Source organism: Ochotona curzoniae, unplaced genomic scaffold (assembly GCF_017591425.1).
Source record: "Ochotona curzoniae isolate NIBS_2020 unplaced genomic scaffold, NIBS_Ocur_1.0 contig_1014, whole genome shotgun sequence".
In the NCBI taxonomy this organism is placed as follows: domain Eukaryota; kingdom Metazoa; phylum Chordata; class Mammalia; order Lagomorpha; family Ochotonidae; genus Ochotona; species Ochotona curzoniae.
Genome location: NW_024464920.1, coordinates 50,736,250 through 50,855,449, shown reverse-complemented (window position 1 = coordinate 50,855,449; position 119,200 = coordinate 50,736,250). Strand labels below are relative to the sequence as shown.

The window sequence follows — 119,200 nt, the reverse complement described above, 5'->3', positions numbered from 1 at the left end:
TCAGCTCGGTTCTTCCTGCCCGGTGGTTCCTACCACCCTCCCTCTGCCCTCATGGCCAAGTCGACAGCCAAGTTGTTCCTGGAGGCGGTGGATGTGCTCCAATGCCCAGAGGCGTGGAGATGGCCAGGAGGGGAGGCCTCAGAAGGACAGGCTACCAACAGTGACCTCGGTCCAGTAGCCCGCTGAACTGCAAGGAGTGCGTGATCTGTTATGGCAGTTCTGGCAACCTTTCGCCTTGAACCTGGTGAGTCGCCCCATGCACACAGCCAGGCCCAGCTCTCCACCTTGATGTGACTACAGCTGACACCCAGACATGACTCACAACCTGTGGACAGCATCCCGAGTCATTGCAGGGCTGCAGGCTGGGTGTGGAACCCAGGATAGGCGACTCTCCTAGGCATTTGGGGTGACCCTGCCAGGCACTTGCAGAGTGAGCCCACTCATGATGCTGTGCAAGTTGATTGCGCACCCCCATCTGGACATTTTCTGGGTGCTTTGCTGAAAACCTGGCCTCAGGGCAGTGCCCGTGAGATTGATGCCTCCTGAGTCAGCCATGAGGAGCTTCACAGGGTGGCATGAGTGACAAGGCTGGGTGGCCTGGGCAGGAGCCAAAGGTTCACAGAGAAGGCAGCATAGACCAGGGTCCTGGCAGGATGCAGAGAACAGACGACCTCCACAGTGGCCAGGAGCCTGCCTTCACAGTGGGGTGGAGAGGGGACAGAGCAGAGTCACACAGTGTAACGGGGACATGGCAGGGCCCAGAGGGAGGAAGATGCCACACTTCAGAAGAACCAGTGAGTGAGGAGAGGTGGAGCAGGTGTGAAGGTAGGCACAGAGGGCACTACTGGGCAGCCCATGTGGCAGAGCAGAGCACCTGGGTCCAAACCCCCACCCTGCCCCTGACAGGTGCCAGCTGCAGGCATCAGGTCTCTGCCACCCACGTGGGAGGCCTGGGCTACACGGTGGGCCCGAGGGCACAGCCTGGCTCAGCCCGGCTGGGATAGGGCTGAGGGAGTGAAGCAGTGGAGGAACGGTCTCTGACCTTCCGACAAAGTGAAAACAATCTTTCACTTAAAATGAAGACGTGACTGCCAGGTGGGAGGACGGTCCTGGGGCTGAGCCAGCCTGTCCGAGATTCTGCAGCACACAGAGACTTTGAGAGCATGGCGGAGAGGCAGCCCTGGAGGAGCCACGACTGGAGACCCTCACGAGGGAGTTTTGGGGTGCACACCCATCTACTGCAACATTATGTGGAAGGATGCCCAGAGGGTTCAAGGGAGCGATGAGGTCAGGTATGTTTCTTATAAGAACCTTGTGTTGTGGTGTGGGGGTTGAGCCTCCACCTGCTGCACCGGCATGCCATGTGTGCGCCAGTTCAAGTCTCGCTGTTCCACATTCGATTCTGTTCCCTGCTCACATGACTGGGAAGGCAGCAGGGGGATTGACCAAGTGCTGGGGCCCTGATCCCCGTGTGGGAGACCCAAGTGGAGCTCTGGGCCCCTGGCTTTAGCTTAGCACAACTCCGGGTGGTGCAGCCATCTAGGGATGAGCCAGTGGAGTGACCCAAAGCCTCAGCCTCGCGGCTCCTGCCTCCTCAGATGACAACCTGAGCTTCCTCGCCTGCTAAGCCAAGGGCGGCAGAGTCCACCTCCCGGGGGTGCAGGTTCATGTGTCATACATTCAAGATTTGCTGTCCCAGCACTGCGATGCCCTTGTGATGGGTGCTCCTGTTCAGGCTGGCACCGTGGGCAGCTACCCATTGCCTTGGGATGCCATGTCGAGGGGTGAATGGGCAGCCTGGTTGGTACCCTCTATGAGCTGGCCAGGCTCTGTGCTGAGCAGGGACCCAGGGCAGCTCAGGAAGCCTTGTCCTGCATGACACATGAGGGCCAGGGGTTCCTGGGAACAGTGGGCGCATTCCCTGGTTTTGGGGAACAGGACTGGAAACTAAAAACAGAGTGGGGGTGGAGAGGGGGTTATTGGTGGGAGGTCTGCCCCGACCCCTCTCCCCTTCCATGGAACACACTCCCTGAGTGCCTGGGCAGAGGCCGTGGAAGGGAGGTTGGAAGGCCCCAGACTTGTCCAACTCCCACTCAGACCAGAACACCACACAAGGAGGCCATTTGGTGTCGTGTCCACCCCACAGAGCTGAGGGCCAAAGTGCCCTAGATGGAGATCGCACATCCCTGGGCCCTGGGCAGGGGCGGCTGTGGGCTTGTGGGTGGCTGGCTTGACCTCCGTGGGTGTTGGCTTCTCGGCTACCATGTGGTTTGCAGATGTCTGTGCCCACCACGCAGGGGCGTCCGCTTGGTGTAGGTGAGGCATGCAGGGCCTGGCACGCAGTAGGTGCCCACCAAGCGCAGCAGCTAGCCACAGGAGGCAGGACTTTCCACCGCCCCAGCGTTCCAGCCCCAGGTCATCGCTAGGCCAGCAGTTAATGGTCATTAGCAAGCGGCAGGAAAAGTGAATACGGAGATGCCAGCGCTTGATGATTTCTGCAGGAGGGAGGAAAAAATGTTAAAACTACAAAAACAAACTCTGACGCCTTCTTGGGGCTGGAGCTGGTGGGTGAGGGGGCAGTGAACAGCTTGGCCTGGACAGAGCCCAGGACGTGTCCACTGTGGATGGCCGAAGTAGTGCCCATGGCTCAGGAGCAGACATCGCCCCTTCCTGGCCACCCAACTGCTCTCTCTTTGGTCAGGACCACCAGCGACAGAGGTGCCAGCTGGACGGGTGGCAGCCCCATCTACTTGGAGCCTGGCACCAGGGCAAGGTTGACCTGCAGCTGCCCACCCCTGCCTGACGTCACATTCTCACCTCCATAGGGGTTGTATCTGTAAAAAGAACTGTGGCTGCAAATGAGGGGGGTGGTGGTGGCGGGCAGATTTTGCACAGCAAGCTGCATGAGCGGCCCAAACACGAGGCCAGAGCCCCCCTCAGGACCCCCTGCCGGGCCCCTAATTGGGACCAGGCTGGAGGAGACAGGGCGCTCCCCCACCAGCAGCAAGCATAATAAATGCCATGCAGAATCGACTACATGGCCTCCCGCGCAGGGGCCCCCTGCTGCAGTTGCGGTGGCTGGAAGCCCATGCTTGAACACGGGTCACTCCACCGTCGGTTCCCTGACCCTCTGGCGCCCAAAGCCTCAGCTGCCTTCCCAAAGGAAAACCACACACAGATTTCTCACAAACTCAGGGAAATGTTTGAACGTGGTATGCAGACTTACACCAACATCTGAGAAGATGGTTTGTTGTTACGATATCAACTTTCAGCTGCCCCAGGGTCTTAGCACTGTACTGCCAAGGTGGGCAGGCCGTGCCTGGGGGCGGGCTCGACCGGTTGGGGGCTGCTTGGTGTCTGGCCTGTGCTGTTGCCTGCTGTCTTTGTTCTGGGCTCCAGCGGAACCTAGTTCCTTCCATTCTGCTCCAGGAGCTGAGGGGCAGGAAGCGGGGAGAGGGGCAGAAGGAGAGCTGGCAGCAGTCATGGGCACTAGGAAAGCCAGAGTCGACACTGCCCGGCCTCACGCTGTGTGGCTTCTCAGAGTGACACGGCCTGGGTTCAAATCCTCGCCGAGAACCCGAGGCCCACGGCTTCACTGTCAAGGGCCCTGATTTCTCATCCACGGAAGGGGGGCAACAGAGTGCTGTGACTTGCTGCAAGACATGAAATCACCTGAGCCAAGCATACAGAGCGGGCTGCTGTCGCTGTCTCACTAGAGGGACCTGCCAGTCCAGGAAGCCCTTGCTAGCCCTCCCTGTGTCCAGGCCAGGCGGTGGAGCTGTGCTGGTCAAGCAGCATGTTTATTTCCTGGCTGCCTTCCGCAAACAAAAGGAATGCAACCACAGCCCCACAGCCGGCCACTGGCAGGCCTCCCAGCTCCCCGGAGATGCCAGCCCCAGGCCCGGATGCCAACTCTGTGTGAGGAGGAAGGGTGGGACCCAAGTGGTCCCTGACCCCCACTCCAGAGGCAAGGCCCATGCGAAAGGCCTGTAGGACTTGGGAAGAGGCACAGAGAGCTTGTGCCTCAGCACCCGAAAGCCCAGCACTGGCCGTCCACTGTTGTGCTAATGTTTGGGCCGCCTCTGGAGGTCCTGCCCAAGCTGGCCATGTCCCTCCAGACCCTCCTTTGAGAACCTGTCGGTAATTCTCACGAGTTGGGCTTGTGTGACTTCTGTGTGGCCCTGCACAGCTCAGCTGCCACTTTTGCTCATAGCTGGCCAGGTCCAATGTGGAGACGGGGTGAATGGGCAGAACCTGCACTTTGATGAACTAGTCTCAGAGAAGTTTCTAGAACGCCCTGTGAACTCGCAGAAGCGAATTTCCATTGTGTGATTTCCCATTTTCTTTGAAGGTGCAACTCCAGTGCAGGAAGCTGATTCACGCTCCAGTTTCGTTCTCCCAAAGGGCCACCACCCAGCGGGAATGGGTTTTCCCCAAGAAAATGCACTTCGGAACGAGGTAGGGGCAAGGGAGCAGAAGCTGGTCCTGGGCACTCGTCCAGCATGGGTGCCATGCTTCTCCCAGTGGGGTCTGCATAGATTTGGGGAAGACAGTGAATCCCGGGCACCCAGCTGTGGGCTGCCAGGTGGAAGATTCCAGTTGCAGTGAAGGAGCTTGGGACGAGGCGGGGCCCAGCTCTCGTTGGGACGTGCCCTCTCCGACTTGAGGGTGCTGAGGCAGGAGGAGGCGCAGCCCCACGGGTTGCAACACCCCCAGTGATGCACGGGCAGATATCTTCCAAGAGGGGATCCAAAACCCGCATCCTGACCTCCGGTGTAATTTCCAGTCATTTCCACGGGCGACATGTGGTTCTTATTATCAAGAGATACAACGCGGATGTAGCGTCCAGCTCTTGGCAGCCACAGACAAAGCAAACAAGATAGCTCAAGTATTGCAGCAACCCTCAGACGGTTAGGGTTCCAAGAAACGCTGCTGGGTGAGGCTCCAGCACGGCCGTTCCCCAGCCAGCCCTGCGTCACTGTGTGAACTCTGACCTGGGACGGCTGTGGGCACCAACCCTGGGGTTCAAGGACCCGGAGCCCTGTCCTCGCCGTGACTGGCCCCCAGGTGGGTAAGCACACACAGGGCTCCCTCCGGGTCTGTGGCACGAGGAGAGCAGAGCCACAACGCTGCCACATGCCGGGTTTTCTTCTTGGAAGGGTTTCCCTGAAGGGTCCCGAGGCCTCTCAGGAGCAGGGAAGGCTGCTCTGAGGCAGAAATGGGAAAAAAAATATTGACACAGAACTCGTATTTTGGACTTTGATGGAGAACTTGATCCTGTAGAATTCCCTTAGATTCTATGCCAGTGAGCTCGGGTCTTCCCAAAGCCATTCCCGCACGGCATGCCCCACCCCTAAACCCTGGAGAGCCCCAAACTATATCATTATTATTATCTTTTGCATAACAATCTACTTAGCAGAACCCGAGTGCCTGGCTCCGTTCACGAGTCATGTCACTTCTCAGGATAGCCCTGCGATGATGGAATGCGTAGCGCCTCTTTGTTTCGGATGTGACAGGAGCCTTGGACGTGCGGACGACGCTGTGAGGCTCACGGCCAGGGCTGGCACTCGCATCCGAGCACAGTGACCGCAGGCTTACTGTTTCACGGCTTCTGAACCGCAAGCGCAGGACTGGGCGGGGCTTCTCATACTCTCAGCCGCTTATCCTTGCTGGCTCTGACAGGCCGGTTGGCAGTGGGGTTCCCATTTTACAGCCCCCCAAAACTGGGTCTCGCAGAGGTGAAGGCAGCTTCCCTGAGGTTGCACAAAGTGGAGGAACCTGGACCCAGGTCCCCTGGTGCCAGGGGGCTCTATGTCACCCCCACTCAGGTCTGGAAAACAGGTGTCTGTCAGGTACCTCGGGGTGTGGCCTGGTCACCCGGGCGCCTGGGTTCAGGCGGTGGACAATGCAGGGACGACGCGCAGAGCCAAACACAAGGGCGCTCTGACAGCTGCCACACAGCCACGTGAAAGGAGGCAACGCGTGGACTTCCTTCACTCCCTTTTCCCAGGCTTGCTTGGCTGCGAGGTCCAGGTCAAGGCCAGGGGAGACTCTTACACGCACCCGGCCCAGTGCCGGGGCTTCCCACCCTGGCCAGCTGGGCCCAGAGCTTGGTTTACAGCCCCTGAGCGAAGGCGGGGCTCCTTGCAGACAGCCTCACGTTGGCAGCCAGAGGCAGGGCGGCGCCCAGAGCCCCTTCCCACTTTCTGCCCTGCTCCCCATCCCCACCCCCAACCGCAGCTCCCTGCTGTTGTGGGCCCTGCACAGTACCCCTGCATATAGGCGCCAAGCTGTCCGGGCAGGGTGATGTCACACGCCTGTCCCTGCTCCCTGGTATCTCCCAGGGATGCTACCCAGGGAAGCCCAACCCCGCAGAGCCCTGCCTGCCTCTCCAGCAGGCCACACACAGAGCTGAGCTGCAGCCGCCTCCACAGGGAAGCCAGCCATGATTTCAGGCTGTGCTTGCATGCCTAGACTGTCGCGTCCCCCAGGCAGCTCCTCACTGGCCCATGGAGGTCCTGTAGGATCTAGCCCCTGGGTCTGTCGCCATGTCCCCCCGGTGCTCAAAGCCTGCTCATTGAGGAGCAGGCTCTGTCCCTCAGTTCATGCCACATTCATGTGCCGAGTCCTGCCTCAGGCCCTGGGGACAGCAGCAAAGCCAAGGCCTTGGCTTCCCAGCATAGGGGTCACAGTGCCAGGAAGGGCAGGTAGGAACAAGCATCTCAACACACCATGTGGCAGAGCGGACAGGTGCATCGATCGGCAATGGCAGACTGAGGCGGGGGAAGTGGGCCAACTTATGATTTCTGAAGTTGTCCCGGCAGGATTTAGAAAAATAACTTATTACCGAGAGAAGTAGAGGCGGGAAGATTGTTCATCCAGCGTTTCACTCTCCAAATGGTCACAACAGCTGGACCTGAGCCAACCCAAGGCTAGGAGCCAGCAAATTCTTCCAGGTCTCCCATGTGGATTCAGGGACCCAAGGGCTTGTACCAGCCTCTGCTGCTTTCCTGGAACATAAGCCCAGAACTGGATTGGCAGTGGAGCAGCTGGAACTCAAACTGGTATCTATATGGTATGCCGACACTTACAGGCACAAGGTTAACCAACTGAACAATTGCATTGACCCCGGAGGTTTGCCCAGCAGGTCAGAGAGAAAACTCATGAGGCCTGGACAGTTGGGAGAAAGGACACTGGCTGAAACAGGGGCAGAAGAGGCAGGCGGGAGGGACAGGCATACAGCAGAGACAGGAAAACAGTCACGATTAGACATCCCGTGGGACTGGCAGGTAGGCACTTGGAGAGGGCACCCTGAGTGGAGCCTGTGTTTGACACACTGAGAAGCTGCCACGGGCCAGTTCTGAGGTGCAATGATTCAACCGCTGTTGGCAGCACCAGCATCCTACACAAGGGCACTGGTTCAAGTCCTGGCTGCTCTGCTTCCAGTCCAGCTCCTGGGAAGGCTAGTGGAGGATGCACTGGCTCCCTGCCACCCAAGCAGGAGACCCAGATGGAGTTCCAGGCTCCAGCTGTGGCAACCGTGGAGGAAAGCCACACCTTTAGCTGGCCCCGAGACCCTGAGGAAGTCTACAACTGCCCACGCCTCAGCTGCCCTCATGTGGGGTATGACTCGGTACTACGGTCTCCGGGGAAGTTTCCACTTTGTTATTCTAAGATCTGAAAGTTCTCATTTATTTGAAAGGCAATGACAGAGAGAGGAACAGGAGAGAGATCTTCCATCCACTTGTCCACTCTCCACATGGCTGCACCAGCCGGGCGAGCTCCATCCACGTCTCCCACACGGACGGCAGGAGCCCTAGCCCTTGGACCATCTGCCACTGCCTTCCTGCGTCCATCAGCAGGGAGCTGGGTCAGCAGCAGGGCAGCAAGGATGGGAACCAGCACAATGAGATTCTGGCATGCAGAGCAGCGGTTGAACCTGCTCGGCCGCAAGGCTGACCCTGTGGTGCAGGTTCCGAAGATGGCATTCACTATGTCAGCATCACGCTGGACTCCTGGGCAGAGCTCCAAGTGCCACAAGCAGGTCATTCTGGACATGCGTACCGCAAGGCCAGTGCCCGCCTTGCCCATGCCTTACCCTCAGAGCCACAAGACCTTCCCCAGGCAAGATGGGGCCAGGATCGGGGTGCAGTGACCTCCATATACTAAGAATCACTGGGCCCGCATCTGACTTGGGAAAGGAGGAGACAGGGCCAGCTGTTGGATGAAGAGGCCATTTCCGGCCACTGGCCTGCCCAAGGACACTGAGTAACCTTGGGCGAGAGATGCAGTGGTGACGGCCTGGCCCCTGCAGGCCCCAGACCGACAAGGAATGTCCCATGGGACCTCCCGTCATCATGCTGTTTTGGGAGCCCAGCAAAGCGACCTCCAGGGAAAGTGAGTCGCACACAGCACAGCCTGAGGGACAGGAACGCCTGGCTGTGGGTGTGTCTTCCACTGCCTTTGGAAGGTCTGGACCCCATTGTTGTAAATCGTAGCAGTGTGGGCCTGGCTCTCTTCCCATCCAGAGAGATAATCGCCACCAGAGGCCCCCACATGCACACTGCAGGAGTGGAAACAGGGAGGGAGGGAGACGCACGCAGGCCTAGGAGAGCCATCCTGGTGCAGACCACCCCACACGTCAGAGCGCTGCCCGTGGTCCGTGGTAAAGAGTACTTCCCAGGCCTCTCATACAGGGGTCGGGGTCTGAGCATGCGCCTCGGTTCCCATAAGGTAGGTGCACCCTGGGAAGGCGGGGATATCAAGCTGGCTGGTAGCGAGGTAAGCCCTGCATGGCAGGCTGGTTCCAGGTCCCTCCACAGGAACTGCCTACAAATCCCAAATCAACAGTGTCGGACCTCCTGGCAGTGTGCTGACAGCAAAGCCTTGTAGAATGGTCCGAAGGAAAGAGACAGCCCTCCCCCTGGAGTTCAGGCAACTCCATCACCCACGGCTGCGTCTAGGCCTGTGGGTTCCCACTCCTCCTGGGAGTCCCAGCTGCTTCGCTTCTGCTTTAGCTTCCTGCTAATGGCCTGGGAGAGTAATGGAAGATGGGTGCTTAGGGCCCTGCACTGGAGACTTGGATGGAGCTCCTGGTTTCATACTGGGCCAGCTCTAACCATCGAGGCCATTTGGGGAGTGAATCATCTCTCTCTCCCTAATTCTGTCTTTCAAACAAAAGTAAATCACTTTTAAGCCACTTTTCCCAGTCTGGGCAGAGGGAGACATCTTAAGAGTAGCAAGCAAGAGGGCTATGAGCCTACGGGACAGGGCTATAGCAGATCATATGGAGGTGGGAGGCAAACAGACCATGCGGCTCTGGGCCCGGCTCCTGGCTTCCGGCGGCTTTGGCTCAACTCTGAACCCGAGGGAGACACATTCCACGTGGTTGATAAGACGCCCCCTTTGCAGGATGTATCTGGGGGACTAGGGAGGGCTGCTCCATGTTCTCCCAGCCTCCATCTGGCTCAGGGCTGATGCTCAGTCATGGAGCATGGGGCCGCTCCTGTCTGCACAGACTGTCCCGCACCCCACACCCCGAAGCCAGCAGCCGTCCTGCCGCGGTAGACCAGAGGCACAGAGCGGGAGAGGCTGAAGCGCCACCTGCTGTTGGCCATTGTGCTGGCTGCCCTGAACGGTTCTGTTGCTGAAGTGGGTGTGGCTGTGAACAATTCCATCTTATCCCCAAAAGAAGGCTCTGAGCCTCGGCAGACAGCCCCCATTGCAGGGCTGCAACAAATCCTGGCACTTTTCTTGTCTCACAGCCAGGTCTGTTCAGCCAGCTGGCTGGCCGAATCGGCCATTTGTTTCTTAAGTCTTTGCTTGTTTGATTTAAAGGTTTATTTTTATTGGACAGACAGATATACACAGAGAGGAGAGACAAAGATCTCCCATTTGCTGGTTCACTCCCCGAGTAGCTGCAACGGCCAGAGCTGAGCCAATCCCGTCCTTGACTGCTTTCCCAGGCCACCAGCAGGGAGCTGGATGGGAAGTGGAGCAGCCAGGACACGAACCTGTGTGAAAGGAGCTACTAATGTAAATGCAAGTGACTTTCTAGATAGAGACAGGCACACCGAGCTCCTACTGACTGGCTCATTCCCAAACGCCACAATGGCCAGGGCTGGGCCAGGTGGAGGCAGGGTGTCTGGAGCTCATCCGGGTCTCCCACGCGGGTTCAGGGTCCCACAGCTTTGGACTGCCCTCGACTGCTTTCCCAGGCCACCAGCAGAGAGCTGGGTGGGAAGTGGAGCAGCCAGGACACAAATCGGCACCCATATGGAATCTGAGAGCATGCAAAGCAAGGATTTTAGCAACTCAGCCATTATGCCAGGCCCATCTTTGAAAATTTTGATACAACTTCAGTGGGACCTAAACTGGAGTAAGGGAAGCAGAATCCCTTCCGAGTGCTGTCACTGTGTCAAGCCTCGGGCGATGGCGGCGAGCCAGGCCATGCCCCGGTCCCTGGCTCTGCCTCCCAATGGGGCTGGCCACAGAGCTGCTTGCACCCACTTTTCCTTGGCAGGAGCTGGTCACATCTGGCCAGGTGTGGCAGGTGTTCCTGCAGCCTGGGATGGGAGTCCTGTAGTGCTGATGGGCGCCAGCAGAGGGCGCGGCTCCCTCAAGTCGTGGAGTCCTTCAGCGGGCAGGGAGTGGACACTGAGCCCATGACTGCAGGCCTGTGGAATGCTAAGCGTCTGTTCCTGCGGTCTGCCTGTACAAGCCCTCCTCGCATTCTTCCGCCAGGGTCTGTAGCTCTCCACGGGACTGTGGGACAGCAAGGCACAGGGAGCGTGCCTGCTGCTCACCCCAGGAGCCCACACTACCTCCCATTCCACAGGGAGACACACGGTCCAGGCACCCCTCAGGAGGAGCCAGCCCTGCCCCTGCTGCCCTCCTGGGCCTCTGGCCTGCGATGCCTCCAGGTGTGCTGTGCTTAGTGAGGTTACCAGGGAAACGTGGCCCTGCCCACAGGCAGTACCTAGTCAGTGTCCATCCCCAAGGACTGCGGCTGCTCAGGACCCAAGGGCTGGACGGTGGCTTGAGCTGCAAGGCCCTGGGTGCTGCCAGGGTACCCTGGGGCTCCCTCCAGCCTAGCAGCTGGGCAGGGGGGCGCCCCTTGCCCAGGTAGACGGGCGCAGTCTGCTGTGCCTACAGCCGGGGGTCAGGGCACAGAGTCCAGAGAAACACTGCTTGGCCCGGGGGCCAGGTGGTGACTATCCTGGCCTGGGCAGCAGTGTAGGTGCTCTCAGTGCCAAGGGCTGCCCCAGGCCGAGGCCCAGGTTCAAGCTGGGTCAGGACCCAGAAAGGGGGCAGGGACCGGGACGCAACAGGGTGGGAGACGCAGTAGCAGCCTGGGCCAGGAGGTAGGAGCCCCAGTGGCCACGGGGGCAGGGGCCAGGCCCACGGCCCTGCTCAGGCTCTCACAAGGGGTGTGACGGAAGCACAGAGCCGCAGGTGCACAGGAGGCATGGGCTGCTGAGCAGGAGGGTGCAGTGGCCAAGGTTCACGCTGCGGGGTCCAGACCCCACTCCATCACTCCTGAGTGAGTGAGCAGAAACAGCACGATCTTGTGTGTCACTTGGCCTGCTGGGCACTCACCTGGGCAGTGTCGGGGGTGGCGTAGCTGCCTGGAACATCCGCAGCAAAGCTCTGCCCGCCTGCCGCACCTGGGGCCTTGGTCCCGAGGGTGGCCCCCAGCTGCAGCACCTTCTGGAATGGTCCTCAGCGGGGCCATGGCTACACCCTCCAGGACCCCACGGACCCCAGTTCAGCTCAGCTGCCTGACACCCAGGGGCAGCCCCAGCAGTGCCTGTGGGCATGGATGACAGCTGTGAGGGTGCCCGTCCAGGCCAGAGGTTGCATGTTTTTTATAAAGACACACAGCGTAAGGTTGCTATGTGTGAAGCAATCTGCCACTATCGGCTCCTTGTGTTAAACTGTGTGAAGTAGTCTTCCGTCGGTTGGTTTGTATAGACTTCATTCATCTGCTTTCTCCTAAAAAACAAAAGCAAAAAAAAAAAAAATCAGTACATCTGTGTACTTCCTAATTATTTCATTTTTTAAAGAAAAGCCACAAAGTTTTCATCAGGATTATCTCCAAGATATAGACTGCATTTTAAAGCTAACTCACTCAAAAAAAAAAAAAATAGGGGGCCCACACTGTGACCTGTGTGTCAGTGCTGGTTCGAGTCCCAGCTGCTCCACTTCCTGCTCCAGCTTCCTGCTAACACACCTGGAAGAGCCCAGAAAATAGGCCAACTCCTCGGACCCCAGGTACCCATGTGGGAAGCCTGGATGGAGCTCCAGGCACCTGATTCTGGCCAGGCCCAGCAGGAATAAACGGGAGTATTTCTCTCTCCCCTGTCTCCTCCCTGCCTATAAATCTGCTTTTTACCATCAGCAGGCATTCAGCTCAGTAGAGTTTTCCCAGAGGGCCGGGTCACTTCCCAATCAACCTGCAGCTTTAGTCATTTTGAGATTTTGCAGCTGGGACCCCCCCCACCCACCAGTTCACTCCCCAGATGCCCACAATGGCCGGGCCAAAGCTGGGAGACAGCCAGGAGCTGGATCTGAGTCTCCCGCACGGATGGCAGGAAGCCACTGGCTTGGGCCCTGACTGCTGGCTCCTAGGTCTGCATTACGGGAAGGACTTGGGGTGGAGTCAGAGCTGAGAAGGAAATCCAGGTGTTCCAATATGGAAACACAGATGTCCACCCATAATGGCAGGCCACCACTCGGCTGCCCACCCACCCCTCTAGGGGGTTTTAGATGGATCGAGGCCCATCCCAAAGCTAAGGCAGACTCAGCACTGAATCCACGGTGCTGCTTCTGAGGTCCTGCTGGCTTCACCCCACCTGCTCCCCCTGCCCCTTTCAGGGCCCGACATAAGTGACAGAAACTGGTGCGTCTGTGGCCAACATCTGCCTGGCAAAAGACGCTGTGGGTCCTTCTGCAGCTTAAGACAAGAGCTTGGGGATGGGGTTGAGGTGTGGTGTGTTAAGCTGAGATACCAGCATCCCCTATGGGTGCCTGAGTCCCAGCTTCCAGCCCAGCTCCTTGCTAATGCGCCTGGGGAAGCACAGTGCTGGGGCCCTTACACCCACATGGGACAACGGGACGGAGCTCCGGGTTCCTGGCTTTGGACCTGGTCGGCTCTGGCCACTTGGGGAGTGACCAGCGGATAACAGACGTCACTTTTTCTGTCATTATTTTTTTAGACAGCATGATAAGCAAATCTGTTAAACAGATGTAGTTTAAAGTCACAAGTTCACCTGCCTTTGGCGTTTTCCTGTGACTCGCACCCCAAGCTGCTCGAATGTCTGTGTGGACCCCACCATGACTAGGGGGACCCTTCCTGTGGTGGGCTCCCAGCACCATCTTCCTTTGGGGTCTCAGCCTTGAAGCCTCTTCCAGGAAGCCTCCTGGACTCCCCCAGGGTCCTGTGCGGGCTGGGGGCCGCCCCCGGGAGGTCTGTCTCTCCCTCCCCCACATCATGCTCACTGGGAATGTTGCTCCTGGGCCAGGCTGCGGTTACTACTGTCCAGGGCCCTGCGCAGGTGTCGTTGCTGCCGCTGCTGCTGCCGCTCCGACAACAGCGTGGCGCGGGCACCCTGGACCCTGCGCCGGTCCCAGTCCAGATCACGCTGGCGCTCTTCCTCCCGGAGCCTCTGCGCGGGGAGATGTCCCTCAGCAGCCCCTCTCCACGGCCTGAGAACCCCCACCTCCTCGGTGCGGCTCTGACCTGCCCGCCCTCCTTTTCCTCACACCCCGGTTCTGGCATTGCCACCGCTGACCCACCCACCCTGTTCCTGCCAGCTTGGGCTGGGGTGCTGGCCACCATGGCCTGGCCATCTCTGGCCCAGCCCAGCTCTCCACTCCCACCCCCATCCCAAGACCAGAGCCTGCCCAGCTGCCCCACTCCCTGAGCAGGGCAGTGTCCTGTCTCCAGCCCTGAAAGCGCCTCTGGGGTCTGCCTGGCTCGCTGCCCCCTTCCCCAGTGGCCTCTGCCCCTATAGGGCATCTCAGGCCCGACCCCTTCTTCAGGTCTGGCTATGGACCCCAACCCCAGTCTTGCCACCTCTCCTGCAAGTGGAAGGCTGCGTTGGGATTTTGTCTCAGCAGGGCAGAAAGCCCCTGTGGGGGCAGAGGGCATCAGGTGCCCGAGGGCAGCAGGCACCCGAGGGAGGGCAGGCACCAGCTTCTCCTGGACTTGCTGCTGCTGGGTCAGGCGTATCTCTTCCAGCTGTTCCCGGCTCATGCCCTTCCAGCGGTCAGGGACCACGCGGTGGGGCCCGAAGGAGCTGGCGGCCTGCTGCGGGTTCTCGCTCAGCAGATCCCCGCGCAGCAGGTGGGCGATCTCGGCCAGGTTGGCCTCTTGCTCTTGTTGCTTCTCTTGCCTTTTTCTTTCCGCTGACTCCAGGGCCTGGGGTGGGGGTGACATATTAGGGGCAGTATTGTCAATGACCTCAGGGCAGAGGGGAGTTCCCAGGCCCAGAGGGTCGGCTGCAGGTACTGAGGGGTGGGGACGGAAATCAAGGGACTGCTTGGAGAAGGGTCAGACTTAGGGCAGGCATGTGTGGCGCTCCCAGGGTCTCGCCTGGTTGAGCACCTGCAGATTCCCCAAGCCTTCACACTGATGTGCTGCCACCCTGGCTTAGGTCACCACCACTGGCCTTGCCCCTGACCCACAAGGGCAGGAGGGCTGCATGTCCCCCACACAGCCTGGGCTTCCATGAGCCATGAAGGACACACCAGAGTGAGTCATGACACCCGGGCTTAGAAATGGAGGGGACGCGTGGTCCTCAGTGGCCTGACGGCTTTGCCCACAGTCTCCAGGCCAGCCGAACTCATGGAGAAGTCACGGCTCAACTCCCTGGAGTGCTGGGGGACAGGCCTGGGCAGGGGGCTAACAGCAGTGAGGGACACCTGCATCCTATGCCAGGTGCCCGGGTTCAAGGCCCAGCGCGTGAGTGTGCTGCTCCAGTCTGGTTTCCTGCTCACATACACCCCGGGCGACAAGTCGCGGCTCAAGTCTTCAAATTCCTGCCACCCATGTGGGAGACCTAGGCTCCTGGTTTTGGCCTGGTCCTGCCCTGATGGTGTGTGTTTAGGGAGGTGGAAGGTTCTCAAATACTAGAAAAAAAAAAAAAAATTTAAATTAAAAAAAAAAAACTAACCCTCCATAGGAGTGGGGTGTGAGCTGTGGCAGTGACCACCCAGTTCCGGCTCACGGGACACCGGTCTGGGGCAACAGGTGGACAGAGCAGCCGGCGGGGTGCCAGCCCACCACAGGGGTCACACGGGGAGGCCGATCTGAGGGAGTCATGGAATATGTGTGCTCTCTCTCTGCTACTCAAATAACATTTTTAAAGATTTATTTTCATTGTACAGAGACAGGAGAGATGGACAGAAAAGGTCTTCCATCCACTGGTTCACTCCCCAAATGACAACGGCCAGAGCTGAACTGATCTGCAGCTGGGAGCCAGGAACCTCCTCCAGGTCTCCCATGTGGGTAAAGGGTCCCAAGAACTTGGGCAATCCCTCGCTGCTTTCTCAAAAAGCAGAGAGCTGGGTCAGAAGTGGAGTGGCCAGGATACAAACTGACACCCATATGGGACGCCAACTCGGCAGCTGGAAGATTAGCTTACCAAGCCGTTCAAATTTTTAAGAAAAGAATGCTGGGGCCACTGTTACAGTGTAATGGGTTAAGGGCTTATGCCTCTGGCACCCCACACGGGCACTGCTTCGTGTCTCCCGGCTGCTCCAGTTTCAATCCAGCTCCCTGCTAACAGCCTGGGCAAAGCTGCAGCGGATGGCCCAAGTGCCTAGGGCCTGGCCCAGATGGAGAGCCAGATGAAGCTGCTTGCTCAGGGCTTTAGCTGCCCCAGCCTTGGCTGCTACAGTCTCTGTCCTCCTCTCTCTACAACCCTGTTAAATAAATAAATCTCCAAAAAAAGCACACCAACAGCTATCACTCACCGAGTCCTCAGAATAAGCCTGGCAGTGATCACTGGTGACTGAGCGTAGAGTGGGGCTGCACCCGAGGCCCGCCCAGCATGCCCAGGGCTCCTGCTGGCTGCCCAGGCAGAGTGGGGGCCGGGTGGGCGCCAGGCGGGTGGTCAGGTCGCCCCCGGCCCTGCTCTCGGGGCCTGGGCTCAGCACGAACAAGAGGAAGGGAACAGGGCCTGCATCCCCGCCCCCCCGAGACACAGAGGGGAACACCAACTCCGCTTGAAGCTGCCGGGCTCTGCAGGCCTGGTGTGGCTGACCCAGGGGTCTCTCCCTGCGGCCACCATGTCACAGACAGTAAAGACTGCAACCGGGAGGGACTCATCCAGGCCAGTCGGAAGGACCTGCTCTGCACTCACCCAGGCAGACTGTGCCAGCCGCTGGCAATGCCCCTTGGATGGGAGGGGCAGTGCCAGCCGCTGGCAATGCCCCTTGGATGGGAGGGGCACCTTTTGCTGAGGAGGACAGCAACGCACCACCTCTCACGCTCCCTGAACTGGACTGAGGTGCCAGGAGTTATCTTTCAAGGACAGTTACAACAACATCTCAATCCAGCCGGGGAGAGAGCCCCCGACAACCAAGGGGCACCGTACCCCAGTGCAGAGCCCTCGGGAAGGGGCTGTCCACAGCACCCATGTGAGGGGGGGCAGGCAGAGGGGCTGCGCACACTGTAGCCGCTCCCCTAGGACATTACGGAAATGGACAGCTGGCCAAGCCCTGCCCCAGCACTGCCCCGTCCTGGGGTGGGGATGAGACAGGCCGGCGCTGGCGCAGACATGGCCCGTGCTCATCCACCCCTCCCACCATCCCGCACCTGGTTCCTGTTGAACTCCTCCACTGCCGTGCACACCGCCCGGTCGGTGGTCCTCTGCAGCTCCTGCAGGTGCTTGGCTGTCTCATCAAACTGCAGCCTTGTCTGTGTGTACAGATCCTCTGCAGGAAGAGGCACCACCCTCAGACCCAAGGCTGTGCAAGGGCCATGGCCGTGCGCCCGTCTGCCCCAACCGCATCCTCAGGAGGACCAGAGCAGCAATATGAGGACCTGCCCGGAGTGAGGGGCCGAGCGAGTGAGCCGGATTCCTTCCCGGGTGCTTGCCATCACCGCTGCGGATTGGTGATGCTTGCTGTGGTCCGGGACAGGTGCTGCCTTTGTCTCTAGTCTACCAGAAGGCAGCGACAATCCCGTAGCAGCGGGACGGTGGCAGGAGCCCAGGATGCCAGCTGGGGCTGGCAGGGCATGTGCTACCAGACTAGCTCTGACCTGAACATGGTATTAACATGGCCAACAGCAGGGTTGGGTTATTTGAGCCTTCTCCGGGGAAGGCCACAGGCTGCAGGGGAGCCAACGAACAAATGGCCGACCCGGGGGCTGAGCTTGGCCTGAAGGAGGATGCGCAGGGAGCGCCCGTGTGCCAAGCAGCCACGCCCTGGGGCAGAAGGAGCCTGCAAATGAGGCTGGGCAGCACCGGGACCATATGAGTGTGGTGTCCATGTACACCCAGGAGGAGCTGGTCCACCGTGTCACAAGCTCTTGAGAGGTCAAGGAAGACTAAAGGTGACCTGCGGGCAACACGGAGGGCACTGGGGGAGGGGAACAGGGGAGAGGGAGGACAGAAGGGGGCACCTGCCCGTCTGGGAGGAGGGCACTGACCATGGTGACCACTGAGGAACAGCCAGACAGGGAGTGTGGCCCAGGAGGGCAGGTCCCCGCAGCCCCCGCAGCTCGGCTGTTATTATCATAACCCCTTGGGGACTGGCCACCCGTGACGGGCTCCACGAGGGCAGAGGTGCCGCTGTCCAGTCCCTCACCTGCGGCCTTCTGGTCAGCTCGCACGTCCTCCCATTCCCTTTGCTGCTGCAAGGACCACTCCCTGTTCTGCTCCTCTTGGAACTTCTTCCTCACGGGGAAGTTCAAGTCCTCGCCCAGGAACTTCTGCATCCCCGAGATGGTGTTGCGGAGGTCGCTGTCCGACACCCGGGCCGGGAGCGCCTTCTGCAGGGCCAGCGGGTCGGACAGGTCGAACTCACGGCGAGTTTCGGGCCGCTGGCAGCTCTGCTGGAAGTCACTGATGGCCCTGCAGAGCGTCTTCCTGTCTCTCCTCTCCCGGTTCTCCAACATGCACAGGGTTTTGTCGTTTTGTTTCATCTCGGCAGCTGTAGGATCATGGCGCACTCGTGAGATTATGATTCAGGGAAAGTGTGGGTCTCGCAGGACTTTTCTAGGGGCTCTGTCAGGAGGGCATCTGGTCTACCTATGAAGACGCCTGCATTCCACAGTAACTGGGTTCGCAGCTGTGGCCCCGGCACCAGCTTCCTGCAAACGCACAGCCCAGGTGGTGACAGCTCAGCTGAATGGGCCCCTGCCACTCATGCTGGGGAGACCTGGATCGAATTCTAGGCTCCTGGCTTTGGTCCGGCCCACGCCCGGCTATGCAGGTATTCAGGAAGTGAACCAACAGATGGAAGATCTCTCTCAAAAGGATAAACATTAAAAACGTATTTTTTCATGAGTATTAAATGCAAATCTCAAAAAAAAGTAACTATTAGGAAAGGATCCCTGCCATGTAACACGAGTTCCTACAACGGACTCCACTTCAGATCTTGTTGATGTTAAATAGCGTTTTTGTAGGAAAAGCAGGGAGATGGGAAGAAAGGTTCCATCTTCAGGTTTTCAATGCCTGCAGCAACCAGGGCTGGGCCAGGCGGAAGCCAGGAGCCCCCGTGTCCCACACAGATGACAGGGACCCCAGGGCTGGGCCAGGCGGAAGCCAGGAGCCCCCGTGTCTCACACAGATGACAGGGACCCCAGGGCTGGGCCAGGTGGAAGGCAGGAGCCCCCGTGTCTCACACAGATGACAGGGACCCCAGGGCTGGGCCCGGCGGAAGGCAGGAGCCCCCGTGTCTCACACAGATGACAGGGACCCCAGGGCTGGGCCAGGTGGAAGGCAGGAGCCCCCGTGTCTCACACAGCTGACAGGGACCCCAGGGCTGGGCCAGGCGGAAGCCAGGAGCCCCCGTGTCTCACACAGCTGACAGGGACCCCAGGGCTGGGCCCGGCGGAAGCCAGGAGCCCCCGTGTCCCACACAGATGACAGGGACCCTGGGGGGGTGTTATCGCCTGCTGTGTCTCTGGAGCTTTGTTAGCAGGATGTGGGTATCTGAATCAGGCCTGCTGGCAAGAGACGCATGCATTTCTTAAAAGATGTATATATTTCTTAAGTAAAATACATATTTTATTTATTTGAAATACTAAGTGACAGAGAAAGAGAGAAAGAGACCCCGTCCATTGGCTTACACCCCAGATGACCCAGTGGCCGGGGCTGGCAGAGGCCACGAGCAGGAGCCAGGAGCTCCTCCAGGTCTCTCTTGGGCTTGGGCCATCTCCCAGTGCTTCAGCAGGAGCTGGGCTGCAAACAGAACAGCCGGGACTGGAACTGGCGCTATGAGATGGGGTGGTTGAGCTTACTGCCCCAACTGCCTGCCCCCTACACAAAAATATACGCCCAAAACCCAAACAATCCATCCCAGAAAATGGGCACACGGTAGGAAGAGGCCAATCAATAGACTCCCGATGGACGCTCAGCCCCGAAGGATGGGGGGCAGCCAGCACGTCGGGGGAGAAAAGACGTAACATGCTAAGCACAGCACACATCGGAGAGGACACGGAGAGATGAGACCTCACGCTCCCTGCTTCTGGGGTGTAACCTGGCAGCACCCCACAAAATCACAAACACCTCCTAACTCTCAGTGTGTTTGTCCCACACGCCATGGGAAACAGCACACAGCATCACGGCAAGACTCGCCATGTTAAAACGGGGGGACCTAGGCCAGCCGTGAGCAGGGGCGCCGGGGGAGACACACCGTGGGTAACTCATGCCAGAAACGCCACCCAACAATCCCGATGGACACCCTGTGTGAGGCTCCTGAGTTGTTCCAGAATATGTCGAGTGAAAAAAAAAAAATACAGCATAAAAGCACCTGTTTAATGGGCTACCTGCTATATCACGACTTAGAACAGAAAAAGCGGATTTCCATTGTCACGGCTACAGAATGTGTGAGAATGATCCCTGACATCAGAGAGCTAAGAGAGCTAAGGGGAGTGGGCGGTGTGGGGGTCTTCAGCCACACCCACCACGGCACTCCCCCAGGGCACGGATGCAGCTCATGCCCCCCAGGCCTTGTGGGGACCACTGGACACACTGCCTTTGTAAGCCTGGCTTACCAGACAACCAAGAGTTAAAATGTAAACATGTGGACAGGATGGAAGACACTCCTCACGCACTCCCCGGCCTCACCATCCGATCTCACCGCCCGGCCTCACCGCCCGGCCTCACCGCCCGGCCTACCACCCACTCACCGCACTGCCTCACCACCCGGACATCACCGCCGGCCCAGCCAACCTCACCGCCCGGCCTCACCGCCCGACATCACCGCCCGGCCTCACCGCCCGGCCTCACCACCCGGCCTCACCGCCCGACATCACCGCCCGGCCTCACCGCCCGACATCACCATCCGGGATTCAGGTCTACGAAAGGTCTTGAAGGAACTTCATGCAACGAGGATAATGACAAGGCTATACACAGGTCCAAACTTTCTGCACCAAAATAAACTTTTTTTAAATTTTCATTGCACATGAATTTGTTAACATGCCTTCGTATCTCCTTTTTCTAAGCAAATTTGAAAACATTTAAAAACCGACAGCCTACTGTGTGTCTCCTTTTCCTTATGTGCAAAATCTTGGGTGATGTGGCATAGCGGGCAAAGCTAGCATCCCATCTGGGCACTGGTTTGTGTCCCGCCTGCTCCACTTCCAATCCAGCTTCCTGCCAACGCACCTGGGGAAGCAGAGAAGGTGGCCCCAGTGCTTGGGCCCCTGCACCAACACGGGAGACAGGCTCCTAGCTGTCGGCTCTAGCCATTGAGGCAATCCAGGGATTCAACAGCAGATGAAAGATCTTTTCTATCTTTCCTTCTCTTTATAAATCTACCTTTCAAAAAAAATTTTTTTTCATGGCTTTAAAAAACTGAACTTTGAGAGCCTGGTGCAATAGCATAGCAGTTAAAGTCCTCGCCTTGAACATGACTGGGATCCCATATGGGCGCCGGTTCTAGTCCCGGTGGCCCCACTTCCCTTCCAGCTCCCTGCCTGTGGCCTGGGAAAGCAGTGGAGGACGGCCCAAAGCCTTGGGACCCTGCACCCATGTGGGAGACCTGGAAGAAGCTCCTCACGCCTGGCTTTCAATTGACTCAGCTCCAACCGTTGCGGCCACTGGGGGAGTGAACCATCGGACAGAAGATCTTCCTCTCTGTCTCTTCTCCTTTCTGTATATCTGCCTTTCCAATTAAGAAGAAGAAAAACCTGAACTTTGAACACTTGATGTAGTTGTTGGGTATACTAGGGGAATACCAAAGTCTGACGTGAGGCCTGCAGCAGTACCAGTCGGCCCCAGCCAGCTCAGGGCGTGAGCGCTGGCACGCACGTGTGGCCTGTGTGTTTACGGCCTTTTCTACAGAGCTTTTCAAGCCCAAAAGGAGCAGCACACATTCATCCTTAGGATACCTCGCCGACAGCAAGGAAGCAGAGTACAGCTGACAGGGAGACTTGGAGCAGGACAGAGTGGGCCGAGGCTGGACAGGGCACCGGCACGGAGGTGGGGGTGTGGGGTCTAGAGTCCGGGTGCCCACGTGCCCGGGCACTCACCCAGCATTTCATGCCGAGCCTTCTCGGTGGCTTCTCTCACCTTCTGGTCGTGCACCTGAATGTCCCAGGCTTCCGGGTCCCCCTGGCAACAGAAATCAGAGTGCAGGGATCAGAGCCAGACACCGCGGGACTTGACACACAGCATTGGCCCTGGGCCCTCTCAGGGCTGTGCTGGGGCATCTGGGAGGATAATCCCGCAGCAGACCTCCCAGCCTCCTCTCCTGGCCTTCCTGTCTCTTTTTGCTTCAGGCATTGCCTCCTCCAGGAAGCCTTCCCTGATCCTTTTCCCGCCCTCCACAGACAACACAGATTCCATTGCATTTTCGGGGGACCCCTTAAATACCTCCCCCGACCTTGGGACCAAGAGCCCTGCAATACCAAGGACCCCCCAGGCCTCTCCCCACTTCTCCTCACCACCTCTCCCCCCACAAGGCTTGCCACAAAGCAGGAAGGAGCCCCCAGCAGTGCTGAGCCTTAGGCTCCGAGAGAGCCGCGCTTCCCCGGGTCAGCTTGGCCGCCCCCTCCCTGCTCCTCCAGATGTCCAGGGCTCTCCCCCTCACCCTGGCGCTGACCCCCGTCCCACGTCCCACAGCCTCACCCCGATAAGCCTGTTTCTGGCGTTGAAGATCCGCCGCTGTCTGCACAGCTCGGCTTGCCGCCGCTGGGCCAGGCGGGCCTCCTGAGCCAGGTCCTCGGGCAGCACCACGTCCATGGCTCTGGAACCCCGACGGAAGAGAAGAGGAGGACTCGGCTCCAGGAAAGCAGCCTCAGAAAAGCGCGCCCGCGGGAACGAGTCCGCCCCGAGGGTCTCCGTCCGCCGTCCCGCCTCGGCCGACCGTTCCGGGACGTTCCCTCGGAAACGTCAACAACTCGGTTGCTAAGTGACGGCGCTGGCGGGTCGCGGCCTGCAGGCGTCTCGCGATACTTGGCGGCGCTTCCCGCTCTTTTCCCGCGGTGGCGCGCGAGGCGTCGGCGCGAAGGCCTCGAGGGCGCGGCCATGGGCCACCTGGAGCTGCTGCTCGTGGAGAACTTCAAGTCGTGGCGGGGCCGCCAGCTCATCGGCCCCTTCAAGAGGTTCACCTGCGTCATCGGCCCCAACGGCTCTGGTAACCGGGCAGCGAGTCGGGAACGCCCGGGCGCAGGCCGCCATTTCGCGAGAGGGGGCGTGAGGGGGCGTGAGGCGGCGGCGGCTGGCCCCCCAGCGACCCCAGGCCCGAGCGCCGCTCCGAACCCCCAGCCGGCGCCCCTCTCCTCACCCGCCCCACCTCAGCCCGGGACCCGTCCCCCAGCCCCCGCCCTGCTCCCCACCTCCTCACCCGTCCGCCTTCCCCACCCCCACCTCAGCCCCCGGGTCCCCCTCTTCGGTTCCTGTCCCCCAACCCCTGTCCTGCACCCCACCTCCTTGCCCCTCACCCCACCTCAGCGCCCTGGGCCCCCCACTTGGGCCCTTGGCTGCCCACCCTGCACCCCACCTCAGCGCCCTGGGCCCCCCTCCATTTCGGTTCCTGTCCCCCGGCCCGGCCCGTCCACCTCGCCCCTGCCGCCTCCTGGGGCGCTCCTCCCGGGGTGCGGGGAGCCCGCGGCCACACTGCGAGGGGCGGGTGACCCCCGTGTCCGCCCGCTCGCTCCCTGCTGCCCACGCTCCCTGCTCAAGTTCATACTCGTTTGCCGTGTTAAGGTTCTGGTCCAGGCGCCCTCCGAGTCGCCCTGGGTGCCCTGGGTGCCCGTGGGGCCACGCGTGGACACGCACACTACACACGCACCGCACACACACTGCACGCACACCGCACACGCACCGCACACGCTTCCTGGGCTTCCCCGGCTGTGTGCCCGAGGAACACCGCGTTTCTACTTGACATCTGTTTCGTTTGGTCTTCTAGACAGATATTACGCTGATATTTCCTTTTATACTTTAATTCAGTTGGTCCTTTTTAATTTCTTTGTTTTAATTTAAAAAGCAGGCGGAGGTGGAGGAGCTGGAGGCCCGGTCCACGGCGGGGCCTGGGCCGCAGCCAGGGAGCAGGGAGCCTGTGCCCGTGTGGGTGGCAGACCCAGGGGCTCCAGCCATCCCTGCCCCTCGTGGGTTAGCACGGCCCAGGAGCCGGGCGGCCGAGTCAGGATCCGCGGTGGCCATCGCAGCGGGCAGCCTGCTCCACGGGCAGATTTCTGTAATTGCCTTTTGTGGTTGCTGCAGCTCCAGCATCCCATACGGGTTCCAGTCCCAGTTGCTCCACTTCCTGTCCAGCTCCCTGCTAGTGAGCTTGGCAAGGTAGCAGAGGACGGCCCAGTGTGTGGGCCCCTGGATCCACAGGGGAGACCCGGGAAGCGCCTGGCTCCTGGCTTCGTCCTGGCCCAGCCTGGCTGTCGGCAACCATTTGGGGGTGGACCAGATGGATGATATATCAGTCTCTCTTTCTGTCTCTGTACATAAGTGAAAGTAAAATTTTGAAAAACAGCAATAATTTCCTATTTCCCAACCAAAACTGAGCACCTTCCCATGTTTTGGTTTGTGTAGTTGTGCGTGGAGGAAGATGTTCAGTGCGAATGTTTTCCGTCCTAGTGTATTTAGTGTTTCATATGTATGCATGTATTATATGGAGTGCTGAGGAAGCAGAATAAGACTTGTGTTAAGGCATAGGGAACATACATGCATGACATGCTCATTACCGTGGAGGGACAGACAGCGCTTTACAGAACATTTCAGCAAGGGGAGTAAGCCCCAGGACGGCTGAACAGGAGGGAGAGGCTGGGGAGGGGCCCGCAGGGACCGACCTGGAGCTGGGGTGCTGGGACTGGAGGCTGAGGTGCAGGAACCGACCTGGAGCTGGGGCGCTGGGCTGGAGGCTGAGGTGCAGGGAGGGTCTCTCCAGCTCCCAACACCAACCTGTGTCTGGCTTCGCTGGCCAGGCCCTGGTGATTGGCCTCTTCCACAACTCTTACCCCACTTGCTGGCCTCCTGGTCTTCTGTCCTTGAGGGCTGTCACCCGTTCCCACAGCTGCCACTGCCGTGCTTGTACCGCTGACTTTAGAATCCTCCGCTCTCCAGCTGTGGGTTGCTGTTTGCAGCAGACATGTAGAACCTGAAGTCGCTGATTTCCTCCTCTGCCTTTACTGAACAACAAGCTGGTCCTTTTTAGTCTTCACCAACTCAGTTAGGGCTGCCAGTTACTCTGTTGGGTTTTTTTAAATATAAATTTTGTTTTTAAATAATGATTATGATCAGGGTGGGAAGGATCGAGGTTTAGGGAAAATTGGGTGAATTCTTTGCTTCCAAATTTGCTATTCTTGTTCCTGGGAGAAGGGGAGAGACAAAGGAGGTGACCACTCCCAACTTCCCACACGTCCCAGCACCCAGGGATGAGGAACTGCCACATATAAACCAGTCTGAATGTGTGCTATTCCGACGGTTCTGTCCAGGTAGTTTGGATAGTTCTGGAATGCTGCGATTGTGCTAATCCGAGGATGGTGTCACCCTCCAGTGCCCAGTGGCTGCATTCATTGAGGTCTTTCTGCTGTCGTCGTTTGGACTAGTTGTCCAGTGCTGGCCTGCTGCAGCACCAAATGAGCTGCCATGTTCTACAGCAGGGCCTGTGTCCACTGCTCCACCTTTTTCATTAAGTAGGACATGTTCTTGTAGGCGCGTCCAAGTACCCAAGCCAGGTCCCAAGCCCCACCGGATCCCCCATCCCTGGGGCTCATGGACCCAACACCCACCTAGAAGGTGGGCCTCCGACCCCGCGCCAGGAGACCTAAGCCCACTGGAGACCCACCCCCCGGGTTCCCAAAACCAACGCCTACCTTTTAGGGGCCCCAGGATCTGGGCCAAGCGACCCGAACCCCTCATTTCCCTGTCCCAGGGCTCAGGAGCCCAGCCCCCACCACACAGGTTACTCTTTTTTTTTTTTCTTCAGACCAAAACCTGTAATTTTTGATTCTTTTTATTTAAATTTGGATTTATTTTCATTTCATTCAGAAGGTAGGAGATACAAATTGCCCATCTGTAGATTCATACCCCAAATGCAGACAGATAGCCAGGAGTGGACCAGGCCAAAGCCAGGAGCCTGGACTCGCCTCTGGGTGACCAACACCTGAGCCGCCTGGTGCCACCTCCAAGGCTGCCTGTTAGCAGGAAGCTGGATCAGAAGGCAGAGCGGGCACTGGCGGGGGCGTGGGGTGTCAGTGGTGGCTTCCCTGTGTCAGATGCCCACCCTTTCTGGTCTGTACCCTATTTGCTCACCCAGCCATGTTTGTCTGATGCTCAGTGCTGTGACACTGGAACTGTTGGAACCCTGGCATCAGCTCTTACCATAACCTACCCTGTGTGTCTGCCCGGCTCTTATCTGTCTCTCAAGTGTTTTTCAGACAGACTAAGTGCTAAATATCTACTATGCTGGTTTAAAGCTCTCCATAGGCTTCCCCTGGGACGTGGAATAAAATCCCTGTTTTTTACTGTCACCCCCCCCAAAGGCCCTTCTGACACCCTTCTCCCCCACATTGTTCCTTCCAGGTCCTAGTTAGCCTTTTTCTAGACCTCTGGCCTAGGCCGCCGCCACCAGCCTGCCTGGCACCCGAGGGGGCTGCCTTCGCCCTTGCTCACGTGTCAGCCAGGACGTCGGCAGTCACTCCATTCTGCTCCCTTGGTCACTCCTCCCTGTCTTCGCACTGCACGTCAGACTCCCCGTTTCTACTGGGATTATTGCAGTGGCTTTTCAGCGGAATGCTCAACCTTCCTTCTCACCCCTAAAACTAAATCCATGCGCTAGACTACTGCTGGCTGAGACTCATTTTTATTTACTCTTGCAAGGAGGAACTTTTTCGTTTTCTGGGTAGGAAAAGACATACAAAGTTTGTTATTTAATCCCATCTGAACAGCATGATTTTCAGGTGATATTTTCCCTTACATTTTTCTAATTTTGTACTTTGCTTGGTCTACTGTTCTAAACAAAAAGCAACTCATTTTAAAATTTTGGATGTCCACAATGAATTTCTAAAAGAAATAATCTTGTTATTACAAAAGCTTTATGCAGTATGAAAAGTTAGAATTTAAAAAGTAAAAACATATTCCAAAACTTGTAACTATTCTGAAAAGCTGCGATGTCTGTATAGTTTCTTTGTAAGATGGAGAGATGGGGCCCGGTGTGGTAGCTTAGCGGCTAGAGTCCTCGCCTTGAAGGCACCAGGATCCCATATGGGCACAGGTTCTAATCCCGGCAGCCCAGCTTCCCATCCAACTCCCTGCTTGTGGCCTGGGAAAGCAGTCGAGGACGGTCCAAAGCTTTGGGACCCTGCAGCTATGTGGGAGACCCGGAGGAAGCTCCTGGTACCTGGCTTCGGATTGGATCAGCTCCAGCTGTTGCCACCGCTTGGGGAGTGAATCAACAGACGGAAAATCTTTCTCTGTGTCTCCCCTCCTCTCTGCATATCTGCCTTTCCAGTAACAATAAATAAATCTTTAAAAAAAAAAAAAGGTGGAGAGATGGGTTTTCCATATCCCAGTTTACCCCTCATGACCACAGTGGCCAGAGCTGAGCCAATCCAAACCAGGGAACAGTAGCTTCTTCCGGGTCTCCCATGTGGGTGCAGGGATCCAAGGACCTCGGCCGTCCTCCACTGCTTTCCTAGGCTGTAAGCAGGGAGCTGGATTGGAAGTGGAGCAGCCGGGACTCGAGTTACCGTCCTTGTCAGATGCCACTGCCACAGGTAGTGGCTCTACCCACACATCACAATGCTGGTCTTGGTGAACCATTCTTTTATAAGTATATGTTTATTTTCATCCACTAAAACTGCAGACACACACATTTTGCGTGATGTTGGCCTTACTGCAAGCAGGAGTCACCAACCCGGAAATGCTCAGGCCCTCCCTTGGGGTGGGCTGTCTGGACACGGGCATTGCTGTGTTTTGTGTGTTGCTGGCCTGAGTGGGCTCTGGGAAAGCCGTTGGCATGAGGGATGAGTGACTCTGATCTCTTCCGTTTGCCAGGAAAGTCTAATGTGATGGATGCACTCAGTTTTGTAATGGGAGAGAAGACGGCTAATTTAAGAGTGAAGAATATTCAGGAACTTATTCACGGAGCGCATATCGGAAGGCCCGTTTCTTCTTCAGCCAGTGTGAAAATTGTGTATGTGGAGGCAGGTGGGGAAGAGAAGACGTTTGCGAGGATTATTCGAGGTATTTGGAGCAGCTTTTGTTTTTCTCTGAGTTTGATTTTCAGTCCAAGTCAGGCTGTCTGTTCTCTTTTTGAAGAGTACAGCTTATTATTCCACTAGCTCTTTTCTTTTATCTTGGATAGCAAATCTCATGGGAAAGTAGTAAGAACCTGTTGGATCCATCCTTTAGATCCCGCTGCTGCCGGCGCTTGTGCTCGGGGCGCTGCGTTGGGATCAGGTAGGCTTCCCCGGGACAGCCGGGCGCTCTGCCTTCTGAGCGAGCCCCGGTGCGCTGCGGCTGGGGACAGCCTAACGCTGAAAAGCAACTTGCGTGAAGTGTCTGAATTTGTATTACATGGTTTAGTCCTGAATGTTCTGTTTCCTGAGTAAGATTGAAAGTTGTTTATATATATTTTGTTTACCCTATGCTAGAATTTTTGGAAGATATGTGAAAAGTTGCTTTGTGCTCTGTTTTTACTGTTTTCTTTCTGATCCATTAAAATGTTTGTAATGTATAGTGTCTTATTAACTGTGCCAAGTTCAAACATAGATCATTTTAGAAATATACTTGTATCTTAATGTATAATTTATAAATATTTTACATTTTATCACTGCATGTATTGACTAGTTTTCCCACTGTCTTTGGATTAAACCTCAAAAATCTCCATCTGAGTTTCATTGCCCACCTATTTTTGCCTTGTATAAAAATCTCTATGCCCGTTGCCCGGCTCCCGCTGCCCCCACAGCAGCCAGCTGCCCACTGCCTGGCTCCTGCTGCCCCCACTGCCCCCACAGCAGCCAGCTGCCAACTGCCCCCACAGCAGCCAGCCACCCACTGCCTGGCTCCCGCTGCCCCCAAAGCAGCCAGCTGCCCACTGCCCGGTTCCTGCTGCCTCCACAGTAGTTACTGAGGGACAGCTGACAGTTGGTTCCTTTTAACATTCTGCGTCCTTTTGTTTTAGGGGGATGTTCAGAGTTCCGTTTCAATGATAGTCCCGTGAGTCGCTCTGCTTACTTGGCGGAGTTGGAAAAGATTGGCATTGTGGTCAAGGCACAAAATTGTCTTGTTTTTCAGGTAAGTGGCTGTAGTTTAGTTTATTTGGTTCGTAGTTTTGAAAATACATCTCTACATTTTTGTATTTTGATGTGCTTTATTGTTTTTAAAAGGGAACTGTAGAGTCAATTTCAATGAAAAAACCCAAAGAACGAACTCATTTTTTTGAGGAAATCAGCACTTCAGGGGAGCTGATCGGGGAATATGAGGAAAAGAAAAGAAAGTTGCAAAAAGCTGAAGAGGATGCACAGTTTAATTTTAATAAGAAAAAAAATGTAGCTGCTGAGCGCAAACATGCAAAGCTGGAGAAAGAAGAGGTAAGGAGGGCGTCTGTTAACATAGAAACTTCCTGACGTTGGAATTGGTAGCTGCTGCCTGGAGCTGCCAGGCTTCTCTCGGGGGTAATTCGGGGGCGACTGGTGCTGACTGTGCCTGTGGCACCGGCATCCCTTGTGGGTGCTGGTTCATGTCCTGGCTGTTCCGTTCTGGATCCAGCTCCCTGCTTAGGGCCTGAGAAAGCAGCAGGGGATAGTACAAGCACTTGGAACCCTGCACCCACATGGGAGACCCAGAGGAAGCTCCTGGCTCCTGGCTTCTGTTCAGCTCCGCTCCGACCATTGTGAGCATTTGGGGAATGAACCACAGATGAAACATCTTTCTGTCTCACCTTCTCTCTGTAACTGCCTTTGAAGTAAAAATAAAATCGATCTTCAAAAAAGGTGACATTTCTCATCTCTCTTCCACTTTTATAGTTTTCTTCCCAAATGGGCGGGCATAGTTAACTATGAGAAAATGGCAGGTCTCCCCAACTGAAAACAAGCCAGAAGGGTGTTTAGGACCTGCCAGAGATGCTCCACTGTGACATCCTGACCCTCTCACTGCTTCGAAAATGGGGGTGCTCATGTGACTTACAGCAGTAGTTATTGGGGTTGCAATGAAAACTTAAGGTTTTAAAAACAATTTAATGATCCATATGAAATGGTGATTAAATTCATTAGAATCAACATAAGCAACATTGCAATGAAAAATAACTGCATTATCCAGAAATGAGCATTTATCCCAGCTTTTAAGACACCCTTATCCCAAATCCCAACACCTGGGTCCAGCTCCAGGCGGCTACTACGGCTTCCTGCAGATGTTTCTCCAGCAGCCAGGTTCCTCTCGGCCAGTTTGGAGCACCTAGTTGTGTCTGCAGCGCATGTCTGTGGTTACAGCCATTGTAGGCACTTGAGGAGTAAACTGGCAGATGAAAGCTGACTCTCAGAAAGATTTTTTAAAAGAAAAATAATCATTTTCCATACCAAATTAATCAGAGGAGTAAAGCAGTGTGCATTTTTCATAATTCTGCTCAACGTCTGGCTCGGGGAGGTCGTGGATTCCTGTGACTGCTTCCTTGTTGAACCAGGCTTCAGCTCAGGCTCTCGTGTCCTCAGTGCAGTGTCAGCACACCTGCAGGAACTCGCACTAAGGGCTTGGGGGCTCCTGCAAGGCCAAGGCCATACTCTATGGCGAATGTCCTAGTGGAGTGTGGTGTGGTAGGTGCTTTGAGAGAGCCCGTTGTTCCCAATGCAATGCTTCTGATTGCCCTGGAGTCACTTTACCAACCTTACCCAGTCTAACTTCCTCTGTGCACTGAGCACGCTGAGCTCTCTGCTGTCCTAGGGCTTTAATAATTCTGTCTAGAAAATGGTGCCTAGATTTTCATGGCTGGACCTGCGCAAGGGCTTTTGGGGGGGGGGGTTTGTTTGTTTACTTTTTGTTTTCTTAATATCACAAAGTTTATTTTTTTAAAAAATTAACACGAAAATATGCATGACTCAACATTTACATCATAGCAAAATAGGTCCTTTTGGAGAGGGCGCCTGGGTTCCTTTGCCAAACACTCATACTCATCCCAAGACTTCTAACATGATGATATCACTTCCTCATATTCCTTCATTCCAGAATTGTCCTGCTGCCTGCTGTTTGCCGTCTAGCACAGGATTCATAAAGGGGTCTCTGTTTCCTGGACATCTCGGCCACCGTTTAGTTTTAATGACAACTTGTTGTCAACTTTTTTGACTCGGGAGGGTGAGCTTTGCTTCTGGTCTCAGCTCGGGGCATGCACAGTCCTGATTTTTGTTTAAGCCTCTGGCAGGCGTTTGTGTCCACAACCTCAGCCTAAATTAGCATCCTCGTGCTGTCATATTATTCTACTTTACTTTAACACACATTTCTGTGTGAAATTATCTTGGTATTTGTTCATTTTTTTTCTGACCCTTGCCCTGCCCCATTAGGCAGATTCCTACTTTATCAGCAACAGGGATGGTCTGCCTTGTTCTCTTCCACATTGCCAGCTCGTAAAACAGAGCCTGACACAGGGTCAGCAGCAAGTAGATGTAAATAAAGAATGTCTCCCTTGCTGGTGAAGTTCCTCTTGTCTGCAGAGTCCTAGGTGTGTTCCTGTCTCCTTAGCTTTGCAGCCGGGAAGGCTGTAGTTGTCACTGTATTGAAGTAGTTTATAAAATACTCCAGGGGCCAATGTTGTGGGGGACCTGGCTGTTGTTGCTTACAGCACTGGCATCCCATGTCGGAGGGTCAGTTCAAACCCTGGCTGCTCTGCTCCAAGTCCAGCTCCCTGCTGCTGTGCCTGGGGAAGCACTGGGAGGTGGTGCATGTGCTTAGGCCCGGAACACCTGCCTGGGAGACCCAGCTGAGCCCCGGCTCCTGGCTTCAGCCTGGCCAGCTTCGGCTTGCAGCTGTTACGAGACAATCAGTAGGACTTAAGGATTCCGTGTGGACGGATTTCTTAACCTTTCCTTGTAATGTCCTTGGAACACTGCGTTGGTCAGTATCGGTCCTCTTGAGGCAGCCCATTGCTTTACGTCTTTATTGATAGTACAGGAATTAGGGAAGTTCTTCCCTGTCGGTAGGAAATACTTGGTGTAGCAGGAATGTTGCCTGATATGCCCAAGGTTAAAGTTGCTAAGCATTGAGTCAGGCCGCGCTCTTCATCTTGCAGAGAAGGAAACGGGTCAGAATGTTAGTGGGCTGGCCAAACTCAGGTCAAAACAGAAACAGGGTTAGGTTAGCAATGCTACTTCATTGTACCAGCATATCAACATCATAAATATAAAATAACATATTGGTTTACTAGTGTATAGATGTACATCCCCAAACTCTCAGCCAGTAATGCTATTTTTGGTAAAAATACTCAGTGATGTAAGAATGGATTAGAGCTCTGTTGCTGGTAGGATAGATAAACTTGTGGTCATCTTGAATAAAATCCTTTTCAGTGCTAGTGAGCTGTGCTGGCTTTTGCAGGCGGAGCGCTACCAAAGTCTCCTTGAAGAACTGAGATTAAATAAGACGCAGCTGCAGCTCTCTCGGCTGTACCACAACGAGAGGAAGGCGCACTTTCTGACCGTCGAGTTAGAACACGTGAGTAGGGATCTGAGCGCCACCAAAGAGTCCCTCTCTCGTCACGAGGACATGGTCAAAGCCAAGAAAAAGGAGCACGGAGCACTGACCAGACAACTACAGCAAACAGAAAAAGAGTTAAAGTGAGTTCTTACGGCATTGGCGGTTTGGCTTTATGCAGGTTATTAGAGAAAACACAACTGAGCTTTCACTTTGGAACAACTTTAGATACACAGAAAAACTAGAAAGGCAGCCCGCAGCGTGCCCACTTCCCCGCCTTGAACGCTCGCTCTTTGTTTTTGCTTGTTAGAGCTCTTGAAGCACTTCTGAATCAGAAGAGGCCTCAATACATCAAAGCCAAAGAGAACACTTCTCACCACCTCCAGAAGCTGGACATGGCCAGGAAGTGCATCAAGGACAGCGAGAAGCAGCGTTCCAAGCAGGAGGACGACATACGCGCCCTGGAGGCACAGCTGGCGGACTTGGATGGCGCCTGGAGAAGCTTCGAGAAACAGATTGAGGAGGAAATCTTACGCAAAGGGCGAGACATTGAACTGGAAGCCAGTCAGGTGAGAACGGCGACGTACAGGAGAGGCTTTGCTTCAGAATCAGCTTTCCCTTTAGTTAGAACAGTGTAAAGCATGATCCCGCTTATCAAGAGATTAGTCTCAGAATATGAATTGTGAGACTTTAAATTTTTGATCTGTGCTCAGAATCCAGATTTGGACTGAGCTATCTTCCTTTGTGAAATGGCGGTGGTACAGCATTTCTGCGTGGTAACGCTCCAGGAGCATCACGCGTTGTCTTTGTAATCCATTCCCGTTTCGAGGCGCTTGTCTTTCATGACGTGAGATTAAACCAGTCGGCTGTGTCGCTCTGAGCAGGCAGAGAAGCTGATGGTGTGCAGTGGCTTAAGCTGGGTAGTGACAAGTCAGTTTCCAGCTTGGTACATATGATGGGTCATCAGTATAGATAGCCAAAGCTGTTCCATTGACTTAATTTTCTGAACTGATTTTTATATATTCCGTTAATTTTATAGTAACTTTATACACCAAAATAACTAAATAAAAATACACTATTTTCTCCGTGTTATCCTTTCTTTTGTAAGATATTCTAAGATCTAATTATAGCATTAATTTAGAATACCTTACTGCTCTATTTCAACAGTTTTGTTTTAAATATAAATGTTTTTGTATTTCCATTGTTTAACCTAAAGTCAGCTATGATATAATTCATATGAAACTTTTAATAAAATTATTCGCATGCTAGTACCAGCGTTAGCAGTGTTTTGATGCTGTTTCTGTAGCTGGAGCATTATAAGGAACTTAAGGAACAAGTAAGGAAGAAAGTAGCTATAATGACTCAGCAGCTGGAGAAACTGCAGTGGGCGCAGCGGGCGGAGGAGGAGCGGCTGGCGTTCGAGAAGAGGCGGCACGGGGAGGTTCAGGTACCTTCGGGTGTGCGGCAATGTCAAACTGGATTAGCTTTTTCTGTTAACTTTTGTTATATAAATGTGTATCACATGTGAGCAGTCTAAATGTTTTAGTTTGTGCTGCTCAGTATTGTTTAGGTGTTGTTTAAGGTTAAGATGTATTGACAGTACCTTCCTTCGTGCAAATTTGTTTTTGCATCTGTTCCGTGAGAGGTGTAGTGTTAATCCAGTAGGCTGAGGAGCAGGGTACAGAGAAAGTAAGTGTCCTGATGGAGGTGATGTGTCCTGAGTGGATGAGCGTGGGGGTGACTTGGGTGGCCTGCCTCCGCGTGGGCTCCAAGCAGCCAGTCTTTTCAACTTACAGTGTGTGCTGTCAGCAATAGCTAAATCACTCTGCTCCTCTGGGCTTTGATCCATCAGTACGACTTGAGATGTCTTCTGCATTTGACATGTCTTTGAAGATAGATGTATGGAGCAGAACAGAGTGAGTGTGACGGTATACCCAGCTTTTAGTGTGTGCCCTTTAGGCTTTGTGCTCATTTGTAAGACTCGGGGCAGGTATCTGGTCTACCAGTTAACATGCCAGAGATGCCTGCGTCTCCAGAAGGGCCTCTGGGTCATGGCACAGCTCCCCATGCCAGGTTCTGGGTCAGGTCACAGCTCCTGATGCCAGGTTTCTTTCTGGGTCAGGTCACAGCTCCTGATGCCAGCTTCTGGGTAAGGTCACAGCTCCTGATGCCAGGTTTCTTTCTGGGTCAGGTCACAGCTCCCCATGCCAGCTTCTGGGTCAGGTCATAGCTCCCCATGCCAGGTTCTGAGTCATGGCACAGTTCCCCATGCCAGCTTCTGGGTCAGGTCACAGCTCCCCGTGCCAGGTTTCTGCTAGGGCAGCTGCTGAGGGCAGTGGGTGATGGCCTTAGCAGCTGAGTAGCCTCCACAGCTGAGGCAGTCCTGGAATGAGTTCTGGATCCTGGCTTCAGCCTAGCTCAGGCCTGGGTGTTGCAGGCGCTTGTTGAGCAAAGGGCTGGATGGGAGCTCACTTTGTCTCTTGGATGTGTAATCTCCCTCCCTGTCTTGAATTAAAAGAAATGGGCTAGACAGCTGTTATGCTACATTTAACAATATTTCTTAAAGACTTCTTTATTTTTGTTGGAATGATTTGCAGAGACAAAAGGAACAACAGCCAGTTCTCTGTCCACTGGTTTAAAGGCAGTCGTGTAGGGTGTGTGTTGTGCCCACATTTTCATGCTGCCTTTTTTTTTTTTTTTTGGTCGTTGTCTGCCTGTTGCTGCTTCAGCCTCTGCATTTGCGTCTGAGGTGCAGCAGGCCAGTCTTAATCAGTTCCTCAAGTTAAAAACACAGGAGGCTCCCTGATTATTTCAGGAAATCTTGTTGACTCTGTATCAGAATAAGCTAGAAATCCAGGTACTTCTCCGTTTCTACTGCTCTCTCCCTGGTCCAGGTCACCATCTTTCCCAGCATTTACAACAATAGCCTGAGTCCCTCTGATTCCATCTCCTGGCCTGGATGGTAGTCCTGGCCCGGCAGCCAGCATGATGCGTCCACTAGTCCGCTTTAGCAGGTTGCTGCTTCACAGTCCTCCGTGGCTATCTGTCACACAGGAAGTTCAATCGAAGCCCTTACATGATTAAAAAAAGATTACTACAGTGTTTGGGTTTAATGATCTGGCGGATAGAGCCAGAACTGTGTGAAGACACTCCCTGATGTGAGCCTGTGGGTTACCCTGTAGATTCTTGTCATGTGGTAATACTCAGCCACCCTACTTTGAGGGTAGGAACTATCTTAGTCATTATTTTATCTCTACTCTGTGACATGGTAGCTAGTAGATAAGTGCTTGTTTGAGGGAGAAAAGAGCGATATAGAGGAGAGTGATTCCCTTGGTGTGTGAAGTTACCAAGGGAAGATTGTTGCACATCGGAGATCCAGTGCACGGTGGAGGCAGCAGTCGGAGCCTCATCCGTGGGACTGCAGGTTTGATACTAGACCGGGGCTCTTCAAAATCAGAATTTTCTTTAGGATCCCTGCTGCTCCACTTCTCACTCAGCTGCCTGCTAATGAGTCCTGAGCAGGCAGCGGATGGTCCCTGCCATCCGTGTGGGAGACCCCTGCCGACTTCCTGGTGCCTGGATCAACTCTTGTCTCTTCTCTGTAATGCTTTACTTTTCAAATGGATAATCCTTTTTAAAATTTCAAAATATTTTCATGTAATTAAATTCCTTCTATTTAAAAATTGCACTTGATATTTAGTAAATTCTAAGCATGGTCTTTTGTGGTTTGAAATTGCTATAATTGATCATGAGTTTCATTTCCTATCTTAGGGGAATCTAAAACAAATAAAAGAACAAATAGAAGATCATAAAAAACGAGTGGAGAAGTTGGAGGAGTACACAAAGGCATGCAGGTGAGTAGGAGCAGTCGGCAGCAGTCGGCAGCAGTCGGCCAGCAGTCTACAGCTCGCTGCCATGTTCTCGCTCTCAGATCCCCGTGCGTTCCTCTTCCTCAGATGAGCGCCCCACTCTGCTGTGTACTCTTCGTCTTCCCTCACGTTTCAGTGTTAGAGATTGTACCTAACTACATACTTAAAATCTTTAACTTTTGAAAATAGAAATATATAAAAGCAGTGAGACAAGCTTTGTTTTGGTGTTGACATTGATGTTTTATGATACAAATCGTGAGTGTATGTCATGAAGGCTTACAAAGTGTCCACTCCAAGGACCCTCCTCGTGCAGCGTCTTGTAATCAAGCTCGTGACGATCTGGTTTTAGTTCTCTGTGCTGTTTGCGTGTCCAGAAATATGCATGTTGGAGTTGGCCAACAGGGACCTGAATTCCCTGGCCCAGGTTTAGGGTTGGGTTTGTTGTTTTGTTACTGTAAAGATTGGTTGAACATTATCCAATTGCTCTGCAAAGCTGGGCAAGAATATTTGCATGTTGTAATTCCTAAGTTCTGGTTCTTCTTGCTGTATAACTTTGTCACCGTTGTGTAGTAACTGCCTGGAAGATAAAAAACAACAGGAAGAAACTCTGTCTGATGACATCGCAAAAACCAAGTCCAGGATGTCCGAAGTGAATGAAGAACTGAACCTCATCAGAGAGGAATTGCAGGACGCTGGGATCGATAACCACGAGGGGAAGCGTCAGCGGAGGAGAGCGGAAGTTCTGGAACACCTTAAGAGGCTCTACCCAGATTCCGTGGTAATTAGCATGAATCGTTAAGCTAAGCTTTTCTGTTGGGCGAAAAGGAATGTCTTCTCATTTAGGATTAGAAATATTTGTATTATTAGCAGAACTACTTCAGAAGCCTTTTGTTTTATTTGACAATTTTTATGTTTTCGTAATAGTAGATAATTAGGATGGAAACAATTTCCAGTGTGTCTATGAATAAGTAATAGTTGGAGAGAACCACTGATGTGAGCACAGCATTCAGAAAGTTCTAGAGTCAGTTCCCCAAAGGGTGAAAGTGCTGGGAGTAGTCTAGTCCTCCAGACACGTAATCCTAGATCTTGTGTACTAAAATGGCGTCAGTTTCTAAAAGAGTGTATTTCCAGCAGACTTAATTGGCATATTTTTATTCTGTAGACTGTGCACCCAATATTGCTAGTGTGTTTCATTCGCCAGACCAGGAGGCTGTCACCTGAGCCATGGCGCCAGCCTCCCCACCGTGTCACCTTGGTGGCAGAACCCAGACATCTGGCTCTCTTCAGCAAATGCTGCACAGCCCCCATGTTGATGGCTTCAGCATCGCACACTGCAGACCGCTGCCTGGCGGAAAGCACAGCAGAGTGGGACATGCTCTCATGGCTTTTCACCTACCTGTCTGGCTACCCATCTTCATCTCCTTTTAGCATTCTTTTGCTTTCTGGCCCTAAATCCTGGTTTCAAAATGTTGGTGATGGAAGGAGTTAGGCTGATTCATAGAGTCTTCTTCCCCTCCGCTCCTCACAAAAATGACTGCGCTAGTATGAACAATGTGTTTTAACAGGCAGCTACCCTAATAGCATAAACTTCAGAAACGTGGTAGTCTAGGACTGCAAAAACATTTTTTAAAAACTTTTTTTTTAAAGACAGATTTTCAGAGAGAAGGAAAGACAGATAGATCTTCTATATGCTGGTTTACTCCCCCAGTGGGCCACAACATGCAGAGCTGTGCCAATCCAGAGCTTTCCAGGACTCCCATGTGGGTATGGAGTCCCAAGGCTTTGGACTATCATCCACGGCTTTTCCAGGCCCCCAGCAGGGAGCTGAATGAGAAGTGGAGCAGCCAGGATGTGAACTGGCATCTGTATGGGGTGCTTGTGCTTGCAGTGGGAGGATTAGCCAGTTGAGCCATCACACCTGAATCCCTGAAAAAATATTTCTAAGTATAACATTGACTATTCTTGATTCCAAGACAACAAGCTAACACCTAGGATTGCCCCTGGGACCCCTTAGCCAAGCAAGAAACAAACTCCGTTTCCTTCTAGAGAGTTAGCTTAGAATACTGATGACTCGAGAACATGAACCAGAACCTCTCCTGATGGCTGTGAAGGTCCCTCACTAAATGGAGAGGCCATTTAAAGCCCTCTTAGAATGGGGTTTGTTTTCCCACAGTGTGAAAGGTCCTTGGTCTGGGGCATTAAATGCACACCCAGCATGTTCTTCCAGCAGGTTAGGTGAACTTGCCCCTTCACTGTCATCTGTGCCCTTAGGTGCTAGGAAGTGCATGGGACAGGAAGTACATGGTGATGGGAAGTGTATGGGACAGGAAGTACATGTGATAGGAAGTGTATGAAACAGGAAGTACATGGGAGAGGAAGTACATGTGATAGGAAGTGTATGAAACAGGAAGTACATGGGACAGGAAGTACATGTGATAGGAAGTGTATGAAACAGGAAGTACATGGTGATGGGAAGTACATGGGACAGGAAGTACACATCCCATCAGCTGTTGCTCCATGGAGATAACCTCAGTTCTGTGCGAAAAGGCATTTGAATAGTTGCCTGTCACAGATGATGAGTGAATTATTGATGGCTTATAACATTCTTCATATTTGGGTAAAACTAAGCCTTCTTCACTAGTCTCTAGTGAAGTGTGATAATATCTGTCTGAACATTTCATAATGACATGTAGATGCATTTATATGAGACTTATGAAACTACATTATGTATAGTTTTCTAAAATTTGTTTTTGTGATACTTTGTTCTTGAAAAAACATATATTACATATATTCCTAATGAACACATTTATTTTTCTTTCCTTTTTTAAAACTTGCCCAGTTTGGAAGACTGCTCGACCTGTGTCATCCTATTCATAAGAAGTACCAGCTTGCTGTTACTAAGCTTTTTGGCCGGTACATGGTGGCCATTGTTGTCACCTCTGAGAAGGTAGCAAAAGATTGTATTCGATTTCTGAAAGAGGAACGAGCTGAGCCCGAAACGTTCCTTGCTCTGGATTACCTTGATGTAAGCGTTTGTCGTGTTTGGCATTTGACAGGGACAAGCCACTGGCCCATTTGAATGACTGGTGTTGGTGTGATGGCCAGGAAGGAAGATGCCGAGCGGCTGCATGTCCTTTCCTCTCGTCCAGCCTCCCTGCCCGCGCTTGGTGGCCATGAGGCCATTGCTGTAGCAGCGCTTGCTCTGCCCGCCAGCAGCAGGGGATTCTGGGGAAACGCTCTTCTGTTTGGGTTTTTAGTGTGTGTAGAAACTGACTTAGGTGGAGGCACGGTCGTTAAACTCATTCCGTATGCTGGAGGTGTTGTACAATCACAGCTGTTTCATCCTGCTGGTCCTGAGCTTGGCAGCCGTGTCCTGCAGTCTGTGTTACTGTTGCCATCACAGCACAGGTCCTGAGATCAGAATTCAGAGCATAGCGTATGTGTCACCTTGCTCCACTGTGATACTGACCAGTCCTGCATCAGGCCGTTGTAGTCTGGGATGGTTGTATGGAGTGCCGTGTGCTAGCTCTGGAGGGTACAGGCTGCCTTGGGGACCTGCAGCGTGCACTGAGACTCCTTGCCACGGCCAGAGACTGACCCCGATGACATCATGAGTGCTCTCCTTGGGGAGTTTGCATAGGTGGGAGGAAGTGGTCGTGTGGTCCAAGAGCTGAGCCCTTCCCGGCAGGCAGTGTGCAGTGGGCAGCGTGGGCTCCCTGCTCTTACAGATTGGTTATTCACTTGCCTGAGCTTCAGTCCCTGTTGCCCTGGAGGGCAGGGATCCCGTTGTCCCTGGGTCATTGTGGGAGTCGGTGTCTGTCAAGGCCCTGGCATGGCCCCTGCCAGGAGGGTGCAGTAATGCAGCTGCTATGGCCAGACCTGTCTCCTGGGCTCCCAAACTTGGGCTTACACCTTCTGCCCGCTATAACTTCCCAAACCTGATTGACTTTTCTCTTAAAATCCTCATTTAGTCCTCGTCTGAGATTTTTCTCAAGCCAAACTTAGTTTTTAAAAAGTCTTGAACTGGGATGGGCATTGTTACGCTGCTACCTGTGAATCTGGCATCCCATATCTGAGGTCAGGTTCAAATCCTGTTTGCTCTGTTCACATCCAGTTCCTGCTAATTCACTTGAGAAGACAGCCAAAGGTAGCTCAGGGCGGGAGAGCAGGCCGGAGTTCCTGAGGCCGGCTTCTGCCTGGCCCAGACTCGACTGCTGTGGCAATCTGGGGAGTGAAGCAGCACGTGAAAGATAAGTTCATTCTTTGTTCTTCTGTCACTCTGCCTTTCAAATACATTTTTTTAAAAAATTGCAAGTCTCACACAGATGTGTGTCAAATATAAAGGGAACATTTCTACCCGCCCCCTTGCACGTCCGTTTTTTCAGAGTGGATTCCTTAGATTGCTTCTGTACACTCACATATGTATACGTGTTCCCAAGTATCCAAGGGACCTCAAAAAGGGCAAGGGAAATACGTATTATGAGGAAAACTGCAGGGATTTCAAAAATTTTTTCCCAAAGTAAGAAATATCATTTCCCACGAACTTTTGAAGTGTCCCAGTACCTACACCTGGGGGTCCCAGTGGCTTCACTTCAGAGACTTTTCTCGTAAGTATGTAGAGCCGCCTAAGCTGGGTGTGAGAGCATGAGGGCTCGCTGGGTCATTGCGCGGGAGGTGGTTCCTAAGCTCTTCAGTGCTGTGGTTCTCTCGTGGCACATATCCAGTGGGCATTTTGTTTCTACTGGGTTCTATGATTTTGAGAGTAGGAGCACTTTTTTTTTAAAGATTATTTTATTTATTTGAAAGGCAGAGTTGGAGAAAGATAGGAATCTTTTCATCTGCTGGTTCACTCCCCAAATGGCCGAAATGGGCCAGGGCTGGACCAGGCCAGTGCCAGGAGTTTCTTCCAGGTTTCCATGGGACCAGGGGCATGGGCCATTTGCACGGCTTTCCCAGGTCTGCCAGCAGGGAGCTGGATGGGAAGTGGATCAGCCAAGCTGGTACACACACAGGATGCCAGTGTTGCAGGCGGCACCTTAACCCATGATGCCACAACACCAGCCCCACAGAGCACATCTCGTGTGCTGTTCTGTCCTAACTAGTTAGTCTGTAGCTTATGTCTCCTGGCTTTGGATGGAGTTTTTAAAAATTATTTATTTCAAAAGCAAAACGAAAAAGAGACCTACTATACACATTCATTTCCCAGGAACCAGAGGGGATGGCCATTATCTGTGGCCTCCTCGGGTGTGCATTAGCAAGAAGCTGGATCAGAAACGGAACTGATGGGAGAGGCTCAGGCTCATTGCCCAAGTATCTCTGAGCTGCTTGACCAATGCCCCCACCCCCTACCCGGCTTGGAGTGTTAATAAGCCAGTGATCCCAGAACTACCCTGTGGTAGGCTAGGGTTCACCAAGTTTTTGTCAAACTTTTGTTCTAAATGTATACTGTGAGTCTTACTGTCATGTTTGTTTTTTAAGAATTTAAGGAGCATTTGTTTTGTTGTTATTGTGGTTGTTGAAGAAGCATTTGTTAATGTAACTGATAAGTCACCTATAATCTTTCAGATCAAGCCAATCAATGAGAGATTAAGAGAGATTAAAGGCTGTAAAATGGTGATTGATGTCATAAAGACCCAGTTTCCTCAGCTGAAGAAAGTGATCCAGTTTGTGTGTGGGAACGGCCTCGTGTGCGAGACGGTGGAGGAGGCCCGGCACGTCGCCTTCGGTGGGCCTGAAAGACGAAAAGTGAGAGCCCTGACTTTCCCTTCTGGAAAGCTGATGCTAACGCACGGTGACCTTTGTGTGTGTTGGCAGGTGTTCTCTGTGGAAGGACTGACGTGGTTTATAGAATGTTCAGCTTTAAACGGAGGGTTACTGGTTTGTTTTGCTTTGTTTTGTTTTGTTTTGTTTTAAGATTTATTTATTTTCTTTTGAAAAGATAGATTTACACAGAGAAGAGACAGAAAGATCTTCCTTCCGCTGGTTCACTCCCGCAAATGGCTGCAATGGCCGGAGCCGAGCCGATCTAAATCCAGGAGCCAGGCGCTTCTCCCGGGTTTCCTATGCATGTACAGGGTCCCAAGGCTGTGGGCCGTCCTTTGCTGCTTCCCCAGGCCACAGGCAGGGAGCTGGCGGAGAAGTGGAGCAGCCTGCACACTAACTGGTGCCCATATGAGATCCCGGTGATTGCAAAGCGAGGACTTCAGCCACTAGACTACTGCACCAGGCCCTAAACTGAAGGTTTTTTAAAAATAAGAAATCCATACTGTGCATTTTCTACCTCTTCTAGCTGTTTATTTAAAAGTAGGGTGACAGAGATTTGTTCTCTGATGTCACACTGCCCAAATACCTATAAGCAGCTAAATCTGGACCATGTTGAAACCAGGAGCCAGGAACTCTAACCGAATTCCCAGGTGGATTGCAGGAGCCTGAGTGTTTAAAACACCTGCTGCCTTATCAGGCGCATTAGTAGAAAGCCATCGAAGAAGCAGAGGAGTTAGGGCCTGAACTGACAATGCCAGTGTGCGATTCAGGTGTTCAAGGAAGCAGCTTAACCATTCTCGTCCCTAAACGGGGTTCTTAGAGGACAAATGCCAGGGCCGGCCTGGTGGCATAGCACAGTAGTCCTCTGCCTGTGGCGTGCCTCCTGCATCTGCATTGGTTAAAGTTCTGATTGTTCCACTTCTGATTCAGTTCCTACTGGTTCCCCTGAGAAAGTAATGAGAGGTGTCCCGAGTACTTGGGTCGCTGCATCTTCGGGGAGACCTGGAGGAAGCTCCTGGCTCCTGGCTTCAGACTGGCCCAGCTCCAGCCGCTGCAGCCATTTAGGAAGGAGACCAACAGATGGAAGGAAGATCTCTCTGCCTCTTCTCTCTTTCTCTGTAGTGCTGCCTTTCAAATAGTTTTTAAAAATATATTATCTCTTCTCTGTAAATCAGCCTTTCAAATAAAAATAAATAAATCTTAAAAAACAAACAAAACTTGTATAGGATTTCCTAATAACAAATTTATTTTGTAGATTAGGTTTATTATAATAATAATTTAGGGCAATTATTCTTTTTTACTTTGTATGGAATAAATGTTCTTACTGAACCTTGGATTTTTTTTCTACATTCTCTATTTTAATACATTTTTTTAATGCCAGGAAAGATTTTACGTGCTTATTTTGCAATCTGAGTTAATCCACATGCAACTTGCTGTTGATACCAACTAACTTTTCACGTGTTATTGTTTGTTTACAAGGGGTCTTCGGGAAGTTCATAGAGAATATGTAATGTGAAAAAAACTGCACAAGATAAGTTTATACGTGTTCTCATGTTGATTTTTTATTACAATCTATAAGAACTAAATTTTTTAGAGAAATGCCAAGATACACATTATGAAAGAAATGGTAAGGGCATCGCTTCTCGGCCTTTTGCTAAGATCAAGTGTAGCGTCTGTTCTTCTCAGAAATGTTAAGGACTGCGCTGTGGCATAGCAGACAATACACGGTTCAAGTCCTGGCTGCTCCCCTTCTGATCCCCCTGCTTGGTAACGGCCTGTGAAAGCAGCAGAGGACGGCCTAAGGCCTTGGATCCAGGAAGCCGTGTGGGAGACCCAGAAGCAGCTCCCAGCCCACTCTGGCCATTGTGGCCATTTGGGCAGTGACTCAGCAGATGAAAAATCTCTGTCTCCGCTTCTCTCTGTAACTCTTTCAAGTAAAAGTTAATACATCTGAAGAAAGGAAATGTGGACCCCTCTTCTCCTTCTCTCCTGTGATTAATTGCACATTCTTTTTTATAAATCTTGACCTCTATTTTTCACGTCTTGGTGCTGGTGTTCTAAGAGCCCCCAATTCTGTTTCCACAAGGTTTCCCTCCTAATGCTAGATTCAGACAAGCCCTGGGCTTTTCTGTTGAGCTATCCTAAATAGTTTTAAAGTTTTGTTTCCTTTTCTGCAGTTGAGTTTTACAGAATTCACACCATCGCCTCTGACTGTGCTTAGGTCAGACCTCTCCCTAGTTGCCAGAGTGGCCCAGGGCTCCCTTCCGTGTCTCTGTTTCGTGCCAAGCTGTTCTTCCTCAGCAGTCTCTGCCAGCTCACTGAGTCCCTTCACATTCTGAGTCCTTAACTCTGGGAATTCCAGATTCTTTGATGCTCCTTGCACCCCTGGCCCCTGTGGTGCAGCCACAGTCAGGGTCTGTTTGTCGTGTGCATGTCTGGACCCCTCTCTCCGGTCACTGTTCTCGTGTGTTGGGCTGAACTGCCTGCTTCGCTTGCCCTTGCTGACCTTGGTTTGCTGTGGCCAGCTGAGGTGGTCCCTGAGCTGATGGCAGCCCTTGGTGGGTCTGCAAGAACGTTGGCAGATAGAAACATGAACTCTTCCCCTCTTCGTTGTGACGCTCCTGGAGTCACCCCCACAGTGACTTTAGAAACTGTTCTGTGACATACCGACAGGCTTCCATACCATGTCACTAGTGATGCACAGTATGGTTCCAAGATGTACTGAGGGCAGTTTAGAATCTTAGCAGCAGGTCCTGTTGAATTTCTCAACTTTGATTCCATAGAGAGATGTGCTTTGGGCAGAAAGAAGCAGCATGGTCTGAAGATACTCAGCAGGGAGAGAAGCCGGCTCCACCACTTGCTGTTTGCTCAGACAGGCACACATACACGCAGCCAGCTCCTCTGCCATTTTCATCCAGAATGCCCACAGTATCTAGGGATGGGCCAGGCGGAAGACCAGAGCCATCGGGGATTCCTGCACAAGTGGCAGGGACCCAGCTGCTTGTACCTGGTGCCTCGTTGGGCGCATGTGAACGGGAAGCTGGAGTTGGGAGTGTAGCAGAGACTCAGACCCAGGGACTGCAGTGTGAGGTGCAGGGTCCCCAGCAGCCTCTCTCTGTGCCGTACATCCCTCACTTTATACTTTTGTTGTTTTTTAATTTACTTCTATTGGAGACACAGATTTATAGAGAGAAGGAGAGACAGAAAGATATGTTTGCTGGCTCATTCTCCAGATGTCTGTAACAACCATAGCTGAGCTGATCCAAAGTCAGGAGCCAGGAGCTCCTTCCAGATCTCCCACATGAGAACAGGGTCCCAAGGACTCAGGCCATTCTCCACTGCTTTCCCAGGCCATAAGCAGCTTGCTGTATTGGAAGTGGAGAGGATGGGACATGAACTGGCACCCTTAAGAGAGTCTGTGACTGCAAGGCAAGGATTAGACAGTTGAGCTGTCTTTCACCCTGGTCCCTAAGCAGGTTTTAGGATTTGTTTGGAAGTGTCTCTTCATGCACTGTATATTTTATTAGTAAATTAAGTTAGTTTTTCTCGTTTACAAAATCCTCATCTGTTAAAATTGCTATTTTATGTTCTGACTTTTATCTTGATGTACTTTTCTTGAAGGTATATATATTTTTTCAATTTTACAGACTGTCGCTCTTGATGGAACACTGTTTTTAAAATCTGGGGTGATCTCCGGAGGATCAAGTGACTTGCGACATAAGTCCAGATACTGGGATGAGAAGGAGCTAAAGACTCTGAGAGACAAAAGAGGACTGCTTGTGCAGGAGCTGAAGGTAAATCCACGCCATGGGAGGGTTAGGGAGAGAGAGAGAGGGCCTTCCATCTCCAGGTTTACTCCCCGCTGGCCACAATGACCAGGGGTGAGCCAGGCAGGATCCAGGAGCTTCTTCCAGGTCCCCATGTGGGAAGCTGGGGCCTGAGCACCTGGACCATGGTCAGCCATTCTTTCCAGACAACTAGGGATCTGGGTCAGAAACGGAGCAGCAGGGACTTGAGCTGGTGTCCACATTGGAAGCTGGCATCCCAGACAGTGGCTTTATCTACCATGCTACAGCACCAGCCCTGCTATAAAAGGGTTAAAATGGGGCCCAGTGTGATAGCCTAGTGGCTGAAATCCTCACCTTGCAATCACCCTGACCCCATATGGATGGCTGCTCTACTTTACTTCCAGCTCCCTGCGTGTGGCCTGAGAAAGGCGGCTGGGGACAGCCCACGGCCTTGGGACCTGTGGCCACTTGGGGAGTGAACCAGTGGGCAGAAGATCTTTCTCTCAGTAAATATGACTTTCCAACAAACATAAATAAATCTTTTAAAAAAACAGAATAGGAATTTTTTAGGCAAGGTACGATTTAAATCATGAGATAATGAAAACAGCCTCCTTTTATGCTGATTTCAAGTACTAAGTAGCCGGGATGAAAAACGTGAGCAGTTCCTGTCGTATCAAACGCTCCGTGAATGTTGTCATTATTGTGTGTGAGCCGGTGTGTATTCATCTCTCAAGTGAACTCCCTGAGGTAGAACTTACCCCTCCGACAGTGTGTTCAGTGTCCGTGGGCGTCTCGGAATTCCCGCCGGAAGAAAACCTGCAGTTAGAGTCTGTATGACGCACATTGCAAGTATGGGATTCCAGCAGATGTTTTCATCTTAGCCAGTCTGATTGGTTAAAAGGCATAATCCAGTTGTTTGATTTCCATTTCTGAAATTAATACTGAAATTATCATGTTATACTCTATTTAAATGAGTTACTTGTGTTGGTAAACTGGTTCTTAGTCAAATATGGTGTGAATGTTTTGTTTGACTTTTGAGTTGGCTTTGTTGAGGTGTAATTTATTTACCATAGTAGTCACTGATGTGTCCCATGTCTCACTCACACACACACACACACACACACAGTTCCTCCGAGCTCCTTTCATCCATTTTCTACTAGAGTTCCCACTTCTAGATTTCTGTGTAAGCAGACTCATTTACACACGATCACGAGTGGTCTGTTCTGTCACGCTTTGTTCTTTTGGCCTCATGTTTTTGAGATGTGTTGCATCAAAACATTTATTTCTTTTTGTTGTTCACCTTTTGAGAGTTGACTATTTTTATTATGTGTGTATTTGTAAACCTCTTTATGTGGCCAAATTTACTAGACTCGTAATAGCTTACAGATTTTAGAATGTGTCATGATTAGAAACTACCTAATTCTTTCTCCTAAACTGGTACTAAGCATCCCGACACTGAGATCGGACAAGATCAGGTACTGTGTGCAGGGTGCTGCCGGCCGTAGACGCTCATCCCTCCTCAAGACGGAAGAGCGCTCAGTAACACTTCCTTCTCGTACTTCTGTGTACTTGACATTTACATGTTTGTTCATTTGTAGCTCACATTGATGGCTGGGGTTCAACTTTATTTTCACCAACTGACTTGCCATTTTATAAAAATTCAATTTGTCTCCCGTCCACTGGAAATGGTAACTCTAAGAGACACTAAGCCCATAGCCTGCTGTAAGATAATTATTTTTTGTATTCAGTGTTTTTTTTAAGATTTATTAATTTTTATTGGAAAGGCAGATATACAGAGAGATAGATCTTCTGATTGGTTCACTCCCCAAGTAGCCACAACAGGCGAGCTAAATCAATCCAATGCCAGGAGCTTCTTCCAGGTCTCCCACAACAGGTGCAGGATCCCAAGGCCTTGGGCCGTCCTCTACTGCCTTCCCAGGCCACAGGCAGGGAGCTGGATGAGAAGTGGAGCAGCCAGGACATAAACCGGTGCCCACATGGGTTCCCTGTGTATGTCTACTACCAGTTTTTGATGCAAGGAGATAAGGCAAGTTTACTTGACTAATTTTCTTTTCATGTGAGTGTGAGAGCATGTTTTATGTTTTAGTCTAAGTGTGGTTATGGTAAGGTTGAGTTTTATAGATGTAGATAGAAGCACAAGATAAGTTCTGGAATGTGGCAGATTGAAAGGAACCTTGCCGTACATATCCATGCCAAGTTCCCTTCTGTGTGTGCTGTTGGCACCAATGACAGCTACGCGTGGGTCGTCGGGGGCTGCCTGGAGCCGCAAAGGCATGTGGGGGAGATTCAGAGCACAGGGCCGTCCTGGGCTGGACACGTTCAACAGTAGGAGCGTGTGTTCTTTGCAGTCCTGCCTGAGTAATGTGTAGGTGGTGGCCTCCCTGTTCCTGAGCTGAGAAGTTCTAGTGAGAGCAGAGAGGCGTCTTTGGCTCCTCTGTAGTGTAGTGCGTAAGGGACACTGGCCATGTTGTGCTGTGGTCACTGGCGTGGGGGCTGCTACTGGTTAGGGAACTTTCAAAACAAGAGGGCGCCATTCTGAGAGCCTGGCTCAAAGAAACGAGTGTTAATTAAATCCCAGTTTTTTAATTCTGCAGATACTTCGTTGACCTCATATGTATTTCAAAGTAATTGTGGGTATTAGTTTAACTGCTGGGTTTAAGTCTGTATGAGCATCCTACACCTAGGACAGTGGGGTGTAATGAGTTAAAGAGATACAGTGCAGTGTCAACCTCCCCACCCCCACTAAAGATTCTGTGGGAGTGAAAACATGTTATTTGTAGAATATTGACACATGAGATTTGAGATAAGTAAAAAGTATGATACATGAACTGAAGGAGACGTGCCATTGAGAACCAAATTTGTAACCTTGAAGACTAAGCAGAAGTAATCTTAATGAGAGAGGGTCTGAGTGCTCAGGATAAAGAGGTCACAGGAAAGACACAGCAGTGAGAGCCCACAGCTCGCGGGAGAATTGGCAAAGCTCAGAAGAGGAAAAGGAACAAAGAGAAGAAACGCATTCAACAGGGAGGTGATCTCTGAGCCAAACCTCGATGGGCACTGAGGACGTGCGCGGGTCCCCACTGCAGGTGTGCTGAGGACAGGGCTGACAAGGACGCGAGGCGATGCTTAAAGCTTTTGTAAAAATCAGGCTTGTGGGCCCAGCACGATAGCGTAAGGTCCTCTCCTTGCAAGTACCAGGATCCCATATGGGCACCAGTTCTAATCCTGGCTGCTCCACTTCCCAGCCAGCTTCCTGCTTGTGGTCTGGGAAAGCAGTGGAGGACGGCCCAAGGCCTTGGGACCCTGCACCTGCGTGGGAGACCCAGAAAGAAATTCCTGCTCCTGGCTTCGGATCGGCTCAGCTCTGGCCATTGCAGCCACTTGGGGAGTGAATCATCGGATAGAAGATCTTCCTCTGTGTCTCTCCTCTTCTCTGTGTAGCTGCCTTTTCAATAAAATAAATAAATATTTTTTAAAAAGTCAAGCTTGTATCTGATTACAAAGCTGGACAGGAAGGACTGTGGAATTATAACTACAGGAAAAAGCACCATGGCCTCAAATGCCACTTACCTTATGTGCCGAGAAGCGTATTCAGAGGATCTGCTGTTTGATTCACGCACGTCTGTGGCGGAGCCTAGAGGAAGGACTGTGAGCAACACCTGAGGCAGAGCAGACGGAAGGACGTGCTGAGTTAACTCCGCAGAACTGGGGGCTGGACAACAGAGCAACGGACATGCGCCCCAAGGCCTCGCCTGTGAGGAAAGAGAATTAGAACATTCTACAGAGTATCTCTTGAGGGGCAAAGAGCAAGGGTGGGACAGGAGGATTTCAGAGGATGCTGAGTTGGGCAGGCAACCTCTGCTGCTCCCGCAGGCTCCTAGCAAGGAGCAGGATCTGAAGAGAAGGAGCTGGGCCTGGGCCGGCACTCCAGCTCAAGTGCCAGCCTCACGGGGGAAGCTTCTCCCACTGCACCACAGGCTGGGCCCCAAGAAACCAGAATGACAGAGGGAAGAAAAGATCTGTCCACTGATCCATGTCTGAAAAATAAAAAATGACAAACTTCATAGAGCAATTAAAATGCTTAATACATATGGAATAATGAAGATATCTGTAAGATGCAAAAATTAATGGTTTTTTAAAGCGGAGATTTGTGTTAATGATGTTGGCCATAATTTAATAAACTGGACGTAAAGAAAAAATGTACACTTTTGAGATCAAAGAAGTCATCAAAACGCAGAATACTTTAAAGAATCTCATATACAGAATAAATTAAAATAGAAAAGACAGTGCCGGGCCCAGCGCGATACCCTAATGGATGAAGTCCTTGCCTCACACGCACCCGGGATCACATATGGGCGCTGGTTCTAATCCCGCAGCCCTGCTTCCCGTCCAGCTCCCTGCCTGTGGCCTGGGAAGGCAGTCGAGGACGATCCAGAGCCTTGGGACTCTGCACCCGCGTGGGAGACCCGGAAGAGGCTCCTGGCTCGTGGCTTCGGATTGGCTCAGCACCGGCCATTGCAGCCCCTGGGGAGTGACAGTGGATGGGAGATCTTCCTCTCTATCTCTGTATATCTGACTTTCCATTAAAAGAAATAAATAAATCTTAAAGAGAAAAAAAGACAAGACAGTGCCTTTGAAAGGCTAACAAAGTCATGAAATAAATTAATGAAATCCTAATGAAGTAAAAACCTCAGTGATCAGGAATGAAAATATAATCTTAAATGCAAAAACTGTACAATAATCTTCCACCTGCAAGCACTGGCATCCCAAATGCACATCTGTTCGTGTCCCAGCCGTCCTATCTCCAGTCTGCCCCCTGCCTGTGGCCAGGGACAGCAGTGGAGGACAGACCAAAGCCTAGGACACTACCAACCACATGAGAACCCCAGAAGAAGCTCCAGGCTCCTGGCTTCAGATCAGCTCAGCTCCAGCCATTGCAGCCAATTTGGGAGTGAACCAACAGAAGAAACATCTTTTTCTCTATCTCTCGTTTTCTGTAAATGTACCTTTCAAATAAAAATAAACAAATACTTTTAAAAAACGACAGTGGTCTCCCTAAAAGTCCCATATGTCAAAAAAAATTCCCGATGAACCAAAGCTTTAAACTAAAACCAGAGTTATTACTTGGAGAGTAAAGCCATTGAATACATTTAGAAGTTTAAACAGATGAGCACGAGTCTTACTAAGGAGCTCTTTACCTAGTGCCACGCACAGGGTGTGATGGTAGGCTGAGCCGAGGCAGGGCCAGTCCATGCGGAGAAGTCCATGTGGCCACTGAAACACAGGAAGCACCTCATGGGAGATGCAGTTCTCAGAAGAGTGCTAGCGAAGCTGACTTCCTATGCATCGGTAAGATTTGGGAAAACATCTGTAACTCCTATTTCTACTGGTTGTGTAAGGAAGAGATTGCTCACCCATCCATTGTTTGTGAAAAGGTAAATCTGGAATATACCACTGTAATAAAAACGTGGATGCCTTTGACCCACTTGAGGTAGTCGTGGTGTTGAGGGTGGGTGTACCTGCGGGTATGGCCTTGCTGCGGTGGCAGAGGCTCGGAGGAGAGACAGAGAGGAAGATCTTCCATCCAATGATTCACTCCCCAAGTGATCACAACATCTGGAGCTTCATCCAGGTCTCCCACATGGGTGCAGGGTCCCAAGACTTTGGACGTCCTCAGCTGCTTTCCCAGGCTACAAGCAGGGAGCTGGATGGGAAGTGCTACCAGGATTAGAACTGGCGCCCATATGGGACCTGGGCAGGTGCAAGGTGAGGACTTTAGCTGCTAGGCCACCGTGCCGGGCCCTTGTTTTGTTTTGTTTTGAGGAAGCTGTTTGCCAGCTTGGTCACTCAGATGGCTGATGTACTTAAGTGCCCAGGCTCCTACCTGAAGGAGACATGATTGTGGGCATGGATGTGCATAAAAATCTAGGATCACCTCAGATAAATTTCTTTGGGGATCCCCCAACTGAATTGCTGGACTCCGAACCCCATCCATTAAGAGAATTGCAGTTTCCATGGTCTGACTGTGGAATGCATGAGTCAGAGCTGGGCCTCTGGCTGGGGTGGCGCAATGGACCGCCTGTCCAAGTGTGCATGGGGAATATGGCAGTACAGTGGAGCCTGGGGAGTACACCTGTAACATGACAGGACAGAACAAATTCATCAACTACCCCAGCCAAGTGTTGACAGTGAATATCTGGGCAAACGGAGACTCTAAGTTGGACCGTGTCAGCCAGCGGATTCTGCAGAGATGTCATCATGCTTGGAGTGGTGAGATGGGCAGTAATTCAGAACTGTTGCATTACTGACTCCTCTTGAGCACATTGGGGACCCTGGGGTGGTGTCGGGGGCTGTCCTCCATCCCAGGGGGCAGAGGTATTTGGGAGGCCCTCCCCTGTGTCCCCCAGATACAGGAAAGAAAACAAGAATGCGGAAATGGTGATCTCACCCACCTTCCTGTAGTCCTTGACCCTAATCACGCTAATCAACTATCATCAAAGTAAATTAATAAAAGAAAGGAGGTTTTTTTCCTTGAGAGGGATAGACGGGCAGATCTCCATTAGCTTGTTCATTCCCAAAATGGCTGCCATAGCCAGAGGTGAGCTTGTTTGAGGCCGGGAGCCAGGAGCTTCTTCTGGGTCTTAAATGTGGGTGCCGGGACCCAAGGACCTGGACCGTCCTCCACTGCTTTACTAGGCCATAGGCAGGGAGCTGGACGGGAAGTGGAGCGGCCGGGACTTGAATTGGTGCCCATGAGATGCCAACGCCGCGGGTGGAGGATTAGCTTTGCTGTACCACCGTGCTGGTTGCAGACCAGCGAGTTAGTACCTCTGAGAGCACACAGGGAGTCTAAATGCTTTGCTGTTTTAAATTGTCTCGTATTTCTCATTTTAGGATTTGATGAAGACACTCCGCAAGGAAACTGATTTGAAACAAATACAAACTCTAATACAAGGAACTCAAGTGCGACTAAAATACTCCCAGACTGAATTGGAGATGATTAAAAAGAAGCATCTTGCCGCCTTTTACCGGGTAATACAGACTTAAGTACAAGCTTTTGGGGTTTAGAACCAGCATCTAGAATGTTTGTGGCATCATGTAGTTTTAAATACTTCACCCCATGATTGAGATTATACGCTAATTCTCTGGTTTCTTATTTGTATGATATCTGAACTTGTTATCCAGATGTACACAGCTCCATCTTAGGGATTCTCTGACTCTGAAAGGCGCCTGTCACGCTTCTCTTCCTGACCAGGATCAGTCTCAGCTGCAGAGTGAACTTCTCAATATCGAGTCTCAGTGCACTATGTTGAACCAAGGCATCCAAGAGCAGCAACGGAGAGTCGAAGAATTCCGAGCTAACATAAATAAGGTCCTAAGTGTTACATTTTGCCAAAAACAGTATGTCGGATGTGCTGAAGCAGAAGCTGCTAGTTCACAGTGCTCTGTCAGAAACTGGGGGCCAGATTCACTTCCTTGTGTCTGTTGAGAGCTATGGGGGCCGGTGCATCCCCTGCTCCGCTCCCAGCCTCTCCCCGCCACCTCGTCTGTGCCCCTCACACCAGCAGGGAGACTGGCGTCCAGGCGCTGCTTTGAGGTCACCTTTTCAGCTGCAGCCATCTTGTTAACTTACCGTATGTCAGACCTAGTGCTCAGGTTTGAGGCTGAAAAGATTTGGTCAAGTAGCCTCTGCTGGCAGCATGACTTTATCCCCCTGTCGGGTATGTCAAGTCCTTGTAAGTGACTTGCCACACCTCCTTTCTAGATTAAGCCTTCCCTAACTTCTCCAGTCATTTCAGATGATTGCAGTGTTGAGCCCAGCTCTGGTTTCCGTCTGTGTGAATGCTCTGCTCTTTGTTGATTCCCAGACTAGCACAAGGTCAGTGCTGTCTGGGCAGTGCCAAGTGTCACATGACCAAGTACCTGCAGCTGCCAGGACTCGGATGGATCTGCCGCTTAGGCTAATCAAGCTCACTGCATGGTCCACTAGGACCTGACCGTCTGCAACAGTCCTACTGTCAGGTCTCTCTCCTGGCCGTGTAATTACACAGCAGTGCAGGGCTTGTAAATCTGAGTCCAAAAGTTGTTTTTGTTGGATTTAGTTCATACTTGTCTTTCTAGATCTTTTATACGTGTTAATTCTAGTCCTCTTGTTTTATATTGCCTAAAATGCAATATTACACATATGTAAAATTATTTCTGCATAGTATTATATTTTGGGGTAACTGAAGTGAGTGGAATTTTTGAATTTTATGAAGTCAAAACACTTCATAAAGCCAGGATACTTCATAAACGCACTTCCAGAGCTTCAATTTAAGTTTTTGAGTAAGAATTTTTTAAATGCATCATTTTCTGGCCCCTCAGAATACAGTGATGCTTGGTGGGGTTAATTTTGTACATAATCTGGGAAAGTCCTAAAGAGAAAAACTTAGAGTTAAGCACTGTCTGTATTTCCTAGAATTAATCATTAAGTTAGTTGTTTTAAAATGAAAGGTGGAAGATGATATTTTCCTGCACTTCTGTGAAGAAATTGGAGTAGAAAATATTCGTGAATTTGAGAACAAACATGTTAAACAGCAACAAGAAATTGATCAAAAAAGGTATTTTTAATAATAGATACTGGTAACCAGTTTATATAAAATAACTATTATTTTTAACTTAGAGAAATTAAGCCTTATAGTCTCTATTTCAGTTAATCAAAAAGCAGCTAACAAAAATTCATGTTCTTACAATGTGATGCAACAGAAGGGTTAACGAAAAAAAGAATCAGTATTTCAAGGCAGTTACTTCTCTGTGTGTGTTTACCTGCAATTTAATTACCAACTCAATACACCTGTGGACTTTTTTTTTTTTTAAGGAAAAAACTCAATAAATTGATTCTGAAGTTCCCATAAAAAACTAGGCAAGAAAACCCTGAGTGAGTCCATGGAGATGGACTGGGACTGCCACGGGTTAACAGTGCAAGCACAGGAATACAGCCTGATCCAAAAGAATTCTCATCTCTTGTATTGGTGGAGAAAAATGCTTTTTAAGATATTTTTGAAAGGCAAAGTTAGAGAGGCTTTCCATTCACTGGTTGCTGGTTCGCTCCCCTAGGGTCACAATGGCCAGAACCAAGCTGGTCCAGAGCCAGGAGCCAGGAGCTTCTCCCAGGTCTCCCACATGGGTACAGGGCCCTAAGGCTGCTTTCCCAGGCCGTTATCTAGGAGCTGGAAGGGAAGTGAGGCAGCGTGGCCAAGGGCCCCAGGTGCTGCAAGCGTAAGTTTAACATGTTATGCCACAGCACTGGCCCCAGTACATCTTATTAGGGGAGGAGGAAAGGGTGTGGTTAGCTGGTAATTAAGGAGCACCTGGCTCAACCTGGAGCTCCAGTTCCTGATTCCAGCTCCGTCTAATGCAGACCCTGGGGGACAGGTGGTCAGGTCACTGGGTGCATAACCCCTAGAAAGGCCTGCGCAGTGCCCCGGGCTCCTCAGCTTCAGCCCAGGGCCTGGCCATCGGGTGTGCAAGGTGTGAACCAGCAGAGGGGGCTTGCTGAGGCTCCAGCCAGGCAAATGCTTCCCCTTATTCTTAGGGTGAATGTTGAGTTTTGTTAGTTTCTCCAATGGTTTCACTTTTTATTGGTTCAAAGTGGCCAATACACATAGTAGTAAATTACATGGATTAACTGTAGAATGTGAAACTGTCCAGCATTCCTACAGGAAACCCTTTTAGAGTTTTGTTCTTTATTACCCATATATGCTAAATCAAAGTTTTGTCAAAAATTTTTGCATAGATGTCCCTAAGTTTAGTGGCCTGTAGGTTTTCTTGGGATGACTGACCTATTTTAAAGTCAGGGTGATGCCAGCCTATACAGTGAAGTGGGCATTGCCCGCTTCTGCCTCCTTGTGTGCTGCTGTTTGTTCAGGAAGCACAAGGATTTTCTGGATGTGTTTTTCTTGGGCGAGCGTGGTAGTTTGTGTCAAGCTGTCAGATTTGTTAGCCTGTTGACACTAGTGTCTTTTTTGTCTTTGTCCTTTTAAAGGCCTGTGGGATCTGGTCCTGACGGTGTCACCCTGTTGTAGCCCAGCCTCTGCCTCCTTGGTCCTCCACTCTGCTGTTCTGTCGCTGACTGTCCCTGTCCCCCGGCTTTCTGTAATCTTCATAAAGTACGAGTTACAGTGCGTGTGCTGGATTTATCTTCTCTCAAGTGAAGCATCTCAAGGTCTTTATTTTCCTCAGAACTGCATCCTGCAAGTTTGTTTGTTGTGTTTTCATTTTCCTTCTGCTCACAATGTCTTCTCATATCCCAGAGACAGTTGAGAGCAGACTGTTTAACGCGTGTTCTCCGGGGAAGGGCTGCAGAGACCTTCCTGTGACTGGATCTCAGTCACTTGAACTGTGAGCTGCGAGGATGCGCTGTGTTACTGCCCACCCGAGGCTGCTGACACCCTATGGTCTGGACGCACGTGAGGGGAGTGTGCCCTCTGCTCCAGGCAGCTGCGCCTTGACCTTGCCCGCCAGGCCTGCTCACGGAGCTGACCTCTGCTCCCAGGTGGCTGCGCCTTGACCTTGCCCGCCAGGCCTGCTCACGGAGCTGACAGCCCACGGGAAGGTGCGGCCAGTCACCACGTCTCTCAGCGTCTGCTGTCCGTTTTTATTTCATGTATTTTTCAAGCCTGTTGTTAGGTGTTACCCATATCTGAGATCATTTTATGTTTTGTTTAATTAATCATACTATGTGAAGTGTCCCTCTGACATTTTTTTGCCATATTTCTTGTTTTGAAGTCAGTTCTGAACTTCAGAAAATTTCCTCAAGAATTTTCACTTTCTCAGTATTCATATATAAAATCCAACTATAGATTTAGCAGATTGAATTTATAGCCTTCTCAGTAGAGAAGTGATATTTTAAAAATACATAGTCATTCCAGCTAACAGCATGGAATGTTTCCTGTGTATTCTAATCACCTATATATTTTATTAGAATTTAAAGACTTTTTCTCTCAGATTATTTTCTTATTAATTCTTACATATTCTGTGGATTTTTTTCCTTGTCTGTTTCTGTATTTCTTTAGTAGGATTCTCATGTAGAGAAACATTCTCAAATTTTAGGTTGATCTAACAACTGGTAGCCTTATTAATTCCAGGTATTAAGTTTGAAATGTTTGTCACTTGTGACTGGAGGCATAAAACAGGAAGTGAAATATACAGACAAGGAGTTTGAGGAAGAAACCCAGGCTGGAGGTACAAAATGTGAGGGTTTCAATATGTACGTGGTGCTTGAAGTCATGTGAATAGACAGTAGAAGAAACTGCCGAAGCAGAGCAGGCTGCCGTGTCCCCCCTCCAGCTCTCTCTCTCTTTCTCTCTGTCTCCCTCTCTCCAAACTCCTGCGCAGAAGCTGGGCTGAGGATTCCTTCCTCCCCCTGCAGGCAGTGTGGGTGCAGAGTGGAGCAGAGACTGGCTCCTGGCTGGGTGTCTTGTGTCTACCCCACTGCGTGCTCGGCGGGTAAGCGGGGCAGGCCCTGTCTGTGCTTTGGTCTCTCCTGTTAGATGGGGAAGGAGAATGTTACCTCATGGGGTCACGCAGCTGATGGGAGAGCACGCGTGAACCTCTGAGAAAGTGTTACTTGGCTTTTTCTTGTTCTTGCAGTAGCACTGTCTGTCACAGCGTCTGATACAGTTGGTACTTTAGAACGTTTCTTGGACAAATGATGCTGTTAGCAGGGAGTGGGAGGAAGGGAACAGAAACAAGCTTGCATGATTCATGCTGACTCCTTTTCGCAGAGAGAGAGAGAGACGGGTTCTGAGATTCTCAAGTTTGGAGTTTATATGTGAATCGCTACTTGAATCACTGACATAAGTGCAAATGTGTAAATTATAAATTAATGAAAGCAAGCAAAGCTGTACAGCTTATAAAAGAGTTAAGAGACACATCGCCGTACTCGCTGGGCAGCATATCCACTCAAGATGGAATGACACGGAGAGGACCAGCATGGTGCCTGAGCTAGGATGATATGCAGATTTCTGAAGTGTTCTGTATTTTAATTTTCTGTGGAAAAAAATCGTCCTTGTGTGATGTATAGATCCAGATTCAAACCACTAGTTACAAGTTACAAGACTGTCAGAAAATCTGTCAACGATAGCAATTTGATATTACAGATTATTATTGCCACTTTCAGGCTGGAGGTGATTTGTGGCTGTGAATATTAACTATGTATTTCATGTCTACAGATGAAATGACAGGCTATCTAGAATTGGGGAAAGAGCATGCGTGGAGTTAGTAGATTAACTGATATGTGATATTGAATGATATTTTTTTAAGATTTATTTTTGTTGGAAAGTCAGATATAGAAAGGAGAAGAGAGAGAAAGGAAGATTTTCTGTCTGATGATTCACTCCTCAAGTGGCCGCAATGCCTGGAGCTGAGCCAGTCTGAAGCCAGGAGCCTCTTCCGGGTCTCCCACGCGGGTGCAGGGTCCCAAAGTGCGGGTGCAGGGTCCCAAGGCTTTGGGCCGTCCTCGACTGCCTTTCCAGGCCACAAGCAGGGAGCTGGATGGAAAGTAGTGGGGCCACCGGGATTAGAACTGATACCCATATGGGATCCCAGGTGTGCACAGCGAGGACTTTAGCTGCTAGGCTACCATGCCAGGCCCACCATTGAATGATATTAAAGCTGGGAGAACTAGAGGAGGTTCATTGCAGATTCCTTACAGTGTGTTTGTGACATCAGAGGGGAAGGTTGGTGACTCAGTGTTTCCCCGAGCTCCTCACGTCAGAGTGCCACGGTTGGAGTCCTGGCTGAGTGCCTGATCCCATATCCCAGGCGGTCCGGCCTGGGGAGGCCTGAACTGATGGCCGCAGTGGTCAGGTGGTGCCTGCCGCCCCGTGGGGGAGTGGGGTCACTCTCCTGGTCCCGCTGGCTCTACAGAGTGGACCCAGTGGACAGGAACCTTCTCTGTTTAGTCAGTAAAGTTTGATAAAAGAAACAGCTCTGCTCACCACTTACCATGTTTGACTTCATTAACCAGGTTAGAATTTGAAAAACAAAAAACTCGACTTAATGTTCAACTTGAATATAATCGCAATCAGCTTAAGAAGAAACTGGCTAAGATCAGTACATTAAAAGAAACTCTCCAGAAAGATATGGAGGACATTGGCAACCTGACAAAGGTAATCAGTTCTGGGTGACTGGAGCACCCTTCCCTGAAGAGGCCTTGCTGTGTTGGGTCCTGGCGGTGACCAGCGTGGGGAGGGCGGGCTTGAGAGGTCCTTCATGGGAGAGCAGGAGGGGCCCTGAGGAACCCCTGAGCTCTGTCATGGGGGGCGGGCTGAGAGAGTGGCTGTGTGTGGGAATGAACGGGAGGCCCAGGGGGCTGTCCTGAGAAGGGGTCATTGTGGCCAGAATGCTCCGCTGGGCCAGTGGGCAGACAGCAGGTGGCAGAGCTGCAGAGCAGCTTGAGCTGAAGGGTGAAGCTGGACAGTGGTTCGGCTTGTGCGTGGGATGGTGTGCGTGGGCCAAGCTGCGCACAGTGAGGTGCTTGGATGGCTGGCTGGGATTTGCCGACGACTGCTGGCAGCGGACGCGAGGGTGAGCTGCCAGCGCACATTCTCTGCACTCAGGCTGAAGAGAACTGCCTTCAGATGGTGAATGAACTGACGGAGAAGCGGCAGCAGCTGAAGGACGTGTGTGACACTCAGAGCGCCAGTGCGGAGAAAGTTCAGATGCAGATTGAAGAGGGACGCAGCAAGTTTTTGGCTGTTGATAAGTAATAAAACTTTAAAAACCACACTAGCGTTTTAAGCATGTATACCATCAATCGGAATGGGTTACACTCTCTGCCGTGTGAGTTTGCAGTGCAGGTCCTTGTTGGTGTCAGCCTCTGGTCTCTGTGTGTCTGCAGGGAAGTGGGGAAGCTGCAGAAGAAAGCTGTGATCATCCAGAGTTCTCTGGAGCAGAAACGGCTGGAGAAGCACAACGTGCTGCTGGACTGCAAAGTCCAGGACATCGACATTGTCCTGCTGCTGGGCTCGCTGGATGACATCATTGACGTGGAGGTACTGCGCAGACGGTCTCAGGGTACCACAGCTTGAGGGCCTTGAGGGCCTTGACCAGTCCCCTGACTGCCCATTCTTCCCCTTGCCCTGTGGCTCCTTCCTGAATGGGGTGGGGTTGCAGGCACGGCTGAATCCATGTCAGACTCGGGCTAGTGTAGACTGGCTGTGCCCCAGTCAGAGCCCTCTTCCTTCCTCCTCCCACAATGTCCTGCAGAAGAGGGGAGGTGGGCTTCCTCCGGGTCACGTCCCCACTTAGTGGATGTGCATGGAAAAGGAGAGCCGGTCTGCTGGCAGCAGAACCCAGCACTGAGCAGAGCACGGCACAGTGAGGCTGTGGAGGGAAGGGGGACAGAAACAGGGTGGCAGGGAACTGGCCCTGGCAGCTCGTGAGGGGAAGGAGCGAGGCCGAGCTGCACGCTGCACACTCAGTAGGTGAGCTGCGTCCCCAGCACCATGTTACTTTGCAGAGAACCAGGGAGCGCTTTGAAGGTTCTTAGGCCAAGGAGCTATGTTTAAGGAGAGAAATATGAAATACCTTACTTGGACCATGTTAAACTCTCACACCTCACCTTGTAAACATGTACACTGATTTGACAGCTAGACATAAGCTTTAAAGAAAAAAATAAAGGCCCAAACTGAGGAGGTGATAGGTATGAATTTTCTGTCTGAAGGGCTCAACAGAGACCCCAGAGATCCCACCTGTGGATTGGGAGTGGGGGCATTGTCACAGGAGGAAGACAGGGACCAAGGATCAGGAGTCCAAGGTGCCAAGTTTACTCCAACTTCTCTTACGTCCAGCCTGCCTGGCTGTCTAAGCAGCCTGCAAGGACAGACAGCCCTAGCACTGTTTCGCTGCCAGAACACCTAGTTAGTGGGTCGTAGTTTACACAACACCGTAGTCCTAAACACCAGCCTTCCTAGTCCTCAGGAACCTCGTTCTTTCCCAAGGTCCATAGGCTACAGTCGTTTTCCAAAGACTGAAAGCAAGCCTGGGGACATGGGCCTGTGGACGCTGTGGCGGAGCCCGAGTGGCCTTGCACGAGCCTGGCCTTCTGGGAGACTGAAGGCGAACTTGGGGCTCAGAGCAGGCTAGCAGGTTTAGGCATGCTCCTCCAAGTCCCTCAAGGCTGCCCCTGTGGGTTCGCCACACTTGGGAGATGGCACCTGAGGCCCCTCTGCCCTTGGAGGCCACTCACCTACCCTGGCAGGACTCGGAGATCTCTGCTTTGTGGAGGAGACCTCCCCGGGGAACCACTCCCAGTGGCAGCTCCGTGTATTCTCACATCTGCCACGGAGGGCCCCGCGAGCAGCGGCTGTAAGGACAGAGCTGCGTGTGTTTTTCAGCTGGGCACCGACACTGAGAGTACCCAGGCAACGACTGACATCTACGAGAAAGAGGAAGCCATCGAGATAGACTACAGCTCCCTGCGGGCGGACCTGAAGGTGAGTGAGCGTCCTGCTCCTCGGCACCGCCTCACTACTGCAGGTCCATGCCAAGGCGAGAGGTTCTCCTTTACTAAGAGTTTCTGACGCTGAACACTGGCTGGTTGCTCAGCCTGCTCCTCAGTCCAGTCCCAGCACCACCCACCTGTAATCCACATAAGAGTGCACAGGCCGGGCCTGTCCCCTCCGGTCACCATTCGGTCCAGGCTGGTGACCAGTGATGCACTGGCTTTCCGTAGCTCCTGCTTGGGTCTGGTCATTGGGTGCCAAGGCTCAGGTCCCAGCACACCTGCTTGATCGTTAGGGTGCCAATTCAGGCGCAGCAACCAGGGAGAGTCATGAGCCCAGGTATGGGCACTGCCGGCCACACAGGGAGCATGTTCCCGTGCTCCCAGCATAGCAGCTGCTGCAGCCAGAGTCATGAGGGGTCACTAAGGGAGCTTCAGGGCTGCTGTTAGCACTGCAGGGACAAGCACACCAGCACGAACTCCAATGGCCAGGGACAAGAGAACGCATGGACAGCAGTAGCCGTGAGGCCATGTTCAGTGCCTCACGGTGGGCTCTGCACAGCCCTGGACCTGGAAAAGTCTAGCCAGGGAAGGGTCGGCTGTCAACTGCGTAGTGAGCAAGTCAGGGCTCACCCTGAGTGACACAAGTCTTCCTGAAGCTTAGCAATCAACAGAAGTAGCCATCTGCTCCAGTGTTGTGCCTTTGCCCTCTGTATCCCAGTATACACCTCCAGCGGGCTCCAGGGTCCCTCCCACAGTGTGGCAGGTGACACTATGACAAACTGCCCAGGCTGCGGTGTCCCTGCAGCGTAGCAGCCATTCATTATTCCTGCGTGCTGGCTTTATCCTCGGGCTCTGCATGCTTTGCAAGCCAAGCAGGGACATTCCTGTTAGCTTCCAGGCAGGCAGCCACACAGCCCTGCCTTTTGGAGGCTAAGATGGATGAAATGTTTTTTCCTACAAAGTCCCAGCAAGTGTCCCCTTGGCATAGAAAGCTGAATGGGGCCACATTTGTTTGTTGAGCCAGTTGCTGTGGCAGGGACTGGATCCTGGACCATGCAGGGCCACCCAGTGACTGCACAGGGACCCCTGGGGAGGAGACGGATCGGCTGGTGGGCACACAGCCACTAGAAGTAGGGACATGGGCAGCAAGTGCAGAGCCGCAGCCCCTGAGCTTCGGTCCCTGGGGCGTCGGGGCACCTGCTGGCCTCTGCTTGGAGCCTTAGACAGCCATATCATCTTTTCTTGTATTCTTTTCATTACTTTCTCCTGTTCTTTGCATTTTAAACATCTTTCTGCACATGAAGGAGTGAATGTTAATATTTTCTTTCTGTGTATTTTTTGTCTATTTAACCTGAAATGTAATGCATGATATGAGGTAACAACATTTTTTTTTAAGTACCCAAGTTAAATGGTCTTTTTGCTAGCAGTTTTTCTTTTTAAAGATTTATTTGAAGTCAGAGGACCTGGCATGATGACTCAGTGGTTAAATCCTCACCTTGCATGTGCCAGGATTCCATATGGGCGCTGGTTCATGTCCTACCTGCTCTACTTCCCTTCCAGCTCCCTGCCTGTGGCCTGGGAAAGTGGTGGTGCACAGCCCAAAGCCTTGGGACCCTGCACCTGCGTGGGAGACCCAGAAGAGGCTCCTAGCTCCTGGCTCTAGATTGGCTCAGCTCCAGCCATTGCAGCCACTTGGGGAGTGAAACAGCGGATGGAAGATTTTTCGTTCTCTGTCTTTCCTTCTCTCTGTAAATCTGACTTTCCAATAAAAGTTTTGAGAGAGAGAGACAGTGAATTTTTAACTTTTATTCATTTATTTACCTGATAGGCTGAGTGACAGAGATCAGTCTTGCATGGACTGGCTCGTCTGCAAATGGCTGCAGTCACCAGGGCTGGGCCGGGCTGAAGCCAGGAGCCTGGAACTCCATCTGGGTTGAGGTTGGCCATCGCACGCTGCCTTCCCAGGTGCAGGACACTGGGTCAGAACTGAAACAGCCTGGATTCAAACCATTTCCAGTTTGGGGTGCAAGAGACCTAAGTAGCAGTTTAGCCAACCCTTTCTGGGTGGTCCAGACAACCTACAGGCGTGTCTACGAAACTTGACCCTCCCTCGGTCAAGTAGGCTATGTCCGTCGTCCAGGTTTAGTCACGTGACCTGCAGCTGAGCTGCCACAGAAGCTCCAGTTGCGTGATTGGGGATCTTTTCACCCTGCTGTACACTGTGAACATGCGTCTGGACGCTGCTTCCCACAAGCCTTTTAGCAGCAAGGAGTTTCCGTTGACAGCAGATGCCCGGTGTTTGTAATGGATAGTGAAGGTGATGCATAGAGGTTGCTGTTCAGGTGGAGATGCAGCATGTTCTGGGAGCAAACGACCCTGGAGTGACCTGCCACTGTGACGGGCCTCATGTACCCTCCTCGTGCCGCTGGGCTGCGGAACGGGGTCTGTCGGGGTTGCTCTTCACCGTAACAGGCCCTGCAGTCCGATGAAGAGGTCGAGGCCCACCTCAGGCTCCTGCTGCAGCAGGTGGCGTCCCAGGAGGACGTCCTGTTGAAGACGGCTGCCCCCAACCTGCGAGCCCTGGAGAACCTCAAGACCGTCCGCGACAAATTCCAGGAGTCCACGGATGGTGAGCGGGGCTCCCGGGGCTCCCGGGGCTCCCGGGGCAGGGGTCAGCACACAGCAGTCCTCCCTAGGAGTCCACGGACAGCGAGCGGGGCTCCCGGGGCAGGGGTCAGGGGTCAGCACGCAGCAGTCCTCCCTAAGAGTCCACGGACGGCGAGCGGGGCTCCCGGGGCAGGGGTCAGGGGTCAGCACGCAGCAGTCCTGTCTGTTGTACACATGCACAGTGCTTCTAATACTCAGTCACTCAGTTGTACTTGAACTGAAAGCCAGCGTTATTGGTTACCTTAAGTCACCCCCAGCATACAGCACAGCGAGTCAGCTCTTAGTCCTCAGTCGGGACCTGTGAGTGGCTGCTGGAAGTGAGTCCTGGTACGAGAGCCAGGCTCTCAGAGGAAGGTGATCTACTCAAGATGACCCAACTCAAAACCACGTGGGAAATCATTATACCTGAAAGCTTGAGAGAGGCGTCTCAGAGGTCTGTAAAATGCAGAGCTTCCATCTTGTTGTAGCTTTTGAGGCCAGCAGAAGGGAGGCGCGCATGTGCAGGCAGGAGTTTGAGCAAGTGAAGAAGAGGCGGTGCGACCTCTTCAGCCAGTGCTTCGAGCACGTCTCCGTCTCCATCGACCAGATCTACAAGAAGCTCTGCAGGAACGCCAGTGCGCAGGTGTGTGCGTGTCACCCTGTAGCCTGCTCCTGTGTGTCTTACTTTAGAGGGCTGTCTGCTGCACTGTCTCCACCTGGGCAATCTGGACAGGCCCACCCCTCTGCAGGCCTGCTGCCTCTCCCACGGTGTGAGTGGGGCAGGTCACTTGGTTCCCAGTCCAGCTGTGGGACTCTGACTTGACACCATTACAAGGAGGGATCTTTGAGATACATTTATCTGAGGAGGTGACCCAAGTAAGCAGGGAGAGAACTCAAGGCTAAGCCCGCTTCACGTGGCCGTGTCTGACCACCCCCACCAGTCTCAGCATCCACAGCTAATGCCTTTGGGGTTAAGTGTGGAATGCAGTGTCGGTCGGGCCCAGGGCCTGCTGTGCTGCTTTGTCCTCCCACTCTTACAACTTAGGTGATTCTGGGCAAGATACTTTGAGTTTCCATCTGTTTTTAGTAAAGCAGGATTGCGAATAGGGTCATGCCTGTCTCCGACAACCTTGCCCGTACTCGGTGCTCACTGCGTATTTGAAGAGTGGCCCAGCAAGTGAACTGAATGAATATGGCTTCTGTGGGATTTTCTGTGTGTGCTTATTTAAGTCCTGGAACCATGCTGCTAAATTGTGAAGGGTAGCCTGGTGGAAAGGCCTGACCCTTGGGTATATTAGGATGCTTCTCTCTGCCTGGGAACCCTGTTGTCCAGGATCAGATGTGTAACTGGACACCGTTAAACTTGAGGAAAGCCTGGCCAGCAGAATGTTAGGCAGTCAACTCCATTGCAACCCCAAGTGGTGGTTCATTGATTGCTGTTTCATTGTCACTAAAAAAATAATGTGTGTTTCAGGCATTTCTTAGTCCAGAGAACCCTGAAGAACCCTACTTGGAAGGAATTAGCTACAACTGCGTGGCCCCAGGCAAACGCTTCATGCCCATGGACAATCTGTCGGGGGGAGAAAAGTGTGTGGCAGCCCTGGCTCTCCTCTTTGCAGTTCACAGGTGAGCTCCCTGAGCGCTGGACGGTTTGTGTCACAGCGGAAACCAAGTTTGGGGCCTGCCCACAGACACCACAGGCTGTGCAGCGAAGGAGGCTTCCTCAGCTCAACAAGGTTAGGTTTTAAAGATTGTTTGAAAGAGATCAACCTTGCATCTGTTGTTGCACTCCTGGGATGGTTCCAGCAAAGTTGAGCCAGTCCCAAGCAGGGAGCTTCTGGGCCCTCCAGGTAGGGGTAGGGGCCCGAGTAGTTGGGCCCCACACCCCACACAGGGTGCTGCCAGGGTCTAATGACTCCACTTGTCATCCAGCTTCCTGCTGCAGAGCCCAAGAAGGCAACAGATGATGGCCGACTGCTCAGACCCTGCCACTGTGAGGGAAACCCCCGTTGGAGTCCTTGGCCCAGTCCCACCCAGGCTGCTGTTGGCATTTGAAGGGTGAACCAGCAAATAAAAAATGTTGTCTCTTAGCAATGTAAAAAAAATTTTTTTGAAAGACTGACATTGTAAAGTAGTTAAGGATGATTCCATGGGCTGGAGTGATTTCATAGGTGCCACCAGCAGAAAGAGGGCCTGACTTGGAGGGGCAGGTCAAGGATGACACCCAGCAGCAAGCGGAGGCAGTGTGGGCTGGGAGCTGGCAGCAGAGCCTCCAGTAGAAGCAACCGTGTCCTAACAAGTCTCAGGGCAGTGCTCCCATAGCGCGCGGCGGCCTCCCCATCCCAGTGGGCAGTGCTCCCAGCGCGCAGCGGCCTCCCCATCCCAGTGGGCAGTGCTCCCAGCGCGCGGCGGCCTCCCCATCCCAGTGGGCAGTGTGGGGGCTGTCAGGTGCAGTCCAGGCAGCCGGCAGGGCTTTAGCCACGAGGGTGTGGTCCAGTAAGCGGGCCGGGGCTCCTCTGCTCTGCACTCTCCTTCCATCCTCTTATAAAGCAAAGGAAATGACTGTGTTTCCCTTCTAGTTTCCGGCCTGCTCCGTTCTTTGTCTTAGATGAAGTGGATGCAGCCCTGGACAATACCAACATCGGCAAAGTGAGTTTCTGTGTTTGGGTCTCCTGCAAGGCTGAGGTCGTGGGAAGAGGCACTTGGCCGTGACAAAGCCAGCTTCCCGCAGAGGCCGTTCCGGGTGGCCTGCCTTCTGCTCTTGCTGGGAAGCCCACAGATTGTTGCTGGCAGACAAAGCTGTGCTTATTGCTGCAAATTAGGGTCCCACACTGAAGGCCTAGGGCACAGAGATGAAGCGGCTCTCTGGGGTCAACACCAAAGTAACATCCTTATGTAAAATCCCAGGAGCTCAAAATGCTGCCCCCCCCCCACTGCCCAGCTGCATCCAGATGTGTCCAATTCATGACTGGGCTTACACAGACAGGGAGGCAGGGCCCCAGACTCCTCACACCTGGTCAGCACTCAGGTCTGTAGACAGCTCAAGCTGCCCCAGAAGAAGGCCAGCTGGGGGTCAGGCGTAGTGGGACCTGAACAAAGGTGGGGCAGGCACAGGCGATGCCCAGAGGTGCCTGAGGTGGAGAGCTGTGTCTGCAGTGCCGCTCAGCTGCCCTCTGTCCCGCCAGGTGGCCAGCTACATCAAGCAGCAGACACAGGAGCAGTCCCAGATGATCATCATCTCCCTCAAGGAGGAGCTCTACTCCAAGGCCGACGCCCTGATCGGCATCTACCCGGAGGTAACGGCCCAGCAGGCTGCAAGACCACACTGGGCACCGCACAGGGTCTATTCCTGGGACAGTGCACGGAGGTGAAGCAGATGGAGAACTCTAGAACAGTGGGCAGGAGTTAGAACATGCTGCACACGTTTCTGTAGTGGGAGGTGGGAGGAAGGACGCCGCCCAGACATCCCAGGTTGCTCAGTAACTTGGGATCAGCTCGGCCGTCTTATCCCACCAGAATGCTTCCCTGAGCCTCGTCCTGGGCCCCAGTGGCGAGCCGGGCTTTAAGCTCCAAAGGCAGTCCTGTGCCTAGAGTGGTCGTTAAGGGGGCTGGCATGAGGCACGCATGTGGGGCAGTGGCTCCCAGCACGTCACTGACTGGTGCCAGCGGGCGGCACTCACCCTGTCCTCTCTCCACTCCAGCACGATGACTGCATGTTCAGCCGCATTTTGACCCTCGATCTTTCGCAGTACCCCGACACGGAGGGCCAGGAGGGCAGCAGACACGACGAGTCCCGCTAGGAGCCACTGTCGCAGCCTGCAGGACCTGTGACGGCGGCCGAGTGCTGGGCTGCTCCTGACTGACCAGCATCCGGTCCAGGCAGGGCCACCTGGGGCCATGAGGACGGCCACGTCTCCAGCAGGCGTGGGTGTGGGCCTCCCTGAACGATGCCTGCTGTTTACTGACAGCACTGGAGGGGGAGGCTGTTTCCACCTTAAAATTTATACCATCAGATTTAACTTTTTGCCTTAATGTAAAACAAACTAGTCAGAAAAATCTTGAATTTTCTTTATCCTCTTCATTCTGGGCTCGCCCTCTACCTTTAAATAATCTTCAGGGGGCACCTGGCTGTCAGGGCAGCTGACAAGTTGTTGAACCTGGCTTTCACAGGAGCCTGTTGTTTGAGGAATTGCATCTCCATGTTGAAAAACAGCAATAAAAAGATAATTTCAGATGTCTCAAATGTGCCATTTTAGAAGAAGTTTTAGACTTGTCCAAACATGCTGGAATAAGTCATGGCTCTCACGCACTGGCAAGCGCGGGAATGAAGCCTGTCCATCTCACACCAAAACAAGCCGACTGGCTGCTCTGCTGCTGCTACAGAACTGCCTCCCGGGGACCTCAGCGTTCTGCCTGGCCAGCAGACTGCCTGCCCCGGGGGTGGTCAGTGCTGTGAGCCCATCCTGTGTGTGACAGGCGTGTCTGTCATGCCGCCAGCTAGAAGCCTGCCTCCATCCGCACAGGCACGGGGCACCTGTCGCCTCCTGCTAGGCCAGTCCAACTCCCAAGCCCCAAGGGCACGGGGCAGAGAGGTGCAGACACTGGGCAGAGCATGGCACCTGATCCTGCCTGTGGGAAGGACACAAGAGATTCAGAATTCAAGGGAACCAGGCAACTGGGCATGTACAGAGTTTTGCCCAGCAGGTCCTGCCAGCCACGCCCACCCAGCACAGGGTTTGGCATCACACCTGTGTAAGCATGCCAGGAGGCCGCAGGTGCGATGCCCAGCTCTTCTAAATGAACCACCCTCAGCAGCAGTAATGAGGGCCAGCATGGTAGCCCAGTGAGGTGCCATGCCAGGCCCAGCCCGACCCACACCTGGGAAGACCCCCTGGAGACGGCTTAAGAGCCTGCCAGCCCTTGGGAAGGCCAGACAGCTGCCGCTCGCAGCTCCAGCCCACCCAGCCCACAGAACTCTGCCTTCACAGTCAATAGATCTTTCAAAATGCACCATTTGAGTTTTTGAGACCTCAGCAAACAAGGCCACACTTTAAGCTTTATTTATGACCAGAACAGCAGCAAAGATTTGTTGTCCGTGCTTCAAAGAGGGGAAACCGGTCTCAGCAGGCCTCAGGCATCTCTCCCGGGCACCCCCGCGGCCTGCATGGGTCCTGCTCTTTGTCTGGGCCTGACTGAGCTGCAGTGCCATCAGTGGGCACATCACGGGGCATGGCAGGAAGCACCCCCTGGAAGTCGTGAGCCCCAGACATGCAGGGCGCCTGCAGCCTCCCTGCGCTCCCTGGACACGGCCCAGCAAGAGTATCTTAGGAGATAAGAACGGTTATTAGCTCTTACCCCGAGGTAAAGACTTGGAAAGCTCAGAAGGTGTCACCTGAAAGCTCGCTGCTCGTCTCACCCTCGCCTGTACCTCCCCAGTCACATGCTGGGCCTCGCCACTCAGCCCCCGGCTCGTCCATGACACCCACGCCGCACAGCAGCAGTCAGGCCTGTCCTTTGTTTCCGAAGCACAAGGAACGAGACATTTTCACTGGCGGACTGTGCCTGGAGTGTCTACTCCTTTACTACTTAACACGCAACCCCCACACAACACGTTCCCCGGCAACAGGCTTCGACACAGAACCTGCACCACACGGGCCCAGTTCTCCGCGGCAGCTCCCGTTGCAGGGATGGTCTTGGTCTCATCTCCTCAGGAATAGGGCGTGTGAGAGCACCCAGCGGGAACCGGGGACGCCTGCCCACGGGCTGGGCCCTAAGGCGGCTGTCCATCAGTCCTTCCAGAGTCCCTGATGCGGGTCCGAGCACCGGCCATGTAACAACACAGCCGGGGGCTCCCGGCTGAGACCGCGTGCTGGGTCGTGGCACTGTGGTGGCGAGGCTGGTCTTCAAGTCTCAGGTCTGACGGGCTTCACAGAGCTCAGGACCCTCCAGCATCATCTGTGAACACAAGGAGACAGTGTCAGGCTGGCCCTGAGGGGCACTTGGCAGACAAACTGCTTCACACCGCTCACGTGATGACTTCAGGTGGACCCCATAGGGGACATGTGGACATCTTAGCCCATGAACATGGATGCTGCAACAGCTGAGGACACAGTGGCATACACATGGACAGCAGCCTGCGAAAGACAGCAAGGCCCCGTGCACACTGTCAACTCCAGCCACGCGTGTGGCCTGGGCAGATGGGTGGCAGCCTCAGGGCCACATCTGGCCCCTGTGCCATCTGCACCCCACCCAGTGCAGGGGGTACTAGAGTACTAGCCAGCAGGAAAGCGGCAGCAGAGACAAGCTGTGCTGAGGGCTGCCAGCGGGTGACAGGAGAGCTGCAGCTCGATGCCCAGTGCCAGGAGCCACCCAGTACGTTGGCCAGTGCTTCTGTCCCCGCGTGTCAGCGGCTGGGCTCCTGATCTGTATTGCTGAAGGCCAGAAAGAGGTTGAGCCGAGAGGCTGCAGATCCAGAGACTCCGTAGACTGACAGGACATCAGGATGGGGAGCTGACCCCTACCCTGGGCTGCAGGCAGCCACTGTCAACACCCGGCTCACGGGGGCTGGCACTGTCCTCCGTCTGCAGCACCAGCTCTAGTCCGGCTGTCCACCGCTGACTCCGCTCCCTGCTGATGTGCCGGGGGGGACACAACAGCCTACGTGGGAGACCTGCAGGAAGCTCCTGGCTCCTGGCCACTGCAGTCATCTGGACTGTGCACCAATGGATATAAGATCGCTCTAACTCTGCCTTTCAAATAAATACATTTTTAAAAATCAAAAAGCAAACACCACCATACTGGCTGGTCTACACGGAAGTGCTTGCTGCATGACTCAATGCTGCAGGCAAGCGCCCCCTGGCGGCGCAGAAGGCTCAGGGTTGACCAGTTTCCACACACTGACCTACCAAACCTGACAGTCCAAGGTTTCACATTTGGATGAGTGATGCCCAGCCCTTACCAGCTGCTCTAACGTGCCCTGCCAAGGCATGCACCTCCTGTCAGCCTTGTATGCCACAGGCTGCCCCTCAGGTATGAAAGCAAAGCTGTCACTGCAGCAGCACTGTCCCCACACTCAGACATGAGCTGGACACAGGCTGAGTCAACACAGAGTAACCAAGCTCCAGGAAGGCCAAGGTCACATCAAACATGAAGACAGAAAACCCGAGACGATAGAAATCAGTGCAGGGGACAGCGGCCAGGGACGGTGACAAGAAGGGGAGGACGCCAGCGCAGGCCAAGCAGGTCAGGAATCCACCTAGCAGCCAGCGCAGGGGTGACCCAGTGTCCACCCAGGGCAGCCCCGGCCACCCCAGGTCCCAAGGAGAGCACCCGCCAGGCACCCACGCAGCAGGCAGGTGGCTCGAGACCCGAGGGTCTCTGGGAGAATGTGTGTTGAGAGCCATGAGAGCCATGGTGCTTCCCGAACAAGGGGAAACGAGGCATCTGATGAGGGAAAAGCAGCATCAATGCTGAGAGGCCTCAGTAGGCAGCAGGAGAAGAGGGCCAAGGGGCCAGGGCACATGGCAGGCTGGGCCAGGACACCTGCTGCCATGGACTGCGAGACCTGGGCCACATTCCTGGCTCCGGGCTGCCCCAGCCTGCTTCTGGCCATTTGTTGTGGCTGTCCGGGAGTGAACCAGCAGATGGGAGCTCCGTGTGTCTCTGACTCTCCAATTAAAATCTGAGAACGGATTCTAGGGGCCCAGCCACATCTGCCCTGGTTCTAGAACATAGCCTGCACAGCAGCCCCAGTGCCAGGCTGGCCAGACCGAGCCAGGCACCCACAGCGGCAGCGCTCACCGTACCGCTGTCCGACTGGCGGAGCTTTTTGGACACTTCAATTCCGTTCTCTTCTAACTTCCTCTTGGCACAGTCCTGACACGCATTACCTGAAAGAGGCAAATGTTAGGAAGCGTGTCCCCACTCCAGTCACACCTCGCCGAGTGCCCGTCACCCACACTGAACACAGGAAAAGCCCCAAGGGGGAAGGGGAAGTCCAGGGTAGAGCTTGAGCTGCCCTCCTTCCCAGCTCCAGGGCCACTGGGCAGGGGCACATACTTCCCGAGCCAAAGGGGAAGTTAGTGCTGGAAGCTGAGCCCCTCATGGCCCTCCTGGGCCGCTGTCACCCCCAAGGCTGAACAAGACTTGTGGCTAGAGACCCGGGAAGGATGAGGCTGTGCCTGCCCGTGCGTGGCAGGTGAAGCAAGGGGCTCCTCCCTGCCCCATCTAGCCCGCAGGCCATCCAGTCTGTGTGACTTTTCCGACTCCCCCAGCAGTGACAGGAAGACAAGGAAAGGTGGAGCCAAAATTAAGATGTGCTTTACCCAATAACGTGGTGCTGTCCACGCGCTCAGCATCTAAAGGAGAGAGTGTGTGTTAGCAGCGCCTGCCCGCTGGCCTAGGAAGTGCACCTGCGCCACCAGGACAGTGACAGCGCAGCTCCCGTGCAGCCCTCCTCCCTGAGCAACCAGGCAGAGCAGGCTGGCGCCTGCCAGCATCCACGTGAGCGCCCTGGCAGTGGGCCTGACCGTGGGTACACGAGTCCTCCTCCTCAGTGGGTACACAAGGCACCGACTACACACCCCAGCAGCTTCCCAACCTCAGGCAATTTATGAAACTGCCCCCCGCCCCGCCAGCTGCCAGGGTCCAGGAAAGGGGCCTTGGCAGGCTTGTGTGTGCACCAGCAGAGACTGCTGGCAGCAGACAGGGCAGCATGAGCAGCCAGCATGCCAGCCCAGTCAAAAAGTCCCTGGAAACAAACCGGACAATCACCCTTCTGGCTGGGCTCGTCCTGTCATCTGTAATTCATACAGTGAGTGCCAACGGAGACCATCCCAGAAAACACCAGGCAAGTGCAGGACTGGCATCTGGAGCAGTCCAGTGTGGGCGTGAGCTTCTCTGTGCCACACAGAGACAGCAACCGGCCCTGAGCAGGTATCTGGCTGCCCACATGCCCACTGGGAGTGCCCAGGCTCCTGGCTCTGCTCCTGCACTCAGCACTCAGGTACTACCCCCCCACACCAAGTGGAGAACAGGACTGAGTGCCCACACTGCAGCTCCGTTCTGGCCGTCACAGGCACTGTGGGGTGACCCGGGGCATGGACCATCCCTGACTCTGCCTGTCACAGATGGAAATCTTACAAAGGTGAGGGCCTCTAGCGGACACTCGGGCCCTCCAGGAGTGGCCGAGACTCCTGGGTGCCTGCTCAATGCCATCCTCCTCAGAATGAGGGCATTCACGGCTGGGTCTGGTACCATAAAAAATGGATGTCAGCAAGCCTGGAAAATTCTGCACCGTCTGCCAGCTCCTCGCAACAGGAAACCCAGACGCCTGCACAGGACTGTGGGAGGGAGCTAAAAGCGAGGGAACGGGCCACTTGAGCTGCCATTCCACGAACAGCAAAGTAATGGGGGCAATGGTTGTTTTTTAACTTCTATTTGATAGGCCAGATGACAGAGGATGGACAGACTGCCCATCCACCTGCCTACCACCCCTGGGGTCTGCATCACAGCAAGCTGGACTGGAAGTGGAGCCGGGACTTGAATCCAGGCCCCAAACAGGAGAGCAGGCTTCCCCAGGCGGCAGCAGCAGTTCCACCCAGTCCCACCGCTGCACCAGCCCACGCCCCAAAAGAGGACTGCGGCCAGCACTGCGAGTGCTGAAGCTGTAACTTATAAAACGTCACAGCGGGGACCATGTGGCAGATTTTCAGAAGGACCAGTAGGGCTGCCGTGACCTCCTTCCACAGTGTCCACCTGCGAACGCGTCCGAAGGCCACTCCTGGGCGGTCACCAGCACATCAGTTCCCCAATTTTCTCATTCTAATTCACACAGACGGAAATAGTGCTGTGCCACATCAGGTTAAACAGCATCCTGTACAGGCACTGGTTCAAGTCCCGGATGCTCCACTTCCAAGTCAGCTCTCTGCTAATGTGGCTGAGAAAGCAGCAGAAGGCCTTCTGGCTTGGGCCCCCACACACATGTACAACACCCAGGAAAAACTCCTGCCTCCCGGCTTCAGCCTGGCCCAGCCCTGGCTATTGTGGCCATTAGGGGAGCAAACCAGCAATTGGAAGACCTTTCTCTAACCCTACCTTTCAACTAAATGAATCCTAAAAAGAGAAATAAAAGTCACACAGTAGTTAAAACATAGCAAAACAGAGGTAAAATATGGGTGTTTCACAGCATGCAACTTCCATCTCCCCAGGCCTGAGCAGGCAGCAGGACGAGCAGGGCTGCCCAGGGAGGTGGAGCCCACGCATACCTGGACTGGACTGCCTGCAGATCTGCGTGGCCAGCTCCTGCACGTAGCCCGGGAAGTGGGCGAAGCAGTCCCCGTAGGACACCACCTTGATGCCATGCAGGAGCATGTCAGCCTGCTGCTTGAAGAAGTGGTCCTCGTTCTCCTTGAGCACCACCATGTAGTGCTCCAGGTCCACCTTGTCGGGCACCGAGTACAGGAAGAGCGCCTGGAAGATCTGGTCGCGCAGCGTCTCCCCGCAGCCCATGAACAGGAAGGACTTGGTGCGGTACAGGTTCTGCAGGACTTCCTGGAAAGGCCACAAACGTGGGCTGAAGAGGCAGCGGGAGCCTGCAGGCACCCAGCCCACCACCGCCTGTGTGTGCTTTGAGGAGAGGGCAGGGCACTCTCCACCGGGCACTGACTGGCAGCCACGGTGCCAAGCCTGCCCTGCCCGGCTGGTGGGCGGCACACCAGGGGAAGCTGCTGGGTTCCCAGGCAGTGGCCAGCACCAAGGTGCACTTGCTGTTGCCAGTCCCCAGCTGCCATCGCCTTGTGGGTGGACAACTGTTCAGGGGAGAGACAAAACCAGGAGGGTCACAGGGCGCAGTGTGAGACCTGCCAGCTGCGCCCTCAGCGCATTAGGGGTGTGGGAAGGGGAGGGTGCCAGGAGCACAGGGTCTAGGTGAGGAGGGGACCCTGTCATGGGCGCAGGAGTTTGCCATCAGTGCCAGCAGCAGGTGCCACAGTGCCAGCTGGCACTAGCCTGGGCCCTACATGGAGGAGCGAGCGCCTGCGCGGGTGATGAGCCCACAGACGGTGCCACTGCAGGTGCTAGCATGGAGGCCCCTAGAAGGTTCTGGGAGGCCTGGACTTTCCCCATTTTTTCTGCTCAGGGTGTCAGGAGAGCCCTCAGGGGACAAAGCCCTGAAGAGGCAAGAGACACGTAGACAGGAAGTACAGACCGGTGTTGTAGAACCATGCATTCCTTCCTGGGCCAGTGGTGGCTGTGACTGAGAACATGGGGTGTGGTCATCCCCACACCCCGTAGGGAGGGGCCACTCCAGGGGAAGGGACAGCAAGTGGCAGGTGGCAACCCAAGTCCCCAGGGACACCACCCCTGTGTGTGTGCCCCAGAAGACGCTTACCATCACTTCTGGGTCTTGAGTGACATCTTTGTACCCCGACGGGTCCAGCACCAGCCCACAGGGGTCCGTGTACAGGCCATGGATGTGCAAGACCCCGTACTTGATGTGGCCTCTCGCCCACTGCAGGACCTAGCCAAGGCCAGGATGGAGAGTTACCTCACAGGTAAGAACGTTCCCTAAACTGCAAGTACAGACTTTCAAATCTATCTTGCAAAGAGTAAGAAAAATGTTTCAGTGTAAAATTACACTTTTAAAACACAGAAGAAGCCCATCTGTCGGCGTTACTCCTTTTTGCCATGATACCAAAAAGCTCTTCTTTGAGGACAACCAAGCAGAAAATCAGTCTTCAACCTGTGCAACTACAGCCAACTCTCAGACACCGCTTCCTTCACACAGTCTTCCGAGCCTCCCAGCCCACCCACACCACCCCGCTGCTTCACACCCCAAGCACCTGCAGTGACAGGAGCCGGAGCCCCAACCAGGCCTCCAGGAGTCTCTGCAGGAGCTGACTGCCGGAGCCATCACCCCCGCCCCAGGGCCCACACTCGCAGGATCCACAGAACCTCAGCCACAGGCTGTGGACACCACGCTGGGCCCCATGCTGGCCGATGTGTACTTCGTGCTGCTTCAGCCCCACTGGGGCCTAATCAGTAAGGCCGCTGCCCGGGATGCCCATTGCACACAGGGGTCAGCTTATTGTGTCCTGGCTGCCCCACTTCCGATCCAGCTCCCTGCTGATGGTTCAAGAGGGCAGCAGACGGTGACCGCAGTGATTAGCCCTGTCACGTGGGAGCTCCTGGCTTCAGCCTGGCCCAGCCCTGGCTACTGCAGCCATCTGGGGAGTGAACCAGTGGATGCAAAGTCTCTCTCTGTCTCTCCTTCTCTCTCTGTAAATCTGCCTTTCAAATATATATAAATCTTAAAAGGTAGGTCCTTGAGCCCACCTGTGTGGTGGGTACCTAGTCCATGGGCCCCAGGGTTGGGGGTTCTGGTGGGGCTCAGATCACCTGGTCCAGGTTCTTGGGCCCCCCTGCAGGGTGGGTGCCCAGTCCATGGGCCCACCTAGGAGAACTGGTCCTCCTCGGTGTAGAGGATGGAGTGCTAGACGGCAGAGCATGGTGCTCATAGGACATGGTGGCTCCCTGGGGCCTGCAGAGGACATGTGGCACCGCAGCAGAGAATGGAAGACAGAACATATGGCAACTACCCCAGCCAAGCAATGACTGGAGACTCTAAGGTCGATGGTTTCAGCAGTGGACGTTCAAGGAATTCCTCATCCACAGACCGGCAAGATCAACAGCATTCTGCAACTACTGCTTGCACCCAGGCAGAACCCTCAGAGCGTGGCCACATGGTGACCCTGGGTTGGTATCGGTGGCCGTTCCCCTCCTCGGGTTGTGGGGTGGCTGGGAGGCTGGGTGTGGCCTCTTCCTTTATCTCCCCTCCCCACAGAAATGGGAAGAAATAAAGCTTGAAAACAATGATCAGACTCACTTCTCCCTAAGCCTAGATCCTTCCCCCCTGATCGACTATGTAAACATCACCATCGTGTTTCTTGTTTAAGGAAGGAAGGGGCTGCCACTATGGTTAAACTACAACGCTGGCATTGCAGATGGGTTCAAGTCCCAGCTGCTCCATTCCTGAACCAGCTCTCTGCTAATGTGCTGGAAAAGCAGAAGACGGCCCAAGTGAGTGGCCCCTCAAGTTCCAAGCCGCTGGCTTCAGCCAGGCCCAGCGCTGGCTACTGCGGCCAGCTGGGGAGTGACAGCAGATGGACGGTCTCTGACTTCCAGGGCCTGGCCCGCTGGCTCAGTGGCTAAATCCTAGCCGTGTACACGCTGCAAACAGGTTCCAGTTCGTGTTCCGGCTGCTCCATTTCCCATCCAGCTCCCTGCCTGTGGCCTGGAAAGGCAGTAAAGCACAGCCCAAAGCCTTGGGACCCTGCACCCGTGTGGGAGACCTGGAGGAGGCTCCTGGCTCCTGGCTTTGGATTGGTTCAGCACCAGCCGGTGAGGCCACATGGGGAGTGAAACAGCAGACAGACAATCTATTTCTGTTTGTTTCTCCTTTCTGTAAATCCGAATTTTCAATAAAAAATAAATCTTTAAAAAAAAAAGATCTCTGGCTTTTCAAAAAATATGAAAAAAAAAACCCTAAAACCCTTATTAAATGTGTAAAATACATATTATGGTCCTTTACACCCTAAAATCCACATGTCCTCTCACCTGAAACTTCCAGAAATCTGTCCTGAGAAAATAAACAAAGGAAGACAAAAGAATACAATGTAGGATTTAATTACAAAATTGCCCCGAGCAGAGAGAAAGGCTTTGGTTGTCTGCTAGTGTTACTGTCACACAGTGTAAGACTGGAAGATACAGAACAGCACTGCGGAGCCGGGGCTGAAAACCTTGGGCTGCACTGTGACCCTGAACCAGCCAGTCCTGACAGCCACGGAGAGACCCATGTCCCCGGCACAGGACACAGAGCCAAAAGGGCAGGTGCAAAGCGTGACCCTCAGGCGTGCAAAAGGCCGCCATGTGCAGGCCAGTGCAATCACCCCCATCCTCCCAGGTGTCCTCAGGAGACCCCTCAGCAGCCCCCGTCCTCCCAGCTGCTCCTCGGGGGCCCTCGGCAGCCCCACATCCTCCCAGCTGCTCCTCGGGGGCCCTCGGCAGCCCCCTGTCCTCCCAGCTGCTCCTCGGGGGCCCTCGGCAGCCCCCTGTCCTCCCAGCTGCTCCTCAGGAGCCCTGGGCAGCCCCACATCCTTCCAGCTGCTCCTTGGGGGCCCTCGGCAGCCCCCTGTCCTCCCAGCTGCTCCTCGGGGGCCCTCGGCTTACCTTGGTCTTGTCCTTAAGGTCCAGAGACTCCATGGGCTTGCTCTGCTGCTGTCCAAACAGCTCCAGCAGGTTGTCGTAGTTGGTGGTCAGCACCATGGTGCCCCTGTCCATGAGGCGAAGGATAGCCTGCAGCACCGCGGGGTTCTGGATGTGCTGCTCCAGGCTGTCGAAGACCTCCATCAGGCAGTCCTGGAAGAAGTTGGGCTTGGTGTCGCCCGTGCGCTGCAGAGAGGAGCAGCCAGGGTCACTAACGAATCCACCCTCAGCCACTGCAGCCCCCAGACAGGTGCAAAGCACAATGGTGTCTGCCTCAGGGAGGGGCTGATCAAGGACAGGCAGAGTGACAAATGCCACAGGGGAGAGACCGCTACAGCCAGCATGGGGCAGCCAGGGCACCGGGCAAGGGACCACCAATGCAAAGGCCAGAGCGTGAGGGCCCTGGGCAGGCCAGGCTAGGAGCGGAGCGATGACAGGGTCAGCAGGGCCTCAGGTACCCTGGGCTCCTCGGCACACAGGAGCGCGCTCAGGTGAGGTGGACACAGGTCTGGCATGGCGCAGGGACCGTGCAGGACAGACAAGAGCTGCCCTCATCCTCGTGAGAGGAACAGAACCTGCAGTAGGGGCACAACAGCTGGGAGGCCTGGGGAGAAACGGGGGTGCGGCAGCAGGCTGTAGTTCCTGGGACCAGCCGTGTCCACACTGCTCGCTGGTTCTCACACTACCAACACATAGGTGGTGCCCAACTCCTCACGGGACTTTCATAAACAAACAATGCCACCCATCCCCCTCACATGCCCCTTCAGAGCTCAAGGGCCCTGGGCGCGCTCCACAATCCCTCCACACTGCCTGGAAGAGCCAGAGTCAGCACGTCCAGCCCCAAGGGCCACACAGCTGCACCTGGCGGCATCAACTCTGCCACAGATGCCCCAGAGCACACGGGTGGGTGGAGCTGGCAGCCAAAAGGACGGTCTACAGAAATGCAGAGGCCAGGCTGCCCGAGGGCTGTCCCTCAGGACAAGGAGGTGACAAAGCAGGCCTGCAACTTCCTGGCACGAGCCTGGCCTGTCCACATCCTCTCCCCTCCCAGGGGCCAGACCACGTCCATCACCACGGCAAGGGGCCCAGGGTCCCCGTGGGTACTCTGGGCTGTCTCCCGTGATTCCTACGTGGGAACCCACCCAGAAGGTTCCTCACATGTCCCCATTCTGAGGGAGTGACTGCACGGCCCGGGAAGCACGAAGGAGCTGCCGGCAGCTCCCGCACCTGTGCACCTGCCCAGGGACACCCCCCACAGTGCCGGAAGCGGTACCATCCTCCTCCTCCCTGTCCCGACACATCTGCCTAGGCATGGCAGCTGTCCCTTCTCCCACCCTGCCTGCTGCCTTGGGTCCGTTCTCATCTAGAGATGTGGCCAACCCCACAAACACCATGGCGCCCAAGAAGGACTCCAACTTGGGTAAGCTCATCAAGAGACACCCCGAGCACAGGTGGCCCCGACTGCTGAGAGATGGACTCCACATTGCCCAGCCCCTGTGCCTCGACTCACAGGGGACATCTTCCGGATCAGGTCATGGGCTACCACCAGCAGGTCCCTGTCCTTCGTCACCTTCCTGCGGAACTCGGCAACATCACCCGGGTGCAGCACCTCCAGCTGTTCTGCGGCCTCGATGACAGCCTCGATGCAGCTCCGCCATGAGCACAGCGCTGGGATGCCCGGGGCCACAGCCGCACTGACCCCCGTCCCGATGACCAGCAGCAGCTCCTGCGGCTGCTTCCGGACGAGGCTCTTCAGGAACTTCCTACTTAAAGACAAGGGAGGCAGGAAGGGGAATCAACAGAGGAATCTAGCAAGAACTGTGGCATGGCCACCTGCGGCACATGCTGTCCCTTCCTCCTGCTCCTGGACCCGGCTCCCGTGCTGCTTCCTGCTCACGTCCCACCTGCGCGTGGAAAAGCCTCGGGGAGCCTGAGGGGCTGCAGTGCGAGTGACCACAGCCACGAAAAGCACACCGACTTCAACTGCCCCGATACTGCCAATCACTGACACCCACTGTGGGGGTGGAAATTCAGCCCAGGGATCATGGGGGACCCGGCATGGTAGCCTAGTGGCTAAAGTTCTCGCCTTGCAAGCACCAGGATCCCATATGGGTGCCGGTTCTTAACCCAGCTGCTCCACTTCCCATCCAGCTCTCTGCTAGTGGCCTGGAAAAGCAGTTGAGGACGGCCCAAAGTACCCATGTGGGCGACCTGGAAGAAGGCCCTGGCTCCCGGCTTCGGATTGGCTCAGCTCCAACCATTGCAGCCATTTAGGGAGTGAACAAGCAGATGGAAGATCTTTCTCTCTCTCTCCTTCTCTCTGTAAATTGAACTTCCCAATAAAAAATAAATAAATCTTAAAAAAAAAAAAAGGATACCACGTGGGACACGGGAGTGCCTAGTTCAAGTCCCATTTCGTCCCATGCCAATGCACACCTGGGAGGAAGATGGGCGCTCCAGTCCTGCGGCCCCTCCACCCGTGTGGCGTTCCAGGCTCCCGCCTGGCTCAGTCCTGGCTCTCACAGGCATTTGGGGCACACCTGGCAGCACATCTGCCTATACACGTGTTTCAAGTAAGAATAAACACAACCATGACGACCTACTGACCTCTGCTTCCAAGGACAGGGAAGAGGGCAGCTGGTGTGGCCTGCGCACACATCACTGCGCGACAGGCACAACCCAGCCCCGTTTACAGCCACACTGCCTCCCGCAGCCCCAGGGTGACCCCCCGCCAGCCCCAGGGTGACCACCTGCCAGCCCCAGGGGTAACCCCCCCGCCAGCCCCAGGGGTGACCCCCCCGCCAGCCTCAGGGGTGACCCCTGTCCAGGCACGCTGCCTTGTCTGGAAACCAGATCATGGTCACTTCCCTGACAGAAAATGCCTTCCAGAATGTTCCTTACATGGAAGCAAGGGGCCCTCGAGAGCCCTTCCTACCCCAGCGCTTCTATTCCCCCTGTATGGCTCTAAGTCACACCAGCAGACCCACACAGGTGCCCGAGCGCCCCAAAGCTGGAGGGGAGGCGGTGCTGGACTCACTCACCTGGACTTCTGCTCACTTCGAGTTGCTGTCTTTTCCACTGACTCCATCTGTGGATCCTGAAGAGAAATGCACATCAGGAAGGAAATGCTCTAGAAAGTTCTCTGATCAGCTGCGCCCAGCAAGGGCATTAAGGCGCAGACTCTTCAAGCACATGTCCCAGGGGTTTGCTGAGCCACCTGCTCCTAACCTTGTACTGCTCACGTCTCCAGCCGTGCAGCGAGCCCCGAGAGTGGTACCCACAGGTCGCACACAGGGGCCTCCACCCTCGGAGAGGCTTCCAGGGCACAGGAATAGAGAGACTCCCACAAGAGGCAAGTGGCAGAACAAACCAGGACACGGGTCCCCAGCAGGTATGGGGCCGCCGGCCACCGAGCAGTTGCTGCCCCACTTCCAATCCAGCCCCTACTCACATGTTTCAGAACTTGGCCAGCAGCTCAGGACCAAGGGCCCAGGGACAGACCACAGTCGTCCTGCACCAGGGAGGTGGGCGGCTGCCATCTCCGAGGCTCAGGTTCTGCGCATCGGAACGGCTCAGGTGCAAGCTGCCCCGGCAGGCCTCACCTGGCCTCCCCTGCAGGCCACAACTCTGGGGACACCCCACCCTCCGGCTCTATTCTACTTGCAAAGTTAATGGGGGGGTGCTCATCAGCTGACTAAACTGCCCAACCCCCCAGCAAATAATCCAGACCCTGCAGCCTCAGGAAAGAAGTTTACTTCAGCACCCTCCACACAACATTCAGAACATTTGTAAACAGCCACAGGCAGGCTGAACCATAAGAAGCCACGCACCCACTCACCCTACACCGCACCCTACACTGCACACGACACCATTACCCTATACCCCACCCTACACCCTTACACCGCACCCTACACCCTACACTGGTACCCACACTAGGGAAGGATTTAAAAACCCACCTGGAGCTTCGGGTACCTTTCAACTGCTTTTCCTTCTCCACAGTCGTGGCTAAAGCTATAAATTCAAGGCCTAAATAGTATATTTATACATCTGCCAAAAAGTCTAGACAAATCACGGCTCAGCAGGCTGTCCTGAACGCCCAAATGAAGTGATTTCCAAGTTTCCCGAACAAGCCCGCGGCATGCCTAGCACTTACTCAGATGATGCTCTGAGTCCGGGAGGGCGGCTGCTCGCAGAGCGCCAGCCTCAGCACTGGCCTCGATTGGAAGGTTCTAGACAGCGTTCCAAAGCCAACGCGCGGCCACCCACCTCGGCAGGCCCCGGGGACGTGGACCTAGGCGCTGGAGTAGCCAGCCCTCCTAGACGTCAGCACGGTGACCCCACAACGGCGAGCTGCACAGCCGCCCATATTTGGACATGTACGGTTCATCTTAACACTCGTGTAGAAAGATATTACCTCACTTCCTGTTTTTCAGCAGCGCTAATAAATAGAGACAAACCTCACAGCAACCTAGAAATGACCCTGAGGTCCTGAAGTCTCAGCAGGCGAGCGGCACCAGCACCATGCTCACGCCCCAACACCAGGCACAGCCCGCCCGCACAGCCCTCTCAGACGCTGCGTCTCCCGGTTCCCTTGGCAACCATGCCCTCGGCAGTACTGGCGCCGTGCCAATTCATCCTTGCAAGCCCGCCCCCTTTTCTTCCAGAGACCTACCGGCATTTCCTGAAATTAACTCGAGCTCCAAGGCAGTCTTAGACACAGCTAGTCTTTTTATCCAAAGCCACTAACATCTAACATCTAACGAGGACATTTTCTGCTTAGAATTTTAAATTGCAAAGCTGGCACCATGATGTAAGATAAAGTTTCTGCCAGCAGTCCCAGCATCCCATTCGGGTGCTGGCTCGAGTCCCAGAAACTCCACTTCCAATCCAGCTCCCTGTTAACGTCCCTGGAAAAGCAGATGACCCAAGCAAGCGTGTGGGCCCGTGCATCCACGTGGAGACCAGAGAGGAAGTCCCTGGCTTTTATGGGTGTGGTATGCCCCAAGCACCACAAATTGGAGACTCAGCCCCAGTGTGATGGAGCGGGGCGGAGGACCCGGGATGCTGCCCTCAGGAGGCGTCCCAGGGAGGGGTTATAAATGACCGGAACCTCACCCAAAGTGGCCGTGGCTTCCTGGCTCAAGTCACGCAGCGACGCAAGGCTGACTGCTTCGCTCAGAGCCACATGCTCCCTCGGCCATCCGTTCAGCATCCTTCAGGAGGATGTCTCATTCCCAAGGGAACGCACTCAGGCTTTGAGCAGCACGAGAGGGCGGAGAGCTGCCCGGGACAGCCACTTCGCACCCCAGCTCCACCTGGGAGCCAGCTTCCTGCTCACGCTGGCGGGCATTTGGGAAACAAATCCAAATCAAACAACACAAAAAGCAGGAGAGCGAAGAGCTTTCAAGCCACACAGCCAGCCAGAGAACAGATGCTCTCCACATTTCATTTATTCTGTTCTTGAACTCATCAGCAGCCAATCCACAGGGTGACAGAACACGGACCCAGACTCACAGTCACACAAGGCCCCTGACACTAACGGGCAGATTCTGGCATAGCCCCAAGAACAAAGCTGCTGGCAACGCAGGTCACTCCCATCACCGTGCCCAGAGCCACTGTGCTGATGGCACCAGGGAAGTCTCCAGGATCTAGGTAGCCAGTGGCTGCTGGGGCCTAGAAGCTCCCAACCCAGCCAGGACTCGCGAGCTCACAGCCCCTGCAGACGGGGGCCCCGTGGCCACTGAGACACCTCCTCCTTGACTCAGAGTTGATGCCCACAAGTCCCCTTTGTCACAGCATGCTGGATGTCAGGAAGACCCTGGGGATGGGAACTACATGGAGGCAGATACGCTGGGCCCCAGGCAAGCTTCCCGGAGCACCCGGCAGGCGTGTTTCTAACACAAGGGACCTGTCGGGGTCAGGTGGACTCCGGTGAGTTGGGTCCACATGAGATTCCACAGTTGCAAAGGGGAGGCTCAGCCCTGAAAATGCCAGCCTGCTCATGCCCACGCTGGAAGCGCGACAAGGTCTAAAGCCAAGGAAACACCATCACTCCCCAAACCTCCATTCTGGGACGCACAGTGGGTGCCGTGGGTAAGTAGCCCATAGCATAGCGCTGGTCCATATCCTAGCGACTTCACTTCCAATGCAGCTCCCTGCCAAGACGCCTGGGAAGGCAGCAGAGAACGGCCCAAGTCCTCCATGCGGGGACCTGGATGGCCTTCCAGGCTCCTGGCTTCGGCTCGGCCCAGCCCTAACCACTGGCGCCATGTGTGGAGCGAGCCAGGGGTTGGTCTGTGACTTTGCCTTTAAGCAAGCAAACCTCCGTTTCTTAGTCTGTCAGGTGGGAACCCCATCAGCCGACGTCCTGGGCTGCTGCATTTACACACTGCGAGGCAGCAGCGACTTTGACTCAGCACTGCTCAACTACCCAGCAACCTAACATGGTCTGACAAACTGGTCTTCAACCATCACTGGTGCCCAGGGCTGCCCCTCGTCATGCCACAGACCGGAATGGCTACGCTGCGCAGACAGGCAGAGGAAGTAGCTGAGCACGCCCACAACAGGCCACCTGCAGACTGGAGACCTGGGACATAGGGACAACCAGAGAAACCAAACCTGGAGTGCCCACGAGGGCTGGCAAGGGTGTGAGCCCTGGCAGGAGCCGACTGGCCCAGGTCCCAGCGAGACCCGCAGACCACCCCGGGGGAGCGCCTCACCTGGTCCACTCAGACTCAGGCTAATCTCCTTCGGAAAGTCCCTCCCAAACACACCCAAAACTAGGCTCTTCCAGAAGACGAGCTTTTCCTTAATCCAGTCAAGGTAACTAACCATGACTGATCCTCAGGACGGGTCGCCCACTTAGAGAACAGAAGGCCTCGGTTAGGGTCTGGCATCATGGTGCAGCACATTAACACTGCTTATAATGCCCACATCCCACGGATGCCAGGCTGCAGTCTCAGGGTGCCCTGCTACCTAGGAAGGGGACCCAAGAACCAGGGGTACCTACCACCCATATGGGAGACCCTGGCTTGGGCCTGGCCCAGCCCTGGCTGTGGCAGCCATCTGGGGAGTGAACTATCAGACAGAAGATTCAACTTGCCTTTCAAATAAATAAAATAATTCTTAAAAAAAAAAAATCCCACATATAGTGGCAAAGCCACGACTCACAATGCCAGTACTCCATATGGGCCTCAGCTCATGTGTCCAGATGCTTCACTGCCCATCCAGATCCCTGCTAATGCTTGGGAAAAGCAACAGAAGCTGGCCCGAGTATGTGTAACCCAGCCACCCACGTAGAAGACCCAAATAAAGCTCCTGGTTGGTTCTGCCCAGCCCAGCCGTCACGGAGTGAACCAGCAGCCATCACAGAGTGAACCAGCATCCGTCACGGAGTGAACCAGCAGCCATCACGGAGTGAACCAGCATCCATCATGGAGTGAACCAGCATCCATCACAGAGTGAACCAGCATCCATCACGGAGTGAACCAGCAGCCGTCACAGAGTGAACCAGCATCCGTCACAGAGTGAACCAGCAGCCGTCAACAGAGTGAACCAGCAGCCATCACGGAGTGAACCAGCAGCCGTCACAAAGTGAACCAGCAGCCATCACAAAGTGAAACAGCAGCCGTCACAGAGTGAACCAACAGAAGGAAGCTGCATTTGCTTCTCCCTCTGTTACTCTGACTTGCAAATGAATGACTAAATCTTAAACACACAAACTGAAAAAGGACACACAATAAACCCTCCATTCAAAACATGACACCTAGCTACTAAGCTTGTCCTCAGTGCAAGGAATTCCAGAGCCCCCTTGGCTAGGATTCAAAGGCTCCCTGGGTATCTGGAAAGCGGTACCCCAACAGAGTTGCTTGTGGATGTGCCCAAGGCAAGATGAAGACAAAACCCAGCATAACAAGAGTCAGGAAGGGGCATGTGGCCTGGAGGCCAAGGGTCCCACGACCGGCAGATGTCTCCGAGTTCCCTTCCTGTGCTGGCTCCAGGTGTCTGCCACCCTCAGGCAGACCAGAACACCAGCTGCTGGCTGCAGCCCTGCATCAGCACAGGCCTGGCAGGAATGTGGGGAATGGAGAGGCCAAGGAGGCATGCTCCCTCCCAGCCTTCCACCTCCCAAATAACAGACCTTTCCTGGAAAAGCAAAGGTCCCAGCTGTGTTTTGGAAGCAGCAACAATGGCTGCCCCAGCAGAGCCTGCGTTGGCTTCAGGGTGAACCGCCAGGCACATCCAGGCCCCCAAAGCATTCAGTCCCCAAGGCCACTGGCTGTGCCTGGCCTGGGCTCGGAGGCCAGCATGCCAGACAGCTTTGCCCTGCCCAACACCAGGGCCGTCAATGCACCTGACGTGTTTCCAGGCAAACAAACATACCTGGTATGTCTACTGGGAACCCTGCCATGCGCCAAAGCTTGCGCTATTTTACAGCTTGTCCAGGAGACACGACACAGCGCTTAAGCAAGTGACAGGCCAGTGAGTGACAAACACAACGAAATGCGGCCCAAGGCAGGTGGGACCACCACCGCCCAAGGAGTCACTCCAGAATGCAAACTTGTGATAATGCTTACAATCGCAGGAAGTCTGAGCTGGGGGTCCTTACAGTCATACCAAACCCCCTTTTTCATAAAGCTGAGAGGCAAGGCCGTGGCCCGTGTTCCCCCGTCACAGACTCACACCACCACCTGGTCCACTGGGTCCCTCGGCCAAGGCCCTCCTTTCCTCCTCTGGCCCAGCACCCCTTGCCCAGCAGCAGCCACAGAGCCTAGTCCATCCACAATCCCAACCGCGCACCTGTGCCCTGCCGGAAGCCATGGGGAGAGGGCAGTGGTGCAGGAGAGGCCTCAGGGAGGAGGCACAACTCCCACAGCTTTGTAGGCTTCCTGCACAGGTGTTGAGGCAGAAAGGGGTGAGGAGGGCTCAGCAGGGACACGAGCCACAGCACAGGAGGGCAGCAGGGCAAGAGAGCCAGCGGCCACCAGTACGAGCTGCAAGGCCTCACCCCTGGGGAGCTCCCGTCTCCCTCCCACCTTCTGTGAGTGACACCTTCTAACTCCCAGGTGGCAGCAACACAGGAGGCCAACAGGGTGAAATGGAAAATGCCGGTCACCAGGAAAATCCCACATGTGAGTTGGGGGCAAGCATGCCAGGCAGTATAGACTCGAAGCTGTGCCATCAGCCATCCAAGTTTGATGGCACAAACGACCCCAGTCCTGCAGAATCCCCCTGCCAACCCTCTAACCCATACTGTCAGCCACTAGCTTACAGGATTTACAAACTGTGTGGATGCTAAAGCCACCTGCTTGCAGTGCCAGCCCCTTCCGGTCCCGCCTGGCCTCGGCAGTGACAAAGCTGACTTGGGGAGCCCCAGTTTCCGCGTGACCTTCCGCGTGGCCCATCTCTGAGGGGGCAGTGAGCCCCTCCTAGGTGGGTACCTACCAGTTTACATGACACAGACACCCTAAGCCGGGTGAGGCCCAACAGGGAAAGAGGCAGGATCATCCTCTGGGTCAGGGCTTGCCGCTTAGGCACACCCAGGGCTCTACAAGTTCTCCGACAGACTCCACGTTACCCCTGGTCACCCCTCTTCTCCCACCTGGTCCTGCTTCCTGCACGGAGTCTCTCCCACAGTAAACACAGCACTGCCACCCTCAAGTTCCCACTGCCTCCCTCGCCTGGCCTCCTCTCCACCTCAGAAACCCCACACAGCGTCCAGGCCTCAGTTCCGGCCACTCCCATCCCAAACCCTGCTGGCCTTCACTGGAACACTTCCCTGGCACCTCCCGGCCACCTCCGGACGGCTCAGCCAGATCCTCATTCACTCTGCAGGGAGGCCACTCAAGGCAGGGCCCAGGGCAGGGAGCACTGCCGTACTTGCCCACTGGACCAACGACCCCTCTCGGGCCACCCTGAGCTATGGCAGAGGTGCCTCTGCCTTCCCCGACCTGCCCCAGCCCAACCTTCAAGGCACCCGTTCCCTCTCACCTCAAGGCCCCTCCCCAGGGACCAGCGCCAGAGCCTAGCAGCTAAAGTCCTCACCTTGCATGCACCAGGATCCCATATGGGTGCCGGTTCTTAACCCAGCTGCTCCACTTCCCATCCAGCTCCCTGCTGGTGGCTTGAGAAAGCAGTCGAGGACAGCCCAAGGCGTTGGGACCCTGTACCCACATGGAAGACCAGGAAGAGGCTCCTGGCTCCTGGCACCTGGTTGGGATCAGCTCAGCCCTGGCCATTGAGGCAGCCTGGGGAGTGAATCAACAGAAGATCTTCCTCGCTGTCTCTCCTCCTCTCTATATATCTGACTTTCCAATAAAAAAAAAGTTTAAATATTAAAAAAAAAAAAAGACCCCCTCACTTGCCAGAGAACCCTACCCACACGCAGCTGCGGGCCGTACCACCATTTACTCAGAGCAACCTGGGTACCCGGGACAGCTGGGACGTCCTCTCCCCCGGGGCGCCAGGAATCGGCACTTAGTCACTCAAAACCAAGCCAGCTCCACCAAAGAGAACGCAGAACAGGCAACACAAACACACTGGCAGCACCCGGCTGGTCACCAAGCTGCCACCTGCCAGACACTTCTGCACAGACGCCCCCACCCCACCTCCACCACCGCACCCCAAGGTCCCCAGCACTCCAGTCGGTGAGCAGCCCCGGGCGGTGGCGGAGAAGCCACAGGGCACACAAGGGCCCAGGAAGGGCAGGGGACACGTGCGGGTGCACTGGGGTGGGCTGGGGACCCAGGGTGCCGGGAGTGCTGGGGGCAGCTGGGAACACAGCCGGGGAAGGGGACCCATGGTGCCAGGGGTGCTGGGGCAGCCAGGGACACAGCCGGGGCAGGGGACCCAGGGTCCGGGGCTGTTGGAGGCAGCCAGGGACACAGCCGGGGTAGGGGACCCAGGGTCCGGGGCTGTTGGAGGCAGCCAGGGACACAGCCGGGGCAGGGGACCCAGGGTCCGGGGCTGTTGGAGGCAGCCAGGGACACAGCCGGGGTAGGGGACCCATGGTGCCGGGGCTGTTGGAGGCAGCCAGGGACACGGCCGGGGTAGGGGACCCAGGGTCCGGGGCTGTTGGAGGCAGCCAGGGACACAGCCGGGGCAGGGGACCCAGGGTCCGGGGCTGTTGGAGGCAGCCAGGGACACAGCCGGGGCAGGGGACCCAGGGTCCGGGGCTGTTGGAGGCAGCCAGAGACACAGCTGGGGCACGGAACCCAGGACGCTGGGGGATGTTGGGGGCGGCTGGGGCCACGGCCGGGGTAGGGGAGCCAAGGTGCCAGGGGTGCTGGGGCGGCCGGGGACACAGCCAGGGCAGGGGAGCCAAGGTGCCGGGGGTGCTGGGGCGGCCGGGGACACGGCGGAGAGGGGTCCTAGGCCCCTCGAGGCGGCACAGCCTCAGGGGTCCCGGGGAGCCTAGGGCCGGGGGGTCAAGGGAAGGGGCTCGCCGTGGGGAATCCGGACGCTCACCTGCCCGCCGCCGGTGCGAGCTCGCGCTCAGCTGCCGCTGCTTCTCCGCCGGGCGGGGCCTGCGCGCGCACCCGGGGCCGCGCCGCAAAGCCTTCCGCCGCGCGCCGCCCCCGTCGCGCCCGGGTTCCGCCCCAGATCAACCGTCCCGCGGCGCCCGGGAGGCCTGCTGCGCATGCGCGCGGCGGGACGCGGCCCCTCGGTTTGCTCATCTGTAGAATGGGTAAGTGGAGGGCCCGAAGGCAGATCGGCAGCCGCATCCATGCGCAAACGCGCAAGCCGAGCACCTGCCGGAGCCTGAGACCTGGGCCGCCCACCAGGCGAGTGCCTCCGTGACCCAGATTTGGCAGAAAAGCAAGCTCAGAAGCCCCTCTGGGGATGGGGAGGCAGGTAGGATGCACAATTCAACTCACCAGCACCTGTCCCTGTGCTGGGGCCCAGTGACCCCTCAGAAAGGACACAGGTGCTGGGGAGGATCCTTGGACCGCAGAGGCCAGGCCTCAGGAGGCCATGGGGGCCCAGGAGGGACCAGAGGAACACCAGGAGGAGGCAGAAGCCAAGTCTGGCCTCCGGAAGGTCCCTGTGGCCCATTGTCACCTGTGTCCCTCACTCGCCAGCCCAGGTCTCCTCAGCCTCAGCCTGGAACATTGCAACCAGCTGCTCTGAGACCCCCTCTGCGGTCTGTCTCCTGGCTTCCCCAGCACCCATGATGTGACCAGCATGAGCAGCAGGGACACTGGACAGCACAGTGCTGGGACTTGCAGGAGAAGCAGCCTCTGGCCATGGTGCACAGGTGTCAAGGTGCCACAGGGATCTGAAGGGAATGAGGTGGTCTGGGGGACAGGGGTTAGACCGGAAGCAATGGAACAATGTCCAACTAAAGAACTCATCTGAATGTGCAAAAAACGTTCACATGTCGGTGATAAGAAGGGAATGCTTGGGTTTGGGCATTCATTGGATGTCCCTTTAATTCCCCCGAGTTGAAGACTTGGTCCTTTTGGAAAAGCCCTCTAAGGTGACACAGTGAGAGGACCCTGAGGCACAAGCACTTCTCCCCAGATGGTTTCACTGAGAGAACTCTTAAGTCAAAACCACAAGACACCTGCCACACATCACTCGGTAGGGGCATCCCTGGAAAACAGAGAGGAAAGACCTGCTGTGGCTCCAGGCGCCCTCAGGGAGGAAAGCAAATACAGTGTAACCTTCAGATGCTGTTGACCCAAGCAGGCTCTGTAATGTCAGCTCCGCATCAGCTCCTGTAGCAGCTCTCTGTAGCAGACACTTTCAGTTCCTGGTTGGTTATTATTCCGCAGCTCCCCTGATTGGTTAAATCTGTACATACTTTTTAAGAGACAGCCAATCAAATACAACCAGCTCTTGCAAGCGTTCTGCTCCTCCCTGGGAATCCCTTGGGAGGGACTGTGGCGAGTTTCTTGCTTTTGATAAATTTCCTTTTGTTCACTGACCCTGTCCACATCCACGTGTGTAGCGAGGACAAAGGTTGCCTTCATTGTCCCATAACAAAATGGCAATAGTTAGGACCCAGCAGACCAAGCTGTGGAGGGATTGGAAGGCTCACCCCCTGAGGGCGGTACCGCTTTGCATACAGATCAGAAGGACTAAGCAGGTGCTGGCGTTGTGGCACTGACAGCAATACCAGCTCAAGACCTGGGAAAGCAGCAGCCGATGGGCCAGGTGCTGGTGAGGATGCAGGAGTCTCCCAGACGTACGGTGGAAGTAAACAGCGCTTACCTTTCTGCCACAGGGAAACTGCCCAAAGGAAAGAAGTGGCTTGGGTTGCTGTCTCTCTTGAAAGAAGAGTTTCAAACACAATGTATTCAAGTCTGAAACTGTGCAAGGCACCAGGAGGGAGGGTGTGCTCCTGAGGCCAGAAACTGGGCAGAGTGGAGTGTTTGGGAAAACAAACAAAAAAACAGAAGAGCAGCTAACAAACATCGCAGGGCGGCAGCAAAGCCCTTCAAAGAGCCTGGGTTGTAATCCTGTTTAGCTTGCTCAAAACAAAAGGTCATCAGAAAGGTGTGACTGGAACTTCTGTTTTCATTAGGGCGGGGACACTGCCGCTTGCTCTGCTCCTGACAGACCAGCGCAATGGCTCCAGTGGCTAATCCGTCCCTCTTCAAGTTCTGGGATCCCATATGGTCACCAGTTTATGTCCTGGCTGCTCCACTTCCCATCCAACTCCCTGCTTTGGCCTGGGAGAGCAGTAGAGGACATCCCAAAGCCTTGGCACTCTGTACCCACGTGGGAGACCTGGAAGAAGCTCCTGGCTTCAGATTGGCTCAGCTCTGGCCATCTCAGCCACTTGGGGGAGTGAACCATTGCATGCATGATCTATCTCTTTCTCTCTATAAATCTGCCTTTCCAATAAAAATAAATAAATATTTTTTAAAAAGAAAAAAAGGAACTCAGGAGTGGGAGTGACTTTTTCTAGAGGCAGCCTCTGTGTAGCACCACGTGTCTTGCACACGTGGGTCTCACCCCAGCAGGTTCTGACCCTAACTACCTATTGAACTGTCACACAGCCCCCAAATTCTGACGTTTTGTTTCAGATAAGGAAAGCTTTTTCATGTAAGAACCTGTACTCCAGCATCCGCAGCAGCCACATTGCTAATGGCCCAGAGCTGGAAGAGCCCGAGTGTCCTGCACCAGGTGAGCGATTAAACGGCCCACAGGACACGTGCAGGGTAGAAATATGCCCAGCAATGAAACGGGGTGCCTTGCTGACACGTCCTGCCTTGGCCGGTCTCAAGGGAAACCAGCAGGAAACACTGCCTCGTTGAGGTTCCATTTCCTCAGCTGCTTTAAAGGGACAAGTTTGTGGAAAGGAGATCGTAATTAGAAACAGAAACAGCCACTCGGGCCTGGGTGGGAGAGGCTGCACGGGGTGGGCGTGGGGAGCCTTGTGGGGATGGGGCTGGGGGGAGAGGCTGGTGGCCGTGGGGAGCCTTGTGGGGGTGGGGCTGGGGGGAGAGGCTGGTGGCCATGGGGAGCCTTGTGGGGATGGGGCTGGGGGGAGAGGCTGCATGGGGTGGGCGTGGGGAGCCTTGTGGGGGTGGGGCTGGGGGGAGAGGCTGGTGGGCGTGGGGAGCCTTGTGGGGATGGGGCTGGGGGGAGAGGCTGGGCCGTGGGAGCCTGTGGGGTGGGGCTGGGGGAGAGGCTGGTGGCATGGGAGCCTTGTGGGGATGGGGCTGCGGGATGAGGCTGCATGGGGTGGGCGTGGGGAGCCTTGTGGGGATGGGGCTGGGGGGAGAGGCTGGTGGCCGTGGGGAGCCTTGTGGGGGTGGCAAAGCTGCCCTGTTCCTTGATTGCTGGGGGAGGGGTGACAGGAGGCTTCCTGAGAGACACAGCCAGGACCTGGGCTGCAGACACCATCCTCTGTGGGAAGCGTGACAACCGGCCTCCCACAGGCCTTCCGGTAAAGTGTGACCGACAAGGCAAAGCTCAGGGGATCTCAGCCAGTTATAAATAGGGCAAAGAGGAGATGGCACCAGGTTAAACCACTCCTGGAGTTGTCCACATGCTGCTTAGGAGTGTTCACGCCCCACTTCACTTCCACCCCAGCTTCCCGCTCACACGCCCTGGGAAGCAGCAGGTGGCAGCTCAGAGTACTGCGGGGGATCTGGCTGGAGTTCCGGGTTCTGACTGGAGCCTGACCCAGTCCCAGCTGTCGTGGGCATTCAGGAAGTGAACGATGGATGAAATCTCAAGCGGAGCCAGATTGTTTTTACAAAAGCAATAAACGAGAAGCCTTATTAAACTCTGCCAAAGAAAACAGAGCAAAGACACCAGCTCCCAGCATGCCTCGCTCATGAGCTCCCAGCATGCCCCACCCAGGGGAGGCTGCTGAGATCAAAGGAGTTGGACCACTCCACCACACAGAGCCTGAAGCCCAAAGCGTCAGACCCCAGCATGACCGTCGCCTAACAATCTCCCGGGGAGATGGGGGGCAGCAGACAAGGTTGGCAACAGCAACCCCCACTCCCTCCTGCTCAGGGAAGTCCCAGTTCTGCCAAGGCTGCGCCCAGCCAACCCTTAAACCTCAGTGGTTTATGACACAAAGGTTTATTCCCGTGTGCGTGACCTGTTGGCTCTAAGCCAGTTTCATTCCCGGGAGCCTTGACCCAGGGGCGGGGATGGTGGGTGTAGGCTGTGTGGAACCCGAGGACCCCCTATGGAGCAGTGATGAAGTGCCACGTGGTAGCCCAGCCCCTGAACAGCCCCTGGCCTCCCCCAAGCGTCTGCCCCCAGACTGTGCCAGGCCAAGCAGCCATGGCACAGCACAGCCTGGTTGCAGCCGGTCACTTGCAAGCAGACTCCGCCCTTTTTCATCCCAACAGGGATCTGACCGCTAACTACCTACCACTTAGCCCGTCTATCTGGCACAATAAGAAAAGCCACCTGCAGTTGCACGCCCTCGGTATGGGACATCCAGAATTAAGTGAAGCCTAGAGACAGAAGCAGACAAAATGCGGGAGGGTGGTGGCCCGGGTGGGGAGTTGGGGGAAGGGGCCCTGCCCTTCTCCCCCCGCCCCTTCCCTTCCCCATCCTCCTCCATCTTGTCCTTTGCCCTGCCTGGCATCCCCCATCCTGCCACCATGGCAGATGTGCCCCTTCCAGTTTTCACCCCCTCCACTCCTGCTCCCGTTCTACCCTGCTGGAATAAAGGACCTACTAAGCACATTGCTGCGTCTGGGATTTTGGCTTGTGGTAAACATCGTGAATAGAGGGCTTGGCTGTGGGAATTAGCTGAGCGTAACAACGTAAGACCTTTAGGAACTTTAAGTGCATTTAAAACCCAACAGGGCTGGCAAAACTTTTGGAAGCAGATAGACTACGTGGCTGCTCTGCATGTTGAATAGACTAAATGCCACTGAATTGTTAACTCTTCTGTAAATATTTGCTTACTTTGAAAGTATGAGATCTCCCAGCCACTGAACCACTCCCCATGTGGCTGCAATAGCTGGGGCTGTGCCAAGCCAGAGCCTGGAGCTCCATACGGACTCCGAGTGGGTGCCCCTGCTTTCCCCAGGTGCATGGATCGGAAGCAGAGCGATTGGAATATGAACTGGAGTCCATCTGGAATGCTGGTGTCATGGTGGTGGCTTCATTCACTCTGCCACAGCGCTGGCCCCAAATGGTTCACTATGAAGACTTGACCTTAAAATCAAGCAGGCACAGCCTTGCTCTAAGGCACAGCAAGACCCACATGCACTTACAAAGGCAGATTTCCCAGCAGCTTCGCCTGTCCTCTGCCATTCTGGGGATGGGAGCAGAGGGGAGCTGGAGTTCTGCTCCCCCGTCCGGTCTCTGAGCCCCGGGCTCTGCAGGCTCACCACCTGCCTCGGCATCCAGGCCCATGTTGCTCAGTGCCGGCCACCCGTGCCACTGATGCTCCCTCCTCAGACATCTGGGAGCCAGGGTCAGGGTGCCGGGGTGGCTGGGCTCCCCACGGTCCCTTCTGGATGCTGCACCCCTGCTTAGTGGAAGAGGGTGCATGGCCCCCTGGGGCTTCCTGACAAGCCCCGCGGGTTGGGGGTTAGGACTTTAACACTCAACTCTGGGGGAGGAAGGGTTTCCACCAATGTCCAGGGTGGGAAGAAAGAGAGCCTTCCGGGCCTCTTGGTACATGAAAGAGGATGCCGCCCTGCGCCCCAAAACCCTCCATCCTGATACCACTGAGTACTAGGATTTCAACAGAGGAACAAGGCTTGGGGGGCCCAGACTGGAAGCCCTGTGCCCACTCGGGCTGTCATCCTAGTGGCTGGCAGGGTGTCCTGCCCCCACCCACAGCCTGCTCAGGCACTCACGCTGGGCCTGGACCACAGCCTCCGGCTTGCCGCCCCTCTTACACACGGCCTCCCCCTAGTGGGCTTTCTCCTGCTGTGTCCCCGTCTGGCTCATTTGCCCCTTGTCTTCCTGCTGGAAGGGGAGCCCCCTGAGGGGTCCTCAGGGAGGGTGGGAGGGAAGCTCAACTCCTGTGGCCGTGGCCAGGAACCTCTTCCACCAGGAGATCGCGGGGACAATGACACGGAGGCTTGGTTGGGGGAGGGAAGAGGACAGAAAGAGGTTTGACGGAAAATCAGTCCCTGGATCTGCCCCACCTTCCAGAAAAGCAGCCCTACCCCTCAATGGGGTGGCAACTCACTGGCTCACTTATTCATTCACGTATCCTCTTAGTGGTGTCGGAACACGGAGCCTGAGGGAGACTTTATTTGAACGTTCCTCAGTCACACCTGCTCACCCTGCTGGACCAGCCCTCCCATCAGCGCAGGATGAAGCAATGGGGAGGAAGCCACTGCCCTGCAGAGGGGCAAGTCAGTCCTGCAGCTTGCCAGGGTACACCTCAGCCCTGTCCAGTGGAGGCCCCCGGTTCACGGACGCGTAGGACGGCTCCGAGACGCCCAGGGACCTGGGGACAGCCTCCTGTGTGATCTGAGAGTCATGTGTCATATCCCCGTCGGCGGTGCCCATGTCTCTGCCAGAAAAGTAGAGAGAGGATTAGAGCATGGCCGAGAACCCAGACTCCTCAGGGGCCCAAGACCTAGACAGTGCCTTTCCAGCAGCTTAGCTCAATCCGCAGAAATTTCTGGAACACTTACACCTGCCTTGCCCTGGGAATAAGGAATGAATCATTTTCTGAGCTTATTATGAGCTGGGCAACAGGAGGTTCTGTGTCCCCAAAGAGCCAAGACTGCAGAGACAGGGGCAGCATCAGACACACGTGGAGTGCTTGGGTCCAAGTCGCAGGTCTACTTCTGATCCCAGCCTTCTGCTGATTACAACAGACAGTGGCCACACCGAGTCTTGGTGGGCAGCCCTGGAAGGCTGCAGGAGGAGGAGGCAGATAATCCAGCTCTACAGGAGCATAGGAGCCGGGGGCACTGAAAGGCAGGGCAGGTGTGAGATGGAGAGGGCCGTGAGGGTCTGGGGTTATGGTGCCAGGTTTGGGCCAGACCTGAGTGGGGATGGCAGCAGGTAGGCTGTGCTCACAGGGCGGGGCCTCGGGTGCCCAGGGGAGGAAGGACAGGAACGTGCGGGCGGGAGAGCACAGCTCATGTCACCCCTGTGCTGAGTGCAACGCTGCAGTGCCACCTCGTTTCTTTGCCCCCCTCTACCCCGTTCTCCCAGCAGATCTTCAAAGCCCTCCCCCTCTAGCCTGACTCCTCTCTCTCACGGAGGGAGATGCTTCAGGCAGCACCTGCCCTGTTCTCCTTGGAATCCCGCACCTCCTGCCTCCTCGGGTCCCCTGGGACCCCAGCAGCTCATCCCATCCTCCCCGGAGGCCACTCTAGGACACTCCAGGATATCTGAGGTTAGTGGAGGGGCACTAGTCCCGGCTCTAAGAGCTGGCCCCACTGGACATGACCATGGGCCTCAGTTTCCCCTCTTGCACATCATTGAGTGGTCACAGTGACCACGCAAGCCACGGCCTGAGGATTCTGCAGAGCCAGTAGCATGTGCCACTGTTCCTGCTGTCCAGACGAGCACGCTGAGGACAGAGCGATGGTGGAGGCTGCACAGGAGCTGACTCTGATATGCCACCCAGCCTGGGGCCAGCTGCCTGACCCTGCCCCCGCCAGCTCTCCCCGGGACCCCCAGTGCCCCCCTGATGGTACTCACAGGAAGCTGAGGAGCACGGCACCAGCAAAGCCCAGCAGCAGGAAGAAGGGCAGGGAGCCCAGGATGGAGGTGATGACAATCATGGCCCCGCTGCGGCGGCCCGGCCACGTGTCGATGGCCGCGTACGGGGTGGCTGCAGCGGGGACCCCGCCCAGTTACTCCCAGACACTGGGCCACCACGCTCCCCTCTCAGGGACGGGCAGGGGGCCCCTGTCTGGAGCCTAGAAGTGGTGACACACCCCACTCCCCCACTTTCTTTCCCATGGCTTCTTGCTCCGTGAGACCGCTGGCATCTTGTGGTCAGGGGGATGGGAGGCAGAAAGCCAGGGATGACAGACCAGCGGCCTGCTGAGCATGGCCAGTGGGCTCCGGACCCGGTTCCCCTCCCGAGGCAGTCACCCTTCCTGGGGTGCATGGCAAACCACTGATGGGTGCCACCCAGAGCTGGCCACGTCCCGGATGCTGCGTGATGCAGATGCCTGCAGGCCCCCACCCCACCAATCGACCCCTACACTATGGAACTGAGGTCCCTCGGCCAAGATGACATGGGTTGGCAGGCCCCAGGCCAGATCCATCTGGTCCCAGGGTGCTGGGCCTGACCCTACCCTCACAATTCCCAAAGGGAATCCTGCAGGGACACCTGAGCAAGAATTCTTGTACCCATTTCTCAGATGGGAAGACTGAGGCTCTGCTGTGCTCACAGTGTGAGAAGTGGAAAGTGGACATGGACACACATACACACACACACACTCAATCATACACACACTTTAATCACACAGCCACACGGGGCACACGACAAACGCTGCCCTTACATCCATTCAATCACGCACACACTCTCGGACGCACAAACACAGCATACATGCTCTGCATCCCCAATGCCTCACACCAGTCGCAGGTGTGAGCCCAGGCACAACCTCCCAGAGGCCTGTCCACGCTCCTGGGTGAGTGCGAGGAGGCAGCAGGCTCTGCAGGGAAGTGTCCCTGCCCCAAGCCCCTGGTGTCGGGGCTGAGCACGGACCACCACAGCCCAGGGTCAATGGCCAGGATGCTCTTCATCCACACCTCGGGTTGTGGGGGAGGTCTCCCCGGTGGGCCCCGGGCTCACGTGGTACCGGAGGTTATACAAGGGGCCAGCGAGGACCCTGACAGGACGAGCCGTATCCGGTACAGTTCACTCTAGTTTCGGCCCCACCTGCCCGGTCAGGCTGCCTTCCGTGCCCAGCACCCCTGGTCTGCAGGACAAGGAGGCAGGGGCAGGAGAAGTATCCCACGATGCATTCTCGCCCTTGAACCCCAGGCCAGCATGAGTCCAGGGAGACTTTTGGCAGTGACACGCCTGTCCTCCAGTGGTCTGCCTGGCCCTGCCTTCCTGCGCCCCCAGGAGAGTCACCCCGCCTTGACTTACGCCAGTTGGTGCTAATGGGGTCCGACCACAGCGTCTGGTCCTGCACCAAACCTGTAGACGTGTTGACCAGGACATACTTGAATCTGGAAGGAGATGGGGTGAGGCTGACTGTCCACACTTGCCCCTCGCTCCAGCCACGGGCAGGTGGGACGGGAGGATGGTGGGGAACAGGGTGGGGCTGCCAGGAGGAGGAAGTGCACACAGCTACCAGCTGGGCTCTAGGTGACAGGACAGGGCAGGGCTGGCCACATGTGACCCCTGCACCCTTCCCCAGCTTAGATGTCACCTGCTCCAGGAAGCCCCCAGAGCCAGTGCAGCCCTGATGATTAAGCTGCTATGCCTGCATCTGGTAATGGGCGCCGGCTCAAATCCCAGCTGCTGCATGTCATGTCCAGTCCCCTGCTGATGCTCCTGGGAAAGCAGTGCAGGACGGCCCAAAGCCTTGGGACCTTGGGACCCTGCACCTACAGAAGAGACAGGCTGAGCGCCAGGCTTTGGCACCCAGCCCTAGTCACTGTGGCCATTTCAGAACGAACTAGTGGATGGAAGATTCTTTCCTTCTTTCTATACTTGAAATATATAAACAAATCTTTCTAAAAAATAATAAAGACCCTGAAAATCTGTTGTGGAGCTAGAACTGCAGCCCAGCAGGTTAAGCAGGCTTCAGCAACATCAGCATCCAACATCAGAGTGCTGGCTCAAGTCCCAGCCGCTCCATTTCTGATCCAGCTCCCTCCTCACGCGCCTGGGAAAGCAGCAGAAGACGGCCAAGGTGGGTCCCTGACGTCCAGTGTGGGAGGCCAGAAGACGGCCAAGGTGGGTCCCTACGTCCAGTGTGGGAGGCCAGAAGACGGCCAAGGTGGGTCCCTACGTCCAGTGTGGGAGGCCAGAAGACGGCCAAGGTGGGCCCCTGACGTCCAGTGTGGGAGGCCTGGGGGAATCCAGGCGATTGGCTTTGGTCTGGCTTCACCCTATTGTGGCTGTTAGGAGACTGAACCAGCAATGGAAGAGCTCTCTCTCTCTCTCTTTCTCTCTCTCTCTCTCTTTCTGTCTCGCCCTCTGTCTGCATTCCCAATAAATAAAATGAATCTTTAAAAATGACAACAGCTCAGGCCTGGTGCAGTACCAGGTGGCTAAAGTTCTCGCCTTACAATCACCCGAATCCCATATGGGCACCGGTTCATATCCAGGCAGCCCCGCTTCCCATCTCTAGCTCCCTGCTTGTGGCCTGGGAAAGCAGTGGAAGACAGCCCAAAGCATTGGGACCCTGCAACCACATGGGAGACCCAGAAGAAGCTCCTGGCTCCTGGCTTTGGATCGGCTCAGCTCTGGTCTTTGTGGCCAGTTGGGGAGTGAATCAGCAGATGGAAAAGCTTTATCTCTGCCTTTCCTTCTCACTGTATATCTGCCTTTCCAATAAAAATAACTAAATCTTTAAAACTAATGATAATAATTCCGGAAGCAGGGCTGTGGGCCCCTCATTCTCAAAACACAATAGGCTTGTCCACAAAGTCCGACAGAACTGGCTTTGAGACCTAGGAAGTGGCAGGGTGTTCCTGTAGTCAGGGCAAAGCCAGAGCCCAGGACTTGTAGGTGGTTCCGTGACAGGAGGGGCCCTTGTCCACCCCGTGGCTGAGGCCCGACACGCCCTCCAAGAGGATGGCAGGCGGGCAGGGCTCTGGGACCCAGAGATCCCACCAAGCTTTCTCTGTAGCAGTCGGAGCAGGTGCAACCCCAGGCCAGGAATGAGCTGAGGGCTTCGGATACAGAAGATGCTCCTGGAATAGGTGTGCCACGGGTCAGAGACCTGCTGGGGATGGCCAGGCAGCAGAGGGGCGCCCTGCAGCAGGGGGGGAAGTGGGAGATTGCACCGGGGGAGGGGAGGCCTTCTGCAGGCTTCAGCTCGTGCTGGGCCACACTTGTGGCAGAGATGGCATAGTTACTTCCTGTAAAATGAAGGGTTTTGACTGGTGACCTCCACACGTGACCAGGACCCTTACGCCATGCGTGGTGGTCTCTCCCTCAGATCTCAGTGAGGCAGAGCACTGTGACAGCTAGGGGCCCCCTGGGCATGCCCCCACTGCCCCAGCACGGGGTCGGGGACTCTGGACAAGGGTGTCTACTCCCACTCTGCCCCTGCAGGCTCTGGGGGAGTCAGGACTGGGACTCGGCTGCCGCCTGCCTCTCCAGCAGCACCACAGCTTGCACCCACCTGTATTCCGTGGCTGCCGACAGCGGTGGGTTGCAGAGGCCCTGGAAGTTGGGGTCCCACAGGCAGGTGCTGTTGCCACCCACCCTCACCAGGTACGTGTTCAGGATCTCCGAGGCCTGGGTCACGTCCCCGACGCCAGCCAGGTTGGGCAGATCGCTGCAGGGGATCAGTTCAAAGACCGTGGCCTTGTAGGGACCTGTCCGTCCACCCAGGGTTTGCTGGAACGTGGAGCCCAGCGGGGCGTTGGAGCTGTCCTGCACCGAGGCATTCGCCGCTGTGGAGGCAGAGGCTGCAACTGAGACTCCTGCGCACTCCAGCTCAGACTCAGCCACCCCGAGCCTCCCCGCAGCCCTGCCCAGCGATGGGCACTACGGTTCCACAGGCATACACCCCAGCTTTAGACACTGCGCCCCGGCTCTCAGCCACCACATCGTGTCCTGTTCCTGGACTCCACTCCATCCCCCGGCAGAGACTGCTGTCAGGCCCAGCTGAGCGACACTGGGCACCCTGCCCGACCTCTGTGGCCCCCAGTCCTCTGAGAAAGGCACAACCCCCTTTGCCCTACCTGCAGGGAGCGCCCAGACAGTGTTTGTTTGCTGAAAGAACAAAATGATGCCAAGTGTGGCATGGTGAACAACCAGCTGCTGGAAATGTCAGGGTTGGTCACCATACCCTGGAAGCCCAGATTCCTGCCAGGGAAGGGTCACAGCTGGGCCAGGAGAGCAGGTCTGAGCAGGTCTGGATGCCTGAGCCACTTCGGGGAGCCACCAAGGGCTGGGGCTCACAGAGTCCTGGGCACCCACCCCCCATGCTGTGGTCCAGCCTGCTGCCTGCAGGTGTGCGTGCTGCTGTGGTTAGCACAGGTCCTCGGTCACCAGTGCATGCCTGCCGCCCGCCTCCCAGCCCCTGCGTGGCTGCCCCTCCAGGGCGGCCCACGGCGTGGAGGTGAAGTTCCCCACTCTGCCACCTTCTTTCCCACTCTGCCACCACAGCAGCCCGGGTGCAGCACCGCCCATACCTGAGTCCACCATGACGTAGAGGTAGACGTGGTAGGTCCCATTGAGGGGCTCTATGCCATCAAACATGCACAGCGGCTTCTCCAAGGCCACCGTGGTGAGCGTGGGGTTGTTGGTGACAAAGGTCACGCTGGCCAGTTGAGGCTGCAGGTTCACAGCTGGGGGAGGCAAGGAGGACAGGAACCGACCCCTGACCAAGCTGTCCACGCCCCAGCACGCTCTCTCCTCTCCCCATCCCCCATCAACTCTGCGTGCCCTCTCTGCGAGTCAGCCCCTAAACTTGTGTTCATCCAACACAAGTTCTGGCTACACCGGCAGAACCAAGGCAGTTTGGTCACACTGCTGCCCTCTCCTCCTCTGTGGGTGGTCAGCTATTAAGAACTTCCTGTCAAGGAGGGTGTTGTGGTGTCGTGGGCTAAGCCACTGTTTGAGACATCCTCACCTCATGTTCAAGCCCTGGCTCCTGCTTTTAGTCTAAGTGTGCTGGGATGACTCAGTGGCTGCTGCAGGCGTTTGAGAAGTAAAACAGCAGCCGCGAGATTCTCACGTACACCCTCCTATTACTTCGCCTTTTAAATAAAGTCTTAAAATTGCCTACGTCTCTCCACCCATGGATCCCCAAGAAAGGAATGCTGGAGATCATTAGTGTTAGTAAATAATATCAGACAGTCCCAAGGCCAGGAGGCGAAGTCCTTTTCCAGAGGGGACTCGATGAAGGACCCCATGGAAAGTTTCTCCCCCAACAAAGCTCCTCCTAGTTCCCCACCCGGCTTACCCGAGCCAAGCCTCAGGCAGCCGAGGGCCAGCAGAGCCCAGAGCGGAGGCATCGCCTGGGACCAGCCGCCGGCCTGCAGGAGAAGGAGCACGCACTCCTGGCCTCCCCCGCCCAGTGCACCTGCCAGCACCTGGCCCTCCCTGGCGCCCCGCCTCCGCACGCGCTGGCCAATCCGTGGCCTCAGTGGAAGGCATAGAGCAGCGGGGCTCCACTGCCCTGGGAGCAAATGCGTCCGCGGGGATTGCCTTCCCCTGAGCGCTCCCACAGCTCCCACTTAACGAGGCCTCAGGGACCACACATCGCATCTTGGAGTCTGTTTGCACGCGGTAAAATGGTGAGGAGGGTCCCCACGGCACTGGGCCGGGCACACTCTGAGGTCTAACAGGTGTAAGTGGAGAGGCCCTGGGTGGAGCTGTGCTCAGCAGACCTGTGTCCACGAGCCCGGGATGCATCCTGCAGGAGGGAGGGAGCAGGGTTTGAATGTGCCCGCTTCCTGCTGGGGGCATTGGCCCAGAGCGAGGGGCACCTCTGTTGGACCAGGTGGTCCCTCCTAGCGCCTGTGCTGTCTAGGACGGTGAAAGGAGCGCAGAACCTCCTTCCTGAGTGGGATTTGAAGTAGAGGAAGGTGAACTCTGCAGGTTTCCTTTTTCTTTTCTTTTCTTTTTTTTTTTTTTAATTAATAAAAGGGAGGTCGTTATTATTTGAGAGACAGACTGCCACTCCCCAATGCACAGCGCCCCCCAGTGTCTACAACAGCAGGTGGCGAGGTCAGGAGCCCAAGCTGCACGGAACCCACGGCCTCTAGGTGGGAAGCTGGCATCTGATCATTGGACATAGAACAAATCCATGAGGCAATCCTGATTTCAAGAAAAATGTTTCCAAAGAGAAGGACAAGGGAAAATTCTCCTTTTAAAACAGCCACCACTTTAACAGAGGAAACCTAAGTTCCTGGTTCTGCAGCTGCCGTGGCAATGACCACCGCAGCCCAGAGTCGCCACGGACACCGGGAGCCAGGCGTGCAGGACCCTGGGACTGCCCACACTTTGAGTGGCATGTGACACACGGGGGTTGCAGCACCAGGAAGGGGTCCACATCAGATACACAGTGTCCCCCCAAACGCTTTAACCTGCAGCTGGCCCATGGAAACAAACACAGCTAAGTTAGAAATGACCCCAGATGGGGTTCCTGGCTCTCAGCTCAATCCTGGCTTAAACCCAGGCTTATCTGAAAGGCAGAGTATCTTTCTGTCTACATCTCCTCTCCATGTATCTGCCTTTCCAATAAAAATAAATTTTTAGGAAGAAGGAAAGAAAGAGAAAAAGAAAAGGAAGAAAGAGAGAGACAAAGAAAGAAAAGATTTATTTAGCAGAACCAGCGCTGTGAGGCAGCCAGGCAAAGCCACCACTTGTGGTACCACCACTGCAAGTCTGCTCCAGCTCCCTGCTTGTGGCTGGAAAAGCAATGGAAGATGGCCTAAGTTCTCAGGCACCCGTCACCCACGTGGGAGGCCCAGGGAAAGTTTCCCGTCTCTGTCTCTGACCTGCTTCAATCCCAGCCCCAGCCTGGGCCCCTGGGGCCAGCTGGGAGTGAACCAGCGGCTGGAAGATCGCTCCCTCCCTCTCTCTGTAACTCTGATTTTCAAATAGATCTTTCTGGAAGGACAGAATGGGGTAGGGAGAGAGACAGACAGGGATTGTCTCTCTGGTGGCCCAGTCCCTAAAGGGCTGCAATGGCCAGGGCTGGTCCAGGACAAAGCGGGAACCAGAGCCCCATCTGGTATCCCAGGGGTCCCAGGGGCCGGAGTACCATCCTCTGGGATGCTGGCATTGCTGGTGGTGGTTCAATCCCTGCCTGACAATGTTGGCTTGTAGGTATTAAATGTCTGAATGTGACAGTTCTATTGTAGTTCTGTATCACTGGGGTGATGTGGCTGAAACAATGTGACATCTATAGGGGAGAGAGAGAGCGCACATGCTCAGGACACGCAGACTGTTGGTGGCCACCTAGAGTGTTCACTGTCCAGTCACTGTAGTTATATAATAAACGTGTTGGGGTGTGGGGGGTATTCTGTGCTCTTCCACGCTGGCGCCGTTTGCCTTTTTGGGCCTTAGCTCCCCCTGTGTAGAGAGGGAGGTTTTTTGGGGGGGGGTAGGTACTCCCTGGTGAGTCGAGTGGCTGCTCACACACAGAGGCCGAGGAGGCCTGTCGGGGCTGGGGCTGAGGCAGGCAATTTCCACGATCCACCCTCCACCAAAACCTGTTGGTGAACCTGGAGTCTCTCTTCAAGTTTGGCTCATAAATAACCCCTAGTGAGAGGCCCTAGCAGCCCCACACATTCTCTTATGAGAAAAACAAACAAAACCTCCTTCTATCTTGCGCTTTGCTCAAATATGGAGAGAGCATCGGGGGCGGGGGCGGAGGGGAATGTTAACAGAATAACCTGCAAAGGCTCAAAAAAAACCCACTTCCCGCAAAGACCGAACAAAATTCAACAAGCCTTGGCTGTCTAACAAGTCTCCAAAGACGGTGGCTTTCCGCAGTTACTGCAGCAAATTCGCCGGGAAGAACAAGGCTGCCACCGGCGGAGGTCAAGCTGGTGGTTAAGCAGAGCCCTGCCCTCCACGAGCCTCCAGGGAACATGAAACTCTTGATCCAGAGCCCAGACAGGTTTCCCAGGAGAGGCCTGACCTGGCAGGCAATTTCCATGGCCCACCCCATCAAGTTCCACTGTGGCGAGCTTGATCTCGTGTGTCTCAGGAGCCGAGCCTCTGGAGCTGAGCCCACAGGAAAGGAGGAAGCCGGAGTCTAGGGCGCTGGCCCCTGCCCACCTGCCAGCCTGGCCTGACTCAGTGTGGCTCCCGGGGTTCCTGGGCTCCCCGGGGACCCCAAGGGCTGTGCCGCCATAGGCTGCCAGCCCAGCCTGGTCTCACTGGGGCTCCCACGGTTCCTGGGCTCCCCGGGGACCCCTAAGGGCTGTGCCACCATAGGCTGCCAGCCTGGCCTGGTCTCACTGGGGCTGGCAGCCCTGGCCCCTGTCCCAGGCCCCAGTCTTCTCCGGGAAGATGGGGTATTGCAGCTGCTCCCTGGTGGAGTGGAGCGATGAGTTGCTGCCATTCACTGTGTGACAGTGTGCCAGGGCTCTGGACCTGAGTGCTGGGCAGTGCCAAGCTCTCCCGTAGCCCCTAGGCCCTCACTGTGCCGCCCCCTGGCCCAGCTGGGCTGGTCACTTCTATTCCCGCTCAGTCCCTCTCACCTGGAATCTGATCTCTTGAGAGTTGGAGGGAGGGGAGCAGGGGTGATGATGCTGCAGCCTAATGGGTTAAACTTCAGCCTGTGACACCCATATCCCATATGGGTGCTGGTTCAGGTCCTGGCTGCTCCACTTCTAGTCCAGTTCCCTGCTAATGTGTCTGGGAAAGCAGCTGAGGATGATGGCCCAAGGGCTTGGGCCCCTGCACCCACGTGGGAGACCCTGTGGTTCCAGGCTTCAACCTGGCCCAGCCCTGGCCATTAGAGCCATATGGGGAATGAACTAGTGGATGGAAGATCTCTCTCTCTCTAGTTCTGCAAGGTCCCTCATCTGCCGAGTGCCTGCTGTGCACCAGTCATGCCAGTGTCCCCAAGTGCCTCTGGAACCCACCTATCTGTTCCTTTCCCAGCTCGCCACCACTACCCACTACCTGGCATGCTGCACTAGCTCTCTAGGCATGCCATGCGCTTGGCAGCTCCAAGCCTTGAGAAATGTTTATTTGCAAGATCTCTTAGCCACTGGTTCACTCCTCAAAAGCCCACAGCATCCAGGCCCTGGCCAGGTTAGAGCTAGGAGGCCAGGCACTCCGTCCTGGGAGGCAGGGACCTAAGTACTGGAGTACTAAGTACTGCCTCCCAGGCTCTGTGCTTAGGAACGCAGAGCTGGGGGAGAACAGGGCTGCCACCAGTGGTGGAGGTCAAGCTGGGTGGTTAAGCAGAGCCCTGCCCTCCACGAGCCTCCAGGGGCCACGACACAGCTGCCCCACCCCTCTGGGCCTCCCAGGGCCCCCAACAGCCTTTCACCATGGCTGCGCAGCTCTGCACCTGCTGAGCCCACCACCTGCTACAGGCATGTACAACCTACCGTGGAGATCACCCATATCCAAGACCCGTTCCGCCCCTCCTCTTCCAAGAAGTCTTTCTTCCCTCTACGACTTCCTTCACAACCTGATGGTGTCATGTGGAGTGTGCATCTCTCTCCCCAAGCCCACCCAGAGCCCCTCCAGGAACTGCCTGCAGCTCGTGTCCATCAGTGCTGGATGAATGCATTAGTGGGTTTCCTAGACTGTAAGTAGAAGGTGTTGGATCTGTCTCGGCTTGCATCCCACAGGCATCTGGGGAGGAGTGACAGTGTGGTGGGAGCAGACAATGTTCCTGCGGGGAGCAGGCTCCTGCCAGGGGATGCTCCTGGGGGGAGCAGGCTCCTGCCAGGGGGTGCTCCTGAGGGGAGCAGGCTCCTGCCAGGGGGTGCTCCTGGGGGATCAGGCTCCTGCCAGGGGGTGCTCCTGGGGGATCAGGCTCCTGCCAGGGGGTGCTCCTGAGGGGAGCAGGCTCCTGCCACGGGGTGCTCCTGAGGGGAGCAGACAGGCTGGCTGTGGGCTGTGAGCCAGGTAGAGGGGATAAAGGGGGTCCCCGAATCGTGGCCCAAGGCATAAAATGGTGGAGTGGTGGTGGTGTTGGGGGGGGTGCTGTTACAAGCAGAGACCAGGGTGGGAGCTGCTGGTCTGGGAGGATGACGCTCTGGTGCCCAGTCTCTGGGCGGGCATGGGTACCTGGGGACACTCAGACCCACTGGGTGTTGGGAACCTGTGTCAAGGACTGGGGGCACTGGGGCAGGACAGGTGGGCTGCAGCCCTGCCCACCGCTTTGGAGGAAGGTGTGGCCAGTCTGGTTTGTCCAGGGAAAACTGGTTTGTCCGTCTCTGGAATGAAGCCCAGATTAGACATTCATTCTTCCTTATCTGCAAGCCTGTGGGCTGCTGGCCAGGACTGGTGCCTCTCTGGCCGCGCCACGTCTCCTCCCGTGACCCCCTCTCCTTACCAACAGAGCCTGGGCTGAAGGCGGGGAGTGCCTGCCTGCCCCCTCATCCCACCGTGACAGGTGGGCTGAGATTACCACACCGCGGGGACTTGGGGGTCTCCCGACAGTATGTGCTGTGGGGCTGCCGGTCCTACAGCGGCTTCCACATCCTGAGTGCACTTTCGTGGGTCCTGCTGCAGGTCCCCATCACCCAGAATTCCTCACCCCTCCCTCATGTGTACCTGGGGTGCTTGAGGCCCAGGGGAGAGAGCCTGGCCGGTCACCCAGCGCAGGCCGGGCGAGGCTGGCTTGTATCCAGCGTTCTCACGCTGTGGTTGTGGCCCTACCAGCAGGGTCTGGTCACTTTGCCTCTCCCAGCTCCTTCCTGGGGCTGCTGGCACCCACCGCCTGAACTGCTTGCAGCCCAGCCTCCCTGAAGACCAGACCAGACCCTCAGCTCGCGGGGCAACGCCAGGGGCAACGCCAGGGGCTTTCCAGCAGGTTGCTAGGAAGGCACCAGGGTGCAGCCTCGTGGCCACGCACTTTGTCCCGCTGCACCTGTCCTTGTGCATTCTCTTTTTAAAACATCTATTTATCTGAAAGGCAGAGTTACAGAGAGGAAGTGAGAGATCTTCCAACTGGCCACATCAGTCAGACTAGGAGCCCCAGCGCTTGGACCATCTGCCATTGCTCTCCCAGACTCATCAGCAGAAACCTGGATTAGAAATGGAACAGCCAGGACTTGAACCTTGGGGTGTGTGGACGGCAGGCTGGGAGTGTGAGGCATCCAGGACACACCGGGAGGAGGGGGTGCACCAGAGCCACTGCAGGCTGTGTCTGCGAAGGTGGGGGCCTCTAGGGACTTCAGGCTGAGCTGGCTCCGGCCATGCAAGGGCCAGAGATGGGCAGCAGTAGTGGAGGGGACAACAGACAGTGTGGCCGGGAAGAAGGGGGGACCCCGGAAGGGGGTTGAGGTGGGGGAGGCCCTCGGAAGGCAGAGGGGATGTGGATGGACTTGCCCTGGGGAGAGGGGAGCGCCCCAGCAGGTTTACACAGCACTGAGCTCGCCAGCATGGGTGTCCGAGGTCTGAGCCCGGAACTCACATGGGAGACACGGATGGAGTTCCAGGCTCCTGGCGGGTCCCTGGGGAGCCCAGGCCGGGACCCCAAAGGGCAGGGTGTGTGTGGGGGGGGTCGGGCTCCTGGGTCTGCCCGCGAGTGCCGCGCGCCCCCTGGCGGCCGCTCTGGCAACGATCGGGGCCAGGAACTTGGATTAGAACCAAAAAGAGGAATTTCAGCATGGATGTGCTGTGTTACACCAACGCAGGCGAAAAATAACCTAGATACAATTCCTGTGTGTGTGTGTGTGTGTGTGTGTGTGAGAGAGAGAGAGAGAGAGAGAGAGAGAGAGGGAGAGAGAGAGAGGTGCTCAGAAAGCTGAGGAACTGCAAACATAAAGAAACGAATGGTCCTCATGGCGCATGGGCCCGTTATTGGGTTCCTCAGTGCAGTATCCTCACTACGCCTTGCAAAAACGTACAAGTGTTGCATGGCAACCAGAAAGCTTACAAAATGAGAGCTCACAGTCCCACCCCCAGCTTCCCATCATCAGTATGTTCACGGCAATCTCACCTACTCGGATAGTTGACACGCTCGGTAGGAACTTCTTTTATAAATTATTCCACCATCCAAACAATGTGCCCAGGGCCCTGCCACAGTCATGCCACACCCGCCACAGTCTACTGAGAACAGTCGTGTGGGTGGAGGGCTGAGGTGGGGGCAGGGAGGACAGCCGTGGCAGGAAGTGGGCAGGACAGGAGGGACCACAGTGGCCTTGCCCACTCTAGGGGCTGCCACTCCCCCACATGCCCAGGCAGATTCCAAGCTCTTCGAAGAATCCATCAACAACAACAAGAAAACCTGCTGTGTGGTGCCAGGAGGTGGTCTGGTCAGAAAGTCACCTTCTTGAGGGACGCAGCAAAGTCGCACAGCAGGGATCAGGAGGCGGGAAGCTGGAGCTGGAGGGAGACCTGCCAGAGAAGGGAGGGGACTGCGTAGAGTGCGAGGGGGGAGGGGCAGGAACTGTGGCAGGGTCTGGCTGCTGGGCGCTCCCCGACCCCTGCCCCGGCTGCTGGGTGGAACTTGGAGGACTGGGCAGCAGAGAGCTCAGCTAGGAACCCCCAGAGTGGTCCCGGAGGATGTGTGCCCCTTCCCCGGACTCCGCCCACTCTGGGCTTCCTCTATTGGTAGTGGGCGGGACCGGGAAGTTCCCCAGGGCTCTAGGGAAGCAGGCCTGGGGCAGCAGGTGCAGCAGGTGCTCCCAGAGAAGCTACTCAGAACTCCCTGCCCTCCCTGCCTGCCGAGGCAGACTCGCTGCAGAAGGCACGTGAGCCTTCAGAGGGGGAGGCCTGCTTTCTCCCCACCCTCTGGGCGCTTCTGGAGTGCGTTCCTGGTGAACTGCAGAGCTCTGGGCAAGTTCTGGATCAAGGAGCGCCTGTTCCTGGCTGCCCTTGGAGCCTAGCAATAAAGGAGGACAGAAAGTGCCCAGGAATGCCATGTCCCCAGAAAGCAGCAAGGCCCCTGCCCTCTGACAGCCAGGGAAACTGAGGCAGGGATGTGCCAGAAGTGACACCCACGTCGGCTCTGCATCTGGACAGACTGAAGGCCTCAAGCAGTGAAGAGAAGGAACACCAGGTCGGTCACCTGTTCCCCCGGAAGCGGAGAGAGCAGGATGCAGGGAAGGGCTGAACAAGCTCACAACACCCAACTTCCCAGTGTGGCAGCTGACTTACTTCTTTTATTGCTTACTCAGACATTTGAGATGCGATTGACACGTTTAAAGAACACGTGTTTTAAAAAGAGATTTATTTATTTAAGACAGTGTTACAGAGAGGGGGAGAGAAAGATCTTCCACCTGCTGGCTCACCCCCCGAATGGCCACAGCTGCAGGGCAGGGCCAGGTCAAAGCCAGGAGACAGGGAGAACTGGTCTCCCGCACGAGTACAGGGCCCGAGGAACCGGCCCTTCCTGGCTGCTTTCCCAGATAAAAAGCAGGCAGCTGGAACAGAAATGGAGCAGCTGGGAATTGCGCCGGCGCCAGCTGCGTGCCGCGTGGACCCGTGATGCTGCTCTTCAGCTCGTAAGTAACGCGTTGTTAGTATTTTATTTTATCTTCAATATTGTCTACATGGTTAGAGGGATGCACGCCCACCTGGGCCTCCGGTTAGGGTGGGAAGGTCTAGGCATGGAAGAGGGTGGGTGGGACAAACGTTTCAGTTCCTTGCAGGAAGGATAAGGGGATCACTGCTTGCTGTCAAACCACACCAGCACCCAGGGTCCTTCGGTGAAGACTCAGAGCCCTCGACGTGGGGAAGTGTTCCCAGGGTTCCAAGACACCAGGCTTGATAGTCTGTCCAAAGTCCATTGTCTGACCAGGCCCCCCTCAGGGCATCCACAGGCCCACACACATGTTGCAAAGCTTGACCAGAATTGTCCAACGTGTTCTGCAGCCACTCCAGCGTGTCCCCAGTCCCCCTTCCCTGGACAGTCTGCAGCCCCACCACCTGGAGGGGCCAGGGTGGCACGGCCCAGCCTGGCGTTTTCCATCTTCATCTTCCCCTCATATCTCAAAAAACAAAAAACAGGATGGGCAAAAAGATTTATTTGTTTTTATTGCAAAGTCCCTGTGTTCCTGTGTCTGACCCGTGGCAGGTACTGGCTGCTCGGTTTGGACCAGGCCAGCTGCAACCCTTTCAGCCACTAAGGGAGTGAACCAGCGGATGAGACATCTAGGTCTCTGCTTTTCTCTCTTTCTGTAACTCTTTCAAATGAATAAAACAAATATTAAAAAAAAAAAAAAAGTATTTGAGAGGCAGAGAGAACGCTTTTCCATGTTCTGGTTCAGTCCCTGCGAATGCCCACACTGGCAAGGCCCGGGTTCCCATGTGGGCTGCAGCGCTCCACGTACTTGAACCAGCTGCCACTCAAGGCTGTGCATTAGCAGGAAGCAGGAGCGGGGCCAGGTGTAAGCCCACATCCTCCGCTGACGTGGGGCGTGGCCACTCGACCCTGAACAGGTACCCGCTGCACTGGGAGACCTTAACTCTTACAAACCGCCCCGGAGGGCGAGAATGGGGTCTTGCAGAGTAAAACGGGCTGTGCTCTGTAAATATGAAGCTTAATACACACATGATGCCTCCAGTCAGCTTGGGATGCTAGTCTCATGGGACATTTAGGAATGTGTGGACCCAGCATGATGGCCCAGTGGCTAAATCCACACCTTGCACAGCCAGGATCCCATATGCATGCCAGTTCATATCCCAGCTGCTCCACTTCCCATCCAGCTCCCTGTCTGTGGCCTGGGAGAGCAGTGGAGGACAGCCGAAAGCCTTAGGACCCTGCACCCGCGTGGGAGATGCAGAAGAAGCTCCTGGCTCCTGGCTTTGGATCGGCTCAGCTCCTGCTGTTGAGGCTAGTTGGGGAGTGAATCAGCAGATGGAAGATCTTTATCTCTGTTTCACCATCTTTCTGTAAATCTGCCTTTCCAATAAAAATGTAAAAATCTTTAAAAAATAAATAAAAAGCAAGCAAGCTTCATCTAAACCCATATCCCTGAGTCATGGGTTTTCTTCATGACTGCCGGCTCGTCTTTCCATTGGGCCTCCAAGGATGGGGTCTGTAGGCAGGACGGGCCTGGGCAGCTGCTGTCTGGACTGGGCGTGGAAGGACACACAGGAGGCTGAGCCACAGGCCAGCAGCGCCCATGCGAGACACCTGCGGTGGCTGGCAGTTGGGCTGGCAGACCTTGGCCAAATGGAAATGAATCTCTAGCCCAGGTGGTATCTTCTTCCCACCCTGCCAGGGTTGGTGGTCCTGGGGAACCCTGTGAGGCCAGGCACCAGGGAACCAGCTCGGCGCTGCTGGGTCGTGCTGAATGGGGGGTCAGCCTTCTTCCTCCAGAGGTTCTCAGGAGGAGCTGGCAATGTCAAGGTCAGCAGAAGCAAAGGAGTGCAACAGACTCAACACAGCAGCACAGCGTGTGCCCTCCACTCAGGGAGCTGGCATGTTCGTAGACCCTTCTGCACAGGCGCGGTATGCACTTAGCTGAAAGGCAGAGGGTGCAGGGGAGAGGAGAGACACAGAGAGAGCTACCCCCTGGTTCACTCCCGAAATGGCCACATGCTCAGGGCTGAGCCTGGCTGAAGCCAAGAGTCCGGAGCTCATTCTGGTTTCCTCTGTGGGTGTCAGGGGCCCGGTTACGTGGGCATTCACCCATTGCCACCCTGAGGTGTGCATTAGCAACAAGCTGGGCAGGACTCAAGCCCGGGCACATCCCATGTGACACCCTCATCCCTGTGCCAAACACTCACCCCTCTTAAAACTGAGAGAACAGAGCCTCCAGCCTTCCCCCACGGCTGCTGGAGGCGGGCAGTGGGAGTGGGCAGGCCTGAACTCAAGCTGGACGTCCCACGCGGGTGGCACGAGCCCAGCTGGCAATGCCACCACAAGACACAGGGTCAGGAGCGGCTTCACACTCTTAGGGCTTCCTTTAGGAATTGCGAAGGGGACTCCGGGAGGTGCGGAAGGGAGCCGAGACACTCGGGGCTTTGGCCTGAACCCAGCAGAACAGCAGCAGAGGGAGCTGTCCCCTGAGCCTGCAGGATTCAGAGAGAACTGGGAGGGACAAGCCGGGGAAGGTCGGAGAGCCCTGAGCCCACTCAGCACCCAAAGCACCAGTCTGGGAGTGCATTTTCATGACAGTGTTGACTGACGGTCGGCTGAGGCAGGTTCTGCCTGGGCATGCCCGAGCAGGTTCAAAGGTTAGGTGGGCGTTCTGGATCACGGTGCCCTCCGGCAGGTGACCCGTGACCCAGCCCAGAGGCCACACTGTTTTGTTTTCATCTCTGGGAAGAGGTCCAGCCACCCAGGATCTACCCACAGAGGCAAGTGACCCTCTTGGGAGAAAGAATCTTAGCAGGTGCCATTTAGGGTGGTCCCTCAACCCAGCGTCAGATGTACTGACCGAGACGACTGGAGAGGGAGTGGCAGTGACAGAGCAGGGGCTCCTGTGAGCCGAGGGAGGCAGTGGCTGGAGCACAGGACAGTGCACTCTGGTGGGAATGAGCCCTGCGCACACTCATGGCGCCGAGGGTCTGCATGAGGGCTGGGGCACTGGGCTACTGCTCAGGAGATGCGCAGCTGCTCACGGAGTGCCACCTCAAGCCCCAGCTGCTCCACTTCCAGTCCAGCTTCCAGCTCATGTGCCTGGGATGGCAGCAGAAGATGGCCCAAGTACCTGGGCGCCGGCCACCTGGCTAGGGGACCTGGTTGGAGTTCCTGGCTCCTGACTTCGACCTGCGCCAGTCCTGGGTGGTGCAGCTCTAGCTGGGGAGTGAGCCAGTAGTGAGCTAACGCACCCACATTCACTTCTGCCTCTTTCAAACACATATATCTCCCCCCCACCCCTCCGCCCTGCCGCCCCCAATCTTGCATCTAAAAAGCTTGGAAGAACTGGACGCAAAGACCTCCGCCCAGTGGGGGGCGCTGTTGTGATGAGCATTGTGTGGCTCTGTGTGTCCCAAGGTCGTAGAATGGCGGCACTCACAGGGTGGAGGCTTGATCCGGTCAAGGTGTGCAGGGTGGACGCGTTAGCTGGCTGGGGTGGAGCCTATGGCAGGGTCATGGAGACTGCATAAGCCGAGGCATGAAGGCTCAGAACACACTCCCTGGCTCCCTTGCCAGGCTTGCCACCATGTGTTGCTAGTAAGATCAATGGGGCTGTCTCGTCTTGGACTTGAACCTCCAAAACCTTTTGGTTTCATCAGCTTCTCTCAGGTACCCATAGTGATGAAAAGCTGGCGAGGACCACTGCCCGTGACACTGTGGGTAAAGTTGCCACCCAAGATGCCAGCAACCATTATGGGCACCACGTTGTATCTCAGCTGCCACACTTCCAATCCAGCTCCTTAATGACCCGAGGAAAGCAGCAGAAGATGGTCCAGGTCCTTGGGCTCCTGACACTGTGTGGGAGACCTGGATGGAATTCCAGACTGCCGGCTTTGACTGGGCCCAGCTCTGGCCTTTGCAGCCATCTGGGGTCTGAACCAGCAGGTGGAAAGAAGGTCTCTTTCTCTGGAATGCTTTCAAATAAATAAATAAATAAACAAATCAATAAATAAATCTTACTACAAATAAACACGGAGCACAGCAGACTAGCCATTTCTGCGCACACCCTCCCAGGTGCAGGTCCCGGCCGGGGCTGCAGGCTCCATGTGTTGGAAGGTGTCGTTCTCTGAGGCTCCACCCACGTCATCTCAGATGTGAACACGCCTGCAGCAAATGGATGCTTTTTTCTCAGAAACTGTGCAAAGATTTTATAATTCTGCTTTGAATTTCCTTGGCAACCTGACTCAGCCCCCGGTGACCGTGGAGAAGCTGTGTGGGTGAGAGTGGGAGAGCCATGTTCTCGGGTGGTTGAATTCCAGAAGCTGCAGCGTGGGGCGCAGCACCCCAAGCGGAGTCCTGCGGACATGTTTGCTAACTGACGGAAACCCCAGCCACCTTGAGTGTGGGATTTCTCACCCACCATCTGGCATCCTGGAGGTCTTGCTATGTGAGGCAATCTCACCCACAAGGAGTTCTCAGTGTAGCGGAGCTTTCAGAAATAGCAAGTCAGCTAAGATGGTGGAGCGTTGCACCCCGCGAGATCTTTGAGGAGACAACGCATCTGAACTTGCCCATTTCGGTTCAGCACCGTGCCATGAGTGACCTGCACTCCCCTTTGAAAATCTCTGCATGGGGGGCTGGTGTGATAGCTCAACTGATGAATCTTCCCCCTGCAAGTACCAGCATCCCATACGGGTGCCAATTCATGTCCGGGCTGCTCCATTTCCCATCCAGCTCCCTGCTTGTGGCCTGGGAAAGCGATGGAGCATGTACCAAAGCCCTGGGCTCCTGGGCCCCTGCACCCGTGTGGGAGAACTAGAAGCTCCTGGCTCCTGGTTTTAAATCAGCTCAGTTTCAGCCATTGAAGCCATTTGGGGAGTGAACCAATGGCTGAAGATCTATCTTTCCTCCTCTCTACAAAATCTGCCTTTCCAATAAAAAATAATAAATTGTTAAACAAACAAACAAAAACACAGAATCCAGCAGCAGGTCTCCTTGGCAGCAACTGTAGCTGGCAAGCCATGCTAGTAAAGGATCCTGCCCAGAGGGGGTGTGGTAGCCCTCCCCACACCAGGCCAGGGGCCCCAAGGCTGCGCATTCAGGGTCAAGCAAAGCAGCTTCCAGGCAGGTGTCCAGAGGGCAGAGGCCTGCGAAGGTGGGAGGAGGACTGGGCTGCTGGCTCCTGCCCTGTTCTGCTCTCCCCTCCCCTCCAGACAGGAGAGGAGGGGCCCTGGCACCTTCAGAAGGCAGCCGGAGGGCGCTGGAGCAGACAGGATCCACGTGCCATCCCAGTGCCCTGATCCTGGCTTCTGGTCCAGTTTTCTTCTTGGCCTCATCTTTGCCCGCCTGTGTGTCCCCTCACCCTGGAGTGTCCTGTGTCCTCACTCGCTCGTAGGGAGGGCTGAGTTCCCCGGGCGTCTGTGTGTACTTGGGGTCTCACTGGCTCTGGGATTCTGAGCATCTCCCAGCCTCTCTGGGCTTTACCGGCCTCATCTGACACCTAAAGACAACGCCAGCTTCATGCCAGCTGGGCACCAAGCTGCCCTTTTCCCACACTCCGACGTACTGATCATTTCCGCAGTGGACATCCCAGCGGACAGGAGGGCCCTGAAGCGGAGGACTGCACTTCCTTGATTTCTGATGATGAGCTCAGAGATCCTCATTGTTTTTTTTTTTTTTTTATCCACTATCGTTTATTTATTCCATTTCTGCCACGCCTTGGTGACAAGCGGTGTCCACCACAGCCCCACTGTGGGCTGGTCCTTCATGCAGCTGTGGCTGGGAGCTGGCTGCCCCCTGGGTCTCCTCAGGCTGGGGAATCAGGGGCTGCGCACTCCTCCACCGGGCCACCTGCCCTCCTGCAGTCGCGGGGTACACAGGTCAGGTCCTCACCCCAGGGGGACGCCTAGGAGCGCGGCCGACTTCCGCTTGGACACCCGACTCCCATAGCGTCCAGGGGGCGCAGCGAACGCTCCTGGCCGGGTCGGCGCGGCTGGAGAGCAGGGCACACGCGCCCATCACCGCCCGCCGCCATGGCTGTCTGAAAGCGATCCTCATTGTTAAAATGTTAGGATTTATTTATTTATTTGGAAGGCAGAGTTACAAAGAGAGGGAGAGAGAGAGCTTGTCCTTCTGCTGGTTCACTTCCCAAATGGCCACAGTGGCTCAGGGCTGGGCCAAGCAGAAGCCAGGAGCTCCATCCGGGCCTCCTGCTGTGCCATGACCTCCGACCCTCCAGGGATTATTCTAATCCACCTTCACCCCAGTCTGTGTCTCCCAGGCCTCCCCTCTCCGACAGCATCATGGCCTAATAGTAATATTAATGTCACCCCTCCCAAGGGAGTATTAGCTGGGAGCTATTCCAAATCGTAGTAGTGGAATGCTGGTGTAGGATTTCTGGCAACAGCCAAGAATGGGAAATGCTGTGCTGGGGTCGTTGGGGGCTGGAGACCAGGAAGCAAGCTCCTCCACTAGTTCCTCTGCCTGTGCAGCAAGTGAGAAAAAAAATGCCGTGTTTTTGGAGAGGCGTACCACTGGAGACATGGGGGGCTGCCCGCGACTCGCCACATGAAAGACCTGCTGAGGAACAGGGATCCCAGCCACGAGAGCTGTGAGTCACGGCCCAGGCTGCCGGGAAGCTGTGAGCACACGCTCATGTGAGCCCGGCCCTGTGCCCGGGCCTGCCCGGTGTGCTCACGGCCCAGGTGTGGCTGCCTGCCTCTCACCTGAACAGCAGCTAGTGGCTCCCCGCCCCCGCCCCATCTCCGGGACCAAGAAGAACAGATGAACATTTTGTGGTTCAATTGCAGATTCGCCGGACATTGAGGCCTGGTGCCTTCTCAGAGACCAGCTAGTCACAGTCCACGGAGCTGAGCTGCGCCTGGAGAAAGGTGCTGGCAGCCAGGCGCAGCTTAACCAGCCAATTCTTCAACAAGTTCCTGGGACTGTCAGTCACGACCAAAAGGGAAGAGGAGTTTATGGGGCATTTCTTTTTGTTTTAATTTTTCTTAAGATTTATTTATTTTTATTACAAAGCCAGACACACAGAGAGGAGGAGAGACAGAGAGGAAGATCTTTGGTTCAATGATTCACTCCCCAAGTGACCGCAATGGCCGGTGCTGCGCCGATCCGAAGCCGGGAACCTGGAACCTCTTCCAGGTGTCCCACGCAGGTGCAGGGTCCCAAAGCTTTGGGCCGTCCTCGACTGCTTTCCCGGGCCACAAGCAGGGAGCTGGATGGGAAGTGGAGCTGCCGGGACTAGAACTGGCACCCATATGGGATCCCGGCGCGTTCAAGAAATGAACATTATGAAATATTCATGGGAAATAGAATTCAAATAGAGTGCAGATTTTGGGGGAGGGAATGTACTTCTCTAAGGAGGGGTTCTGCACAAAGTTCATGTAAAATTTGCATGCTGGAGAGAGCACACAGGTTCCAACAGTCCTCACGCCAGTCTGCAGGTAAGCTCCCCATGAACTTTCTGAGGCTCTGTGGGAGAGTGACAGTTGGGCGAGTCCCGAGCAGGAAGCCCTCGGGTGGGGGACTTCTCTGCCGACCTGCTGCTTGTGCAGTGACCCTCCGGAAGAGCCGGCCGACAGCTCAGGCGACTTCCGTGTCCCAGGCCTGCCGAGGTGGTACTGCCTTCCAGCAGCACCTTCCTGGCGTCTTACAGGCCTCCGGAAACACACGGGGCCGGGGCCTCGCGGGCCTCAACTCCCCGGCCTGGGCTCCCCGGGCAGCGTCTGTGGCAACGTCTGTTTCCTGTCCTTCTCCAGCTTCCGGAAGCTTCTTGCCCGTCTTGACCCGCCTCCGTCTTCTAGGCCAGTAACGTTGCCTTGGCCTGATTCCCATGCCGCTATTCACAATCAGACGTGTTCTCCAGTTGGAAGGGCTTGTGTGGCCAGGTTAGACCCTAGCCTGCGTCCCCGAGGCCAGCGCCTTCATCTGACTGGCAGAGACCAGGCTGCCGACCCGGGGGGACCAGGGCACGCCCATCCCTGAGTTCACGTATTTTCTCTGTACTTTTCCTCAGTGGGCTCTCTCTGGTAAAAAGATACATTTACAACAAATTTGGTTAGAGTTTAAATCTGCCTTTGTGATTCATGACTCGCAGCAGCTTCCATTCAACACAGTGGGTTTTGTTAAGACGGGAACGAAGAGAAAAATTACTGCTGGGTTAACACCAGGTCACCTCAGGTGACTTGTGGTAAAAGCACTTTCCAGCTAAAAGTGGTCTGCTTGGGAATCGGCCACTGCGCCCCTTTCTGCCGGCGAACTTCAGTTGCAGCTTGGTGGCGGGGAGCACCGGGGACTCCGCCTTGCCTTT

At 55.0% G+C, this 119,200-nt stretch overlaps 4 protein-coding genes and 1 non-coding gene across 14 annotated transcripts; 2 read left to right on the top strand and 3 right to left on the bottom strand.

Annotated features, from left to right (window-relative positions):
* Window positions 1-11,915: 11,915 nt before the first annotated feature.
* On the bottom strand, window positions 11,916-22,427 carry RIBC2 (RIB43A domain with coiled-coils 2). Its single transcript, XM_040991560.1, has 7 exons — window positions 22,308-22,427; window positions 21,710-21,791; window positions 17,818-18,162; window positions 16,823-16,941; window positions 14,195-14,422; window positions 13,501-13,667; window positions 11,916-11,994 (listed from the first exon to the last, which is right to left on the bottom strand). The coding sequence occupies exons 1-7, from the start codon at window positions 22,419-22,421 to the stop codon at window positions 11,916-11,918; spliced, it is 1,134 nt and encodes a 377-aa protein (XP_040847494.1). The 5' UTR covers window positions 22,422-22,427.
* Window positions 22,428-22,706: 279 nt separating this feature from the next.
* On the top strand, window positions 22,707-67,686 carry SMC1B (structural maintenance of chromosomes 1B). Of its 2 annotated transcripts, XM_040991555.1 has the most exons (25): window positions 22,707-22,815; window positions 27,690-27,878; window positions 28,819-28,931; window positions 29,024-29,227; window positions 32,214-32,452; window positions 32,620-32,878; window positions 33,616-33,756; window positions 36,081-36,163; window positions 36,749-36,956; window positions 39,018-39,203; window positions 41,744-41,923; window positions 45,589-45,735; window positions 52,645-52,782; window positions 53,006-53,122; window positions 54,244-54,350; window positions 58,760-58,901; window positions 59,352-59,497; window positions 59,633-59,786; window positions 61,131-61,229; window positions 63,713-63,869; window positions 64,375-64,529; window positions 65,361-65,512; window positions 66,466-66,535; window positions 67,072-67,182; window positions 67,588-67,686. In XM_040991555.1, exons 1-25 carry the CDS (start codon window positions 22,707-22,709, stop codon window positions 67,684-67,686), a joined length of 3,705 nt encoding a protein of 1,234 aa, XP_040847489.1. The 2 variants fall into 2 exon arrangements, with proteins under 2 accessions (XP_040847489.1, XP_040847490.1); XM_040991556.1 differs by lacking the exons at window positions 65,361-65,512; window positions 66,466-66,535.
* On the top strand, window positions 57,670-57,775 carry LOC121164041. The gene has a single exon (XR_005885000.1). It is a non-coding gene; the product is annotated as a U6 spliceosomal RNA (small nuclear RNA).
* A 1,061-nt stretch (window positions 67,687-68,747) lies between the features above and the next one.
* On the bottom strand, window positions 68,748-89,660 carry FAM118A (family with sequence similarity 118 member A). Of its 8 annotated transcripts, none has more exons than XM_040987400.1 (8): window positions 81,190-81,943; window positions 79,659-79,914; window positions 78,113-78,334; window positions 75,276-75,404; window positions 74,152-74,437; window positions 72,211-72,243; window positions 71,687-71,775; window positions 68,748-69,841 (listed from the first exon to the last, which is right to left on the bottom strand). In XM_040987400.1, exons 1-8 carry the CDS (start codon window positions 81,261-81,263, stop codon window positions 69,797-69,799), a joined length of 1,134 nt encoding a protein of 377 aa, XP_040843334.1. In that variant the 5' UTR covers window positions 81,264-81,943; the 3' UTR covers window positions 68,748-69,796. The 8 variants fall into 8 exon arrangements, with proteins under 8 accessions (XP_040843334.1, XP_040843339.1, XP_040843347.1 ...); XM_040987405.1 differs by having other exon boundaries at window positions 71,692-71,775; window positions 81,190-81,940; XM_040987413.1 differs by having other exon boundaries at window positions 71,692-71,775; window positions 79,659-79,911; window positions 81,190-81,940.
* Window positions 89,661-95,947: 6,287 nt separating this feature from the next.
* Window positions 95,948-102,712, bottom strand: UPK3A (uroplakin 3A). Of its 2 annotated transcripts, XM_040991553.1 has the most exons (6): window positions 102,661-102,712; window positions 101,882-102,043; window positions 100,870-101,143; window positions 98,658-98,740; window positions 97,253-97,385; window positions 95,948-96,107 (listed from the first exon to the last, which is right to left on the bottom strand). In XM_040991553.1, the coding sequence occupies exons 1-6, from the start codon at window positions 102,710-102,712 to the stop codon at window positions 95,948-95,950; spliced, it is 864 nt and encodes a 287-aa protein (XP_040847487.1). The 2 variants fall into 2 exon arrangements, with proteins under 2 accessions (XP_040847487.1, XP_040847488.1); XM_040991554.1 differs by lacking the exons at window positions 98,658-98,740; window positions 100,870-101,143 and having other exon boundaries at window positions 101,888-102,043.
* Between the last annotated feature and the right edge of the window lie 16,488 nt (window positions 102,713-119,200).

What these genes read in the sequence shown, in the direction of transcription:
- RIBC2 (XM_040991560.1), bottom strand. Translation starts at nt 22,421, where the DNA reads ATGGACGTGGTGCTGCCCGAGGACCTGGCTCAGGAGGCCCGCCTGGCC. An exon ending in CCAGAAACAGGCTTATCGGG is followed by an intron (nt 21,792 to 22,307) that starts GTGAGGCTGTGG and finishes TTCTGTTGCCAG; the next exon opens with GGGGACCCGGAAGCCTGGGA. An exon ending in GGCTCGGCATGAAATGCTGG is followed by an intron (nt 18,163 to 21,709) that starts GTGAGTGCCCGG and finishes ATGATCCTACAG; the next exon opens with CTGCCGAGATGAAACAAAAC.
- SMC1B (XM_040991555.1), top strand. Translation starts at nt 22,707, where the DNA reads ATGGGCCACCTGGAGCTGCTGCTCGTGGAGAACTTCAAGTCGTGGCGG. An exon ending in CAAAGCTGGAGAAAGAAGAG is followed by an intron (nt 29,228 to 32,213) that starts GTAAGGAGGGCG and finishes TGGCTTTTGCAG; the next exon opens with GCGGAGCGCTACCAAAGTCT. An exon ending in TTGCTCTGGATTACCTTGAT is followed by an intron (nt 39,204 to 41,743) that starts GTAAGCGTTTGT and finishes ATAATCTTTCAG; the next exon opens with ATCAAGCCAATCAATGAGAG.
- FAM118A (XM_040987391.1), bottom strand. Translation starts at nt 81,263, where the DNA reads ATGTGCATTTCTCTTCAGGATCCACAGATGGAGTCAGTGGAAAAGACA. An exon ending in CGAAGTGAGCAGAAGTCCAG is followed by an intron (nt 79,915 to 81,189) that starts GTGAGTGAGTCC and finishes CTTGTCTTTAAG; the next exon opens with TAGGAAGTTCCTGAAGAGCC. An exon ending in CTCAAGACCCAGAAGTGATG is followed by an intron (nt 74,438 to 75,275) that starts GTAAGCGTCTTC and finishes TGGCCTTTCCAG; the next exon opens with GAAGTCCTGCAGAACCTGTA.
- UPK3A (XM_040991553.1), bottom strand. Translation starts at nt 102,712, where the DNA reads ATGCCTCCGCTCTGGGCTCTGCTGGCCCTCGGCTGCCTGAGGCTTGGC. An exon ending in TCGGCAGCCACGGAATACAG is followed by an intron (nt 98,741 to 100,869) that starts GTGGGTGCAAGC and finishes ATCTCCTTCCAG; the next exon opens with ATTCAAGTATGTCCTGGTCA. An exon ending in CCCCATTAGCACCAACTGGC is followed by an intron (nt 97,386 to 98,657) that starts GTAAGTCAAGGC and finishes TCCCCGCTGCAG; the next exon opens with CCACCCCGTACGCGGCCATC.